The sequence below is a fragment of the Pagrus pagrus genome (assembly GCF_965226575.1).
Source record: "Pagrus pagrus genome assembly, chromosome: 21".
Taxonomy (NCBI): Eukaryota; Metazoa; Chordata; class Actinopteri; order Spariformes; family Sparidae; genus Pagrus; species Pagrus pagrus.
The window spans coordinates 13,193,997-13,304,561 of NC_140208.1; the positions used below are offsets into that span (position 1 = coordinate 13,193,997).

A 110,565-nucleotide genomic window follows, 5' to 3' on the forward strand; every position below is an offset into this window, starting at 1 on the left:
GAGGGCTTAAAGGGCAACATGCTTGTATGTATTTCCTCAGACATTCATGGTTAAAAAAAGGATGGATATTAGTTACCTGATGATGCCCTGGCTTTTTCTGTTAGTGCCACCATAATGTTGACATTTTTGATACTGAGTGACTTGTCTCAATAACTGTCAGATGGACTGCCATGTACTCAGCAACAAATTCATGTTCAGCCAGTAACTTTGAAGTAGTTAAACTGAGACTTGTTTCCTTCAGTTATCTGTGTATTCCTGTAAACATTTACATTAAACCTGCCTTGTCATCCAAAGTGGAGCTCAGGCACGTGGTTTCCTGCGAAGCCTGGGCATGACATTAGATTTGCTGTGAGGTTTTCTCTTCACAAAGGATGTCTTCTGCATAATGACTTGCAGATATCAGTTCCATTGTGAACTAGATATTACTTCTGAGTGAGTGAGTCTCCTTTCTCCTCCCTTCGATCTCTCATTCATGTTCACACATTGACTTTTAAAGCCTGCAAATGCCACTTAAGCCACAGGATTAACCTCCCAATGGTACACTGTCAGAAGAGCTAAGCTATTACATGAGAGACTCACAGTGATCAAACAATGACTTGGATATAAAGTGGGTGTGCCCACTAGCACAATCATGAACACATATTTGAACACATAAGTAGACTAGCTAACCATGAAAACTACTCAATAAGATTACACACACACTGTTTTTATCAAACCAACAGGCGTGAAATATGACCTGTAAAGTAATCTGCACATAACTTACCTGAATTGACAGCAGCAGACTGCAAAGCCTGTTTTGGGCCATGTGGTATTGGACATATTGCCCCTCTTTGAAGTATTCCTACTGTACCATGACAGCAATGACAAATCACATGTTGGGGGTCTGTGGTAAGTGTTATGTCTACAGTACATCTCATCTCAGGACACGTTGACTGACCATGATAAATTTCACCCCCAAAGAGAAGACTCAGGAGATATCGTCTCTGTCAGTCTCCACACTCAAAGGAGGTTCAGCACAAAAGAGAGAAACCCGACCTCTTGTATCACCGACAGCTTCTTTCATGTCAAATGAGAACCATCCTGTATTGATGCTTTGAAATGTGGTTATTGTTGCACTTATACATCCTGTACAGAACAAGATCGAATAGAAAACAATAGTTACTATATCTCTGGACGCTCTGAAGCAATTTCAAGAAACAACCCCAGACTTTAGGTAAGTACCACTTTTATTAAAAAGAAAAAAAAGAATGTAGAAAATTTGCACAAAAAATGTCGATCAGCATCAAAGTCCTTGGGTAATCTACACATTCAGTTCAAAATATGTACAATTGGATTAATACTTAATTTATCATTTTTATCTTCATTAACTAATGAAATATTAATTTAATGGTACTTAAAATTAATGCAAAAGCCTGTGGGATTTAACAGATAAACATTCTAAACACAAAAAGGTGAGCTGCAGAAATACGCTTCCTGAAAAGAGAGCCAAATATGTATTTGATCTTATGCTGCCCTCTAATGGTTTAAAGAAGTAACTACCACAACTTTAGACAAGACTTCTCAGAGAGGAACACAAATCAAGGAACCTAGAAAAGGGTCATTACATCACCGAATCACGCTTTGGTGCCAGACTGTGGTGACAGCTGTAATGAAATCAATGTGTTTCTCCTGGCATCTCCCATTGACTTCAATACAGCTGACAGTGACGTAATGACCCTTCTTTCTTTTTTAGGTTCCTTGACACAAATCAGAAACAACTGACAGGATGCATTTACAAACATTCAGCAACAAACACACATCTCTTTTCACTTTTTTAGTGGCTTGCAACAGAGAAAAAAAACTGACCTCTCTGGAATCTATGCACAGTGAGCTACTGACCGATTAATATATTGTGACGACGTTATATGTACACATTCATCTATCTACTGTTTTTGTGCCTATCTTTGATCCATCTAGGTCAGAGTTTTGGCAGTAAGCAAACCGACTAGCAAGGTCACCACTGAGCTCAACTGGCTTGAAGCATCGCTCGCTCTCATCCATTTGTCTGCGAGAGAAAAAATAAAATGTAACATTAGCAGTCAAAGAAAAACAAGCAGCACAAACACGAACACACATCTGAGCCTCTTAATTCTGTATTTGTTCAAAATGAATAACTTTTCATCATCTACTCATTGAGCAGTATGCCATCTACATGAGTACAGAGGTGATGAAAATGTAATCAGTTACCTGATTTCGGGATTAGTGGTCCTAGTGAGATAGCTGCAGTGTCATGGAGGGAAATATCCCTTGCGACCCTTGTGTGGTAACCCGGGTAGCAATGCTGCAGGAAACAAAATTAAAAGTCTTCAGCCTGAAAGTTTTATCTGGAGTGAATTTCGGCAGAGTCAGCAATTAAAGGTGCTCCCTACAGATACACACAAGTAGATTGGTACGTACAGCGGAGCAGTTGTTGTGTCTCAAAAGACACAGGTGGACCTGGCAGTGAAGGTAGATGGATGAGAAGTTGGTAAAGGTGAACATCTTGAAGGAGAATCGGGCCACAGTGGAGATGCCGTTCTGAACCAGCTCTACTGTCCCATCTGCTGTATTAGGACACCTGAAATACAGGGAAAGTTACGACGTTATCACTATGAGTAAAGTAAGATGTAATAGGGAAGATGGCTAAAGTGAGACAAAAGAAGCTCTGTTACGGTTGTTTCATATTTTTGTATGCCAACAGAAACTCCTTTACTCTGTAGTGATGAGATCCCAGCGGACAGGGTAGTTCGCATCATTTAAAGGTGTGGCCCAACATGAGTCCAGAATCGTGGAGATCTGCTGTTCATCAACTCCTTCCGTCTGCACCTCGATGTACAGCCTCTGGTCAATTTCCATTTCTACGTTGCTGTTACTGGTCAGGGGGAAGTTGAAGCCGGCGTCCTCGTAGGGGATCATCCTCAAATGATACTGACCCAGGCCTGATGGAAGCTTCTTGTTTACAATGCTGCAGAAGAAACATCACAAACTGTGATTACACTTGAATATCTTTCGAATGTAAGAATAAGTATTAAAGAAGTAACACAATAATCAGTAACCAAACATCATAATTATGATCATGCAAGCCACATGGTATTGTGGTTATCACCTCTCTATAGGGTTGATGCCCACATCCATAGACAGGGCCTGGGTTAGCGGGTATTCACAGCTGAAGTGCAGGCGGATGCTCTTCTCACGGCTGATGAGGCCCTCATGAGTGTCCACGTCGCCCTGGATGGTGTTCTCATAGCTGAAATGGGTCCCGTTGCTCTTTGAGAGTAAGATGACAAAATACTTTAAGTGTTTTGATTTGAGTATGCCTTTCATTTATGAATATGAAGTTGCACATTGGAGAAAACTTTGTCTACATAATGTATGGACTGTACCCTGAGAACTGTCCCACACAGCTGGTCCTCATTGTTAAAGTGGAAGATCAGTCGTCCGTCCTGAAGAGTCCCGTTGCAGGAGTCCTCCCTGAGATGAAGGGCACCAAGGTGGAAGCCAGCTTCAAACAGCTGGCAGCGCGACACTGACATGGTGCCTGAACTGCTGACACAAGTGATGGACGAGTCTATGAAAGAGAAATGGTTAAGTTATAGTTATCTTGTTTGACACTAATCTGTTGTAGCAAGTTTTAACTGTTATCTTTCATGATCTCATAGATATTTGATCATTTTATTTAACGAGACAAAATCATTTTTCAACAATCACAGCAAGCTAATGTGCAATAGACAGCTTTTTAGGGAGAATCTGCCCTCACCGTAGCTCTCATTGTTGGGTCGATGGTGGTGCTCATCACAGAAGCAGCCGGAAACACCATCTTTCTCACCACACCACTCATACTCTGTGCAATCCAGATCTTCACAGGGGTCTGACTCAGCTGTGGAAACAGTGTGGAAAGAAAGAGACAAGGACAGATATAAAAAAACAAACACAAGATTTATTTTCTCATGCATTATCTTGGCTGTCTATTAGCCAAATCAAAACATACCACACTGCAAAGCTGAGCGCCACTCTGGGATGTTCAGCTCCAAAACAGAGCAGGTTCTCTCATAGGCTGAAACAGCAGAGCACAGCATGCCATTGGCCAGAGTGTAGAGGCAGAGGTCATAGACGCAGGAGGTGAAAAAAGGCTGAGGGTCAGAGTGCAGGTGACAGTCACTGAATGGACCACTGGTGTTGGTGATGACACCACAGAGCTCAGAGTATTCGTCCATGAAGGGACAGTCGTTCAGTCCATCACCACTGTCATCATCTGTGGATCCACATCTGGAAAGGACATATCATGCTGTCATTACTGTCTGCTGCAAAGTCCATAATATTATCTACAGTTCTTTTCATAACAGCTCACCCTGGTTGGCTCGTGGGTGCCTTCCAGCTGTGTCCAAAGTCATTGTCATTTTGTGCTGATGTGCCATTGGGCAAGACTTTATCATCTGCTGGGTCATTGTTGAAGTTTCCACACATCCCTGTGATTCTGTTCTGATGATTTCTGTCCAGTCTGACCACTAAAGTACTCTGGCCGTCAAACTGGACTATCAAGTCAGTGGCTTTGACCACTATGTAGCTTCCCTGCCTTTCTACCTGAGCTAAACTTCCTGCAGTGGTGGGAAGAGACACCTCACTTCCATTCACCTGGAGGGATGAGAGATTAGAGAGAGATGGAGAGGAGGTGAGGAGGCACGTTGTAACCTTTGTTTACATCCAGACAGGAGAAGTACGTTATAAAAAAATATAGTAATTAAAAGTTTACCTGTACTCTTTTGTTGGGTCCAATCCTGATGTAAGCACTCTCTGGGGGATCTGAGAAGTATATATCGACTGCTGATACAAACGACACACGGTTGTTGCCACGGTGATTATTGGTGGCTATTACCTGAAACTGTGTCTCATTGGTGCCTTGGCTCACACTCTGAGCAATGATGTAAGAGCATGTGCCCTGGAAATGAGCCACTGCCCCATCAAAGGTGATGTAGTGTGGGTCCCCCCACACAGTGCATGTAGACATGGCATCGAAACAGCCCAGCTGGCCATTTCTGATGGTGCACTCTTGTTCGGGAGTGCAAGACGCAGCAGAGCAGCGCAGGTCATTGGGAGCATGGCACTCACATCGCTGGGAGCATCCCTCTGTCCAGAACGACTCATCAGCCTGTAGCATGTGAGAAGAAGAGACACACACCACATAGGCCCAACCAATTAATAGGTCTTCTTCACTGCAGACATATTCACAGGAAATACACAAGTATAATTGAAAGCATTAAAGAAGGCTCAGTTTCATTTATTGAAGGTGAGTCAGCAGGTCCAGGGCTCACTGCGGAGGCTTTCCTGGGAGAACACTTAAAATCGAACAGAGCCATTATTAATGCTGTTCCACTTGTGATTTTCCTGCCATGAAAGTCAATATAATATAAGACTAACATAATGTGCCAATAAAATTGCTGCAATTAAAATATACACACTGCATGTTGCTGGAGGCAAAGACATGCTGGTCTGCTACCAGAAAAATCTCACTGCGCATGTCAAACCGTTGTCCAGGTAACCATTTTTTGTGCTAATCTAGCTAGCATACCAGTGACCGTAAACAGTAACGACGCAGACAGTTTCCATAAGTATAGTTCAGTAGTTTACTTTATAAGTAGATTTAATGGTTAGGTGGAGATAAGTTTGGCACCCAACCAACGTGTAGTAACTCAACATACCAGTAACGAAGCTAACCATCAACACCGCAAAGACGAAGGAGCAGGAAACATGGCGTCAAAGGCGCACAGTTTTGTTTTTTACCTTTCCTGCCACTTGGTGGACACTCAACTTCAAGGCCAAGCTGAAGACTAAAAACAATGGCTAAAACTTTCCTGGAGCGGCCGGTAAAGCTTCAGTTGTGGACATTTGTCAATGCACTTTTACCGGGCTCGCTTAACGTTACGCTATAAACTCCAAAGGGAATGTGTGCTAACGTTAACTAAACAGGTGTTAGATAGCCTGTTTGTAACACGGACACAGCAACGCTAATCTACAAGCATCACCATCGAGTATCATCGGAAAGCGGAGAAAGCCGACAGCATGTCGGAGGTTAGTTTGACAACAACCTGCTGTGACGCTGCTCAAAATCATCATTCAGTCTGGATCTACTTTTCCACACAGACAGAGGCCGACGTCGGCAATAAAAACGGAATCGATTATCCCTGAGAAGCGTGCAACAAGAAAGGAGGTCAGTCTTTTCATTTACAATATGTAAATTGTAAATATTACAATATTTCCTCTTCCTTTGTTGTTGTTGTTGAGTGTGCCTGAGTTGTTGTGTTTGAGTGTATCCTCCTCCTTCACCCGCTGTGGTGACCACACTACTCTCTGTGTGTCTTAGATTGGTTACAGAGTAAATACAGTTGGCCAGTGCTTGTGTGATAAATGCTTCATGGAAAGTTTATTTAGATTTTTAGTGTCTAGTTGAAATGATCATCTGGAGGTATACGATTTTTAAGCATTTCTTCAATTGATAGTCAATTAGCAGTTAATCATTAATAATATATTAAATATGTTGGATGTATTATCATTAGAAAAATCTTTCAACCACTGACTTCATCTATGCTTGATGCAAAATCAGAGTAAGCTACATTAAGAGTTAAAAGAACAGAAAAGGAAACACCACCTTACTTGAATGATAAACTAAATAACGCAAAATAATGACTTATTTTTCATTGCTGGGCTCCCATCTGTTGCTATTCAACACCTGCCCCAACAAAATCCAAAATTACAAATGACTTGCATTTTATTGAAGTACTTTTTCTCATACCAGTATTTTGTATTTTAATTTGATATAATCAAGTTTTTGTAATCTGTAACAAGATACTTTTTGATGTATCTGTGCCCGTCTCTGATTGTCAGTTAATACATTTTTAATCGGTTAAATTCATGACAGTGAATCATTAGAAGTTGTTAGTAGTCTAACATGATATACCTAGATTAGCCTTACCAGAACTGCAGTGCCAAAAGTGCCTCTGCTCTGATCTACTTCTCATATAATTCATAAACGCCCTCACTTATATGCCTCAGGCTATTCTGTGGTTCAGCACAACCCATTTGTCTCCATGTAAAAACAAATCAGCAAAAGTGGCTGCTTGGGTGCCCATATGGTAGATAAAACATTATAAAGTTCCCAGTAACGCGGCTCGGTGTCCAAGAAAACTACCCCACATGCTTAAAAATTAGACCTCTACTAAACACTGAATAAACTATGATTAATAAATAAATGATAAATCATTAACATCCCTAGTTCCCTATGTTTTCTTATTGCAGAGGTGTAGCAGTTGTACTTTAAATTAGAGTCAGATAAATGACATGAAATGTTGCCTGCCTTGTTTTTAATAGCTACATAAAGGGCAACATTATCTTTACTATGATATGATCAGCAGGAAATGCCCTGTGTTCAAAACAAGACCAAGTGTGAATACTTAAATGAGTTTGCAGGATTTTCACACACCAATATACTTAGCGGCAGTTTATAATCCGTGGAGGGAAAATTATATTTCTCTGGAAATTTACCATGATGGCAATCATTTTATCTCATAAAGCAACTGTCAAAGATTATTTAGTATTTACAGGTACAGTATATGACTTACATTATAGTAGTATCCATCGTATTGGCAGCCACACCTTTCCACAGGGACACACCTTGTCCCACTCCTGACGAAGCCTTCGTCACAGAAACATCCCTCGGAGCAAACCTGCTCACAGGTGGCGTCAATGCTGCTGGCACAGGTGTGGCCACAGTCAGTACCACACAGCTCATAATGGCTGTTGGCTGGACAGTCGAGTCCTTAATAAGTGAGGAAAGAACAGGAGAGCTAATGAGTTTTTTCCATAAGTCTGTATGTCGGACAGCATGTCATAAGATTATCTCAGAAAGCACACCTTACAGTTGAGACTAGATTTCTACATTTTTTTTAAGTAATGATTTGACTGGTTGACTTACTGCACGTCGTGTTCTGCCTCCAAGGGTAGATTTGAACATTAGCAGATTGACAGGCACTGACATATGCCTGAATGGCCCTGCACAGAAGATCTTGGCCCTCATTTCCAGACACACAAACATCAAACACGCAGTCATTGAAATATGGCGCTGGGTCCACCTGCTCATGGCAGAAGCTGAAGGGGCCGTCAGCTGCTTGAATCACCTCACACTGAGCTCTAGCAGGAAGCTCATCGGTACATTGTGGACAGGAGGAACCACACCCATCACTGCAGGTGTAGTTTCCTGCCACCTTCCAAGCTGTCCCAAACTCATCTGGAGTGGAGACCGTCATTCCAGACGGGGTCTGGAAGTCATCGTTTTGATTTCCATTGAAGTTTCCACAAAGTCCACAAGTCTGACCACTATTGATGATAATAATTACTTTTAGTGTCATTAATCAATAGATAGATTGTTATTAAATCACTTAAACACATCTGAAAACAGTGTTTTAAGCATGTCAAAGCATTCCTATCTTATTTTCAGTGGATGGCAAATACCTGTAATTTGAAGGTACAGAGATAAACACTGTACTCGATCCATCGTAGGTGACAGTCAGGCCGAAATCAGCACTGATAAATGTGCGAGATCCACTTTTATAGATAGACACACGACCTCCATTCAAAAGAACTGGTAAATTTCTTGTTTCACCATTTACCTAAAAGAGAATTTTGTAACTCATATTGTAACTCAAAAAACAGATGCATTTTCTTTTTTTCTAATTAAAATAACATGTACCTGAAGTAATCTCTTAGTTTTCTTCCTATATTATTCACTTAGTCATGGAAATAGGTGTAATGAATGAATGAATGAATGAATGAATGCAAATTTATTTCGGACGTGAAAACAAAACAAAACAAAAGGTTAAATTAGTTCGACAATGAAGCATAATAAAATCAAAAGCATGTTACAACATGTATTCCATTAACAAGCATTGACATGCCTGAAAAGGAGTAGGAAGAAGTATAAACTTATTTAATCCTTCCCCTTCTCCTCACCTAGATTAAACCTGAGTTTAAATTAATCATAGCAATTGAACCTGATTTTGAAACTTGATTTTAATAACTTACTTGAACCATACGATGTCTTTCCCTTGAAATATGAACTTGATAGCCCCACACATTCACAAAAACTTCGGCTGTGATTGAAACTGGCAACCCATGCCACGGCTCATTCTTAGCCTCCACTGAAAATTGATTCAGCCCATCTGTGTCATTACAAAGTGTCGCCAAAACATAACGGCAGGTTCCCTGGAAGTCATAGGCCTTGCCATCAAAGGTGAGGTAGTGCGGGTCTCCAGAGGCAGAGCAGGTGCCATGACGGTTAGGATGGCAGCCATACTCACCCTCCACCACACGGCAGGACTCCTGGGGACCACAGGAGTTGGGGATGCAGTGGACTACCCCAGTGGTGCCATCACAGCTACACAAGCTCTGACACTCCTCACCATCCCAGAACTGTTCGCCACCTTGCAGATAGCGTCCTTGGTGATTGCATCCGCAGGCTGTTGGTGGCACACACTGGTTGCCATTGAGTACGAAGCCATCATCACACTGGCAACCTTCCTGACACACATTGTCACAAGTGAAAGGGAAGGAGAGGCTGGGGCAGGCAGAAGGACAGGTGGTCCCACAGAGTTGATAGTGGCTATTTACTGGGCAGGTTTGCTCTAGAGACAAACAAATGGGTAGATTCAAAAGGTCATTAAATACTTTTGCAACATATCCTTACTATAGCCACAAAAGGAAAAATGCTTACCACAGTCAGTTGCATTCCTCCACTGTCCTAGGGAAACGCCCCTCTGTTGACACATCAGTGCATAATCTCGCAGGACCTCACATAGTGCTGATGCTGGATCTCTAGAGGTCCTAATGATATCGACACATGTATCCACATGCTGCTGTGGGTCCACAGTGGGCCAACACGGGACAAATGGCCCATGCGGAGAGCCAAGAATGCCACAGTACTCACTAGAATTGTAATTCGTGGTAGAATTATTATTTACACTTTCCACACAGTGTGCTGCCAGGGAGCCCTCTCGCCAACTGTCCCCAAACACCTGAGAGCTATTGACCAGGATGCCATTGGGTGTGCGGAAATCGTCATGTGGGTGACCATTGTAATTACCACAGAGTCCACCTAGAGAGCCATTGTAGATACCAGGTGCAGTGACACGCACAAAGTGAGGCCAAACTGTCTGCACAGTTACACCAAAGGAGGTGCGAAGGATGATACTGTGAACGCTGCTGTGGTAGATATGAATTTGGTTGGATGCTGAGTTGAATGGTAGTCTGATCCGCCGACCGTCAACCTAAAGGCATTTAGATTCACATTTTGTAATTAACAATATTGAAACAAAGGCATGTGCTGTTAAATATTCAGAAAGAAAGATTGCATCATCACAGGAGATGTAATCTTATGAGAAATGTTAGTAGTAACAACATTCATATAACTAAACTTTTCTCACTTATCAGCTATCATTTTGTCACATTTGTCTTCATTAATGTTCAGATGCCTCTTTTAAAAATGTAGTATCACATTAACAGAATCAGTCGTTTCAAAATTATTCAAATCACGTACCTGTATTCTGCTGCTACTTGACATCTCAATGGACACGTGTGTTCCCTCTGCCTCAAAGTTAAGCAATCGGGCAAAACCTTGTTGGCCTCTGGGCACTTTTTCTGCTGTCACCACAAAGTGTGGGTGACTAGACAATCCCATCACTTTGGCAAGGGTCAATCGACATGCCCCAGGATACTGGTATGTCAGTCCATCAAATGTGTGATATGACCCTGGGCCTCTGATCCAGCATGTTGCATAGCTGTTGGGTCTACAACCTCTTTCTCCTTCCTCCACATTGCACGATTCATGCGGGCCACAACCATGGGAGCGACAGGTCATGGAGCCATGACTGCAGCTACAGCGTCTTCCACAGTCTTCGTCTAGTATTACGGTGTCTCCAGAGCGGTAGTAGCGACCCTCAAAGCTGCAGCCACACTCTGAATGAGGGACACAGACCCCAGCACTAAGGATGTAGCCGGCATTGCAGATGCAGCTCTCCTGGGCAGGGAGAGGGCAGTTCTGGGTAGAATTGGGGTTGACACAGGTAGCTGGACATCCTGTGCCTTGGGGCTCAAAGTGGCTGTTGGCTGGACAGGGGATTTCTAGAGGAAAAAATGACATTGATATTGACATCAAGGACATTTAATTTTACCCAAAGGATTATTTTTTAATTATTTTTAATTGAATGGCAGACATACCACAGAAGCCTTGTCTCCTCCAGCTTGGCAGCTGTACACCATTCTGTTGACACTGACTTGCATACACATGTAGGGCTTGGCACAGGATGGGCTGGTACCCTCCTCCTACACACAGATCGAACACACAGCTCTCCACAAAAGTCTGTGGGGGAAGTTGTTGATGACAAGCAGCAAAAGGTCCAGAACTGTTCTGGAGGATACCACAATGGTCAGTATTGCTGTATAAAGCTGTCTGATCATCAGTGCAGGCAGCACAGGCCAGACCTCCACATGATGCCTCACAGCCAGGCTCATCATCCCCTGACGCTTGCCAGCTGTTGGCAAAATCCACATCAGAACTCACAACCTCACCCTGACGGGTTCGGAAGTCATCCTGACGAATACCATTGAAGTTTCCACAGAGGCCACATGTTGCATTCCGATAGGCGTAGGGCACCCTGATCCTGACATAGTGATTTGTGTCATAGGATACTTCCAAGCCAAAGACAGTGCTGACGATCACAGAAAAACCTGACTCATACACCTGGATGGTGCCGTTGTTGAGATAAAACGGAGTGGCTGCAAAGGTTCCATTTACCTGCAAGCACACCAGCAAGTCTGTCAAGAGCAGCAAAGACATATTTGATCTCATACATAAAGAAGTATCATGTTTGATCTCAATCATAAATACTAACCTTAGCTTTAGCACGATGTCCCTTGACAAGCTCAATGGTTTCGTTATAGACATACACTTTGACCAGTCGTGTCCAAGAAACATGAGTGCTGCCCCGGTGCTCGTTCTTGCCTTCTACTCTATAGTACGGCAGCCCTAGACCACATTGCTCAGAGAGAACATAAGTGCAGGTGCCCTGGAAGTGAAATATTGTGTCATCGAAGGTATAGTAATGTGGATCACCACTTACGGTGCAAGTACCTCTCTGCACCGTCTGACAGGAGAACTGAAAGGCACTTGGCCGGCAGATTTGGGAAAAGGAGCAGGGTTGGTTTTGACACTGCAGGCCTGCTGGGGTGCAGGTGCACTTTTGTGCACAGGTACTGTCCCTCCAGAATGAATCACCCAGCTGCACATGTTGACCTTGAAAATAATCAAAGGAAAAGGTCACTTAAAGGCCATTACATTTAAACCATGTCATTTGAGAGGGAAAACTGTTCATGGCTTGCCATAACAAATTACTCTGCATTGTGAGCCGTTTTTTTTTTTTAAGTTGCTAAAATGGGTCGGCAAATCTACTTGGGTGGCCGCTTATATACCTGGGCAGCCCACCCAAGTAAAGTCTATGTGTGGGAAACACTAGCTGAGCCACTAAGGGAGAGCTCCTGTGGTGGAAACGGTATTGCCAAATCTAGTTCTAGCACTTTAAGCACAAAGAGAGAACCATAGAGTCAGATAACAGGCAATCTCCCATCACCTCATTTGCTAGCAGTGTTAGTACACACTGTTGTGATGCCACTGAGGCAGAGATGATTAGCCAGTTCATTACAAAATGGTGACTGCTTTTAAACTTTGTGGCAGGAGGAGGCTTCTGTGAGGTTATGGCGTTTGTTGAATACAAGCTACCATCACTCTGAACAGCAAATACTTGAGTGAGTATGAGGAAAACACAGTGAAATTGAGGGCTCAGCTTCAAAGGTAGCTATTAACACTGACTCCTCTTTACATCCACATTTGGTTGGTCATTGCTAACCCTATTTTTACATAAGATTTTTTTGTTCTTTGCTCGATAGTAATTCAGTATGAGTACTCATGTATGGAAATTATTTAAAATGTCCACCCTTAGTATATACTGACATAAAGCCCAACCCCACTTCATGGTTGACAAGATGAGGATGATAATTAATCTTCTTCTATCTTCTACTGTTATGAACGTTTGGATAGTTGTGAAGTTTAGACTGACATTCTGAGTTAACCAGACACATATGTATGGCTGATGCCATATTCTATGTTGTTGTGCCCTATTATCTGTTAGTATGTTATTGTTAGAAAGTTAGCATGTAACTTTGTGTTTGAGGGAGAAATGAGATATTGCCGCTGGTCTTGTGTGTGGATCTCATCTATTCGGCAGTACCAGGTTCTTTTAGGACTGGTCGGCAAGGTGCTAGAATGGACTGGGTTCAGGTCTCGGTTTTAGGCCCCTGCAGAGCTCTACCACTGATACACATTACTGTAAGGTACAGCAGTGATGATTCCCCAGAAGAAGCAAAAAATAGTAATCACCCTCTGTATCTAATTTTACCGTTGAAAGTGCAGCCTCTTGATCCGTCGTCTGTCCGGAAGGCCCAGCGACCTGGCACATTGACATTGCTGCTCCGGCGGAAATTTGAGTTACTGCCCGTAGCAGTGCTGGAGAATGATCCAGGGATTACGAAATGGTGAATGGAGTTTATTGTGTCGTAGCCAGCCTGCAAACACAAGTTGAAAAAAAAATAATAATGATAATTAGAATTTGTTTGTATTTTTCATGTGGAAAAAGTAGCATGTATTCTTGCAATTTTGGTATCATATCTGGTAATAACTACTAAATATCATTGGTGTAGTGGATCTGACCTGCACAATCCGAGTGGTTGAAGCTATTATCCCATAGTTCATCAGCACAAATGAGAACTGGCCTCCAGAGATCAACACAGCTTGGACAGTTGTGCGCTAGAAAAGATTAATTCAGAATCATAGGTATTGCCTCTTCTTTGCTCTACTGTACTGCAACTCGGAAACATCATTATCAATTAATCTGCTGATTATTTTCACAATTAATCAGTTAATTGTTTAGTCTATAAAATGTCCAACCAACAGCCCAAAACCCAAAGACTATTACACTGTCACAAATGATAAATAAGCTGGAAGTAGCAAATGTTGAAAAATGACTTAAACGTTGAATAGATTATCAATACGGCACCATGTGAAAGTGCAGCAGTAATCAGTAAACGGATTAAAAGTAATCATCATATTCACAATGGAATTAAGTTGTCTACATTTAATTTAGACCATTAGTTTGAACCATCATGTGAAAAATGCAGCATTTTGCGTCACAACATTTAAGTTTCATGCCATGAAAAGCATTATGAACTGTCAGCAACTGTCACAGAACGAATGTTAAAAAAAAATAAAAGTGAATTTAAGTATCATCACTTCAATCTACAAGCACTTTTAGGACACTGGTTTTTGCATTAACCTTTTTATATTTAATTGTATTTCTGACAAACATGATGTTCATTTTGAGTGATTAAGTTGACTTACTGTGCCTGAATTTGAGTAGTATGCCACCTCATACCATGTTGCAACAAAGACCCAGTTTGCGTTGAAGTTCATGCTTGGAAAGTAGTTATTAATGTCCCGTGTAGCTTGTTGGAGGACACTGCCACTGGTGTATTGATTGTAGTAGACCTGACCAATTTGTCTGTTGTCCAGATCTGTCCAGAATGGAGCAATGATGTCTTTGGTTGCATTCAATGGGAACCTTTGAGGTGTATGTGCGCTCCATGGACTTAGAAATGTCAAGTGTCCATTGTGGTTGACCTGGAAATGAGTAGATAAAACAGTATATATACAGTCATTTTTTTTACCAACACAGAAGTACATGTTGGCTACAATTTCTCCATTCACAGGTTAAGATTTTACCTTTCATTATTACTTGTGTTCAATAATCATATTGATACATTTTCCACAGTAGAATCTACCATCTTCTATAGAGATCAGTCACATTGTACATGAAGTTTAAAAAAAAAAGAAATCAAAACATTTTGTATGCAGTTTTACGAAATGTGAATGGAAATTTGGATTTTTGCAATGAGCTTGTGTTGGAAGTACTTTGTAATCAGTGGTGGGAATTTTGAATTGGAAAAGTTATTCAAGTTATTATTGAAAAGTTATTCTGTGAAAGTTATTTTTACGTACATAAATCTGATTATATGTTCGTCCAAAATAGACAAAAGGTCGTAGCAAAGTAATCCGTGGAGAACTGCCATCATCTGATCGAGAGCTTGCAGTTCCAGATATTGGGTAGAGAGGATCTAGGAAGCAAGGGTAGGTCACAAGAAATAAACACTAATATAAGATATTGGACAAACATTGGGCTGGGCAGTAGCCGGTATACTGCAAACTTTGTATCAACCTACTGTATGTAATTAATTTTCCAGGAAAAAAAGAAAAATATTGTATAATTTACCCTTACTGATTTAAATAGGGTGGAAAAACACCTCTGTGTAATTCAATAAATTCAATACTACAAATGAACGCCTCCAAAATAAACATTAAGTTGGATCAGCGCGTCAAGTTTCAGCAGTCACAATTATTATAGAATTAATCTTAACATAGGACATGTATGAATCATTTCATGACTGGCATATTGAGTATGAACTGATGAAAATTAAATGTTAAAGATGCTTCAATAAATATGCACTTACTCACAACCTGAGAAGTCAACACACCTGTAAATTAAACAAAGATGACAGATGAGTTAAATAGAAAGAAAGAACACTATTTTCCAAAACAGTCCAACAACTTTGGATGGTTAGTTAGAGAGAATTAAAATGGTTTAAGGCATATTAAAATAAGTCAAGTTACTTACTCATCATCCCCAAAAGCAGCACAAACAACGTGTTTAGACTTCCCATTCTGTCCGGCTCCCAAATCAAATCTGCTGATCAAACATAATGAACTTAATTTACATTCTTCTACAAAGTACTGAGTTGATAGTCAGAATTTTTAAAGTTGAGAGTAAGTGTTGCTAACGTTAGAGTTAAAAAAAAATTGACCATCAATTTTGACTTCTTTGAAATAATCACCTGTTCATATATGCCGTCCTCTTGCCTCTCATCCATCTGAGACTGCAGGGCGGAAACACTAGTTTATATAGAAAAGGCGGGCAGCATCAGCCTCATTACCTACGGATACGGTACAGAAGTAATCATTCATTTATTATTAGTGTTTTTTTGTTTTTTTAGTGGTTGAAATGGGTAAAAGTACCTTGTTTTCTCACAAGCAATTGCCAGATATATTTTTGGGCTTAAATAATACTGAAAAATATTAAACCATGTTTAGCAATAACATATAAAGATGTAATCTAATACTTTAGCCTGTAACGCGTTGATGTCATAAAGGTATTTAGCAATGTCAGTTTACAGTTTAGTAGAATGACGTCAGTCTCAACTGTGGTTAATATCCATGCAGTAAGTTTTACTGCCAGAAGGGGCACTCTGTTCAATGATTAACTGCTGAATCTCATTAAATCATTCTCAAAATGATCATGTTGGTTAATGCTCACGTACATTGGTCAGACACGGGGGACAAATTGTTCTTCCTTGTCGGCATTATGCCAATTCACATGTTCTGCTTTTCAGTGTTGCAACATCAATAAACCTGCAGAGATGTGAAACGTGTGAAACGTGCTTGAGATACAGTAGGTCAACCATCAGAGTGAGCATGATGTCAGTTACCAACTACAGTCACATCATTTTAAAGCAGACATGTTCAGTCTGCAGGTTTATCTGAAGTTTCTGTTCTCTGTAAGTTGATTTAAATATCACAGAAAAATCACTTTGCCCCAGAAGTTGCTCAGCATTAATGTCAACTATGCACGACTTGTAGCGAATTACCTAAAACCTGCAAATGGAAAAATACTTTGATATGGCCAAGCAAATTCAAATTTCACCCTCTGTTTTGGTGAAACAAACCTTTTTTTCTTCCTGCATTGTGCGATTGCCTGGAATGGAAGCCTAAAAGTGGCCTTCAAGAACATGATTGACAGTGTTGTGCTCACAAGATTTTAAATAACATGGCTTCTTCTTACCATATATTAAAAGATAAAATTATTGTTGTGCTGCATACTGTTTTGAAATGGTGCCCTCGTTTTGTGTTGAAAATCCAGCACACCCCTTTTAACAGTACACTTTCACCTTGGCCTAAAGCCCAAACTCACTCTCAGCCAGGCTGCGGCATGTTTAGTTCAGCTCACTGTGGTCAAGCTGTTGCGAAACCCGCTCAAGCACATAAATAAATGCACATTTCAAAAATGAATGATTGACAAAAATTGTGATCTCAATATTCACAAAAAAAAACTGTGATTATGATTTTTGCCATTATTGAGCAGCTGTAATGTGTTCCACACTGATGCACTGTGATAGTCTGATACTTCACATCACTTATACACCACAAATATCTTGAATGTGTCATTGTTTAATGAATGTTTTTATAGTTTTTTATGGACCTTTTTTTCTCCCAGTTTTGATGGCCTTCTTTGTGAAACTAGTTGTATGTTTTTACGATGAGCTACTGCGGTAGTCTTTTGTAAGATGTTTGATATCAATGTGGGCAGTTATGGGGCAGTAAAGATTACCTTGATCTGACCTGGATTCCCAGTTACAAACAATTCGTTATCATGCCGGAGGAGAAGCACACCAACTAGACTTAAAAACAGAGGTTTTATTGTTTCCCAGGGGAGACCACTTCCTGAAAAGCGTCAAAGAAATGATTGTCATTATGTTTGAACCATTTTACTGTACCTGTAAGCAATATTCTTAATGTTAGCCCATAAAAAATAAAAAAATAAAAGAATCGCAGATCACAGAGGACAATGATAGTATGGTAATCAGCTAACCTTGGATTATAGGATGATAAGGATCAGCCCTATTTTTTTTTTCATTGATTCACAGCACTAAGACACAGCACAGAGACTTCTCTGACTGTAGTTCAGTTTTGTATAGTCTAGCACTAAGGATTACTTCTGGCTCTGCTTTGCATCAACAGTAACATGTGATACTTTCACCTGATAGATGTGGTGGTAATGTTCTTATCGTGTTGCTTATTGTGTAGTTGCAGCTCTACTACAGTATGTAAAATAAGAAAATGTTCATCCTTATCTGCTTTAATATGTGAGCACCAGGCAGGAATGGGAAGCTGTACAAAAGGTATATTATGAAAGCCATATTCCATGCATACAAATACTGATACAGGATTACTTCTTATATGAGTGATTGAGATTTAATGAATACAGTCACCACAACTATTTTTAACTCAGTCCCTAATACAAAACACAGGAAGACACTGGACAAGAACAATACATCTCAAATAGACATGCTGAGTGATTTGCTGACGATTCATATTTCACACGTGAATTACTTCATTTATCATTTTCATCTTCATTATTATAGATTATCAGTAATGATATTGATTTAATGCTACTAAAAACCATTGCAAAAGCCCAGAGGATGCAGATCATAAACATTATTAAATCCAAAACAAGGGAGTGTGCAGCAAGTTTAGTGGAAACATAGCCAAATATATTTTTGATCCAATGCTGCCCTCTAATGTTTTAAGGAGAAACTACCACAACACAAGTCAAGACCTCTCACAGGAAACCAAAATCAAGAACTAGTCGCAATGTATTTCCAAATATTATTTTTTGTGCCTTTCTTTGCTCTAGGTCAGAGCTTGGGCAGTCAGTACACTGAACAGCAGGGTCATCATGGAGGTCAACAGGCCGGAAGCACCACTCACTCTCATAACTGGAACTGCAAGAGAACAGCCAAGTTGTGAGTGCATTAGTGTCATACGTACTGTATACATGTTTTTTATAAATCACATATATCAATATTTGCTTGCAAAAGCCCTTTAACAAAAGATACTTTTGCTCAAAAACATCACATTATGTGACACGATTAAAACCATGAATAGAAATATCTGTAAGAAATATCTAATAGTTTTACTTCAAATCTCCTGACATTTTTTTTTTCACCGATCAAAAGTCCTTCACTTGGCTAAAATATGACCAGAACAGTTTTGTAAATATCGAATATGCGTCTAGCACCTAGCATTAAATTATAATAATGGTTTACAACCGGACACTCAATGTTGTTGAACGTTTGAGTGTGTTGTTTTTCACTAACTGTTTTTCTCTATGCCCTTACTGTTTGTCCAGTGGGTTTCTGAAATGAGATTCAAAGTGATCAGTAACTATGACAACATATGCTTTCTTATGGGTTTAAATGGGCTCTTAGGTAGAGACCTACATATAAAGAAGTTATTCATCACCTGTGTTACTGGCACTGTAAAGCCACATATTTAGTGTTGCCAACAATTCAAGATATCCAGTGTTTATCTTCTAAATTTATTTGTATTTATCTTATCTTAAACAACAAATGTTCTTTTCTCTGAGCTTTAATTTCAACATGTGAAAATGTGAACTCTCAGGTACTAAGCTTTGAATGAACTGTCACTAATGTGGCTTTTTGTTTGGTGCTTGGAGCGAGTGATTTTAGGCATTTTTAAGCTGTGTGCTTTTATATGTTGTAGGGCTGATCTAAAATTTGGACATGTTTGTCTGCAGAATGAGCAGAGACGGAGTTGTTTGTAGCTGCAGGCAATCCAGAGACACCCTTAAGTGGTGAATATTTAATGGTTTATTACGTCCCTCCCCAAGTCTGTGTCCTCTCACAGCCCCTGGAACCACACTGGCAAGGATGTTTGTTTTTGTTATTATACGGGGATAAAATCTGTTTTTGACCTTCTGTCTATCCCACATCTTTGACCGATGAAGTTCTGAGTACACACAAAGTCACAGCTCCTGTTGGCGGAGATGTAGGAGTCTGCCGGGAGCATAATTTCTTGCTGCATTGTCTTGTACTTTTGTTCTTCTCCAAACCAGCCACAATTTTTCATTTACAGAGTATATACTGTATTTTTGAATTAGATTGGCCAAAAGCTGCTACCTCATGCCACCCTGATAGATCCACCCCGATTACATAAAATGTATCGCTGTAGCTCTTTTTAATCTGCAAAAGTACCAAAGTTATGAAACTTAACAGAGCTTTACCTGTGTTACGTCGCTTTAGGACTAGTGGTCCCAGTGAGATGTCCGTAGTGGAGTGGAAGGAAGATACATCCCTCATAACTCGCCTGTAGTGACCTGGGTAACAATGCTGTAGAAAAACAACATTAGAGGCTCCTGTCCATGCATCTGTTGATAATCTATCTATATAGTCTTGCTAAAAACACACACACAAACGCAGTCCAACTTACAGCGGAGCAGTTGTTGTTTCTCAAAAGACACAGGTGGACCTGGCAGTGCAAGTAGATGGTTGAGAAGTTGGTGAAGGTGAACATTCTGAAAGAGAATCGGGCCACAGTGGAGATGCCGTTCTGTATCAGCTCTACTGTACCATCTGCAGGATTAGGACACCTGGAATACAGGGAAAGTTGTAGAAATTACGACGTTATCAGGTGGACAATGATTTGCTTTCAGGCAATCAAGGCCAAGATATTGGCATGCAATGAAAAGGTGAAGGTACAATAGCTAATTTACTCTGCAGTAATGAGATCCCAGCGGGCAGGGTAGCCTGCAATATTGACCGGCGTGGCCCAACAGGAGTCCAGAACAGTGGAGATCTGCTGTACATCGACTCCTTCTGTCCGCACCTCCACGTACAACATCTGGTCAATTTCCATGTCTATGTTCCCGTTACTGGTCAGCGGGAAGCGGAAGCCGGCGTCCTGATAGGGGATCATTCTCATGTGATACCGTCCCTGGCCAGAAGGAAGCTTCTTCCTCACAATGCTAAGAAAAACCACAAATAATGTCAATACACTTGATTAGGAATGATTCAAAGGCAGGTTTTTCGTCATTTACAAGCTCAAGAAATAGTCATGTATTAAGATTTACCAGTTGTGCAGTGACTAGAATTTACATAAAATGTGCTGGCCAGAGTCTCATTAAGAATTTTGACACGATCACATTTTACCTACTGAACAGTAGTGACTTCAGTTTTAAGTGGTATGTTTACTAGTGAAGTTGCAGTATGCAGTTGGTGGGCAATTGTGCAAAATTTCTGACAACAAGGACACCTGTTGTCAGTCTTTGTCATTGTCATTACTGGCGTCATCACAGTGCATCAATGCCATCGAAAAGTACTCAAGAAAGACCTGAGGTGCAGGTGTAGCAATGTGAAATATTGAAACCCTAATATCACTATGTAGATATTCACTTTAAAAAGGACTGTGGGAATTTTTATTTAGTTTATCAACACCTAAGTCAAAAAATTACCAAATAAAAGATGTAAAGAAGAAGATATTGTCACCTCTCGACAGGGTTGATGCCCACAGCCATAGACAGGGCCTGGGTCAGAGGGTATTCACAGCAGAAACGCAGATGAATGTTCCTCTGGCGGCTGATTAGACCTTGATGGGGGTCCACGTCACCCTGGATGGTGTTCTCATACGCGAAATGGGTTCCGTTGCTCTTAAAATTGATATGACAAAATCGTATAAGTTGATTGTAGTCTTCTTAAAGGGAAGACTACAATCAACAAAGGGAAGTCTTATTCAATCTGTGTTAATAGTCTATGGGCTATACCTTGAGAGCTGTCCCACACAGCTGGTCCTCATTGTTAAAGTGGAAGATCAGTCGTCCGTCCTGAAGAGTCCCGTTGCAGGAGTCCTCCCTGAGATGAAGGGCACCAAGGTGGAAGCCAGCTTCAAACAGCTGACAGCGCGACACTGACATGGTGCCTGAACTACTGACACAAGTGATGGACGAGTCTTTGAAAGAGAAATTGAGTGTGGCAACAAAATAAGTTTAAGTTTGTAAAGGCGGACAGAAGCATTTGTAATATATGACACAAGTTTAAAAGGGGAGATGTTAAAAGTGAGTGGATGACATTGTTGCTTGAGCAATATCTACAACTCATCATGTACATAACTGGTGTCACTTCAGCGGAAAAAAGAAGCTGTTTATTGAGAGTATCTGCCCTCACCGTAGCTCTCATTGTTGGGTCGATGGTGGTGCTCATCACAGAAGCAGCCGTAAACACCGTCTTTCTCACCACACCACTCATACTCTGTGCAATTGAGCTGTTCACAGGGGTCTGACTCAGCTATGGAAACGGTGTGGAAAGGATGAGACAAGGACAGATAAGTCACAGAATACTTTTTCCACAATAATTTATTTTCACATGCATTATCTTGGCTGTCAATTAGTCAAGTGCAAACCTACCACACTGCAAAGTTGAGCGCCACTCTGGGATGTTCAGCCCCAAAACAGAGCAGGTTCTCTCATAGGCTGAGACGGCAGAGCACAGCATGCCATTGGCTGGAGTGTAGAGGCAGAGATCGTAGACGCAAGAAGTGAAAAAAGGCTGAGGGTCAGAGTGCAGGTGACAGTCACTGAATGGACCGCTGGTGTTGGTGATGACACTACAGAGCTCAGAGTATTCGTCCATGAAGGGACAGTCGTTCAGTCCATCACCACTGTCATCATCTGTGGATCCACATCTGGAAAATACAAAAGTTTAACACTGGGGCAGACTATTTTTCCTTTGCATCCACATAATTGGCGTGGAAAATTTGTGTCATGAAGGCGTGCTGGTCAAGCTGAACAAGACTATAGGTAATTTTACGACAGCTCACCCTGGTTGGCTCGTGGGTGCCTTCCAGCTGCGTCCAAAGTCATTGTCATTTTGTGCTGATGTGCCATTGGGCAGGACTTTATCATCTGCTGGGTCATTGTTGAAGTTTCCACACATCCCTGTGACTCTGTTTTGATGATTTCTGTCCAGTCTGACCACTAAAGTACTCTGGCCGTCAAACTGGACTATCAAGTCAGTGTTTTTGACCACTATGTAGCTTCCCTGCCTTTCTACCTGAGCTAAGCTTCCTGCAGTGGTGGGAAGAGACACCTCACTTCCATTCACCTGGAGGGAGGAGAGATTGGAGAGACAAACAAGATGATGAGGAGGGCTGTTGTTCCATGTTTTTACAGCAGACAGCTGTAGAAAATTGTTCATCTAGAAAATAAATAATAGATTACCTTTACTCTTTTGTTTGGTCCGATCCTGATGTATGCACTCTCTGGTGGATCTGAGAGGTATATATCGACTGCTGATACAAAAGACACGCGGTTGTTGCCACGGTGATTATTGGTGGCTGCTACCTGAAACTGTGTCTCGTTGGTGCCATCGCTCACACTCTCAGTAATGATGTAAGAGCATGTGCCCTGGAAGTGAGCTAATGCCCCATCAAAGGTGATGTAGTGTGGGTCCCCCCACACAGTGCATGTAGACATTGCATCGAAACAGCCCAGCTGGCCATTTCTGATGGTGCACTCTTGTTCAGGAGTGCAAGACGCAGTAGAGCAGCGCAGGTCATTGGGAGCGTGGCACTCACATCGCTGGGAGCATCCCTCTGTCCAGAACGACTCATCAGCCTGCAACATGTCAGAAAAAGAGATGCATGAAAAATGATTGAAGTGATCATATGTGACATAAATAAGACAAAACGACTGCGGAGGGGAAAAGGGAATGGGATAATGAAGTGTGTATCACATATTGCAGTCATGTGATCCTCCATCTATATATTTACTGTAAAACAACAGTCACATAGCGACATTGTTCTGAACCAGTTTTGTTGTTCTTTCCTGCCAAGTTGTCACTAAGTCTTGTGACTTGTAGCTTTGCTAAAATGTTTTATGAAATACAATAGTCAAAAATGTCCTTTTAGCTCTACTCTCGAGCCACTGCAAAGCAAAACCTGAGACGTGTCTCCTCTTTTCTTTTCAGATGTTTTTCTGAAATGCATGTTCCTACATGTTCAAATATATATTCCATATTGTATGGTTATATACATTTATATTACTTGTGGGCTCTGTATAACAATTTACATTTGTACATGGTGATACTCAAACTACCACAATAGAAATAAGAGACATCATTAATATATATAAAACAATGAATAAAACAGAAAAAGAAAATGCATGCAAGTACTGACTGAAAGCTCAATGGTGTGGTATGAATGTGTTAAAAAAACAAAAAGGGTTCTCCAGCCTTCACCATGCAACAGAAGAGTGGCTGCAAAGGACTGTAGCAGGCATGGCCTTATTACTACATATTTGTGTGACTCTTTGGTAATGGGGACACAAAGGCATTGGCAGACCAAAGCTCAGTATGGCATTGATAGCAATGTAGGGCTGGTCAGAGCTAATCAGCTGTCTGCGCTGGAAATACTGGAAGTCCGGTGGTGCTTGAACAGTCAGTACATTTATGGCAGTGCTCGACCGTGTAGTAATTCACTCTCATTTACCCCTAAAAATAGATTATAGAAAATTATAGTTAAATCAATCTTATTTAATTAATTTGCAGGTATATGACTTACATTATAGTAGAAGCCATTGTATAGGCAGCCACATCTTTCAACAGGGACACAGCTTGTCCCACTCCTGACAAAGCCTTCATCACAGAAACATCCTTCAGAGCAAACCTGCTCACAGGTGGCATCAATGCTGCTGGCACAGGTGTGGCCACAGTCAGTACCACACAGCTCATAATGTTCGTTGGCTGGACAGTCGAGTCCTTAATAAGTGAGAAACAGATGATAGATGAAAGAGACTTTTAAGTTTTGAGATTCAAAACATCTATTTGATAGTATCTTAGGCTGTTTGTATGAAAGGTAAGCAACACATTGAGTGGTTGACTTACTGCAGGGGCTGTTCTGCCTCCAAGGGTAGATTCGAACATTAGCAGATTGACAGGCACTGACATATGCCTGAATGGCCCTGCACAGAAGATCTTGGCCGCGATTTCCAGACACACAAACATCAAACACACAGTCATTGAAATATGGCGCTGGGTCCACCTGCTCATGGCAGAAGCTGAAGGGGCTATCAGCTGCTTGAATCACCTCACACTCCCTTCTACCAGGAAGCTCATTGTTACATTGTGGACAGGAGGAACCACACCCTTCACTGCAGGTGTAGTTTCCTGCCACCTTCCAAGCTGTCCCAAACTCATCTGGAGTGGAGACTGTCATTCCAGAGGGGGTCTGGAACTCATCACTCCGATTTCCATTGAAGTTTCCACAAAGTCCACAAGTCTGACCACTATTGATGATAATAATTAGTAGAGAATTCAGTGTTATCAATCAGATTATAAATTTAATCTGTTAGTCGATCAGACTTTATTTACATTTCATACAGGTTGGTGCAACTGGAAGTGGCTTATGTATGACTGACAAGCTACAATTTAAGTTAATAAACCTGTAATTTGAAGGCACAGAGATGGACACTGTCATCGATCCATCGTAGGTGACACTCAGGCCAAAATCAGTACTGACAAATGTGCGAGATCCACTTGCAAAGACAGACACACGGCCTCCATTCAAGAGGACTGGTAAATTTTGAGTGATTCCATTTACCTATGAAATTGGGAAAACAAAAATGGGGAAAAAAAACATTTCATCAATATTCAAATCTGACCGATATCGATATTTAAGAGCTTAACAAATTATGTCACCATATATTAGCTGATATTATGAATACAGATTTTTAAGAATGATCCCTTTAAATCAAAACAAATATTTGTGATTTAGATCATGCAGCATAGGACAGTTCACTCTTTAAAAATAAATGTATGTGTTCTTAGACCCTCTAGTAAACAAGTTTGGGTTTTTTATTCTTCAGTCTATGGGCTTTGCAAAATTATATATTTCTTAAGATAAGGAGTATCACTAAAAGTTAAAAAATGGTTTAACTCACCTCTACCATGCCACTGCTGCCCCTTGACATTTTAACTCGATAGCCCCACACATTCACAAAAACTTCAGCTGTGATTGAAACTGGCAACCCATGCCACGGCTCATTCTTAGCCTCCACTGAAAATTGATTCAGCCCATCTGTGTCATTACAAAGTGTCGCCAAAACATAACGGCAGGTTCCCTGGAAGTCATAGGCCTTGCCATCAAAGGTGAGGTAGTGGGGGTCTCCAGAGGCAGAGCAGGTGCCATGACGGTTGGGATGGCAGCCATACTCACCCTCCACCACACGGCAGGACTCCTGGGGACCACAGGAGTTGGGGATGCAGTGGACTACCCCAGTGGTGCCATCACAGCTACACAAGCTCTGACACTCCTCACCATCCCAGAACTGTTCACCACCTTGCTGATAGCGTCCTTGGTGATAGCATCCGCAGGCTGTTGGTGGCACACACTGGTTGCCATTGAGTACGAAGCCATCGTCACACTGGCAACCTTCCTGGCACACATTGTCACAAGTGAAAGGGAAGGAGAGGCTGGGGCAGGCAGAAGGACAGGTGGTCCCACAGAGTTGATAGTGGCTGTTTACTGGGCAGGTTTGCTCTAGAGAAAGAAAGAAAAAGAGAGAAGAAAGAAATCTTTTGAGCAAAATCATTGGAATTATTTATGTCAAAGCCACCTGTACCAAAGGTACAAAGTGCTTACCACAGTCAGTTGCATTCCTCCACTGTCCTAGGGAAACGCCCCTCTGTTGACACATCAGTGCATAATCTCGTAGGACCTCACATAGTGCTGATGCTGGATCTCTTGAGGTCCTAATGATCTCCACACATGTATCCACATGCTGCTGTGGGTCCACAGTGGCCCAACACGGGACAAATGGCCCATGCGGAGAGCCAAGAATGCCACAGTACTCACTAGAATTGTAATTCGTGGTAGAATTATTATTATTTACACTTTCCACACAGTGTGCTGCCAGGGAGCCATCTCGCCAACTGTCCCCAAACACCTGAGAGCTATTGACCAGGATGCCATTGGGTGTGCGGAAATCGTCATATGGGTGACCATTGTAATTACCACAGAGTCCACCTAGAGAGCCATTGTAGATACCAGGTGCAGTGACACGCACAAAGTGAGGCCAAACTGTCTGCACAGTTACACCAAAGGAGGTGCGAAGGATGATACCGTGTATGTTGCTGTGGTAGATTTGGATTCGATTGGACGCAGAGCTGAACGGTAGTCTGATCCGCTGACCGTCAACCTAAAGGGTCATTTAAACAGGTAGTGTCAGATTTACAAGGTTTTAATTTTTCATTGCAAAATGTTTTGAATCTTTCTTTGAGACAGGGTTTTTTGTTGTTATTCAAAACAAGACTGCAACATACATGATATAAATAGTTATAATTTGTTGCTTGTGTCCACAGTGTTTTTTTAACATCATTCATTTACCTGAACAATGCTGCCGCCTGTCATCTCAATGGACACGTGTGTTCCCTCGGCCTCAAACTTTAGCAACCGGGCGAAACCCTGCTGACCTCTGGGCACTTTTTCTGTGGAGACCATAAAGTGTGGGTGACTAGACAATCCCATCACTTTGGCAAGGGTCAATCGACATGCCCCAGGATACTGGTATGCCAGTCCATCAAATGTGTGATATGACCCTGGGCCTCTGATCCAGCATGTTGCATAGCTGTTAGGTCTGCAACCTCTTTCTCCTTCCTCCACACTGCATGATTCAAGCGGGCCACAACCATGGGAGCGACAGGTCATGGAGCCATGACTGCAGCTACAGCGTCTTCCACAGTCGTCGTCTAGTATTACAGTGTCTCCGGAGCGGTAGTAGCGACCCTCGAAGTTGCAGCCACACTCTGAATAAGGGACACAGACCCCAGCACTAAGGATGTAGCCGGCATTGCAGATGCAGCTCTCCTGGGCAGGGAGAGGGCAGTTCTGGGTAGAATTGGGGTTGACACAGGTAGCTGGACATCCTGTGCCTTGGGGCTCAAAGTGGCTGTTGGCTGGACAGGGGATTTCTAGAGGAAAAAATAACAATCTTGACATCAAGGACATTTAATTTTACCCAAAGGATATTTTGAAATTATGTTGATTAACTGACAGACATACCACAGAAGTCTCGTCTCCTCCAGCTTGGCAGCTGTACACCATTCTGTTGACACTGACTTGCATAAGCATTTAGCGCTTGACACAGGATGGGCTGGTACCCTCTTGCTACACACAGATCAAACACACAATTCTCCTCAAAAGCCTCTGGGGGAAGTTGTTGATGGCAAGCAGCAAAAGGTCCAGAAGTGCTCTGGAGGATACCACAATGGTCTGTATTGCTGTATAAAGCTGTCTGAGCTGCAGTGCAGGCAGCACAGGCCAAACCTCCGCATATGACCCCACAACCAGGCTCATTGTCCCCTGTCGCTTGCCAACTGTTGGCAAAAACCACATCGGAGCTCACAACCTGGCCTTGACGGGTTCGGAAGTCATCCTGACGAATACCATTGAAGTTTCCACAGAGGCCACATGTTGCATTCTGGTAGGTGTTGGGCACACTGATCCTGACATAATGATTTGTGTCATAGGATACTTCCAAGCCAAAGACAGTGCTGATGATCACAGAAAAACCTGACTCATACACCTGGACAGTTCCGTTGCTTAGGGAGATTGGAGTGGCTGCAAAGTTGCCGTTAACCTGCAAGCACACCAGCAAGCAAAGACATTGTTAAAAAAATATTAGCCAAATAAAAATGATTTAGTAACTGGAGGCTCACTCCTTAGTGCTGACCTTAGCTACACCACGACGTCCCTTGACAAGCTCAATGGTTTCGTTATAGACATACACTTTGACCAGTCGTGTCCAAGAAACATGAGTGCTGCCCCGGTGCTCGTTCTTGCCTTCTACTCTATAGTACGGCAGCCCTAGACCACATTGCTCAGAGAGAACATAAGTGCAGGTGCCCTGGAAGTGAAACACTGTACCATCGAAGGTATAGTAATGTGGATCACCACTTATGGTGCAGGTGCGTCTCTGCACCGTCTGGCAGGAGAACTGAAAGGCACTTTGCCGGCAGATTTGGGAAAATGAGCAGGGTTGGTTTTGACACTGCAGGCCTGCTGAGGTGCAAGTGCACTTTTGCACGCAGTTTCTGTCACTCCAGAATGAATCACCCAGCTGCACATGTTGACCTTTGAAGAAAACAAAAATAAAAATTACTTAGACGGCATTGACTTAAAATTTTACAGTTTACACTAAACAGTTGGGGAGAGAAATGAGGGGATAGAGAGGGCAATTAAATGCACAAAAGGTCCCCAGCTGCCTTGAACCTAGGACGCTGCATGGTCATGCTCAGTCTAAACCTTGTAGAAACCTTTTGCCATATATACTACTGCAAAAAAATAATTGATAAAATCAAATATGTATGTGTAGGTATATGTATGTATGTGTATATGTACCTATGTATGTATGTATGTATGTATATGTATGTATATATGTGTATATATATATAAGCTAGCTATATATATATATAAGCTATATATTAGCTAGGTAGTGTTGTCAAAAGTGGGATAAACCCCTTCGAGGTGTCCATAATTAATGGACTCCGTGGAGGCAATGGTTCTCCACCACACGTTGGTTAATTTGTGATAATGGACACCTCGTCGGGCATTAACCCTTGCATTATAGCTGGTTAGTGTACAATATCGTCAGCTGTTAGCAGTATGTAAAACAATTAACTTCAACAAAAAGCACAGATTTATGGTCAGATTTGTGGTCAGTATTTTCATGGAGTGGTGGTCACATATGCAAATTCCTGTAAGGAAGTAGCTATGGTGACCGCCGTCTGGTTCTGGCCTTACCATTAAAGGTGCATCCTCTATGTCCATGATCTATTCGGAAAGCCCAGCGTCCGGGTACATTGACATTGCTGTTTAGGCGGAAATTTGAGTTACTGCCCGTAGCAGTGCTTGAGAACGATCCAGGGATTGTGAAATGGTGAACAGAGTTGACTGTGTCATATCCAGCCTGGAGATACATGTCACATATATAAAGTTAATTTTATGCTTTTGTATTTTTACATAGCCATTACTGCATTCGGATTCAAGTAAGACATGTCAACTTTAAAACATGTTATGTGGTCCATTGAATGTAATTTTAATGGCTCTGACCTGCACTTGACGGCTAGTTAAGGCTATTGTCCCATAGTTCATCAGCACAAACGAGTAAGAACCACCAGAGATCAAGACAGCTTGGACCGTTGTTTGCTGAAAAAATCAACTTGTGTTTTTAAATAAATATAGATAATGTGAATATAGTAATAGGTCAAATACATAATCATATGTATTTTCACATTTAGAAATGGATGACTTACTGTCCCGGTGTTTGGAAAGTACGCCACTTCATACCATGTTGCCACAAAGACCCAGTTAGCATTGAAGTTCAACCCTGGGAAGTACCCATTAATGTCTTGTGTAGCTCGATGGAGAACACTGCTGCTGGTGTACTGGTTGTAGAAGACCTGACCATTTCTTCTATTGTCTAAATCTGTCCAGAATGGAGCGATGACATTTCTGGATCCATACAATGGAAATCTTTGAGGTATGTAACTACTCCATGATCTGTCAAAGGTCAGGTGTCCATTGTGGTTCACCTGGAAATACATAAAACAAATCTCACTAAGAAATAATTAGTAGGCATTGGTGAAAGACATTGACAATTGTATGTTAGCAAATATCAACATATTTATTGCTACAGTTTTTTATAACCATATTATATCAGTATTATCAGTATAAGTGCTACTTTGCAGGAAACTGTTTGCCTACGATATAGCACTTAGAATTAGCATGACCTGGATGACTGAGGACCTTCATCAACAGTATATCAGTATATTTATCACAAGTACCTCCAATACTTCTATATCTGAAACAGAAAATCGTATTCCTCCATGACAAAATACCAGAATTTTTTAAATATTTGTATTTTTTAGTTTGCTAAAATTATTTTTACATACGTAAATTTGATTATACGACTGTCCAAAATAAACAAACGGTCGTTGCAGGGGAATTTGAGGAGAACTGCCATCGTCTGATCTTGAGCTTGCTGTTCCAGATATTGGGTAGAGGTGTCCTAGAAAGAACAATAGATGCATTATTAAATTATAGAATGGTGGTCTGTATTGGCCTCACTTGAATTCAGTTGTTGTACAGTTGTTGTGTTTTAAACATTTAATATTTATAGGTCACCACAAATATCCATTAATATACATTTTTGACCCTATATACGAAAGTATGCTTTTTATATTATTTGTGTTTGGGGACTATTTTACTCCAGCATATTGACTGACCAAAAAAAGGCGCAGTAGGAATGTCAGAAATGTAGCTGAAGATCTTGTTTTGGCTGAGTGTCAGTACACACTGACATGAGCGTTGGATATAGTTACAGGTGCAACAAGTACAGAGTGGACCACAGAATTCATGTACCAGAGTTGTGTGCTCTCTGATTAAAGTCACTTGGTTATTTGTTAACATATGCTTAATGCATGCGAAATCCCTATGTACTATTTATATGATTCAAAATTTCAAAAAAAATAAATAATAATGAAATTTGATTTGACATAAGTTGCAGCTAATAAGCTATCTTCTGTTCAAAGCTACTAATTTCTCCAATCAAACAAACAATAATACAACAGTGGTATTGGCCGTAACTCGTAATAACCGCTTTGATTTGCTGATTGTGAAATTACTGTATGACTGGCCTGTTCAGAGTATAAAACAATGAAAACAAACAGAAGTTATCTATCCGTCAACTTACCTAGACTCTGAGAAATCACCGTACCTATGAAAACAAACGCGGTAATATAATTGGACAAAATTCTGACACTGCTAACAAAAATAAACAAAAGTCAGTTAATGAATTTATGAAAATGAGTCATAAACTAATTAATTGATTAAATACTTACCTATCATACCCAAAAGCAGCACAGGCAACAAGATTTGTTTTGCCATTCTCAAAGGCTTACAATTCAAACCTGCTGACCAAATATAACAAAATAAGTTCCCGGATAAGACAAAACAAAACACAGTAACAAAACCTGAATGACACTCAGTAGATCACATAGTTCCAACAAAACCCAACAGTCCCCTTTAATTCAACCAAGCACTGTATCACTTTAAATTTTAAACCATAACTGCTTAACTTTATTTTAAGCTCACCAGATCTAGGACCCGCATACCAGCCACTTAAACAAGCCTGATTTTTTTCTATCAAGAGCCATATTTAATTTCCTGAGAAATTAACAAAAATTTGGAAAAACACCCTATCTTACAGTTAGAAGTGAGACATGAGAAAGAGTGAGAAGAAATTCCTGAATATGTCCCAGATCTGCACCAAAAGTAAATTGGGTCTATTCTTGGCAATAACCCATCCTCCATTTAAGTTTAGGGGGAATCTGTTGAGTAGTTTTGTGTAATGCTGCTGAAAAAACAACCAACCAACAAACAGAAATGGGTGAAAAAACATAACCTCCTTGGTGGAGGTAACACCAAAAAACACCCAAACAAACTAGAAAGCATTACCCCACTAAGGATGCACGATCCTATAAGTTGGTTGTTTGGTTTTAAAAGATGTTTCGAGACTTAAATGCACGTTGATCCAGATATGCACAGTATACATAGTTGGCATACATGTGCAACAATTATTAATCAGGGAAGTGCAATCATTTCTGAGAAAATGGCACAAATTGTTTTTGTTTTTTTGAAGCAATATCTTGCAATGTTAAGAAACCCTGGCCCTGCACCTGAATCCAGATCTGCACGAAAAACAAATCACTTGTTTTATATGCTCTGCCTAATCTTTGATCATAATTACTTAATATGTTATTACAGTATACAACACATCACTTTTATCTGGCTGACTGAGCAAACAGGACTGTGAGCCTCACCTATGTGTCTGAAATAACAGTACAAAATAAAGTGTTGACTGTCACATAAAGTTTTATGCTGTCTGTGAAATGAATTGCTGTATTAAATGTAAATAACTTCAGCTGCAGTACTTTGTGCAGCTCGATTGCATATTGCCTAATGGATCATTAAAATTGTCAATATATGAATATAATCCAGTTTAAAATAAGCACCACCTATTTAGGAGATACCATCACTATGCAGCGCAGCATTTAAAAAAAAAATAAATAAATAAAAATAAATTAATTACCTGTTCATATGTGGTTCTTTTGTGAATGTGAAGATGCAGGGGTGCAACAAGGTTTTATACAGTCAAAGCTGGCACAGCCCCAAAGATCTCTTGTCTGACCAGTTACCGACAGTCACATGAATAAAGTTAAATTGCTTCCTCATAACAAGTGAACCTGACTATACCATTGTGTATACAGATCAGAATGTGTTCAGCAGGAACAAAGAGGAGGTGTAATATACTAACAGTTAAGGTAACAAGAACATTGTTCACAATTGTAGAAGAAGTATGATCTAACTTCTGCTGCCAGGTGGGCAGATCACCTTTGAAGACACCTGTTGAATATTTCTCCTATTAAATGTATTAAAATAACAAAATGAAAATATTAGCTTGATTTTTGCAACACTGTATTTCTCTTTTCAGTGTTAACTGCTGAGATTGTATAACCTGCTCTTTGTTGTAGGTAACCATCTCCGCCATGGATGTTCTGCTTTCGGTCTCAAATGTTTGCTAGTTATCAGGATATCTCAAAATGCTGAAAGGACTGGTTTTGGTCTTGTCACAAGTGATATATTAATAGTTTAGGTTTTATTGTCACACGTTTTGAGATATCCATCTCAGAGATTGCTGCCTTCACCCGGGAACCATGCGGGTCAATGGAATTCTCCTAACATTGAAAAATTAATTCAAAGCTCTCAGCCCACAATAGACTCCATTAACTTGCGGTGTGCATCTGGGTAAAGGGACGGATCCAGGAATTTTTTCTCACTTTTGTTTTTAGCATTGCTAGATAGGCTCCACATTTCATTCATTTCTCAGGGAATAATGCATGGATCTTGATTTAAAAAAAAAAAAGTGAGTACAGTTTTAGGCAGAACCAAATAAAAATCTGGATCCCGCAGATTTAAATCTGTTTTAATTGATGTTGGCTTGGCCTTGATTAAACTAAAGGGGACTGTTGGGCCTTGGCAGAGGTATGTCCTCTACTGAGTGCCATTCTCGTTAGTTGAGAGCTCCAGTCAACTTAATTTTTAAATCACTAATACAATTTTGCCCTAACTTAAACGACAAAGTTTAAGTCATTTAGACTAAACATATTTTAGCAATGGGGGAAGCAGATAATTGGTGATAGAGCACTCTTATTAATCTAAGGGTAATTTTGGAAGCGGCCGATGACACCGAGATGCGTCACTAGAGACATGTCACCAGCAAAACCATTGTTTTCCTATAGTACGGCGATTTCTTTCTAGCTTTTTAAAAGATTATAGATGTTCAACTTTCTGACGCAGGGCACAGAGTCACAGCGCTGTTTCCATTAATAACATTTGATCACCCAGCTGTGCACACAGCCCTGCTTCACCAGCTACCGGCAGTCACATGGATGTTTTGTTTCTGTTTTAAAGTTGAAGAATTGTTTGCCTGTTTGGTTGATTTTAAATAAGTGTCAGATTTGTCCTTACGTTGGCAACTGCAAAACACTTCACCATGCAAGTGTTATTTCTGAACGTGCATTGCTATTGAGAATCACACAGTATGTGTCTAAACTTTAATTGAATATAAATTCAGTAAATGTATTCACTTTCATAACAACTCAAGGTTAAAGCATGTTTATTCATATAACACAATTCATAAAGTGAGGCAAACTAAGATACACATTAAATTAGGTAAATTCGAACTCAATAGATCTACAGATTTTGTAGTGTACCCCTCAATAACTGAAAGCATGCTCAATGTACATTCACAAAAAAAATGACTTCAAGACTATAAATCAAGTTTAAATGTGACTGTTGAAAGATTTGAGTCAAATGCTAATTTCTTAATAAAAGAAGCTGAATTGAACACAGGTGCTACTAAAATCATTTCTTGAAACTGTGATTCTGAATATGTACTCTCACATATCCAGACATCTCTCACGTAGTGAAAAGTAGCATAAACACGTGCTGCTGATAAAGCCTGAAAAATACTTGAAGGAGGCGTGTGTCATGATTGTAAAGATAATTGTGTGGCTTACTGGAAACCAAACATTCCATGAAGATGATGAGTGATGAAGGAATGGTGCAGTCGTCCGACAATATGCCAGAGATCCCTATCTCGCTGGCATTGCAAACTGAGCTTATTGACAGTAAGATATTGAATAACCACCTTTTTTTTTATCTATTGCAATGCCAGCAATTATTATCTGGACAAAACTTTAAAACTTCAAGAGAAAAATCATAGTTACATCTTAAGAACACACACCCAAATAAAGATTTATGAGACTTCTCTCATCATGACTCAGTCTTTTAATTACGACATGATTTATTCTTCATCTTACTTTTACTTTCCATTTTAAAAACAATGAGTGTTACATCATTTATTTAAAAGGTCACTCTCAACAGTGCAGTCGATACAAAGAGTGAAATTAATTGATGCATGAAGCAGTGTTTCAGGCACATAAGCTTCTCAAGTTGTTTTTATTGAAATACATTGTAAGTCCAGATCCGAGGCTTAACATTCTCCATGGCGCTTTAGTTAATCACAGCCCAGAAATAAAAGATTGGCATTTTACTTAGTTCTTTCTGTCTATGCTGTGTCTCTGCAGAGAAGACAAGCTATGGCTAGGGCTTTCTGTGGGATCTGGAAATACGACTACATAAACCATGTTCTTTTCTAAATATTGACAATATAATTAAAGATTCAAATTGACATGATTAAGCTACTGTCCTGTCATGAATATACTATGATGGGGTATACATTGATCTCCCCAGAGTTGTTGCAATCAGAAAATGTCAAGTAGGGTCGTCAAGAAGGTTTCATCATTTTGTCTGCAAGAGAACAAACAGGTTATAATCTATATATGATCTGAAAGAATGTAGAGGTGATGTAAAGATAAGAGGGAATGTTCATACTGTGTATCCACTCGGCATGACAACCAGAGGTCCAAGTGAGAGCATGACAGTGTCAGGGGAGGTAACGTCTCTCTGAACTCTGTGGTGACCGTGGTGGCAATCCTGCAGAAGAACAACATTCTTTTATTGATGCATTGATTCTGACTGACTCACTGTGATCACGCACTGTAAGGGTTGTGCAGCACATTACAAGGCACGAAGCATCTGAGCAATTAAAGTCATTGCTTTTGATGACAGGATTAATTTATGGTAGCACAAAAGCACAATGACACAATGTTCTGTTTCATCCGTCGAGAGAAATTCAGGTTCGACGACTCTAATTGAACATAGATGTGTTTGTGATTCTGAAAGGAATTCTCAATCTATCTACCTGGATAGGTCCTGTGCTCCCTATGCTAGCCTTGTGATAGACTGGCGACCCAGGCTACAGCCCACCAAATGCTAGGATAGGCTCCCTCCCCCTGACACACGGTGATAGATGATAGATGACAGATGATAGAAACTCATTTATATTCAGATCAACTGCGTGTTCTGTACACAGATCATAACCCCGAATAAATATAAGTCCTCCTCTCTTTCTTCACTTTTTCTCTGGGAAGTCTACGAACATCGCAAATGCTTTTCCAGTCGACTGACTGCTCAAAGTGTTTTTTTACACTTGCCACATCATTGATTTAATTTCCCTTTTTAATTTTTTTTAAAATAACATTCAAGTGCGAGCACCCTTTGAAAGTGAAGGGGTTCATATTATTCTTAACAAAAGATAAGCACTGTTTTTAGGGGCCAAGAGTGCTCTAAAACGTGCACTACTTTGCACACGTCAGAAGTGTATTGGCATGGCAAAATGGCTTACTAGTGCCCCATAAAGTTTCAACCAGATGTGTCATATTTGGTAGGACAATGCATCATATCTATATCTATAAAAAAGCCTCTTGGTGCGATGACCTATACCCAACAGGAAGTTGGCCATTTTGAATTTAGTGCTCATATTTAGCCTTTAACAGTACAAGGTTTAGTGCAATCTGAAGACCTTAACATTAAAAAGTTGTTAAACTTGTTAAAACTGCTGTAACTCAATTGTACAATCTCAAATCTGCCCCAAACTTCATATGCTTGATAGAAGTTTGGGGCCTGAAGAAATCTACAAGTGAATATTTAGTTATAGTCAGTGTTTTGTTTTTTTGCCATGGCATGTTATATATTTTGTTGTACTGTAGCTGGTTGACCTGGTACACCTCAATTTTGGTCAGAAAAGCATTAAGAACTTGATTATGCTTTCTTGTGGAGACCGTGACTTTACATGAAACAGCATTGCAGGTTTCTGTCTCGCCATGAAATAGAAAGTTGTTGTTGAAGTCATAATTGGAAAAAATTGATATATGGGTCTCAGAGTTGGATGTGGCAAAATGGGCCCTCTACAAAAGTTCAACAAAGTAGCCCTCACTGTATGTCTGTTTATTTTGTTACACCTATGTCTGTCTCATTTCTCACCTGTTTGTACTGTCTGATTTAAGAAAGTGGGAGGATGAATAAGGGAGGATGATAATGGTACTTACAGCTGTGCAGTCGTTGCTGCTCAAAAGACACAGGCGGGTCTGGCAGTGCAGGTAGATAGATGGAAAATTGGTAAAGGAAAAAATCTCGAAGGAGAATCTGGCCGCCGTGGAATTGCCATTTTGAATCAGCTGTACTGTATCATCTGCTAGATAAGGACACCTGAAAATCAGGGAAGGAGTGAAAGTGACAGTTAGTAGGGTAACAGGGTTAAGTCTTAGAAGAGAAGTTGGTTAAAGAAACACAAGGTGAATTTCTAGTAGCTCCTTTACTCTGCACTAATGAGATCCTGGCGGACAGGGTAGCTGGCATTGTTGACCGGCGTGGCCCAACAAGAGTCCAGAACGGTGGAGATCTGCCTTTCATCGACTCCCTCTGCTCGCACTTCCACATACAACTTCTCGTCAGTTTCCATTTCTACGTTCATCTTACTGGTCAAGGGGGAGTCGAAGCCAGCATCCTGGTAGGGGGTCATTCTCAAATGATAGCTTCCCTGGCCAGAAGGAAGCCTCTTCCTCACAAAGCTACAGAAAAACAAAGAACAACAGAAAGAAGAATTTAGTGGAACTTTGGTAATTAATACAATATGTACAATTGGGATGAAATTAATTATTATTTTGATTGTTAAGTAATTTCACCACTAGTGCTAATCTGAAAAATGTGATAGAATCTCACTTTAGGTGCAGATTTGTGTGTTATATTACACACAATGTGATACATCACTGTCAGTAGATGTTCACTGTGAAAATAGATGTGTTCTTTTAAAGATATACAGCAAGATTTAAGAGATTATCTTATCTTTACTCTTACCTCTCCACAGGGTTAATGCCTATATCCATAGACAGGGCCTGAGTCAGAGGGTATTCACAGGAGAATACCAGGTGAACATTTTCACCTTCATCGCTCTGGATGGAGTTCTCATAGCGGAAGTGGGTCCCATTGCTCTTAAAGATTTAAAGATTTAAAAAGTAGAATTAGTATATGACAGATTCAATCTATTCTGTGGAGAACATTCACATCTAAAATAATTCTACGTCTGCGGTGATAACAGTGTAGGCCATGGACTGTACCCTGAGAACTGTACCACACAGCTGGTCATCATTGTTAAAGTGGAACACCAGTCGTCCATCCTGAAGAGTCCCTTTACAGGAGTCATCTTTGAGGTGAAGGGCACTAGGTCGGAAGCCAGCTTCAAACAGCTGGCAGCGTGACAGGGATATTGTGCCTGAACTACCAGCACAAGTGATGGATGAGTCTAGAATAAAACAATGAAAATGTATTTTGTTATACCAAATCCCCAGACTGGACCATGGAAAGCTTGTTGAATGTGCTTTTTGCCATGAATGCATATTAATACCAGCCATGATGGTGTGTGTGTGTGTGTGTGTGTGTGTGTGTGTGTGTGTGTGTGTGTGTGTGTGTGTGTGTGTGTGTGTGTGTGTGTGTGTGTGTTGTATTGTTTTTGTCTGTGCAAGATGCATGCACAAAACTTAACAGGTGTGAAATCAAAATGATGGCTGAGTTCATAGATTGGCGTGATCCCATGTAATAAGATAGTAATGACTAGTGAGTAGTCATGGGTCAGAATTATGTTGATTATCAACTCCACAATCACACATTATTATTTCTGTTATCTAACAAAAAAATATATTTCAAGAGGAGCTCGCACCACAGCTCTCGTTGTTGGGCCGAGAATATTGCTCCTCACAGAAGCAGCCGTAAACACCGTCTTTCTCACCACACCACTCATACTCTGTGCAGTTCAGCTGTTCACAGGGGTCTGACTCAGCTGCAGAAAAAAGTGGGAAAACGAATGAGACAAGGACAGATGAATCCAAACCGATAACAGAAAAAAAATGTTTCTATAATCTCCTAAGGAATCATTATTTTCATGCAACAACCATGTCAATTAGCCCGGGATAAACATACCACACTGCAAAGCTGAGCGCCACTCTGGGATGTTCAGCCCCAGAACAGAGCAGGTTCTCTCATAGGCTGAGACGGCAGAGCACAGCATGCCATTGGCCAGAGTGTAGAGGCAGAGATCGTAGACACAGGAGGTGAAAAAAGGCTGAGGGTCAGAGTGCAGGTGACAGTCACTGAATGGACCGCTGGTGTTGGTGATGACACCACAGAGCTCAGAGTATTCGTCCATAAAGGGACAGTCGTTCAGTCCATCACCACCGTCATCATCTGTGGATCCACATCTGGAAAAGATAGTCAGTGTTACACATTTAACCGTTTGATGGATTGATTTAACAGTTTGATATCACAAAAGTTATTGCCGTTGATTCACAATACTGTATATCCTTGTTTAATTGTGAAACTCTCAAAACTTGATTTTTACAGGTTTCTATGTTCATGTTCAAAATATTTATTCTGCTTTGTGGTTTGAGGAATTTCTAGAAGACTTAGAATTGTAAAATTAAGCCAAACGCTCTCATTTTAGAAATCCAAATATTGACAGTCCTTGAGATGAAATTTGTTTCTTTTTAAAGAGCACGAACATCTCCAGCTTCATATAATATGTCACACATTCGGTATTGAACTATACAGTGTATTTGCTGTGGTTACCCTGGTTGGCTCGTGGGTGCCTTCCAGCTGCGTCCAAAGTCATTGTCATTTTGTGCTGATGTGCCATTGGGCAAGACTTTATCATCTGCTGGGTCATTGTTGAAGTTTCCACACATCCCTGTGACTCTGTTTTGATGGTTTTGGTCCAGTCTGACCAGTAAAGTACTCTGGCCATCAAACTGGACTATCAAGTCAGTGGCTTTGACCACTATGTAGCTTCCCTGCCTTTCTACCTGAGCTAAGCTTCCTGCAGTGGTGGGAAGAGACACCTCACTTCCATTCACCTGGAGGGATGAGAGATTAGAGAGACAAACAAGATGATGAGGAGGGCTGTTGTTCCATGCTTTTACAGTAGACAGCTGTAAAAAAAATGTTCATCTAGAAAATAAATAATAGATTACCTTTACTCTTTTGTTGGGTCCAATCCTGATGTATGCACTCTCTGGTGGATCTGAGAGGTATATATCAACTGCTGATACAAAAGACACGCGGTTGTTGCCACGGTGATTATTGGTGGCAATTACCTGAAACTGTGTCTCGTTGGTGCCTTGGCTCACAGTCTGAGCAATGATGTAGGAGCATGTGCCCTGGAAGTGAGCTAATGCCCCATCAAAGGTGATGTAGTGTGGGTCCCCCAACACAGTGCATGTAGACAATGCATCGAAACAGCCCAGCTGGCCATTTCTGATGGTGCACTCTTGTTCGGGAGTGCAAGACGCAGCAGAGCAGCGCAGGTCATTGGGAGCGTGGCACTCACATCGCTGGGAGCATCCCCCTGTCCAGAACGACTCACCAGCCTGCAACATGAAAAGAAAACGTGCATTAATGAAATTGTTGTGTATTCTTAACTCAAAGTATTAACCGGGATGTAACTTACATCATAGTAGAAGCCATCATGTTGGCAGCCACATCTTTCCACTGGGACACAGCTTGTCCCACTCCTGACGAAGCCTTCATCACAGAAACATCCCTCAGAGCAAACCTGCTCACACATGGTATCATTGCTGTTGGCACAGGTGTGGCCACAGTCAGTACCACACAGCTCATAATGTTCGTTGGCTGGACAGTTGATTCCTTAATAAGTGTGAAAAGAAATTATGGCTATTATGTGAATATAATTTAATAACATACATTTGTGAGTAGACAGTCAGGAGAAATGTTGAGAAAAACTGACTGGTTGACTTACTGCAGATTGTGTTCTGCCTCCAAGGGAAGATTCGAACATTAGCAGATTGACAGGCACTGACATATGCCTGAATGGCCCTGCACAGAAGATCGTGATTTCCAGACACACAAACATCAAACACACAGTCACTGAAATATGGCGCTGGGTCCACCTGCTCATGGCAGAAGCTGAAGGGGCCGTCTGCTGCTTGAATCACCTCACACTGAGCTCTAGCAGGAAGCTCATTGGTACATTGTGGACAGGAGGAACCACACCCATCACTGCAGGTGTAGCTTCCTGCCACCTTCCAAGCTGTCCCAAACTCATCTGGAGTGGAGACCGTCATTCCAGACGGGGTCTGGAAGTCATCGTTTTGATTTCCATTGAAGTTTCCACAAAGTCCACATGTTTTTCCGCTGTATTAATGATAATGATTAAATAAATTGAGTCATAAATTAGGTGAAAGATAAAGTCTAAGTGTCTCAAATAATTGATAATAAATATTTTTCAGAATGTAAACTAAAGAATTCAAACATAGCTGATACCTGTAACCTGAAGGTACAGAGATAGTAACTCTACTCCATCCATCATACGTGACTTCCAGACCAAAATCCGTAATGACAAATGTTTTCAATCCTCTTGTATAGATATACACATGACTTCCATTCAAGTGGATAGGTAAGTGTTTAGTTACCCCATTCACCTTAAGCATTAGAAAAACAACATTAGAAGAATAATCATAGTTTTATATTTCTGTGGCATGTATCAAGTGCTTTTCAGAGCTATATTTGTCCTTCAGTGTAGCTTGCAATTAGAGCTCTGAAGAATCATTTGATTAAGAATCTTTGCAATAATTTCTAATCTGTTTAACTCACCTGTACCATACCGTGGCTCTCCCTCGACATATGCACTCGAACCCCCAGCACATATACAAAAATTTCAGCTGTAACTGAGACTGTCAAGCCATTCCATGGCTCATTCTTGGCCTCCACTGAAAAATTATTGAGCCCATCTGTGTCATTACAAAGTGTCGCCAGAACGTAGCGGCAGGTTCCCTGGAAGTCATAGGCCTTGCCATCAAAGGTGAGATAGTGCGGGTCTCCAGAGGCAGAGCACATGCCATGTGGTTTGGGGTGGCAGCCAAGCTCACCATCCACCACACGGCAGGACTCCTGGGGACCACAGGAGTTGGGGATACAATGGACTGCCCCAGTGGTGCCATCACAGCTACACAGGCTCTGACACTCCTCACCATCCCAGAACTGTTCACCACCTTGCAGATGGCGACCTTGGTAAGAGCAACCACAGGCTGATTGTGGCACACACTGGTTGCCATTGAGGAGAAACCCATCATTACACTGGCAACCCATTTGGCACATAGCAATACAGACTTTGGGAATAGAAAAGCAGGTGGGAGGACAAGCGGTTCCACAGGATTCGTAATGGCTGTTTGGCGGGCAGGTTTCATCTTGGAACAAAAAAGAAAACAAAAAAGACAGATTAAATACTTTTTAAAACAACACGAAAGCCACCTTTCATAAAAAAGGGAAAAGTGCTTAAGAGCACTGGCATAACAAGACTAGCAGGGCAACACAAAAATCAAAAGGGCTACAGGACTATATCAAATTTAAATAAAATTATATTAAAAAAATGTAAAGTAATAATAATAATAATAATAATAATAATAATAGTCATAATAATTATAATAGGAAAGTCAGAGACAAGGCAGCACATCCACCCAACAGTATTATTCTTGTTACCTTTTGTAATTATAAAATTTCAAATTTCTTCTATTACTACCATGTCTTCAATACTTTTTGTGTTTTATTGTGATTTGTTTTCATTCATGTTTATTTTGACTGATTTTGGTCAAGCTTTGGTATTTCTTTTTAGCTGATGCCCATAACAGGCACATCCGACGGGGAAGAAAGGCTAAGATGTCGTGAGCACAGACGATTTAATTTTCCATGGCTCTAATCATAAGATTTTCTATTGTTAACATTGTAGACTTTCTCCCTCGCCTCAGAACCCTTGTAGAAGCAAATTGCAATTGTCCTCTCCATCGCTTCCTCTTCTTCTTCATCTTGTCTGTGAATCTCAAACCAACTTTACAGGTGCATACTGCCATCTACTGCATCAGAGTGCTGATGATGCGCTTGTTAGTCAGTGGAAGCAGTTTGCCTAAATATCATGTGCTACGTTAATCCACTGTACATTTTACTGATACCAATAAATGGCCGATAACATAAATTTCCCAATATTAGGCCAATAATTGCAGCAGTATATGTCACGCATCCCTAATTACAGGAGGGAGCTCACACATTGTTTGCTTGATCCCTTCCAAAAATTCTCCCAGACCCTAATATGGGGATAAGAGCATAATTTCTGGCAACACTGGGCAAAAAGTCCATGTAACAATCCAAGAAAGCCATAGTACTCACCTGTAGTGTCATTTTCATTCTCCACACAGCGTGCAGAGAGGGAGCCACTTCTCCAGCTGTCTCCAAAGAGCAGAGAGCTGTTGACCAGGGTGCCATTTGGTGTACGAAAATCATCATTTGGGTGGCCATTATAGTTACCACAGAGTCCACCCAGAGATCCATTGTAGATACCAGGTGCGGTGACATGCACAGAGTAAGGCCACATTATCGCCACAGTTACACCAAAGGAAGTGCGAAGGATGATACTGTGAACGCTGCTTTGGTAGATTTTGATTCGACTGGACGGTGAACTGAATGGTAGTCTGATCCGCTGACCGTCAACCTTAAGGGTCATTTAGATATAAAGACATAGTCAGATCCAGATTGAGAAGAAAATATGAATTATTCTAGACATGCAACACAAGTGCAAGTTTACTGCATAATAGTGAAAATAACATTCACATTCACAACTTATCCTTCCCATTTGTTAACACATACCTGTACGTTGCTGCTACTGCCTATCTCAATGGACACATGTGTCCCCTCTGCCTCAAACTTAAGCAATCGGGCAAAACCCTGCTGGCCTCTGGGCACTTTTTCTGCTGTCACCACAAAGTGTGGGTGATTAGACAATCCCATAACTTTGGCAAGGGTCAATCGACATGCCCCAGGATACTGGTATGTCAGTCCATCAAATGTGTGATATGACCCTGGGCCCCCGATCCAGCATGTTGCATAGCTGTTAGGTCTGCAACCTCTTTCTCCTTCCTCCACACTGCATGATTCAAGCGGACCACAACCATGGGAGCGACAGGTCATGGAGCCATGACTGCAGCTACACAGTCTTCCACAGTCTTCGTCTAGTATTACAGTGTCTCCAGAGCGGTAGTAGCGACCCTCAAAGCTGCAGCCACACTCTGAATGAGGGACACAGACCCCAGCACTAAGGATGTAGCCGGCATTGCAGATGCAGCTCTCCTGAGCAGGGAGAGGGCAGTTCTGGGTAGAATTGGGGTTGACACAGGTAGCTGGACATCCTGTGCCTTGGGGCTCAAAGTGGCTGTTGGCTGGACAGGGGATTTCTAGAGGAAAAAATGACATTGATTTTGACATCAAGGACATTTTATTTTACCCAAAGGACATCTTGAAATTATTTTAATTGAATGACGGACATACCACAGAAGCCTCGTCTCCTCCAGCTTGGCAGCTGTACACCATTCTGTTGACACTGACTTGCATACACATGTAGGGCTTGGCACAGGATGGGCTGGTACCCTCCTCCTACTACACACAGATCAAACACACAATTCTCCACAAAAGCCTCTGGGGGAAGTTGTTGATGGCAAGCAGCAAAAGGTCCAGAAGTGCTCTGGAGGATACCACAATGGTCTGTATTGCTGTATAAAGCTGTCTGAGCTGCAGTGCAGGCAGCACAGGCCAGACCTCCACATGGCGGCCCACAAACAGTGTCATTGTCCCCTGACCCTTGCCAGCTGTTGGCAAAAACCACATCGGAGCTCACAACCTCACCCTGACGGGTTCGGAAGTCATCCTGACGAATACCATTGAAGTTTCCACAGAGGCCACATGTTGCATTCCGATAGGCGTAGGGCACCCTGATCCTGACATAGTGATTTGTGTCATAGGATACTTCCAAGCCAAAGACAGTGCTGACGATCACAGAAAAACCTGACTCATACACCTGGATGGTGCCGTTGTTGAGATAAAACGGAGTGGCTGCAAAGGTTCCATTTACCTGAAAGCACATCAGTAAGTCTGTCAAGAGCAGCAAAGACGTATTTGATCTCCTACATAAAGAAGTATCATGTTTGAGTATCATCTCAATCATAAATACTAACCTTAGCTACACCACGACGTCCCTTGACAAGCTCAATGGTTTCGTTATAGACATACACTTTGACCAGTCGTGTCCAAGAAACATGAGTGCTGCCCCGGTGCTCGTTCTCGCCCTCTACTCTATAGTACGGCAGCCCTAGACCACATTGCTCAGAGAGAACATAAGTGCAGGTGCCCTGGAAGTGAAACACTGTGCCATCAAAGGTATTGTAATGTGGATCACCACTTATGGTGCAAGTGCCTCTCTGCACCGTCTGACAGGAGTACTGAAAGGCACTTGGCTGGCAGATTTGGGAAAAGGAGCAGGGTTGGTTTTGACACAGCAGGCCTGCTGAGGTGCAGGTGCACTTTTGTGCACAGGTACTGTCGCTCCAGAATGAATCACCCAGCTGCACATGTTGACCTTGAAAGGATCAGGAGGAAATGGTCAACCACATATTTAATTCAAACCAACTCACAAACAATACCATAATAATCATGAAACAAAAACTTCTATCCTTAGTTATGCAATTTGCAATTTTGATCATTGATATATTAATAGAGGTCCCCAATCTCCCCCCTCCAATTAAAAAAAAAAAGAAAACAACCCTGCTCTCAGTTGGAAGAGCACGCGTCTCATGTTTAGTGGCTTTGTCCTCACAGTCGTGGCCATGGGTTCGAGTCCAACCTGCGGCCCTTTACTGTGTGTCATCCCCCCTCTCTCTTATCCTATTTCCTGTCATCTGTCTAAGCTGTCATCTCAATAAAGCCATGAAAGGCCAAAAGAAAAACTTTAAAAAAAAAATGAAAACCATAATGTGTGCAGTCGAGTGGTTATGTCAGTGGTTTGTCAGTCTTACATGTAGGGGTGGGCGATATGGCAAAAATATCATATCACGATTTTTAAAAAATAAAATCTCGATTTTATCACGATCTTAAATCAAAAAAAGAAAAACAGACAATTTAGGCCAAAGAACCTTTCTGAACAGATTTTAATTTAAATAGTTGCAGTTTTGCAACCATGTGCAAACATTGAAACATACTAAAAGGTAAACAACACTGATAAAGTGCACTCTTGCAACATTAAAGGTAGCTTTCAATAAACATGAAAGTAAAATATCAATGAAGACATTACTGTTTGTTTTATTCAACACAGTTATTTTAACAGGATTTAAGTATATCAAAACACTAAATAGCTTATTGAAAAGGGTCAAATAAGTCGAAGTGGTCGGACTATCCGACGGGGGGGTGGGGGGGTCGCGGTAATTTGAACACTGTATAATTTGCGCATTTGCCGTTTATTAGCGGCCAAGCGCGACCTGACCAACTTCTCCGTCTGGCTTTCAGCCATGGCTTTCCATGCGGCTACCGCTACACACACAAACAAGGAGGCGGGTAAGAAAGCGTGTCACTGCCCGTAATTCGCTATGATTGGTCAGTCAGGTTGACGATGTAATACGTTTGGTGCGTCGGTGCATCAGCATAGAACTGCAATTTATAGAATGTGCCCTAAAGTCGATCCCTACGATCTCTGCACTTTGGCAGATCGTCTACACATCCTTCACGATCTAATATTGTCATATCACACACCCCTACTTAAATGTATATATTTCACGAGCGGGCACCATTAATACATAAGGTACATAAAGTACAAATGGCCCCTTGCTGTGACCTTCTGTATCTGATCTTACCATTGAAATAGCAGCCTCTTTGTCCATTGTCTATCCGGAAAGCCCATCGACCGGGGATTTTGACATTGCTGCTCACGCGGAAAGATGAGTTACGGCCTGTTGCATTGATAGAGAATGATCCAGGGATGGAGAAATAGTGTGTGGAGTTGATTGTGTCATATCCAGCCTGGAATATACAGTACATGTCATGAATACAAATATTTTTATGTTGAATTATCTTTTGATGTTTTTTTTAAACTAAAACTGTGTCATACAGACAATACACTGCAATCACTGTGTTTTATTTTGGTTACACCACCTAAAAAGCACATACTCTATTTCTTTATTGATCATTGTTCTGACCTGCACTTTGTAAGGTGTGGGGTCTATTTCCCCATAGTTCATTAGCACAAATGAGAGCTGTTGACCAGAGATCAGGACCGCTTGGACAGTTGCGCTCTGGAGGGAAAAAAAAGGTTTTTAGTACTTCATAACATGAGATGTGTGTATTTTTGGGGGTGTTTACCATTTAGAACAAGATGACTTACTGATCTTGGATTTGGATAGTACGCCACCTCATGCCATGTTACAACAAAGACCCAGGTAGCTTTAAACATCAGGCCTGGGAAATACTTATTAATGTCCTGCGTAGCTTGTTGAAGGACACTGCCACTGGTGTATTGATTGTAGTAGACATGCCCACTTATTGTGTTGTCCAAATCTGTCCATAATGGAGCGATGATGTCTCTTTCTCCATATAATGGGAACCGAATAGCTCTGAACCTGTCCCATGGCTTCTTAAATGTAAGATGTCCATTCTGGTTGACCTGAAAACCGATGTTGAGGTAAAACAATTCTTATGAACAATTAATCACTAGACACTGACTATCTTTGACAACTGCATCTTATCAAATATTTTTTAGTTAATTTAATTTCAACAGTATGTCCTTGTTTTACAGTTTCACATGTTTAAAGTTATTATGAAACCAGTGTTTTTTCAGTCTACAAATGTTTGACTGTGTTTATGTTGTATTAGAGTATTTTTACGTACATAAATCTGTTCATATGTCCGTCCAAAATAAAGAAAAGGATGTTGCAAGGTTATTAAAGGAGAACTTCCATCATCAGATCGAGGGATTGCAGTTCCATTTATTGGGTAGAGAAGTCCTGGGAGGAACAAAATTGCACAGTTATTAAGAAATGAACAATAATGTTTGCAGATATACCAGTGTTTAATCGACTTCCAGGATCTCTGATCTCTGTAATATAAAAAAAAGGTCCTTGTTCCTGACTAATCTGCAAAACATCACAAGTTTTTTTTTTTTTTAATTTGTTGTTTGGCTGGCTTGCATGTTGCATTTATTTTTGTTCATTTGGTTAAGCTGTTTGCTTCAATTTAAGTTTTGACTTTTTAGTTTTTGCAGTGTTCAGAGCATGTCTTGGATTGTTTTATCCTAGCAAAGTCAGTATAATTTATAGAGGCAAAAACAAAACCACATAACTGAAAAATCTATCCAATATCATTGTGCATCTTTATCCTGCTGATATAAAGATAGACTAGACTAATGATCATACAGCATTGGTATTAATATGATGACTTAAATGTTAGAGTCTCTATGACATGATTGCAGGATTGACTGCTAAGACTACAGTATGAAACAAACAAAACTCAAGATTTATCTTCAACTTACCTGAACTCTGGGGAATCACCATGCCTGTAAATTAAACAGAAATGAAGCAAAGATTTATATGTTAATAAATGGATATAACCGGATAAATCTCCAAAAATGTACAAATACTAAAGAACTGAAGTAATGTATCTTTTCAAAACATCAATTGACATACGACAAGGAGATAACATACATATATAGAATACAATTATATGACATTTGATTGAAACTACTTACTTATCATTCCCAAAAGCAGCACAGACGACATGTGATGTGCCATTTTCCCATGCTGTTCAGATCTGCTGTCTAAACATAACGGATTGAATTTTTTAAACAATTATGATAAAATACTAAATTATATGTTGGTAAGTGATTTAAATTGGAAATATGCATTTGCAAATGTGCTTATGCATTAAAAATAAAGGTCCACGTCCACAAAATAAAATATTTACCGGGTGATGCTGTTCTTTTCCCTCATCCCTTGAAGACTGCAGGGCTTTATACGTGGAAAGCTGGCAAAGTGACAAAAAACAGTTTTTTTTTATTGTTTTTGTTTTTTATCAACATCAAATATCATATCAAATAGGTCAGTATTAAATGGACCTAACTTCCTTGTAAAAACTTACAATACCACATTGTCAGTAGAGGATAATGAAGATTATCAAACTGTGTTCCTGTAATGTAACACGCTACTAAAAGGCTTTCGTCCATAGGGTGTTAAAGTGCTATAAAGTGTCAAGAAACTTCCCCAAAAAGATCATTTATCCACCACTATTGTGATTAAGGCACGGATAAACCTTCTGCTGCCAAAGCAATGGCCTAATTCACTGGAATATATTTTACATTGTACAGTCACCTTTTGCCTGTTGTGTGTGTTAAACTGCTGCATGCTAAAATTTATGATAAATACTACTTGCATGATTTCAGAAATTGTTGAAAACTACATATACAACAATCTCATTTTCTGCTACTCAGGATACTGGATAATACCAAAGCACTGATCCAGTGTCAACCATCTCACAGTCACATTCCTCTCTTGTCTACAGTGGAATGGTAACAAATTACTGTACTTAAGTATAAAGTTGAGGTACTTGTGCTTTACTTGAGTATTCCCATTTTATGCAACTTTATGCTTCTACACCACTACATGTTTAAAGCTTTAGTCACTAGTTACTTTTCAGATTGCACTTATTCCGACCCTTCCTGCTCCAAGAAAATCATGTATCTCCAAATATGATGAGTTTGAATGTTTCTGAACTACTTTTAACTACTTTTGAGACTGAATACATCTAATATCTTTTATTCAACCTATCAATTCATTACCTCTTCCTTTATACTTCCTTTAAAGAGACCACTTTTCCTCACCTAGCATTTCTAACTGGTATTATTGTCTCAAAGACAACGAGATCCCTCAAAGTTTTTCTCAGAGTAGCAACTACAAATGACACCAGACAAAAATGTTGTTTATTCATTCATTGTCTTCAATAGAGCAGTGGAAGCAAATAGAAATGGTGCCAGGGTGCTTTCACTTTCCCAGTAAAATTTCATGTGCAGTGGCAGACAAATAGTATGGTGAAAGCGAGATTTATAGGGAGCCAATGTAAACAGTGATGGATGGTGTCATTATTCAACAGCTATTACATTGTTCTATCACAGTGTGGTATTAATCAACGTGTGCTATTTGCAGTATCTGAAGTTTAGTTTAAACCTGCTCCTGGTGGTCTTCTAAAATACGTACAAAACCAATAATGCATTTGTAAGAGCCTTGTCAGTTTTAAGTCAAAACTTTTAACATTGTGAACCAAGAATCTACCCCCAAATGACTAATGGTAGATAAGAGTAGTAAAACGAAGTCAAGGCAAATTCCCTGATACAAGAGCTTTCAGTATAAAATTGCGCCCACATGAAACAAACCTCTGTATATTGAAGGCATGCTATGAAAAATGTGTCAGTTGCTGTTTGTAAACACATCATTCAAAGATGGCGAGCCACCAACCCAAAGCATTGATATTTACCAACCTGGGAATGAGACTCAACTATCAGCCATCTTTCACCAGAATCGCTGACACAAAGAAACAGCAAAATACAAAGAAAATAAGGAAAAAAGTTTTCGGAGCCTTTTGTTAGCGCTCATTGAGCGTATTCAGACTTCGGAAGGATGCAGCCCCTCCTCCAGAGATGCTTACAAGTGTGATAAGGACTGCACAATTCAACTTCAGACAAATCACAGTAATATTTGGTTACTTGCTCTCTTTTGGGCATAGTGACGTTTTTGAATGGCAGCCGATCTTAAAGTTTCAGCCAGCTGTTATACTGTATTGTGCTCTAGCCTCATTTTGTCCAACACACAAGACGCATTCATTTAGTTCTTAGTTATTTAGGCACACCTTGCTAGAAGAAGTCTAATACAACAGTAATGCCATACATTGTAGGCTACTGTCATGAAGCTTATTATGTTAAGTTGTTGATGAGACCATTTCAGAGGTATTGATAAAACTGTGTGATTACTATCAGAGGCTGCAGCAGCTGTTGAACTGTGTTGCATTACAAAGAGAGGCGTTTTAGTTTTTTTAGCCTACCCTTGTTGATATAAATGAGCTGGTACAAAAGCACATTCTTGCAAAACAGGATACGTTTCATTACTGCAAGATCCTCTTCGTGCATTGAGTCAATTGAGTTAAGATGTTAGAGGCAACAGGTCAGACAAGTGTGAATCTGATTATCAAACGTACTTTCTACTGAACTGATCATGAGTTGTTTTATTACACACTTAGTATCTTGCACTATAGTGCATTCTGCTAAATCTAATGATGTGTAAACGTTCATATCGTTATCGAGACCCGAGACTATATATTTACTATGTCGCGATGTAGCCTGCAAATATTGCAATAAATGCAATATCACCAGGGACTAGTTAACTGAAGACATGATTTACTAGGATGAGATTCACACCATATTAGAAGCCATCAGATTGTTAGCCACAGCTTTCTACAGAAACACACCTTGTCCCACATCTGAAAAAAGCCTCAACACGAAACCTCCCTCATGAACTGAGTGGCCTCTGTGGTAGTGACACAGGTGTGGCACATACCTGATGCCTGCGTTTGTTTATGTACTTCTTCAGTGTGACTTTATCTGCGTCCAGGGCCAAGGGGAAGCCTCCATCCTGCTGTCATTTAAAATTATTTCCTTGATGCCCCAAATGCATCACTCCCTGTAGTGACACTTTGTACCCAACTGATCCAGCTTGAATGCATATTTTCATCAAACACTGTGGAGCAAAATTTGCCGATAGATAAAATACAAGGAAGAAACAAGGTCACTCAAGCAATTCAATTTATTTCAATTTGAACTGTGACTCATGTGCTTTGGTGGTTTCACTCTGAGGGCGGTTCAGTTTTCTTGGCTCCCACATAGAGCAACGATGATGCGTGTAGTGCGACAGACTCTGGACAGTGCCCTGTTGCACTTGTGTACAGGATTCTGTTAAAGCAATTAAAAGTAAAACAACAACTGAGGTTTGAAATGTTTATTACAGCAGCAGTAAGTAGTTGGAGGCTCAAGTTACAGAGTTACAAGGTGGTAGTGGTTGAAAGCTCCCCATATGTAATTAGACAACACTTCAGACGTCATCAGTAGTCGTTGATGGCGTTTATGTAAACGACCGGTCATTTCCAATATGTCGGGGTTTTTTTAACTGTGGTGATTTCTCTGGCGTTACTATGGCAATCCTGGTATTGTCACAATGCATCTAGTGCAACACTGAAGTACGTGAAAGTGCAGCAGTGTCATGCAGAAATCAGCAATAACAATGCTAATTGGCTAGCTAGCTACCAAGACATCAGCCGACTTGCAGCTATTGTTTTATGCTTGTTATATAGAAAAGTATGGAAGCTCTAAACGACTGCGGGTGAAACATATTATTTCCTTTGTTTTCCTGTGATAACGAGTCACATTTTACTTGTTTTCTTTAGATCGCAAGTTATTATCAAAAGATAACAACTATTGTTTTTCTTCCGAGATAACAAGATTTGATAGTCAAGGCTATATGAGATGCAAATCACTGCAGGAACCATTGCATTATGTGTAGCAATGTCAGATGAACAAGAGCATATTGATCGTTGCATCACTTTTCTCTTCAGTCAAGGCCTGACACAGGATAAAATTGCACTGTACCTTGCTGTTGTGGATAATATACACATTAGTGGGCGTCATCTAAGAAGACATTTAGCAAGAAAAGGTGATCTGGATTTTATCTTCTTATCTCAGGAAAATAACAGTTGTTATGTTGTTAACAGGGTAATACACACTTAAAATCTGCTTCTAACTATATTGTAGTGTGTTATAACCATTTATTTAAAGGTGCTATTTGTAAGAAAAGTTGATTTTTGAGTCTCATTCCCAACTCATTGGGATTGTAGATCAGGCCAGCCGCCATCCCTTTAAATGTGAATACGCTAGGTACAGTGTAGAGATTTGGGATTATGCTGTGTCACGGCAACCACACAAACACATACAAACTCTCTTAGAGAGAGCTGCTGTCACCTGAGGCATTTGTCACAATACCAGTCATTGCCTCCCTTCGCAGGTCGTCCCACTAATCGGAAGGTCGGTGGTTCGGTCACCGGATCCCCCGGCCTAACTCTAACCCTCGGCCTCATGATGCACTGATTATTAAATATTAATCAACAACTTTTAACGTTTGACTATCCAGTGTTAGGGATTTTACGAAACCTTGTGGTAATCAGGAGAAGCAAGAACAACACGTCAGTTTTCGGTCAGTTTTTCCCTTATCGCTCTGAGATGCACAGAGCTCGCTCTCTAACTTCTCCTGAATGAGGAAGAGAATGAAAAGACATTCAATCCTTTTTTTCAATCTCGTTCCTTGTTGGAAATTGGCCCAAAAAGTGGAATCAAAGAAAAAACAATCGTGCAATGTGATCTGAGCCACAAGCCGGAAGGCAGACTGGGGAAACTTAATCTGAGAAAGTACGACCCAACGAGAGAGTTGTCAGCTGTTTAATTTAACAAGCATCACTTCTCAAGTTGTCCAGATAAAGTTTAGGCTCTGGTGCAGTGAGCCACACCAACACTACCATTGGTACTGTGCCATCAGGAAGTGTTGTTTTTGTTCTTGGCATGTGCATATAAACCCTGCCAAAATGTTTTGAGATTTACTGTGACTATGGTGTACCACAAATATCTCAGGCTCATGTAAATGCAGACTCAGTCATCTTCCCTTTTAGTACATCCATCATCACGCCTTTCTCATCCAACCAGGCATAAAATGAAGGTGAAGAGTCATTGAGAAAGGTTGTACAAGTGTTTTTCATAATAAAAAACGACCAAATGAAATGAGACTTTACTGGAATCTTTTTTCTCATTTCCCAAAAATGAAAATTCAGTCATTATCTACTCACCCTCATGCTGTTGGAAAGTCAGGTGAAGAACATTTGTAGTCCACAAAACATTTCTGGAGCTTCACAGCAAAAAAGCATTGTACTAAACAACTGAAGTAGATGGGGACTTGTTTTAAAATGTAAAAAGATGAAAAAAATAACTGAGGCACTTGACACATTGCCAGCCTTTGACTTCCTGATGCATCTGTATGTTCTTAAATATTACATTGAATCATGAATTGAATTGGTGGCTGTGGCTCAGGAGGTAGCGCAGGTCATCCACTAATCTGAAGGTCGGTGGTTCGGTCACCGGATCCCCCGGCTGCATGTCGAAGCATCCTTGAGCAAGATACTGAAACCCAAATTGCTCCTGATGAGCAGGTCGGCACCATGCATGGCAGCCTCCGCCATCAGTCTGTGAATGTGTTGTGAAGCACTTTAAGTAGTCAGTAGACTGGAAAAGAGATGTATAAATGTCCATTTAGCATGAATTTACTGTTTATATGTCTATTGTTTGTATGCTCCATATAATATTTATCTGTTTGTCATAAATAAGCAAAAAAGAAATTGACTACAGTGACAAGTGGACATTTTTTGAATAATCCATAAAATATAAAATAAACCACTTAAAGTACAGAGAATGAAATTTAAAAACAATAACTTAAGATACAAAGTGTTAAAACAACAACTAACAGAAGATCATACTGACATTTGTTGTGCTTCTGGTAAATCCTGACTGATATGATTGTATTGATAAAGACAACACACTGCCTTTGTAAGGTGCAAGTCAGGCTGAGTGAGTCTGTTTTCTTCTCATGCCTCGGCCTCATGATGTAATCAATAGCTTTTGATGTTTGACCATCTAGTGTTAGGGATTTTACGAAACCTTGTGGTAACAGTTTACGGTCAGTTTTGACTGCAACACAGAACGAAGCTGAATTGAAATGTTTCCTTATCGCTCTGAGATGCACAGAGCTCGCTCTCTAACTTCTCCTGAATGAGGAAGAGAATGAAAAGACATTTAATCCTTTTACTTTGATCTCTTTCCTGTTTGGAAATTTCTGTCTTTCGTTCTACCAGTTTTGTAACATCAGAAAATCGTAAAGTTTTCCAGATAAAGTTTAGGCTCTGGTGTGGTGAGCTACACCAACATTATCGTTGGTTCCGTGCCATCAGGAAGCATTGTTTTTGTTCTTGGCACGCACATATAAACCCTGCCCAAAATGCCACAAGATGAAAGTGGAGAGTTTATCTGTCTGGTAGCGTCATTGAGAAAGATTGTGCAAGTGTTTTTCATTATAAAAAAACGACCAAATGAAATGAGGCTTTACTGGAATCCTTTTTCTCATTTTACTTGCAGAATTAAAGAAAAAGTTCACCCAAAAATGAAAATTCAGTCATTATCTACTCACCCTCATGCTGTTGGAAAGTCAGGGGAAGATTTGTAGTCCACAAAAAATTTCTGGAGCTTCACAGCAAAAAAGCATTGTACTAAACAATTGAAGTAGATGGGGACTTGTTTTAAAATGTAAAAAGACAGAAAAAAACTGAGGCACTTGACACATTGCCAGCCTTTGACTTCCTGATGCACCTGTGTGTTCTTTAATATTACATTTAATTAAACTGAATTTAATTGGCGGCTGTGGCTCAGGAGGTAGCACAGGTCATCCACTAATCCAAAGGTCGGTGGTTCGGTCACCGGATCCCCCGGCTGCATGTCGAAGCATCCTTGAGCAAGATACTGAAACCCAAATTGCAACTGATGAGCAGGTCGGCACCGCGCATGGCAGCCTCCGCCATCAGTCTGTGAATGTGTTGTGAAGCACTTTAAGTAGTCAGTAGACTGGAAAAGAGATGTATAAATGTCCATTTAGCATGAATTTACTGTTTATATGTCTATTGTTTGTATGCTCCATATAATATTTATCTGTTTGTCATAAATAAGCAAAAAAGAAATTGACTACAGTGACAAGTGGACATTTTTTGAATAATCCATAAAATATAAAATAAACCACTTAAAGTACAGAGAATGAATATAAAAACAATAACTTAAGATACAAAGTGTGAAAACAACAACTAACAGAAGAGCTAAAACAAAAAGATGACATTAATCTCCATGAAAAGTATATTATTTGATATCATACTGACATTTGTGTGCCCTGTTTGCACTTATCACACAGGGGGGAAATGTCAGGATATTTAGTATTGAGCCTTGATTTTGTGTAGTAAAGTCTATGTACAATCTTGAATTGTATGAGCCGGTGTCTGACATTTATGGAACTGTTGTGTATCTAATAATAATAATCTATTTTAAATCGCCTTCCATGTATCATCTGTGATTATGGCACCCAGCTCTTCTGCCCGAGCAATGCTGTCAAGTACAGTATGTGCAGGCGTAGTTTCATAGTGTGGTAAGTGGGTCCTAATGTAGCTACTTATTTGGAGGTATCTAAAAAAATGTCATGATGGTATGTTGTGGGACTGCTGCAGGGGATTTTAATCATAATGTAACTTAAACTTTTGACTACTCAATTTTAGCTCCGGCTGCAGTTTGTTATGCGGCCACAAGATGGCAATATCTAACAGTCGTGGATTAGATTTTCTCCTGAGCACCATGAATGAAAATAACTTCTCACTCTAAAAAAAAAGTGTCAAAGAAATTAATTAATCACCAGAATCATATTGCAAGATGTTTTCTGTGAAAGAGAGAAGGACAGGAGATACAGTGTGTGACAATGTTAACACAGCATATCCCTAAAGAAAAGGGTATGTGAGTGTGTGTGATTGGATGGGTGAGTGGGTGAGAGAGGAGGGGGTGGGTGGGTGCGAGAGAGAGAGAGAGAGAGAGAGGGCAGACACAGCCAAACTGAGTGTTAAAGATCTGGAGATGTGAGAAAGCCTTGCAGTGTGTGTGCTGTGAGTGGAGACTACAGAAGGTTTCCTGCTGCTACATCTGAGCGTCTCTCCAGCGTTTCCTGTGGACGGAGCGTCAACATGGACTACCAGAAGTTAGCTCAGCCCGAATGAAGTTCAGTTGATGCAGTATGGAGATGTTCACAAGGCAGTGCTTTGTTTGGATACTGCTGAAAGGAACCTTTTGTTTGGTAAGTTTAAAAAACTTTATAAACACATTTGTTGCACATAACATTAAAAACAGTGTATTGTAGCTACATGATGACTGGAATGTGCCCTACTGGGGATCAACTATAAAATAATTATTGACTTTGCAGTTTGAATTGTCAAAATACTCTATAAGCTAAATGTAATGCTTTTTTGGAGTTTACAGTATTTGGTGCTCAAGAACTTTTATAAACATATCCCAAGTTTTTGGTTGTACTACAAGAAAACTGGTTATGAAACAGCCTCAGCTTGATACTGATGCCTCTGAATGTCTGCAGCCAGATCATCAGTGAGAAGACTGTGTATTTCTATGTAGTTGTTGTAGTAATTCTTAATTTCTGTCACCAGGTTGGATAAGTCGGAGGTAATACACAGAATCAACAAAAATTAATGTTTCTTGCAGTAGCATGAACATTAAATATATATTTTTAGGGAATCGGGGTGTTAACTGAATGTCAGAACATTCTTAGCCTTTTATTTTTGCTTTATTTTTCCTCTTAATTTAATTACAGTTGCACTCAATGTCCAAATTTATCTCATTTTCTTTCTAGTTGGTTCTTGGACAACATCCTGGCAACTTCACCTTCAGAAAACAGACGGGCAGTCCTTCAACTGACAGCAGAGACCAAGACTCACAGAGAAACTGGCCACCTATTGTTCCTCTTTCAAAGCAAGGACTCCTGGATATACTTGGAGGAAACTCCCAGTCAGACTCCAACCCTTCCTTAAAGATAAAGCTACGTCCCATCATGAAAGTTCACGGAACATCCAAGTTCTCCAGGATGTTCAGTTGGGGAGACTTTTACTCAAACATCAAAACTGTCAAACTGAATTTGCTGATAATGGGTAAGATCGTGGATCACGGGAACGGCTCTCTTGGAGTCTACTTCCGCCACAACTCCACCGGTGTGGGCAACGTGTCCGTCAGTCTCGTCCCACCGATGAAAGAGGTGGAGTTTGATCTGGAGCGGCAGAGCGTGGTCAACCCCAAAGACTCGAAGACGTTCAACTGCAGGGTGGACTATGAGAAAACTGAACGCAACAAAAAGGTGATGCTGTGCAACTACGACCCGTCCAAGACGTGTGCTCAGGAGCAGACCCAGAGCCACGTCACCTGGATGTGCTCCAAACCCTTCCAGGTCATCTGCATCTACGTGTCTTTCTACAGCACAGACTACAGACTGGTTCAAAAAGTCTGTCCGGACTACAGCTACCAGGATCCAGGAGCCTACCTGCCCACAGGTTAACCAACCAGAGGTCGAGCCGAGGACGACAGGGGAGAGTAATGCTTCAAATAAATCCAGTCGGAGCAGCTATGAGATATAGACGATGATTCCAAAGTTTAGTATTTCTCGAGAGAAAACGTCTTTTTCAAATCTTAAAGGTCCAGAGTGTAGGATTTGGAGGGCTCTATCGGCAGAAATGTGATCCTTCCATGGAGTCCGCCATGTTTCTACAGTAGCCAAGAAGGGACAAACCAAACGTTGGCATTAAATCCTGCACACTGGACCTTTAAAATTTACCAAATACTGTTAAGTTTATATTGTTAGTTTGCTTGTTGTAGACTAAAAGAGTAATATTAGACTGTTTACATTGAATGCATATTTAATTAGGGCTGCAGCTAACGATTGTTTACATTATCGGTTGATGTGATGATTATTTCTCATGATTTTTATTTAATGAATTGACACAAAGTTGTGAAAACTGCCCATCATAAAGTTAAAAGATTTCAAGTTTGTAATCACATAAGAAGAATAACATTATTAAACAATTGTAAAAACAGCCGATTGATCAATCAGATAATCAAGTCATCTGTTTTTTAGTTTGTAAAGGTTTATATATCGTTGTCCTCCTCCAATGTCTGTCATTTGTATCATGAAAGATATCAAACTATAGATATATCAGAATACCATGCATTGGCAACACTCTTATTTTGTATTTACCTTGAGCACTTTTGTCATATGTCATGTATTTCCTAACACTCTACTGTATGTCGCGCAATAAAAAGAAAAACAAGTGTGATTAAAAACAAACCAAGTGGCTAAAAACAAGTGTTTCATGTGATGATCTCAGAAGTGCCCTCAAATGAAAACTTGTAGCTGGTCCCATTTTAATTCCTTTACATTCTGTTGCATAGTTATATCATAGTAATGTCTCATATTTTAAAGGCTGATCATATTTTGTATTGAAAGTCTCACTCTGTAAAGTACCTTGTAAGTCGAGCTGTAAACATTTTTTGTAGTGAAGCAAAAAGTACAATATTAAGTATTTCAGTTTTAGTACAGTACTTGCGTAAATGTAATTAGTTACATTCCACCCCTGTTATGTATGTTTACTTCAGTCCAGTTCTCACACCGATATTAGTTTTCTTTCTTCTGTTTCACCAAAACTTAAGAATTTTAAGATCAAAAGTTAGAAAATGTGCTGAAAAACCTGCTCTACCAACTGAGCTACTGGGGCGTCCAGCTCCTCAACACTAATAAATGAACACATTCTTCTTTTGCTACAATAGAAAGTCACAAAGAGTTTATGTTTGGGCTAGGACTCATTAATTCACAGCCCTAAAACCTGAACTATGTGTGAAAGGATTTAGGGATTGAAGAATACAAGGATACACTATATGCAGCAATATCAAAGTTTCCTAAAAAATAGTAGACTAGAGACTATATGCTTTTATATTCTGTTCTAAAACTTATTTTGAGTCATCTTTACTCCAAATGTCATAAAAAATTACCTTTAGGTGTGATGTGTTCCTGTAAAGTGTCAGGTGACAGCAGAAAATAACGAATTCAACACAAACACATAATTCATAGAAAAATACCCAGACAAGGTTTGAATTGCATTCAATACAAAATAGTTGTGGTTTATTCTTTTGGGAACAAAAAATGGCAACAACTAAGTGTCACTTCTCATAACCGGCGATATCTACAGGAAAGAAACGATGGTTCCTTCTATCAATTACCATTTTCCACCAGGTTCAAATGATAACTTCAAATGTATTTCATGTGTTTGCCTCGGTGTGCATTTTTTCACATTCTGTCTATTCTGAACATTAAAACGTGTTCATTTCGATTTAATTTCCCCTCAGTCTTCATGCCTGCAAAGAAAACATCTGTCCTCTTTTGTTTTCAATTTCACGGTTGAAAATGCTTTAGTTTACACAGCTTCAAAAACACTGGTGTCTGTACAAATTCCTATGAAAAAAATAGAAATGACAGTTCTGAGGAAAAAAACAAATAAGAAATCCGTCATAAAAGAACATTAACATGCCTGATTGAATCTTAATGTCATTTTGAAACATTTTTTTCCTCCTCCGCTTGTCGTCTCCTGGTTGGTTTGTCCGTCGACACCTTGGATTTTATTTTCTCTCAAGGGCTACAAAGACAGATCCACACGCAAAACACAATTTCCCCCAGAATGACATCCAGTTGTGACTGTTATTTTCTGTATCCTCTGTTCTGTTTCTGTCCCCGGCGATTTTAAAAATGAAAACGGACGCAGATGAAGCAGAGTTCTACATGGGAGTACATGTGTTGTTTTTGTCACTTGCTGATAAATCTTCTTAAAGGGAACTTGTTCTGGTCCAGCTGGGTCCATGAAGCTTGCTTCAGTATGTGCTTGCCTACAGTATTTCTACTTACTGCTGGTAAGGGTTGCCGACGGGTGACCTGTGACTTTAGTGCAATGTTTTCCCAACTTTCTTTGGGAGAATTATTTAATGATTTTGTCCCATATCTGCTATTTTTAGACTAGCCCTTGGTTGTCTTACTCGGGGTTGGGGGAGGGGGCTTCTAGTTTGTAACTAAGAGGCCCACTTCTTCTTCTCTAGTCCCTCACAGGCCCATGTGTCCATTAGTTTGGGGGCTTCTCTGACAGCTCTACTCCAAACGCTAAGAACAGAGCAAAAAGAAGCCTTATGATAAAATAGTTAAAGACTTAATTTGTATTTGTCCTTTAAGTCTCCAAATTTCCATACATACAGCTCTTTCTGGGTTGCCGTGTCCAGTTCTTCCTCCCGAACGGATTCCAAAGTAGGAACTAACAGGATGCCGAAGGATTTAACTTCACACACGGAAAAGAGCACGATGTCAGACCTCACTAAGCCAGAGCCGAGGAGAAAAGGGGGAGGGGTGCTGCGGTTACTTTGTAAACGACAAACATCCACTTCACGAGCCCACCTGCCCCTCTCTTCCACCTCCTCCTACACCTCCACCTACACCTCCTCCGCCTTCTTCTTCCCTCCATCTTTAGAAGAGACTAAAATACAGCAGGATTGGATGGGGCAGAAGGGGGAGATTCGGGGGAGGCTTTAGGTAGTGTAGTAGGTAACAGCAAGGGGAAAAGTTGTCCCTGTGTGTTTGAGGGGGGATCTGTGTCTTATTTTGTTTGTGTGAGCATGTGTGTGCGATGCATGAGTGAAGACGCCTTGCTGCGAGGCTGTTAGGATTGTTTGAGGCGCTTGCGCGGGGGTCCGAGGAAAGGGCACTGGGCTGAAGCCAGGGAGCGGTAAGCTTCGGCCACCAGGTGAGGATGAGACGCCACCATGGACTTCCAACCGGCTGTCTCCATCACCTCTGCTGCATGGCTGGAGGACGTGAGAGGGACAGAGACACAGAAAACACGTTAGTTTAAGGAAAATGTATTTCTATTAATACGTAGGGGGTTGCATTTAACAATTCGCTCAGTCTCTGTGGCCAGTAGCCTCCAGAGTGTCGTTTCATACAGTATGCCAGTGTTGCAGAACCAAAAGAGGCGTGACGAAATCATAATGTTGAGATCAGTGTTTTGGGGTTTTTTTGCAGCGTTTCCCCAGGTTTCCAACTGTTAATCTAAACATGTATCCATGACGTTTATAATCACATGGACACTCTTATAATGTGTTGGGATTGAGATCCTGACCCACCATGCATCTTGGAAAGTGACAAAGAGAAGTTTTTTTGCTCTGAATTACATCATATAATCGCGATCAGTAAAAAGCAGACCCTGACTGGCTCTCAATCACCTGTAATAAATAAAAAATAATAAATCAATTATATAAATTAAACACAGGATCTATAATTGCAAATGATGACTTGTGCGTAGTTTGACAGCAGGAAACAATCAGAAGAACGGTGTGCGAGCTGAACACCGGCATGGACACATGTTCAGTTATAATCACACGTTCATCTGAGTCAAAGGAAGAGGTGACAGCAGAACTTGTTAAGAGTTAGGTTGCCCTGATCCCGCAGACAGCTTTGTCATGCATGTGACAGACCACTCAATGAGGGGATATGTGAAATTAAATGATTAACTGTGATACAAGAGATGGAGCGAGAGGGTGAGACTGAGTCCTGGTCCTGTCAGTAATAAGATGCCAAGATAAAGACGATGTGACAACAACAGAGACACAATGTTCTGTGGACTCTTTGAGGATCTGAAAGGTGCTGGAGACCCAATTATGAGTGATGACGAGCGCTCGTCTGGGTTTGAACTCACTAGTTGATGAAGTCAACGGCCTGCGTTTTGAGCTGGTCGGCGCTGTGCAGGTCAGCCAGGATGAGGATCTCAGCAGCGTTTTCCACAGACAGGCTGGTGCAGAGAGCATCCTCGCACATGACCTTCAGTCTCTCCAGAGCATACTGAAAGAGAGAGGAGACACAAGGTCAGCGCATTCTCTGTCTGCATCAGTATTCATGTGGTATTTCAAAATATTATTACAGTGTTCAAAATAACAGTGATGCCAGCCCGGCTTTATTTTCCTGCTGTGAGGAGATGAAGCCCATAGGACCACTAATTGTAAGGCTTACTAGCTAACGGCAGCTAACGTTAGAGTTAGCAGCAGTTAGTAGTTACTTTTAGCAGCAACTAAAGCTCTCTGTCCATCAGGAGAGTTCAGACTTGCTTTTACACAAGTTTACCTCATTATTTGAAGCCTCAGCCGTGTTTAATGTGAACACCTGACATGTTACATTACATATGTGACAGAAAATAAGGATAAACTTAACAGTCCCCTTTAACATCTGCCATAAAATCAATATTATTAAAAGCCAAACAGCCCCAATTAGAAGACTCTAATATATTTTAACTAATAGCCAACCAATCAAGTAACTGTCTAAATGTGTCAAAACATATCAGTGCAGTAGTTGTACTGTTTGTTAAATGTGTTGTTATATTACCTTGTCAGCTGCTGCCAGCAAGTCATCAGCCATCTTGTCCAGGTTGGGAGCCTTGTCTGTGTAGATGAAGCACATCATCTCTTTGAAAACCTCCGGCTCCACGTCATTGATCTCCACACGGTTCTGACAGAAACAGGCGAGGGAAAACGACATCAGGTTAAAGCATTTCACCTCAACAGGAGCTTCAACAACACCATCTTCACCATGTTATTTAATCGGGTTTTTGAATTATGCCATGAGAACAACACTTTGTAATGCTGATATTTAGAGATGAGTGACTGTGAACATACAACAAAACGTCACAATATGCAGAGTTACATATTATGTATCTCTGCATGGTTACAGAAGTCAATTCATGCAGTTTAATCAATATATTATTACTTGTATCTGTAATTGTTATTCTTCTTGGGAAGCTGCACTTTCTTCGGGGTTTTTGAGACAACTATAAGAACGGCAACTGAGACCCTGCTGCATGATTAAGCCACACAGTAGGTGTGAGATTGGCAGAGAGACTTGCTGTGCAACGCAACATGACCAACCTTTAGTGTAACAATGTGATGGAGATGAAAGTCAAACTAGTTGATGAACGCGTCTGGTTTAAAACTTTAAAATCACAATCAGCAGAGAAGTGTGTGCACTTAAAGTAACCTTGCAACAACATTTTAATTAATATTTAATTTTATGTTTTTTATATTTTCATATTATATTTATATTTACTGTTAATTTCCCCTTTATAACTTGCGATGCTTTTTAGTTTTCTCTTCAAAAAAACAAGGCAATAAACCTGATTGTGATGAAAACCAGTTCAGCCAAGTCTCAATTTAGTGAGATTTTGGAAATTGAAAAAGAAAAAAAAAAAAAGAACAGGATTCACTGTCTCTAAACTGTGTTTCCTAAAGTTCAACACATTAAGAGTTTATGTTTTTCATGATATTCCAACACATTATTAACTCTAATTAAAGCCGGACATTTGAAGCATTTTCTTTTCCAGCATTCTGTCTTTTTTCAGACAAGATGTGCTGTTTGAAATCTTAATGACTGAGTGAAATGTTTGCAACATAAAATCTAAAACAGCCTTGGTTTAAAAAAAGAACATCTGCGAAGCTTCTCCTGCAATTTCATTTCTTACGGTCACATGTGCACAAATGGAAAAAAAGCAATTCTCGGCTTCTGCGGCTCTGTCAGTGAAGGATGAATCCTGACCCTCAAGTACGGCAGGACAATTTCATTTCAGGTGCGCTATCATTCAGTTTCACCAAACGGCTGGGTGCTGCGGCCATTTGACAGCACCCAATCCTTCACTCACTTTAACCCCTCAACACAGCAGGGAAAACTGAGCAGTTGAACCACTGAGGAACAAATGAATTTATTTCTAAGAATACAAAAGCTTTGGGACCTTGAGCTCACCTTTTTGCTCTCCTCCATCTCGTGCTCAAACATGGCGCTGAATACGGGGGAACGTGCTGAAAGCAGTGATATGGAAAGATATTAGGACGACAGCAGAAATGTTAATATTTGCAACAGTCAGGGTTAAATGAATGAACACAGTTAAACATTTCAAACTGCAGGAACAAAAAGAGAAAAGGAGACAGAACATGGGGTTTGTCAAACTCATGTCTGTACCTGCCAGGATGGCTTTGTGGGCCTGAAACTCCTGGCCGGCCACACACAGGGAACAGTCTGTGAAGCGAGAGTTCTCCCAAAGACCTCCCAGCTCATCTGCTAGTCGGCAGTCTGGCACCTTCACCATGTTCATGGTGTTCTGCCCAGATATGTTGACTGAGTCCTGCACCACACTCACCTGAGGGAGTGAAATGTAATTAAATTTGATACTAAAATGAAAAAAAAAAAGCTCTCCAATGACAAAAGTTATAAACCAAGAAGAGGAGGCAGTGTACCTCACAGAAGAGCGTGAGCTTGTCGTCAGGTAGAAGACCATTTGCCTCATCTAGGAGGAAGTCTCTCCGGATGAACTTTTTAAAGCCCCAGTCCTTCCCCTGGACGAAACGATATGCCCTCTGGCTTTCTGCATGCAGCGAGGACACACACAAGTCACAGGCAGGTCAAAATGAATACGTGGTTTTAAAATCTAACACCGAGGATGTGACTTCTGTTGCAGTGAGAAGTTTGTGCTACACAGCTGACTCACCCATGGCTTTGGTCTCCTCTCCCTTGGCGTTGAGGATGGAGAACTTGAACTTGGCGCGCACCTCGGCCTTCGGACAGCTGACCAGCAGCAGGTAGAGAGACAGGTAGTCTTTGCTCTCCTCATCCAGGCCTTTAGGATTCACTCGCAAACACCTGATGGTGAAGGAGGGAGGGTGCGACAGGTAAAATCTCAAGGGGATGAAGGTAATAATGTATTTACATATTATTACTACTGTAAATCACTCCTGACTATTGTGATATGCCACAAAGTGCACACCTGGAGCTGGAGTTACAGTGCAAATTACAAGCTGCATCAGAGCCACATTAGCAAGTAGTAATTTATTTTAATGGCAATGTCTTTTTTTTAATGATTCTGATGATCAGAAAAATGTTGATAATTGGTCAAACATCAGTATACAGTATATACATATATTTAAAAATGTGTAATTTAGTTTTTCTTGTATTTTTAATACTTAACGTCATTTATTGCCAGAAAGTTACTTTTATTATTAAGTAAATTTAATATTTGATGTCTTCGTATGGGCGACTCACATGTACCAAATTAATATTTTAACACAATTTGTTTACTTTTACTCAAGTATGACTTTGGGTACTTTCTACAACACTGCTGAAGTGTTTCTCCATGTCAGTGACATACGGAGACTTTTCTCTCTTGAAATTAACTTTTGAGAATCAGAATGTTCTGCTGTAAAATGTTGCTTTGTAAGGCACATCGGATTTGTTTGCTTGCTTGATAAAGAGGAAAAAAATTCATGTTGATTAAAAAGACCTTTACAGGACAGGATGCCAGTCACAGCATTCATGTTTCTAATTCTAATCATAGACTATGAATACTGGTTATTCAGATATGATGAAGCAGAGCAGCTGGGTTTCCCACCCACCATTTCAGTTTGTCATTGGCCCCAGAAGAGAAGGTGGAGCTCTTGATGACCTCGCCCATCTCCTCACGACAGAAGCTGAAGTTGTTGATGGTCCACATGTACGAGAACTTCACCACTTTGATCTGGCAAAGGAAAATAAAGACAATCAGTACAAAGATAACAGTGTTCCGAGTCCATCAACAGTTCACCTGTCTGAGCGGTCACTTTACCTGTGTGTAACACCAGCTCTCGGCCACAGGCCCGCTGGACATTTCCGCAGGGGGAGGGGGACTCGGGACTCTTGACATTGCCAGCGTGACAGAAGGTGTTGGGGGGCAAGAGGGTGAGGAGGAGGAATCTGTCACTTTCCACTCGTCAGTGTTCAGTCCCGACGTCCATCTGCATCAGTACACGCCAGATGGAAGCAGTTTGCCCCCTAGAAACAAACAATGTGAGTGTGATTAACTGATCCCACCAGAATTTATATCCCATCTCTGTGAAGTTTCGTGAAAATCCTCAAACAAGTTCTTCTAACAGAGAGGCAGGCGACCGCAGAGAAGCCCATTTTAAAACTGAAGCACAGCTCATTGTGATGCAATGCACAGGCACTGTATCTTTCATTAATCCAGTTAAGATTCAATATCATTTAATTCATGCGGCTGCACTGCCGGCTATTGAGGTTTGTGGTGTCGGGGCTAGATGAATTGTCCCTGACCCATTAGGGGACAGCAGGAGATCGATGGCCCACGCCTGTTCTGAGATCAATAGCCGCTGCAATTGCAATTAAGTCTCAAAAATGAACTGTAAATAAACAAGCTGTCTCTCAGGACTGTGAGGGGGGGCTGGAGCCACTGGCCAAATCCAAGGCTCCCAAATTACCTTCAAGTCACACAGTGCAGATTTGTGATGCACACGTCCTTCCACACGCACGCACGCACACACACACTCTTAACTTCACAGGCATGATCATACGCTGCCCAGAGTCCATTCAACCCTGCTTACTGGCTCTGTTGAAGAGCTTAAACTGGTCAACAGGGACGATTTAAAAGTACAGTATGCAATTTATGTCACTGCTATCTATCAATCAAAACAAAACAAACAAAGACCTAAGTAACATAGGATAATGGGAGTTGTTATCTTAATTTTTTAACAACCACCACTGCTGATCAAAATCTGTGGCTTGGGCAGAAATGTTCACGGACGAGGTAATGTTTTAAAGTTTTATGTTACGTTACGTAACATACTTATGTTTAGTCTCGTTCGCCAACTTCCTTCCTCGGTCTCTGACGAATCATCTGGCTTTTACTTACAGTGAACAGAAATACAGATTTCTCTGTGTTTGAACATTGATGGAAACATTTAGGATAATGTATGTACACAACTCAACAAAATACATCACAAAGGTCTGGTCATTTTTAAACATGAAATGAAACAGGAAAATATTATGTCTTTAAAGCAACATTATGAAACTATAATACCTTAAAATTACAGCTTCAAAATCATTTTGATTGTATAGTGACTTGTTATCAGGAAAATGGTACCTCTTTCAGTCTCACTCTGTACCTTGAATGTTGGTCCCTGCACTATGTGGCTTGGGTTGAGTAGGTACGATCTCTTGTTAGACGTGTACAATGGGCCTTCAGCTAAATATAAGAAGACACTAGCTTGGTATTCTCTTTAAGGACATTATGGCAGAGACAAAGAGACTGACGAGGACGAAAGAGAAGTTTAAAAGTGAATTGCACTCTGATACTGTAAGGGCCAATTCTTGCATAGTGTTGCTTTAAAACCACAAAGTATTTTGCCCGCTCTATAAAATTCTGGCTTTTGTCTCCTTTAGATACAGAGCTATTTTAGATGAACATTATAGGAGATGCCATTAAAGTTAACTATCAAAACCTGTAAAACAAAACCTTGGACCAGCTCTTTACCTACAGCACTATAGTTGTTTTGAAAGGCTACAACCAACTTTACTGAGCTACAAGGGTTGACAATGAAACAACACAAAAACCACAAACGACTTGGACTTTCAACATTTCCAAACAGATCTTTGAAAGGAAAGTTTGTGTGGGCATATCTATTTGGGTTGTCGGCCTTTGGTATAAATAAAAAGGAACATTTTTCCGGTTTACATTTCACAGATGGGTTGGTGGGACTGTCAGGGTTTAGACTTCTGAGTCCTCAGAATTTACAGATAAGGATCAGACTGGTGACATATTTTATGAATATATTACTGTATCGCTGTTTTTGTCACCAAATCCCACGAAAAGACCAACACGCAGACATAGCCTACTCCTCCGTGCCACACACCTCTATTGTTGTCCGAAAACACAACAGCGAGCCAAACTGTAGCACTGGGTGATAGCAAACATCGTCCTGCTGCCATCAATATTCACACAGCATCACACAGTGCATTAATCCACCACGGAAAATAATCTTCAATAAATACACTCTTTATGTGAGTTAAGTTTAAAAACTTTATTTAGCTCCTTTTAAAAAAAATCTAAATCTATATTAGTGACAGTTGCAGTGGGAACCAGTGTACTCACTATACACCGTATGTATTCTGTCACTTTTGCTCTTCACAAAGTTTACCTGCATGCAACCAAAGCTTGCTCCAACATGACGGGCGAGTACCTCTCAGACCACAGCAGAATACAAACAGATTTTTCCCCTTACAGATTCTGCATTCATATGCAGATATGTTGAAGATTACACCCACAATGCCCTCCACTGTAAAATGCCCCTTACTTGAGACGAGCTGACAGGGTTTCAAGGACAAAACTAGAGGTTTGCCTCAGACTAGAAAACAGCCAGTGTCGATGCTTAATTACTGTATGTGATACGGGTGTGGAGGTGTATTGTCATCATTTCTACCTTACTATACCCGGCACTGGACAACATCTTGACACAATGCCAGATGCATAAGCCTTTTTCATCTTGGTGCAAGGTCAGTGCAAAGCACTGTTTTTCCATTCCCATATAACACGAGTCAGTTTCTCTCTGGACCCTCATGCTGTTAATCTGAGGCCAATTTCTCTCCACTGTTCAATATCTTCTTTTCCATTTCACCAGTCTTTTCTGTTTCACCATTCTTCAAAGCTTTCATCCGTCTCCACCTGTCTTTCTCACACCCCTGAGATTTTAAAGTCTTCATCCATAAATTCAATTTGGGTCAAAATGCAGTGGAACAAATTGTGATGGCTGGGAGCTGAGCTCTCTGCTCCTGATGATTAAACCTAATGAAGATGATACATTGACAGTGATGCTGCTTAGAGCCCGTGAGGCACACTTTCCAACAGATCTTAGTAGCGTAATGATGAGAACTAATGTTTTCTTAACACCCTTTAGGCCCCTTTGAATTGGATGAATAATTTTTAATGCTAAAGCAAACTTCAAGCCTCCACAAATCCTTGAGATCGTCAGTTTCCGAGGCATGACCACTTTCTGCTAACAATCCGACAGCAATGTGTCTAAATCTACGGATGTGAAAATAACCATTGTGACAGTACAAAATAAGGATAATAAGGAATACTAGGCTAATATGACCCCCAATGACCCCCAATGGACTCACGGTCAGAGGCTTGGTTCAGACCAGTTATTAAAAAATCCAATGAATGAACAACCAACCAATCTTCTTGATTCTTCAACAGTGGCAACAACGATGGAGTGAGACGAAGATAAAGGGGGGGGACAAGGGAAGAAAATGAAAAGTAAAGTGATAGAGAAGCCAAATGGAAAAACAGGTGGCGAATGAAAGATGGGCCACCGTCTGTGGAACCATTCAAAGAGATAAATTGCTCCAAAAAGTGGTTAGATGGAGACAAAAGAAAATCAAACGGAGGTATGAGAGAGAAATCAAATTCAGATTCTCAGACAGGTGGACTCTGATCGAGACGCACACTGCATTCACCTTTTTTAACCGTCTGTGCTTTCAGGTTTCATTACACATGGACTGAGTTGTGAGCAGATTTAAGGACAGGTGATCCATTAAAAGGTGAAATAGCTGAACACAAATCAGCCTCAGACCGTAAAGATATAATCCTTAAGATTTTCAAAAAAATCTAAACCGATTTTTATTCATTAGAACTGCACAATTTATCAAAATATCTTAAATCACAATATGGTCAAGTGTAATATCCAAAATCTGTACAAATCATATTCTCCAGATGTAAGTGAACATGCTATTTTTGATAATGAAATGCAAAAAATATCTTTCTTTCTAAATCTGTCTCATATCGCATGAGGATTTTTTTTGTATATCGTTCAGCCGTACTTTTCATAGGCAGCATTTTTTCTGTATTAGCCAGTCAGTGCATTTACATTTTTACATTTACATCTTTTGCGCCAACAGTCAATTCTGGGTCGACAACCAGCGCTTGTTTTACATTGTAAAGATATCTGACATCAGCAAACTTGTTTATATCTGTTGTCATTTTCAGTCGAACCTGTAATGTTTAAACACGGTGGTCTGACTAACTGCTAGTTTTGGGGAAAACTTAATTTTCTTTAGTCTTTGGCCCAACAGGTGTATGAAGTCTCCAATGTAAATGTAGTGAAAGTTATTTATGAGCTATGAAAGCATCAAACATGCATTTTAGGTGAATATGATTGGTAAGATACACTTTGAAAGAACATCATGAAAATAACAGTTTTCTGAGCATGGTGTATTCTCAGCAAAGTTATGCATGCATGTAATCCAGCGCTAATTTATTACATTGCTGACAGCCTCACTGTTTACTGTCACACGGTGGCAGAGCTGTAAGTGACAGCTAATGTATTTCCTTCTGCTGCTGCTTCACATTAAAGGAGTTCAACATGAAAAAACATTACTGTGATGAAGCCACAGGAAACTCAGTATATTTTAAACACATCAGAAATGTGTCATTTTCTGCATTTTATGTCAGCGGGTCAGTTTTATTTTTTTTAACAGTGTACTGGAGCAAGACAGATCAGCTACAGGTAGCTGTTAGATGAAGAGTTACAGCAGCAGGCTGCACACCTCCAACTCCTAAGGTAACTGCTCTGTCCCAGTGGTGTGTGAAAAACTACTCACACCACACGCAGCATCAGATGATCAGATCAGATCACAGTTACAATTATCACTGACTGTAAACAGATACACAGGCTGCTCTTCTGTTTTATTTGTGACAAAGTAGCTGCTCCATGAGTGTTTACTGTAGTATTAAACTGTATTTTCTGTTGACATGGTAGCCACAGATGTTGCTGAATCAACCAGGAGAGAAATCTTGCGTCTTTTTACTTTTTTCTCCTGCATTAAGTAAAAACTTAGACAGACCAAACTGTTTATATCGATCGAAGAGCCTCAAGTTTCCGAAAACAAAACACAGACTAACACCAGCACAGGTCAAACGCAGGGAGATCAATCCTTACAGCTGTCAGCTGAACTTTCACCTGCATCCAATAATCTAAGCAAATATAATTACCTGACATGGTTTTGGAAAGGCTGCAAAAACACTGAACAAAAATCAAGAAGTAAGTTAAGGTTCTGACTATTCCACATGAATCCTGTGAAGACAAAGCTGACTGAATTTCACAGCACATCATCATCATCGTCATTTCAACAATGGTGGATTTGTGGCCATAACATAGAATTAGAGTCCAAAGTCCAAAATTACAATGTGTGAATGTATATTTGTGGAAATATGATACATAAGGTGGCAGTTATTGCCACAATGCTTGTTTTTCCTCACATTTCACTCCCCCGACTGAGAAACAGGAGAAATCAATCTCTGCTCTAAATTAAAGACTTGAGGTACGGAGGCATTTCAGACAGCAATATCCATGGGGGGGTGAAAAAAATTGCAACCCTTGTCATAGCGTCAGTGAACACAATGTCTTTTTCCAAAGCTTTGGTCTTTGAGGACCGCAGTAAGCCACAGACAAACCTTAAAAGTATAATTGGTACAGGGACCAGGGATCGATTGCACAGCGCGCGTTGGGCCTCTGTGGGAGTGATTTCATATTCTGCCCTTGGTCACGGTGCTCCTCCTTTCCTAAAAACTCAATCTCAGAGAGGTATGAACTATTGATTTTGCTACAGCGATCAGCTTGCCTCGCTCTCATCCCTGACTTTGTGCAGACCCACAATTACAGTGAAGGGGATTTGACGGGGCAAAAAAGCATTAGCACCCAGGCTTCACCTCCTGCCGGTACTTCCTCGCTAAAACCCTACTCACTTCGCCGGGCACGGGAGGTTAAAAGGAGGAGAGACCTCAATGCATATCTAATGTCTCCAGTCACCTGTTTCATACCCCGACGAGCAGCTACACTTGACGTGTTGACCTCTAAGGGCAGACGTTCCTGCGGGCTACAGAGCTCTGCAAGTAGTCCAGTCATTAAAGCTAAAAAAGGGTGTATCTGAGGAGCAGTGGAGTAATGCTGTACATATATATATGTATATATATATATATATATATATATATATTTTAAGTAGGTTAATTTATTGAAATTTTACATTACTCATGAGTCAGGGTCCCACAGCTTCTTAAACATAAAATTCAAGGACTTTCCAGGCCTGATTCTCACAAATTTAAGGGCCCAACATGGCATAGTTTGAGATACTGATCAAGGTTAATTACTGTTACAACACTGCAAACTTCTATGAGAACCAGCAAGTTTTAAAGGAGACATATGATGCTCATTTCCAGGGTCAGAATTGTATTTTGGGTTACTACTAGAATAGCTTTAAATGCTAGAATGCTCAAAAACCTGCTCTGATTGGTCAGCTCACACACGTCTGAAATGCACATGTGCAAATGTGTGACATGGTGACGTAGTTTGATGTCACAAATCACAGAATTAAAGGCAGAACTACTGACGAGCTGTTTCAGGAGCAGTGTTTTCTGTGGGAGAGAGGAGCTGACTTTGGGCTTTTTAACTTTCAAGAACTTTTACATGCACAAAAACCTACACAACACACTGAAGGAAAAGAAAACAAGTGTTAAGGTCTCCTGTAAGGTTCACTTGATGTTGGCTTTCTTGCTTACTTGCCTTAAACCGCATCATTCGACTTTAACCACCCATGCACACACCTGACAAAAACGTTCAGCAATGATGCAACTGCAGGACACACACTTCAAGTCCTATTCTTTCCAAAAATACATAAATTCAAGAACTTTCAATGATCCGTGTCTATTTACAACTTGATTGTTTCCCTTAAATTCATAAACTGGCAAGGAACCCAGGAACCTGTGGGAACCTTGATGAATCCATGCCTATTCATTGTTTTGTAAATAGCCAGCAGTTACAAAGGTAAACAACAATTTGATGGCTTCAAGTCACAGACGGGTTCACTGCAGTATGATTCTTAAAATCACTGATCCACTCTGCGTGACAGACATTGTTGTTGTGTGAGACGTCATGACGGAAGAAAGCCTTTGGTTATTTAAAAAGAGAGCAACTGGATTTTATTTATGTCCACACCACAAAACGCTCCAAATATCAGAAGAAGCCACCAGAAATCAACAAACTGCTATTGTGAACTGTGTTTAACATCCTAATCCTAAAAGTTGTCTGATTTTTTATCAGGTGGTCTATTTATGACAGACGTCTTCTGGCAACTTGTGAATGGTTAAAATCAAATTCTGCCTCAGTACTAAAATTTGAATATGTTGACATGAGTCAGCCCTACAGCAAAGGACACATCAGCCACTGGGTTATGCAAATAATGCTGTTGTGAGAGCTTATAAAATAAACGTCTTATGATTACTGAAAAACATGGACTAGACATTTGATTTCTATTTTTCTAAGCCGCACAATTGAACTACGATAAAGTAAGGTAAAGAAATGTAACCTCACATTCAGTAGGAGAACAAGTATTAAAATACTTTGCCAACTAGGAGTGAAACTGACGTTTGTGACTCGGTTTCATGACACAAAATTTTATCACATGCATTCCTGAGTTAAAAACTGATTTGAGACTTCAGTGGTGGTTCATCATTTTACAAATTGCATTTCTTTTTTACACCGTTTGAAAGATGGAGAGTGCAACCGCAGCGGATTTGACTTTAGGTCATCACACTAAAGGTGCGCTCAGCTAAACTCAGTTATGTACACTCAGTATATCTGCAAGGCAAAGAGATTCAGACTCAGGAAAAACTTAAAGGCAGCACTTTGACCTTTAATAGTAGGCAGAAATGTATAAAATACTACTATAGATGGAGAGAACTGCAAGAAAGCCTCACAAATTACACTTGTGTTCATCATAATGAAGACACATGGCTGCCAGTATATCCTCAAATGATGCATTTGAGCTACATTTAAGACAGTTGTCAGGGTCTTGACCAGAAGAATACTTGTTTCCCAGTCATATCTGATCTTGATTGTCTTGATGCACAGGCAGGACTAATACTTCCAATCCAATGTTATCATCACACTACAAACTATGGTCGAAACATTTTGTATACAGCTGCGCCGACCCTTCTCTAAAAACAGTCTTGACAAAACAAAACATCTTAATCTTCATAAAGATACCAATGTTCATGTTGCTGTGTTCGAGATGGACAAAACCTCCTGTCAGTATGAAGAAATGACATTATAGGTGAAGTCACTGCTGTGGTGTTGGTCTGTTCCCAGTGAACTTGATGCACAGATATTGAGAAGATAACACTGCCTCAGGGTCACACAACTTCACCTCATCCATTTCTACTCAAACAATTATAAATGACAGCTGGTCAACAAACCAGTTCCTGAGCAGCTGAGTGAACAGACCATAACAACACGAGCACCTCTGAGGACAAACCGACTACAATAAATCATCCTCTTCAGTACATTTAATGGTTTTATTGAAGATGTATGAAGGCCTGAGACAGACTGTATATCTTGGTCCTGACATGTATAACCCACAAACATATATAACATGTTAACCCTAGGTTTAAACGTAGCTGTAATCAACATGTTTATACTAAGTCAACCTGAGCTCACACTAAAGCAGACTATGTAGGCGGTGACAGTAGCAGGTAGATAACCTGCTAACAATACAGATTATCGACAATGCTATGTTACCTTAAACTGACTCTTTATTTTAGCTACACGTAAAGACCAGTGTGCTTGTGAATAAACTAAAGTCCCATACAGCTACGACAAGGTCCTCTACCGTTAAAAGTACTTAACACTGCCAATGATCCAGAAGATCTGACGTTAGCACGCGAGCTAACTCGATCAAGCTAGTGGGCTAGTTAGCCCGGATAATGTAGCAGCTAACCTAAGCCAAACAAAAAGGTCGGGGATATTACCGCAAAAACTGCGGCTGCTAATACGACACAACGGCCTCAATCGTGTAATTTAAAGTCTTTAGTCCTTCTTTCACAGCTCTCTGGTGTATTTATCGACGGACTTACCTTTGTGTTAGGTTGAATTATAAAGCTAGTTGTCCGGGATCTTCTGTTGTTGTTTGCTAGCAGGCTAGCTGTCTGTACAATTGGCAGACCCGAACAGGCTCACAAAGAGCGCCCCCTGCTGTCTGGGAGTAATCCCACACTCCATGAGTTAAATGAAAAATATCCTATTAGGAGACTTCATTTTCTTTCCATCTGATTTATCTTTCTTTTCAGCTTGTAAGAGGTGGAATAAATCACCTAGTTATAGCTTTGTTATGTCTATAGTTCATTCACATGGATGCTGGGGCCAGTGTTTAATTCAACCACCACAGAAATCTGTTTTATCTTAATTTAATCAGCTGACTGTTTGAGCTATTGCCTCATGCCAAGGTTATTAACACAGCCGGCCAAGATTAACGGATATCAACTGTTAAAGGTTGAGTTTAATTAAACTGTAGATGGCATAAATCTCTGGATTCATCTGCTCACACTGAAGGTGTCTTTCATACATATTTAACCTCTAATTCCCCAAAGTTTTCTTGCAATTAAGTGTGAAAAACAAACTGAATGGAGACTTTTCATTAATACATCTACAGTACTGTGCTTTTGTCAGCAAAATAAGTTGTTTTCACTCGTTCCACTGATTGTGATAAGGTTTAGTTATAAAGAATTCGAAGCAATGAACAGTATGACCTTTATAGAGAGATTTACGAGGAAAGTCCTGCAAAGTGTTACTTTCTTTTTCTTTTCTAATAAAGTCATAAAATACATGATTAGGTCATCTTTCACCCAAACTCTGACCAGTCTTTAAATGCACAATTTAAATGTTTCCATAACATTTCTTTCATACAACTGTCAAGTAAAGCCTGATGGACTGCAAGTCTAATCTGTCAAAGGAAATCTGCATTATCACCAGTGTTCATACAGGTGAGAACGGGCCACTCAGCAGGGATATGACTACAGTTAAAGGACGCTAATCCAGCACAGAAATATGAAAGAGAAATTTATTTCACGGTTTATTAGTTTGACAAGTCTGTACATCATTTTCTGTTTCAGAAAAGAAAGTGTATGCATAAAAAGACAGTGAAAGTTGAGACATACTGATGTCATCTTACGTGATAAAGACAAAGTACTGTTGTCAAACAGCCAGTTACATCTCTATACTCACACTCGACCCCACACAGCATATTAATACAGATAAGAAATACAAAGATGAGGGCTATACAGACGTCACAAACAAAACTGAAGTCTTAGTCAAGAATACACAAATATTTACACATTTACAGATATCCTTATATTCTGGTAATCAACATTACATTGAGACATCAGTTGTTCAAGACAAGAAACCAGATTAAACAAAAAATAAATAATTAAATCATCTCCGCTTTTTAGGAATAACAACATTTCCACTGGTTGCAATGGGGATCAGAAGCTTGCGCTGGTCCATACGAAGATGTTTTTCAATAAGCACTTCCACCGGCACCTTGTCATTGATGTAACCCTGCCTGCAGAGTGCATAAAACACACCGGGTAAGTTTAATGTAAGTAATTAAGTGTCAAGCATTTTTATTTATAATGCAGGCAAGATCTATGCTCTCATTGATCAACGTTGCATATTTCAATTACTCTCTCCTGAGCTTTTCTTCAGACTGAACATGGAGCACAAGGCTGCCATCTAGAGGTCGATAATGTGAAGTTAGCCTGTTGTTTTCTTCTGTCTTCACACTATTTGTCTGTAATTCTTGCTCTTTTTCATTGTGAATTGATGCGAGTGGAACTAAATGTATTTGCTGCATTTGAGTTTTTTAAAAGGCTTTTTATTTTTGTTTTGTTAAAGCTGCTCTGATTAATATTTTCTATTAACAATTGGTCACCTGAATCTGTGAAATATTAAAGGGTTTGTTTTGCTTGAGACAACATGGAGCTATCACTGTATCTGTAGTTTCCTTCAGCTTTACGGAGCTTTATAGCGTCTTTTAGCTCAGTGTTTAGGTTTTAGGGCTCCACAACTTTTCAAATACCTCTAAAACTCACTGTGCAATACTTGTCAACCACCAAGCAGCAGACAGACACAGTTAGCAACTAGCTGGTTAACATAGTGGGAAATTTAAAAGCTAAAGAACATACAGTTTACTAATATTCATGCTATTCATTGATCCAAGGCATGGCAACCAATCAGTGTGGCCATAAAACAAATCTTTCTCCAACTGTCTTTTCTAAATAAAGTTTAAAAGAACTTTTTATGGGATGTGTTTCTTGTCATGTTAAAAACTTTTGATCGCAGAAAGTCATTATTGCCGTCTGAGAACAGCATGCAAACTCACTCGAGCACACAAGCCTCCTACCTTTTCAACAGAAGTTCAGCATCTTCAACCTCTATGGTTTTTCTCTTTGCATGAAGAGCGTACGTCTCCAAGTCCTCTGCCATCCGCTCGAAGAATTTATCCATCCTGTCAGTATATAACAATGAGGTCAGTGTGTACAGTACAGAGAGTGAAAGCTTTTACAGTGCAAAACAAAATTAGCGGTCAATTTAGTAACTCACGTTTCCTGTAGAACAGGGTACACGTCTGCAGAGACCTTCGTTTTGGCAAAGTGCTTGAACACATTCATAAGGTAGCTCTTAGGGAGGCCTCCTTTCTTTTTAGCGGCCGCTGTCCTCTTTCTCACCTGCTTTTTTGGTTTAGGTGCAGGCAAACCTTCACCTGTGCTACTGCTGGCAAAACACACAAGAAGAACTTGTCAGTAACATTGAAGATCAAGATCTGCATAATCAATCAAACCTTCTGTTGCCTTCCAGACAGTTAAAAGTTAGAAATTTCCTTTTTAAAACTGTATTTGACATTGGACATAAAGTATTGATTAAAAATTGAAGGGATGTTTGAGATGCAACTTGCCTTGCTTGAACATCCTTCAGAACAGAAGGTGAGGCGAGAGGATCAGGCTGAAAAAACTTCCTTTTCTCTCTGACAAATGCTGGAGTCTTGCTGGGGACCTCTGAAGGTTTTATAAAAGAAAACAGTGTGTTTTATTTTTACCAAACTTTTTTTTTACATAAAAAAAGACACAAAGAGAGGCTGACCTTCATCCTCCTCACCATCGTCTCCATCCTCCCATTCTTCCTCCTGTTCAGCAGAGTCCTGAGCAGCTTCTTCTTCAGGTGAATCATCATATAAGTGTCCGCTGTGTTCAACAGACAGACGCAAGGAGTTCTCTTTATCAGCGTCGTGCTCGGCCTCTGCACCAGAAGCATCCGTCTGTCCTTGAGAAGAGGACTCAGCCACGTCAGGGATCTCAGTATGATGCTGACCGCTCTCGTGGCTTCCCATTTCCAGGCTGCTGTGTACATCAACAGCACTGTGTGCTTTGGACTTGCCATCAGACCATCCTACATGCACATATCAACACGTGGTTGTTAACAAGTACTTTCACTTTAAAACACTTTGAAATGAGTCAGTGGAACAGATTTAATATCAACCAGACAACTATTCATAAACTACAGGCCTATTTTCTTATCAACTAAAAAACCCATTCATCGAAACAACAGATGTATCAATAATAAATACAATTGTTGGTTACAGCCCTTATGTCCACAGGGAAATGTTTTTTCTGACGTCCTCACCTGCCTCTGTGGCGTCTGACAAATCCCCCTCTGCTTCTCTAACCAGCAGGACTCCGCCCGCAGAGTAATGAGCTCTGCGACTGATGTGTTCAAAGTCAGGGTCCAGCTGTTCTGATGCCTGCTCACCATCTTCCTCCTCCGGCTTCCCATCATGCTCATCTTCGGCTTGAGAGTCAGCCAAACCCCCCTCTGCAGGATCCTCTTGACCACTCTGATATTCTATGTCTCCCTCTTCCTCAACAGCACCTAATTCTTGAGTTTGAGAGTCGACTGCACTCTCTTCTTCGGTTTGAGAGTCCGGTATAACCTCCTCTTCCTCAGACTGAGACCTGGTTGCAACATCCTCTTCAGGCTGGGATTCAACTCCACCTTCTTCTTCTTCATCTTCATCTTCTGTTTGAGAGTCAACCGTACCTTCTCCTTCTTCTTCTATTTGAGATTCTGGTGCAACTTCCTCTTCCTCAGACTGAGACCTGGCTGCAACATCTTCTTCAGGCTGGGAATCAACTCCACCTTCTTCGTCATCTTCCTCAGTTTGAGAGTCGGCTAAACCATCCTCTTCATTCTCCTCTTCGGTTCGAGCTTCCACTCTGTTCTCGTCTCCCTCAGACTCGGCTCCATCATCCCTTTCACTAGTGCCCTCCTCCTCTCTCTCAGGTTGCAACATGGCTGCAGCATCTTCATGTTGACCATGAGCTGCACTCTTTCTTTCCTCCTTTGGAGATTCTGCCGCGCCTGCATCATCCTTGGACAGAGATCGAGAAGAACTTTCTTCAATCTGAAGTTCTTCCACTACCTCTTCAGTTGGGAACAAATACAATGAACCCACTTCCCCCGGCATGTTCTGCTCCGCTTCCATCAGCTCCTCCTCCTCTATCATCTGTCTCTGAAGCTGAGACGCCATCACCGTGGGTTTGTCCTGAGTTGCAACGATGGAAAAGTTGGAATCAGGCTGGGCGTAGAGAGCCGTGTTACAGTGGACGATATCAGTGGTGATGTCGGGTTCGCTGAGTTTGCTGAAACCCATAGTGAAGCCCTCAGAGAAGGCGGTCTCACTGTGACCCTGCTCGACGAAGGTGCTCACCTCTGAGAGACAAGAAGGGAGAGACAAAACCACGAAGGACAAAAAAAGAGACTTAGCGACAACAACTGAGGACAGCAGCTGCAAATGACTCACATACATACTACAGTGTTCTTCTCCTCTCTTAAAAACAAGAGCTTCCTTCAACCTTCTGTGCTGGAATATAACATTTACATTCAAATATACTCCACAACAGGTCAGCCTAATCGGGAGAGGGACAATTTTAAGTTTAAAGTAGTCTGGTCTAGCCTTGAAACTTTAAGTCAATGAATCGATCCCTGGAAGAAATATAATTTAAATGATTAATTTATGGTTTTCTGCAAAAAACAAACAAACCATCTTCTGGTTAATGACATTTTACAGTTTAAATAGTTAAAAAAAAATTACTTGTTACATATCTGATCACACATGGAATGAAAAGGAAACATTTAGTTACAATCATCATAATCACCTCCCATCTGCCTTTTATTCACAGCAGCACCAAATTCTTCCTCCGTGATTTTTCGTCGGTTAGAAACTCTTCTCTGCAGGCGCTTTCGCTCTGTCCGAACATCCACAAAGGGAGTTTTTAAACTCAGGGAAGTGGAACTGCCAAAAAAAAGAAAAGAAACAGATTGGACAAGCCACATAGCTATCTAATCACTTATTAACATTGTAAAAAGTTAGCAAATTGCTTTGGAAAAAACACAAAGAGATCAGACAATTCCTGATGTGTCAACCATTTTTTCTTTTTTTTAATGCAGATTACCTTAAAGAAAGCGATGACTGCTCGTCTACTGCCTCTTCGATCTCCTCTTCAACATCTGTAAGCACAAGCAGCAATGTAAATATATTAATTCACAATACTAACCATCCTTAAGATCCTACAAAATCCAGTTAACGCAGTGAAGCCCATCAGTGGTGGCTTTAACCTTACCTTCTCCACCTTTAAGACGCTTCTCAAAAGCTGTTACATTAAGGCTCCGGCGGGGTCTCTTTCTGCTCAGTCCCTTCACGATACTTGTAGCGTTGCCAATAGTTACATCAGGCAAGTCCAACCCTGACAGCTCAATGCTGAAAGTGAAGCAAATACAAACCTGTAATAAATACACAGCAACATCTAGCCAGATACTCAACAGTCGGTCTAGCAGGAGAGACTGCAAGTCTACATCAATTCAGTTACACACGGTGCTAACCTCGGACGTTTGCTGGTATTGCTGGAGTTGGCTGAAGACGGCTGTGGCTCTTCTGTTTCAGCTCTCTCATGAACCACAGGGGACCTCACAGGCTCTGAATCACATGAAACATGACATGATTAGCAGGACAACAAACAGCTGCAGCATGGTGTGTGAATACAGGCAGGCCCATACACTCACCTGTCAGCAGGATGTTCTTGAGTATGTGCCTCGGTGTGTCCCCATCATCAAACAGCATCGAGGCTGGGCCAGGTGTGTTTATCTTTTTGAGCACGACTGAGGTGGTCCTCCTTTTTGTAGCAGGCAGAGATTTCCTCGTTATACTCTGGAAAGAAGGTGGATGGGTGAGTTTTAAGAGACACAACAACATGTCCATCACCAGCATTGACTCTGTTTGTCTTCCTCACCTCACGTATTTTATGTCTCATGCTGCGCCTCAGCATGTCCTGTGGAGTTTGGGGAACAGCATCTTTGTTACCTCCTCTGCTGCTGCGCCTGGTTGCGCTGGTACTCGGTGCTGTGGAGGCACTAAAGACAAGACAGCACTCAAAACTGGAAATAAAGTCATTGACAAACTGAAGCAACTTGACACCTCTTGTGTCAGGTGTGTGGGCTACTTATAGACTTTTTATAAGAGATAGATAGATAGATAGATAGAAGAGATTTGTTTGTTTAACATAATCAACCAACTTTAAGTCCAAGCCCAAACGAGGATGTGTAACGTTAGCATTACCTTAGCTAGCGTTAACTGACGCTTGAAACACAAATAATTTGAATTAGTTTTGTCCCAGAAAAAGTTCATAAATGTTAATGTGCTGTTGAAGTACCTGCGGGTGATGGGAGTCCTAGGTGGCTCGGTGCTGAGGATATTTTTCAGCAGGACCCGAGCAGACAAGTCCTCAGTAAGATCCATTTAGTAGGCGAGCAGACAGTCAGCTGGTGAGCTGATGTTAGCTAGCTAACAAACGTTTGCGAAGAGTAAACAGTAGCGTTAACCTTGTTAATTCGCGGCCTTTTTTATAATTAGACGATTTTTCCAACGAACACTAACTCCATCAAACGTAGCTTAACTGAGGGTGGTGTCATTTATCACAGGTTGTATCCAGGTAATCATTGTTTTACCCCTATTTAACCGCAGACGTAGTCGCTTTCAACGGATTCATACCACATACAGTCCCGCGTTATTTTTAAGTGAAACCTCGCGAGAAGACGGTTTCTTCTTCTACTGTTTGATTTAAATGGTGGATTGCCACAAATCAGAGCGCTAGCGCCACCAACTGAGAAATCTGGGCAGAACTATTTTTCAATTTACTGTAACAGCACACTCTGCTGGTTAAAAAAGGAATAACAGCTTTAACTTGAGATCGTTAACATGAAAAAGTGGAGAGCAGAATTAAAATAACACAATCACCACATATAAAGAGAGATTACGGGTGAACAAGATGAATGCACCCAAGGTAAATTAAATAGATAGATAGATAGATCAAATATGTCCATGTTAAGTTATATTCTGGGTGAGACAATTTGGTACACTAAATGTTTTTAATGCCATTAAAGAAAGGGACATGTGGTCAGATCTTCCCTGTGTGGCCAATGTTTATTGATATAAAAAGGGGTTTATCAAAAATAGAATGAGTCACGTCTCCTGACCTGCTGCAATGTCTCCAACATGGACTATAATAAATCACAGCAGCTGCAGTTTTCATTCGGTGCTCTCCGGCATGAATGTATTCTCCACAGACTGTACAACCTTGATACGTGACAGGAAATGACTGGATTTCCCCTAAATTAAGAGCTCATTGCTCACAGCAATTTCTTAAAGGGGCTGAAAAATGTTCCTGTGGTTTTCTGAGCTCACCCGGATGTGTATTTACAACTACTGGTTAGTTCAACAAAGGGAAAAGACTCATTTTATCAGCAAACAACTAAAGTATGCTCAAGTGAGGCTTTAACATTTGTGAAAAAGACACATTCAAGTGACACGTGTGTGATTAAAATGGTTTTAATAATTTACAACAGAGACAAAAATAAATTCATGAATTGGTAAAACAGGTGGTTGCCTGTTTTATTCATACAGTCATTGATGAGTGAATGATCCCTCTCCACTTCCCACTGGAAATGAACTGACCGACTGAGCGCAGTACACAGCATGTAATTTAAAATGTGTTCAGCGTCAAGGGTTTTGACTTGTGTTTGGCAAAAAGTGCAAAAGGCTCATCACACCGACGACAGCGTCAGCGGTGGCTTAGAAATCGGGCCCGTCCTTCTTCAGCTTGGAGTAGTCCATGTTCACTTTGAAAAGCTGGAGACGAGCACACACAAACACATGTACAGAGTCAGTGTGAGGGAGGCAAGGTGGACTTTGAGGCATGATAAGACAAGAGATATGGCCTGTCCTTCACAGAAATATGCTTTCATTTTAAATGTGACCAAAGAGCTGCAAAGAGAAATATGTAAAAAGTTATTTGTGCCAAAAGTAGTTAAAAGCTCGTACCTTGTACTGCTGGTTGGGCTGCAAGTTGTTCCAGGGCTCGGGGTTGTTCTTGCGATCCCATCTGAGGGAGAGAAAATGTGAAGAAATTGATCACAAACAGTGATTCTTCAACAGACGCTCACACAGTTTATGCTTCCTCAGGTTCGTCGGAGACTTACGAGACATCAGGGTTCTTCAGAGCCAGCCGACCCAGGTACATCGCGCTCATGGTGGCCCCTCCACCGATGAAGATGAAGAGGGGGATAAGCTGGTGGAGAGTCACAATGCAGGGTTCAATTTAGATATTCTTCATATTACTTCTAAACCTTTTTGGCTTTGACACCTTAAAGGATAAGTTCACCCAAAAGTTTAAATTCAGTCATTATCTTCTCACCCTCATGCTGATGGAGAGTCAGGTGAAGTGTTGTAGTCCACAAAACATTTCTGGAGCTTCACAACAAAACAGAGTTGCAGCATTCTCCTAAACAGCTGAAGTAGATGGGGACTAGTTTTAAAACATAAAATGGCTCCATACAGCTCGTCTGGCGTAACGCAAGTCTCCAGCGATCACAAATTGATTAGCTACATACTGTGACTACATACAGTACTACCCCCATCCACTCCAGTTATTTAGGACAATGCTGTGAAGCTCCAGAAATGGACTACCTCTACCTTCACCTGACTTTCCATCTGCATTGGGATCAATAGATAATGACTGTAGTTTCATTTTGGGGTGAACTTTTCCTTTAAAACGTCCCTGGGTCTTCCTACCATGTTCAGCCAGAGACTGATTGTTTTATTTGACTCATTTCCGAGGCAGAGTCTATCCGGTACTTCCCAAGAAAAAAGAGGATAAGAGCGTCATAGGCCTATCATATCATGTCCCTCTTGACCCCTGAGATTAGTCTCATGACACCTTGCCGGGGAGGGAACCAGTGTTTTAGCTGCTCAGCTACAATGTGAAGCGTCAGTCTAAGGCTTATATATATATATACATATACTATATAGTGTCCTGTACCATAACTGTGACAATAACGGACCGCTTCACCTATAGGGAAGGTACACAGTGTAGTACCCAGTGATCTATTAATATGGAGGCTGCCGTAAAGCAAACCGCCTCACCCCCTCGCCCTTGGATAAACACTCTCTCCATGCATTGCTCAGGCCTGAGTCATGCCAGTATAGAAACATACAGCTGATACTGTACGTGCAGCGGCGACCAGCAGGCATGGCTGTGTGGACATGAGTGTGCCCCCTGTAGAGGAACTATTTCTCTCCTTCCCATCACAGCCGATATCTCAAACCTTTAAACATGCCAATTAGCTCTATTATTTTATGTATCCATCCGCGTCGGAGCAGGTGGTGTCATTTTTTATTGAAGATGCCGAGAAAGAAAAGAGAAAGAATAACCCCGTGTTGAAGATTAGAGGGTGACAGAGCACAAATAAAAGCCTCTACATGAACATGGGTAATAATGACAGGAAGATTAAAGATAAATTAAAGACTAGGATCTATTTAATAGTGTAAAACTGCTTTTATCGTCCATTTCATCCGAAATATGCGGCTTATTACACATTTCTGTTATGAACATATCATAAAATAATCTCCCACACACTGTAACATCTCCCAAACATTACATTAATTATAATTATAATAAGCTTTATAATAACTGATCACGCGCCAGATAATTAGGGTGAGATTTGGGGGAGCGGGAGCGCGTCCTCCGCACGCAGCGCCTTCAATGTCATCAGGTCGTTCACACGTTAAGAGACAACATGACATGTTTCAGCATTCAGGACTTACAGCTGGATGGCTCTTGAGCTGTTTGGCGACTATCCCAAGCATGGACGACATGGTGGACAATCCTCCCGCTGACGGAGTCCGTTAAATGTGCCGGTGAAAGAAAAATGCGCGCTTCTGCGGAGCTTCTCGTGCTGTTTCCTCCAGGCCTGGACGTGCAGTGAAGTACACACCACCTACTCTGCTGCCAACCAATCACACGGCGCGACGACAACAGCTGTATATCCGCTGCATGGGCTGTACAGTATGTCATGTACTGTACAGCAGCTGTTCAAGCAGACTCCTCGTGTAGGCTGGAGCTATGTAGCACTATGTAGTTTTGGAGAGAACATTTAAACTCAGAATTTTAATATTTACAATAATACAAACTCAGAAATATTTATTTTCTCCATAACTGAATAAACAAGCTGTTCTCAGAGGAAAGTAAGGTCCCCAGAACACTGTTTGAAGCTAGAAAGGTGGCAGGGTCCGCCACATATAAACAAAGTAAAACAGTTTGAAGTTGACTTTGACTGATAGACGTTTGTTTCAGTGCCCTAATGTCATTTTGGTCAGTAACGATTTTAATTTAATATCCTGCCTCCATCACATACATACAGTATCTTTTCATTGATTTTCCTTGCTTTTGTCACATAACTGTAAAATGTGCCTACGACAAATATCCAAAGCGGCACTAATCTGACCTACAACAAGAGAAAATGACTCTTCTTTTAATATCTATAAACTGTTTGAATGGCATAATTCAAAGCGCTAAAAACAGATAAGAGTTGCAGTAAATAGTTAACTCTGTTCATGTAACAATGTTGGGAGGAAATTAAAATTATTTTCTTTATCATTCCGTCTACAGAATACCAGAAAATAGTGAAAAATGTCAGCGGTAGTTTCCCAGAGATAAAGTTGCATGTTGAAATGGCTGTTACTGTCCAGTGCAAAGAAAAAACACAAAGACAACAATGTAATCAATCATATATTTATGTGGACAGAACACAGAACCTGAGATAACAGCACGTCCACAGCATCCACACTGATTCAGAAAACATTGAAATTGAGGCTTTTTTTGGGAAAAGACAATGTTTCATTACATCAGTATTTCAGGATACTAAAACTAGGAGAAGTAGACTAGTTAAACGATGCACTAGTTAACTTTCCATCCACGTGCACACACATAAACAAAACTCCTGTCAGAGACAATAAACCCAGGACTAACGTATAAAACCCTCTCCTGGAAGTGCATAAAAATCCACCCGATACAGTATCTCGTGTAACAACTGCCTCAATCACACCGACAGAAGAAAACTAAAAAGGAACAGGGTTTTCTTTTTTTTTTTTTAGCTTATGTTGCAGGTAATTGATGTAGAAAAAAGATGTAGAAAATACACATTACTACTCTTAAAGTACAAAAGTGAATATAAAAATAAGAATCGCGACTCAAAAAGTTGCAGTTCAATTTGTGCAAACATGTCTACCAGAAATAAAACTCTAAATCTGAACATCAACTTGTCAGCTTGGCAGAAGAAAAACATTAACGATGACAAATCTACACCACTAAAACTGGTTAGGTAGTCAACTAGGCTGTGAGACCTCAAAACTAGAAACTAGACCATCAAGCACACATCTAAAGAGTCAAGGAATAACAGGTTTTTATCCATAACAAGTAACTTTTTTTTGCAAGACAAAAATAACATATGTACATATTTAAAGCAGGAATGCAAGAGCTGAAGCCTTTAGGTATCGATGCTACCCAAGTCCAACAAGTTCCCTTCAATCAAAATGTGATTTCATGAGTTTTTTCCTTTAATCAGGTAAATAAAAAGTACCCAACTGATTTGTCATGCTTCTTATACCAGTGACAGGTGCAGGGTCAGGTTAGGTAAAAGGTGAGTTGTAGATAAATATCTTTGAATACTTAAAAACAAACTTTTATGAGAAGGGTTTTTTTTTTTTCTTTCTTATGCGACCGAGACTTCTAACATTTTGGAAAGAGTTTAAAAACCAGTATTGATAAGTGTATGTCATGGCTTCTTTGGGGAAAAAATGTGCAGCGATTGAGGCAGACAGTCATCCGACGAACCCCGTCTCAGATAGAGTTAAAGAGTAGAATGAGTGAGAAGTCTCTCACACTCGTGCTTGGCCAAAAATAAATCTTTGGATTATGAAAGGACAAAAAAATGGCCATAATTTAGGAATGTCACAATGCCCGGAAACCCAAAAATCATGAAGTAGATCCATTGGATACGATACTCTTTTTATCAATATTATTATTTTTTTAACATAAGATTATTTTAATGGAATGGTCCTTCCGTAAAATAAAGCAACATCAACACATCTGTCCCAGACAACTGAAATATTTGCGTTACGCTCTCTGCGATCAGAAGGCGAGGCCCTCCCCTGAGCTCTCTCCCATCACAGCAGCGGTGGCAGGAGGGTCTGCAGGAGCGGAGGAGGATGTCGCCTGGCAGGAGCTCGTACCCTGGCTCGAGCAACTTCCTGTTGGAGAGATGGTGAGGCTGCGGAACAACAGGTCCATGGAGGGGAGCAGGGGCTTGAGGAGGCTGACGGGGCAGAAGGCGGAGCCCCCGTGGGGGGTGAAGTTGACCTTGTTGGGGTCTGGGCAGGAGGAGATGAGGGCTGGCTTCAGATGGTGTGGAGTGCTGCAGCAAGAGAGGAAAGGGGCTGTAAGAAACTACTGAAACTAGTACGACTCAGAGTGTACGAAATGCAATTTGGTTACAGCATGTCCACCATTTTTTAGCAACCGTCAGTGTATATATTAAAATATAAGAACACTTCTCCTTTACAAATAATCTTAAAGGGGACATATTATGCAAAACTGACTTTTTCCTTGCTTTAGTATGTATATTTGCGTATCCGGAGTGCCTCCCCACCCCCTAAGCATGAGTTTTGACAACTAAGTCAATATTTTGTACCTGGCAAAGTCAGATATTGAGTCTCTAAACGAGCCGTTTGGATTTCACCCGGATTGTGACGTAACAGTCCGGGTGATTTGCATACTCTTTGCGTATCTCCTCCCACATTACGCCAGCTACCTGAACGAGGATCCGCCATTTTTTCCCCTCGCTAACTTGTACGCGACAGCCTGACCGCTACCATGTACAACCCGAAAGCCAAGCACTGCTGCTCTGTCGTCGGATGCACGGATCCTCATGTTTCGCTACATCGCTCCTACCAAAGAGGATATCAGAGCGAAGAGGCTACTTTTTATTTATCAGGGTCCCAGCTTCAGTGAGCAGAAGCGTTATGGTCTGTGCCAGTCACTTCACCCCGGACTGTTTCAGCAGCCAGGGTCAGTACAACGCTGGACTGGCAACGAGATTGTCCCTTGAAAGATGGATCCATACCCGCTGTCAGTGATGGAACTGTAAGTATTTAAAAAACAGTGTAGTTTGTGTTACTTTGGCCGTTTAGCACATGAGCTAACGCTAACCGTGGGTGTAAATATGAGGCTGAGCCAACATTACATGTGAAGTTATCAACGTTGGGCTTACAGGCCGGAGGATTCACGATAATGTTAATGATACGAAACGTTTATTTGTCATATCAACACTCTTTTAAAACATGACGGTGAATTGAGACAATGAATTAGGATATTGAAATTTTATCGCTTCTAACCGGCCGGTGAACCACTGCTCGGCCGTGAACATGGGGAGGAGACGGGGTGAAATGTCTCAGTTGTTCGCGGACAGTGAGCTGCTGCTCGGCGGTGAACAAACAGAGGAGACGGGGTGACATCGTCTCAGTTGTGTGTGTCAGTTGTTCGCGGACGTTTAGCTGCTGTTCCGCGGTGAACATGCAGAGGAAACGGTATGAACTGGTCTGTTATTCACAGCTAGTGAGCTACGTTCATTCATTAGCATGTTGTGCTAAAGGACAGTGTGTAAGCAAACTTCTAGAAGCGTGTCTTGTCTGATGCACTGCTGACTGTGTGACAGCCCGAGGAGCTGCTGTAGTTTGGCAGATGTCATGGCTCTGGGAGACTGTCCTCTGACCGTTTTTCTGTGTGTTGGTATACATGTAATACGTGTGTAGCGTTAGCCGTAGCGTTAGCTGTAGGCTACAGCTAACGGTACAGCTAATGCTACAGCCTGTAGTGTTAGCTGCTGGCATGAGAGACCTGAGAGCACCAAAACATTATCTGCAGTAAAGCAATCACTACTTTGTTTTGGAGCCGGAGACAGGGGCTACCTGCTACATGTCTGCTGTGCTACTATCAGTTATATGCAGGCACGGACACTGAAAAGCTGCGCCGCGCTGTGTATTGCTCGTTGTTGTTGTTGTTTTTTTTTTTTCGTTTTTTTTTCTCTCAACTTTATTGAAAGTTGCTGTGTAGCGCTTGTTGCCATGGTCCCGCGATGCCGTCCTCACGTCTTCCGGTCGGCAGGAAGAAGTGGGCAGCGCACGCAGTAGCTCATTAACATAATGAAAAAAAAGTCAGAATCCGGCCGCTGAGAGCAGGGCTGTGAAACTGGTGTGTAAACAACCCTGCTGTGCTCAATCCTTCGGTTTTTTCGACCAAAGCATGTTACTATCAGTCCATTTAGACATCAAGGACCCATGTCAACAAGCAGAAATGAGCATAATATGTCTCCTTTAAAATGGTCACTCCTCATTACCCATGATCACTTGTGTGCCTGGCTTTACTCTACTTAAGACTCCAAGATATTACCAATTACAGATAGGAGGGGGAAAGGCAAAATTATGACCGTTATTGCAGTTAGTTGCAGCTTTCACAGAAGTATTGCACCCAGAGTTCACATGACAATATACAGGTTGAGTAAAAAAGAAGGAAGGGCTCAAGGACAGGCAGTACTTTATCACACAGTAGTGTGGTGGCAGTCAGGGTGGGGACAAGAATTAAGGAAGGGTACATCACTAAATTATTTATTCTCCTCGAGTTCTGTTAATAAGTAACTTTAAGATTAATATTTTTTACTTAACCTTGACCAAAACCCTTCTGTGACTCTCTGAAGGTTGTTTACAAAAGTTTGTTGAGTAATGTAAAAGAAAGAGGACGTACTTAAGGTCTGACCTTGACCGAACTAGTTCTAGCAGTGAAAAACGTGTCAGTGTTTCCCAAAACTGAAGAGGAAGTCTTCACATTTTTTGTTTTGTTCACTACCAAACGATATTCAGTTTACATGGACAATATTTCTTTATTTCGAAATATTATGATTGAAGAGTTTGGGTCAACCGTTTACATGGGATGGGATTATTAGGGTCTGGTGTTAACATGCAACAATGAATTTAATCAGAACAGCTGTGTGATAATCATGCATTCCTCTTCCTCGCCGCATATTTGATCTGTCTCGGCGCATTTTTATACTGTTTTGGCTTTTAGACTGATTATAATGGGAATATCAGGTTCCATGTAAAAGCAGAAATAGAGTCAAGGTCACTTTTTATCTTTAAAAAATGATCAAAATAGTTTGTTATTAATATAATAGTTGACAACTAATCAATTGGTTGTCATACTGTTGCAGCTCTACATAAAGCATAAATGGAAGGGTAAGTACTTTGTCATTGCATGAGGACAGAGTGAGACCACCACCAGAGGGCATTCACACACTGACTCACTTTGATTTTATACACTATATTCGTCCAATTAAACTGTCTTATGAACACTCACTTCACTCCAGAAAGCCCTTTATTATTAGATATTTCTCAGTGTAGAGGTATGAAAAACGCCTAAATAATACTGGGTAACATTTCTAGTTAAAGGGGAAGTTAACCGATTTTACACATCAAAGTCTGCTTGCAGGCCGTGGATAGTGCAACTACATATGTGGAAAAGAGATTTATGAAGCCTTTTGTGGCTCCAGAGATGCTGTGCGTGGTCCGATAAATGATCGGTTGGGTCTGAAGACTACAAGTTTAATAAAACTGTCCACTGTGAGTCAGACAATGTTACAGGAGTGCAGTGCTAAATGGGTGGAGTGCTCTTAACATCTCCTTAAAGCTGGTAACTACTGTAAGTGTTCAGAGCAAACATGAGAGGGAAGTTCTGTTCAGATGCATAACAAACGTACCCAGTTTCCTCCCAGACTCGGACCTTCTCGCAGCCCTCTGGAGGCTCTCTCTGGAAGCAGCAACTTTTGTTTGGTCCTGGGGAGGACGACATCAGCAGAGGCAGGGAGAGGTCCGCCTCATTCTGCGAGGAGAACGGAGACAGGAGAGACATCTCTGCACCATCTGTCAAACCTGAAAACAGGAGGGAAAAGATAAGTCATAAGTCAACATACTGCAAAGAGATTTTATACACAAAACCTCTGAACATTTACAGCGATATCTTAATATGCACACATTACTCACTGAGACAGTTACACTGAACTGTTCTCAATATATTAAATCATTTGTTTTTTATATCATCTCCTGCGGAAAGTAAATACATTTTAGAATATAGTGTATTGCATACTTTATTTAACCTAACTTTAATATTAGGATTCTGTTTTTATTTTGCTGTTGTGAAACACTTTGTCACTATGCTTTGAAAGCTGCTCAACAATTATAATGCATTATTATTGAAGCAGAATAAAATGAGCAAAACAGTACTTGATAAAGCATATACAGTTTTTGCAATAATAATATGGGGATCAATGTACAAACATAGATTTTCATTCTGGCATGTTAGGAAAATATATCCCAGAAAATGTGTGTCTTGTTGCGGCTAATTATGTGTCTGATTGGTGTAAAACAGGGATAAGGTGGTGCAATTCCTTGTAACTCTGTGTTTAAACATAACAGACATGAAGACAAGACACATTAAAACAAATACACCTGTACCTGCTAATATGCTACTACATGGCTTTAAGATCTAATCTCCTGTTTAGGTGTGAAAGCATCATGTTGGTTAGCGTGAGCTCAATCCCCTGTGAGAAATCTGAGAAGTGTGACTGTGGTTTTACGATTAAGGTTATGCATCAAGTGGCTGCAACAGGTGTTAATATCACACAGCAGTCCACTTGCCCTTTTGTTTTCTGGTAATCTCTATTACTAATCTTACACTTGGTTTATGTGCTGACATCTGACTTAAAACAGGAACTTCCAGGTGCATGATTTACAGTGGACTGTACAAACGCACTGCAGGGACACTTAGAAACTCACCTTGGTGCAGATCCAGAGGTGCATCTTCAGAGCTGGGTGGGGAAGTGGAGATGTAGGTGGGAGGGGAGCTGGGTGAGGAGGAGGAGGACAGGGGTGCGGTGATGGGGTCACTCTGAGATCCGCTGCTGCAGCTCTGTGGAGGGACGGGAGCCCGATGTCCGTCTGGAACCTCGAGAAGCTGACAAGACAGGAAACAACTGTCTTTAACCTGCGTCATTAACGTCAGCCACCTTCTTAATGAAGAAAACAACCCCCGAATCTCTTCATATGTGTATGCTGTGTGGAGGTGACAGTTACCCTGTGCTGAGGATGCGGTGGCTGGCAGATGAACACGCCTTCCAGCTCCTGGTTGAGGCCCTCCACACTGCAGCGCAGTCGAGGGACCAGCGTAGACAGGGGAGCGAGGGGGATGGGAATTGGCTGCGTCTGAAGACACGAAAACAAGTTAAAAAGGAATTTAGGCTTCGTTCCTCCTGAGAAGCAACTTCAAACAGATCAGACGGTTCTTGTATTTGCAGTTCTCTTGTCTGTTTTTCTTGTTTCCTCTTATTGTGAGGAGCGCTACAAAAATAAAGTCTGTTTTTAGTACTAAAACAAGACATGAAGCACACCTATGACGATCTAAATGAGTCAAGTATTAAATTTGAGTTGTTTTACTTTATCTTATTTTGAAAAACCGTTAAAAAAGGTAACTTCATTTACAATTAAACAAAAACAACAATGTTTTATGGCTTAAAATTAAAATGATAAACATGATAGGGAGTAAATAAAAAACTGAGTAAGTATAATCAATTATAAAATATAAAAAAATAAATACAAGAGTAATAAACACATACAATTACAGTAAAGTTAAAAGCATTTATACTCAAATCAATGTCTGGAATGAGGCCCTACTGGCAGCAGAGAGTCCAGGTTTAAGGTCTTCTGCAGATTATTTCTCGTCTAAAGTGAACTTGAAGAAAATTACATTTTCCCAATTCAGTTCTGTTTAGCAGTGAGTGGAGCAACAAACTATTCAGTCAGCAAGTTACCAAGATTATGTGAGTTCAGAGTTAAAATATTGAAGCAGCACATGATTGAGAAATCACTCAAGTTCACCAGGTTCCTCTATGATTATCTACAATTGAAATGTGTGCAGGTCCTGACTGAAACATTTTCAGGTAGAAATCAGGTCACACCCGCTCGACATTTCGACACACTTGAGTCTGAAACCACCTCAGCCCAGTGGAGTGTGGCACCACGCAACAAGACGGTGCAGACCAGCTGTAGTGGAAAGCAGAACTACGTATTTCGCTCTGAAAAGCAGAAGCAACGTGATGTAGTGGTCTTCCTGTTGCTTCGGCGTTTTATTTCATTCACTTCCTGCAAGGAGCTGAACCATTCAGTTCACTTTGATGAATATAATCACTGATATCTGGACTTATGAAAAATATATTATACATCTGTTGTCTTTGTTGACTTCACTGTGTGAGTGTGTTCACACATGCATGTATGAAGTAAGCAGTGTGCGTATGTTTGGTGATGATGCTAAGGTACCTGAGTAGTTCCTAGGCTGCAGCTCCCCTGAGGATAGCCACGCTGGCGCTCTTTCTCATGTCCCCCTGAGACTGCAGGTTTGCTGCGCTGTTGCTGCAGCTGTTGTTTTAGCTTAGCGATCTGCAATGAACAGAGGTTACTGTCAGTCAATCAGCCTGCACACACACAGAGGAAGTCCTTAAAACTTAGACATGTCACACACTTTACAACAAGATCATGTTAGAGACATTTTTAGTGGTAATAATTTGATTGTTTTGATGGATCAGATCATAGATGTGATGAGTAGTGAGGCTCTTGAGAGAAAGGGGAAGTTTCTGTACAGATGAGATCATTTGGTCTCCTGTTGCTCAATGCTGTCGAAATAATTGAGTCAGGCCTTTTTTCAAGAGCTTGCCTTCTTTGATACAAACATACAAAAAAAGAAAACATCCAGTTTGGCAAGCCTGGTTTTTACAAACACACATGTTGAGCAAAACATGCAGAGATTCACCTCTTGCAGATTCTCAGCGCTGCCCCAAGAGGCTGATCGTTTGTGGCTGCTGCTGCTGCTGCTACTGCCTCTCCTGCTTTGGGACTTATCTGACCACGAGTCTGGTGTCTGGGGAGGAAGAAAGCAACCGTGAGAACTAATACTCTTCAAATAGGAACATGTGTGCATAATAAACACATATTCAAGTTTTAGCCCGAGGCCGCCTTGTGATGGTGTTAAAATCTACGAGTGGAAACTCGTGTTTAAGTCGCGCATTACATCAGGACTTCACACATATTTGCCAGAAGTTGCACACTTAGCACAGCTTGTCATGCTCAAAGGTTGATCTGCAACCACATCACACCATCCACACCCACTAGTCTCTCTTCTCACTTAGAAGAGCGAAAGAGCAGGAGAAACTGAAAAACAAAAAGAAGGGGGGAGGATGTGGGCAACCAGAGAGCCGTGGCGAGGGCCTGCACACACAGAGCAGAGAGGATGGGTGCAGCTGAAACGGCCTCATCAGCTGACTTCGGGGACTGTTCTCATGGCTGCGGTTCTCACTCGGTAATAGCTATGCAAGCACCGGACAGTCCCTCCCTCTGTCTCCAAGCAACTTCTTTATCTTCAAAAACTGTGAACTTATCTCCAAACATGAGCCGACCCCATCTGCCCCACAAACAAACACACCACTACATTGGCACATTAATGATTTAAAAACATTAAAACTTAATATGGTGCATGTGTGGTAAAGTAAAGCATTCCATTCATTTCTGTCTGACAAAACAGCTCTGATTCAAAATGGCCAGCATTATTATGTTAGGACTGAGGGAACGTTCTTCATCCGGAGCTGACCTGGGTGGACTTGTCCTTGCGACACAGGCTGCTCTGGCCCTCCAGTTCTTTGGGCCAGTGTCCCTGCAGGTACGGCCCGACGATGGCGTCTAGAGACACTGTCCGCCTCATGCCAGAGCTCAGCTGGTGCGGTTTGGCCTTTCCGGCTGTCGGACGCAGACAACTTTTTTATTGAACATGCAGCAACAGATTAAATTATACTGGCATTTATGATGTAAGCATCAGCTGGTGGCAGAATTTTGAATCGGTTACAGCTTTGAGTTCTTATATGAGACTTAATCACTATTTTAACCTACATAATACTAATGTTATAAACAATAATGCTGTTATAAAGTGCTCAAGTTGCTTTGGTCTCCATTAACAACATCTAGAACTAAAAGGATTGACAGAGAATTCACGTCCAACAACTTATTAGTTTTAGTCCTTTCTTTGAAGAAAAAATAAATTGCTTGCTCTCGCCATTCAAATGTGAAGACTTCCTGTTTTTGTCAGATTTGATGTAAACTGAATATCTTTGGGTTGAAAGCTAACAGTTTAAGACGTCACCTTGGGCTCCGAGAATTTCTAAACGGCATTTTTCATGATTTTATGATATTAGATTACTAGACAAAGTATTTGCCAGATTAACTGATGAGAAAAATAAGAAAAATAAGCATTCGTGACAGCTATAAATACATTTGTGTAACAGTAGCTGCTATGTAATATATGTTTTAAGCTGCACGATTATTCAAAATATTATCAAAATCGGGGCTGGGATTAATGTGGGACAAAACAGCATTATAAAGAAGTGCTGTAGTGTTTCAGAGATGCCCAGAACAACCAATATGGATCTCCAGATGTAAGAAAATATGTTCGTTTGGTTTTATGATGCAAAAATAATCATTTCCACTAACTGTGAATCATATCGTAATCATAATCTGTCAAAAAAAATCTAAATATGACTATTTTTTACTATATTGTCCAGGCGTACTATACTTAAACATAATATTTTTCTATTAATTATATTAAATTTTTCATTTTTATTATTTATTATTACATTCCAGTGATAGTATGACAACCAAATGTACATCAAAAACTATTTAACACATCCCTTTCACAATGATTATAGATAGAGAAGCAGCAGTGACTTCCTTTAAATGCCTGGATGGTGCTACGGATGTTTCCTAAACACTGGGGCTTTAATGGGTAATCTATAATGGATAATCTATACATTTGAAACTAATAAATTAGCTTTAAAGGGGACATTTAAAGATGTATATGACTGGTTTGAAGCCATGTAAGGCTGTATTTTAAAATTCACATTACCCATTCTTTATATTGTCTAACATCTCAAGTCTACACACATGTATTCATATATATGATCCATGTATCTGACAGGTGTTGAGCTCATACCTGACTTTCCATCCCTCCGTAGAGGTCGAGGCTTGCTGGCCAGCTGATAGGGAATAGTAGCCTTGAGGGGCTGTGGACCCAAAGTGGCTCCCCGGATCTGCCCCACTCCACCTCGGCCAGACATCTTTCCAGCAACAAATCTAGGACCAGTCACCTTCCTAAACTAGCTGAAGGCAGTTACTGGATGTGGTGCCTGCTGGAGATCCGGGGGCGCTGTGTGGAGAAACACTGGTGGTGGCTGGCTGAGCTACCAGCTGCAACCCTTCCTCCACTACTGCTGCTGCTGCTGATGATGATGATGACTACTCAAAAAACCGTTACAAAATTCAGTCTTGAGTCATTCAGAAAGCCATTTCCAAGAAAATACAACTACCAGAGACACTTAGCTCGACGGATGAGTCGTTATTAGCAGCCTGAGGTGAAGTTTTCGCCGATGATCATACTTTTTTCTCTCTCTCTCTCTCTCTCTCTCTCTCTCTGGCTTGTGTGTGCGAGTTAGCAGCCTAGCAAGCAAAAGTTTCTTTGTGAGGATGTTGAGATATTTCACCAGGTTGTCGAACAAGGAAGCGGCTCCAGTTTCAAAAAGTCACTTTAACGTCAACTCCTACGTCGTCTGAGAAAACATTAAGGTGTATTTCATTGTCGTTGTTCGGGCTGGAGCTCGTTTTGTTGGCCCCGGAGAGTTGCGAGGTGGTCACAGTACTTTTCCCCTCGGTCTTCTCGTTACAACGCAAAACTCCAAACAGTTGGACCACCACGCTGGTGTGGGTTTAATTATATGGGGAGGCAGGCCCGGCTCGCGAGCTCACTTTTGATTGGTCGGTTGAGCCACTGACTTCAATCCTATTGGACGATCCGCTATCAATCCGTCAAACCCCGGACAACGACTGTTGCTGTCCCCGCCCCCAATTCATATCTCACGTTAACTGATTTTACGCCATTAAAATACAACATTTTTGCTTTTAAAGTCTTAAAATTGACGGTTATAACTATTTTTTTTAAAACTCAGTTAAAGGTTGAAGCTTTTGGAGCTCACCGTTTCATGTTTAGACTTGTTGCACATGTATTTAAAGGGCCATACCTGCTCATTTTGACATTTTTGCTGACCATTTTGAAATGTATGCTGCACAATTTGAGATTCTTAGATGTATTCTCCACACCTTCACTGGTTTATATTAATTTAAGTACAGCAAGAAAATTGCTGTGCAGGCTCCTGAAGCTTGATTAATTGGTGTAATCCATCCAAGTAAGCATAAAGTCCACATTCAATTTGTCTTAGTGTAACATTCTCGTTGTTTGGTGATGCAATATATAAGAACAGATTGATTTGAAAAAGTCAACACTGCATTACCTCATACCATAATGTGATTTGACAAATATTAATGAGGACTTGATGTTTCGCTGTGATGGATCACACGAAGCACAAAGCCATTTTTAGGAGTCGGCTAAATATTAGATTTTATATATTTATTTATTTAACGTTTATTTGTATAGGGGTAAGTATGTAGTATAGACTGATGCCACACACACCACAGCATTTATAGCCAATGCTAATTTACAACGCCTGTCTATAGATGGGCCTATAAATAAAATATAAAACTCAATAACGCATATAAAACAGTACAAATACAAACACGTGTTTTCATACCGTGCAAAATGAATAGAAATCATTGGATACCTAATAGTAGGAAAAATATGATCTAATTTGTACAACGCTGTAGCAAATACGGAAAATGTAGAAAATCCTCTAAATTATAATGTTAATTACAATAATATTCATTCATTCATTTGTATGCTGATTATTTCATCACACTATCAGCCCAGCTGGGTGTGTGCACACCATCTGGGTGGACTGTGAAGTGGTTTTGGGTGGTGTGTGTGCATGTGTGAGACAGTGTGCATTGTGGGAGATAAATGTCTTGACTGTGTAAAAGGGAGTGCCAGTGGTTGAACAAGAGTACAGCGTAGAGATAACATGGCACGCACTTTTAGGGGCAGTGTCCCACTCACCCGAACCAAACTGACCCTAAATGTGCTCTAACTTACAGGAGACGTCGGCACATGCTTAGATAACACGCTCGTGTGTCTGGCACACCAGAATGGGAGTGAATGTGCTTTATCACAGGGGGGTGAAGTGCTGAACCATGTGTCCAGCAGCCTGCTCATCTATCTACCGCAACTCCACCCCAACAATTGATGTCACCGTCACAAAACAGCCAAAGACAAAGCCAGATAACTCAACCCAACTTTTCACAACCCTGCGGCATCCATTCATTTTACAGCCAAGCAGATAATTGGACAGTATGTCGATCTGGAATGTGTCTCCTGCATAATGCATTTCAAACGTTTACCAAAGGACCTTCAGCAGCTGTTTGTTTAAGCTCTGTGTATTTGTCTGTGTTAATGAATGAATGATCCTCACCTATGACCTCACGTAAGCCATTTCAAGAGAAGAGAGACGATGTCACGCTTTACAAAGTTAGGCTACAAAGGGGATAAATGAAAACGAAAAGTGACCCGGCACGGGGTGGAAGAGCGCATGTTGGGTTTCTTGGACCTACAGTGAATGAAATGGCAGTGATGTCAGCTACTTATTTCATTCATTCTTTTGTGCCAGATCAGGTTTGTAATAAACCGACACAGTTAGCAGTGTCTGAGCGGCCAAATTTAAATTAAAATGACTTGCAGAAGTAGGATATAGTTGAATGTAAATGTGGGGGCAAATAATGAGCCTACAGCCACGCTAACAGCTCTATGAAGCTGTACTTGTAGGCACGCCAGTGCTTTGAGCTAAATGCTAACAACATCACGATAATATCCTCACAGCAACTACACTAACATGCAGATGTTTAGCAGGTATGCAACATTTACCATGTTTTGCACCTTAGTTTAGTTTTAGCAAGCTAACATGTGCTAGTTAACACTAAGAGTACAGCTGAGGCCAATTTAAATGTTACTTATGCTGGTGTTTGAACATAAATCACTAAACTACTGATCAAGTTATTAAGATACATCATCTGGGAACCATACAAAGATACGAAGAGTTTTGCCAACTGATCTTGTAGGTGTTGTAGGTGATATTTGACTGGATTAGAGAAAGTTTGACCTGCTAGCAGTGCTGTATGAAAATCAGGGAATCACCAAATACATAAGGATTTACCCTCTGGTGACCATGGATGTCCCATGCAATACATTTAATGGCGATTCATCTATATAGCTGTTGAGGTATTTCAGTCTTGACTGAAGTGGTGGATGACATACAGCACACTGCTAGCTTAGCTAAACAAGCCTGAGAGTCTACAGTCATGCTAATAGCTCTGCAAGGCTCAACCTACAGTCGACGCAGTACTTTGAGCTAAATGCTAACATCATCCTGCTAACATCCTCACAGCAACAATGCTAAAATGCAGATGTTTAGCAGGTTTAATGTTGACTGTGTTTTCCACTTTACTGTATTAGCATGCTAACAATTGCTAGTTAAAATTGAGCAAAGTAAAGCATGCTGTCTCCTAGCATAGCTAAACAAGCATCTACAGTCATGCTAGCATCTGTGTGAGGCTTTCCTTAAACACAGAGCTACTTTGAACTTAATGCTTACATGCTCACAGTGACAATGCTAACATTGATGTTTAGCAGGTAATGTTCACAATGTTCACCAGCTAAGTTTAGCATGTTAGCACGATAACATTTGCTCATTAGCAGTAAACACTGCAGCTTCGGACAAACCAAAGCATTGGACGAGAACATGAAAATGCCATCTCTAGAGCAAAAGAAAAAAAAATTGCATATCAGCATTTAATGTTTCAAAAAAAGGCAGTTTTATTGCAATTTTAAAGATCACAACATATCCCAACAACACTGCGTGAGATTGCAATTTACATGACGGTAAATGATAGAAGTAAGTAGGTCATGAAATTAATTTTAATATAAAAAGAACAGATCATAGGAAAACAAATCAGGGGCAGAAAAAAATCAGACGACGCACATACACACTCTGCACATTCACTATTTCTCTTCTGCTCAAACTACTCTATCAAGCCAGGTTTGTAGAAAAAGACAATGAAAACATTCATTCTGCATAGTCACAATGCATTTTGCATTTGTATGCATTATATATAGATATCATGTCAGTTCTTTTTTGTGTGTTTACATTGTAATGGCTCTGCAAACCTTGTTAGCCTGACAGGTCTTGTATGTCACAACCTAAAATCTGTATCTAACCTACTGTATGATTGAATAAGGCCTAAACTGTCATTCATCCATCCTAAGGTCATGAAGTTGCATCTGTTAATTTTTAAATAATCTTCATCATAAAACAGTCTGGCCACTTTAACACAGCACATCATAAGCCTCTTTTTTTGTATCTCTCTTATAATAGTGTAATATAATATGGCAGAAATGTGTTTCTGTTCCCTAAAAGGTTATAACAGCTCATCCATCCTGCACTGCCAGTATTATGCAAGAGGCAGAATAAGATACACTGACAGACTGATAAGACACAGACAAATGGACAAGTACACACAGAACAATCCTACAGTGAGTCTTGTTGAATGTAACCGGTACAGATACATGACTGTAAGTGCACAGAATCAAGCATCGTGACGTCAGAGAGGTCAAACTCGAACCAGTTGTTTTGCATTTCGGGAGGCTTAATCACGTCAAGACGATAAAAGACAGTGAAACTGACAGAGGTCATCTGGCAGTACAGCAGCTATTCCTGCATCTTTGTTGGACAAGTCCCAGACACGGAGGCTACTCTTTCTCTGAAAAGGTGTAAGTTGAGAGAGTGCTGGGCTCAGAGCGTAAGGTAAAGGGAGTCACGTAAGAGAGCATTCGTCTGCCTACCACAAGTAGTCTTTTTGTATTCATGTTGAATTGTCTCAGTGTCTGTTAAGTGGTCGGCAGTGTTTCTTTGGCGCCCCCTAGCTGGGAGAGAGGGCAGGACTGTTCTCTGTGCTGATATTAACCAGGCACTCACTGGACTTGAGGCTGGCCAGAGACTTGCAGCTCGGGAGGGAGGCCAAAGACCCACACAGGCCCATCATGGAGGGGGTGTAGTCCTTGTCTGGAGCAGTGGGACAGATATACAAAGAAAGGCTCAATTCAAGTAAAGATGTGTTTTAATGACTTATCATCTTATGAGAGCAGTGTGTTAAAATGTCACCTGTGCACCAGGCTCCTCCATTCTGTTTGCCGTCCGTCCTCTGGGAGCCCGAGTCCAGGCTGATATCCACCGACAGCAGCTCTGTGCTGGGGAAGCTCCTCCTACAGGTTCACACAAGTTTAGGGTTAACAACACAGCAGAGTGCCTCCAGACAGCCGGAAAATATGTCTTTTCTTTTATATCTGTTGTAGCTGGACAAAAAACGATAAATTGATTGTATTATAATTATATTAAAGTTAATGGTTAAATCAAAAGTTGCAAATAAACTGTATATTTCTGGAAATCTATGAGCAATTATTTTGATAATCAGTTGATTGTTTCAGACTTTTTTCAAGCAAAAATGTCAAACATTTGTTGGTTTCCGTTATGTGGTTATGTCAGGATTCAATGCTTTTCTTTGTCATATAATAGGATAAATTAAATATCTTGGGGTTTTGGACAGTTAATCACAATAAGAAGACACCTCCTTGGAAATTATAATGGGCATTTTTTACTTTCAAAGACAAAATGATTAATCGAAACTAATCAACAGTTGCAGCTGTAGTTGCTTTCTTTAAGTACCTGTTTCTAATCAACTATTTATATTGATACATTTAAACATGCACTGTAAAGAGAAGCAGTAACGTGTTTCACGCCACACCCTCGTCGATATCATCATCTATGATAACGGATTGTGGCCGATATAACAGAGTGTGTGCATGTGCATGTTCCTCTTTTCAATTATTGCCGTGAAGAGACAAAAATCAACGACAGCAGGAAACAGTTCACAGTCGGACGCTCGGTCGAACCTGCGGAACAGCTTCACGTCAACCTGGTTGTTGTATGGCTGGAGCGCCGGCCACTGGTTGACCAGAGGGATTGAAAGATTTTTGGCCAGGTGGCTGGAGTCACATGGAATCAAGCTCGTCCTGTCAGAACATAAGGGTGCAATACATTACAAACTGAAACAATGGAAATGCTTACAACATTTAGTGTCCGTTTACATCACCCACAGTTGCTCCTGAAGCTCCAGGACGACGGCCTCCAGCTCCTTCTTCTCCTGCAGGCTGTAGCTCTGTAGCTCCCCCAGTCGGGCCTTTAGCTTCTTGTTCTCTGTTTCTGTGTTCTTCAGCTGGGACTCACGCAGGCGCACCAGCTCCTCCAGGTAACCCTGACAACGCACATCCACACTGACTGAGAGGAAACATCCACCCTCGGACAATCATATTAGACAGGATCCATCTGTGATGCTCAGTGTGCTGCAGAAAATACTTTGTGGGGATGTAGTGAAGGGTGTGCCCACTTTTCCTTAACGCTGTGCATTCAAAGTTAAATAACAACTAGCACTTTCTGAAAGCACCAGTTAACATAAATTAGTTCCTACTGTTTCCATTCTTCATGCTAAGCTAAGCTAACCAGCTGCTGGCTGGAGTTATTTATCTCTATGAGATATGAGTGGTATCAAAGTTCTCATTTGACTCTTTGCAAGAAAGCAAATTAGCCTTTTTTTTTTGCAAAATGGTGAATTATCTCTTGAAGAATCCCTGTCATGTGTATGTTAAAACAAACAAAGATGGCCACGCACCTTCTGAGCGTTGACGATCTTGAACCTCTGCTCCATCTTGCGACACTTTGTGCTCCAGCTCTCCTCGTCAGTGACCAGGGGGATGTAGGGGTGTTCAGGGACGCTGTCATCACTTGTGCTGCTGTCAACACTCTGCCGATCGTCATCGTCACTCAGGTAATCATAGCTACAAGAGAAGCAGCCAAATTATTTATTTTTAAGGGCCCAATACATGAGACTAAACCTTTAATGGGTCTTCAAAATGTTTTGTCACTTCATGTATTTGAGGAGATTAAAGATATTCTGTACAGATCAATGAGCATACCTTTGTGTGAATTTCAAGTACGGTGTGTAGTCAATCACGGCAGACGATTTCCCATCCAACCCCTCCCCTTTCAGACAGAAACTGTCGAGGAGGAACCACGTGACACAAACTATAAATGCTCATCTATAGTGTTCAGTTTGATGCCTGAAATCAGACTGTTTAAATGTCCTCCTCACCTAAAGTCTATGGCTCCAAGACCTATAAGCATCCCTGTCAGGACTGTGGCTTCTTCTCTTAAGACGATGGCTCCTTCTGCATAGAACCTCCTAAAGCACAGGCACAAACAGAACCAGATGGGAACACGGTTCTAGTCGGGATACAATGATGCTGTGCTGCGTAGTCAGGTGTGTGGGGCCTCTAACCTGGTCGTTCTGCTGTCCCTCAGAGCAGTGGCGATGTACTCAGACAGCCTCTTCTCCATCAGAGCGACTCTGATCCAGGCTCGCCCCTGAAAGAGTCGTCAGAGGTTAAGAAATCACATTAATGTACAGATTGATGCATGTACAGCTGTTTAATAACATAACTAAGGATACACCCAAAATTATGGGTTGATACAATTAGATCCCACAAATGTATGAAACAACCTTTAATATAACCTTTTCTCAGATGAAAGGGAGTCTCGTATACAACTACAACCTTACATGGCCTTACAAACTGATGAGCCAGTAGCTCATGAATGTGGCAGGCCAAAATGTATGTTACGCAACAGACAATTATCGGCCACTGGCTTCAGTGTATATCATCTGGGCCAATATCAGTCAACAACGTGAATGTCAGCCAACTCCGATGGTTGGCTGATTAACTGCTGCATCCTTAAACATATTTTTTGGATGCTGCAGTTTAGTTTGCTCAGAGAGCTTCGGACTTATTGTTGTTGGAAAAGCTTTGTTGCAAAGTGCAGTAAGCTTTAAAGGGCTCTGAGTAAGAGAACGCTTTTTAATGAGACAGTTGTTTCTCTAGTTGGTTGATTTTGTGCTTTTTCTCTGCTGCAGACATTACAAAATGATTATTGCTGTTACCTTGGCTCGTGAGGTGCTGATGTTTTCCATGCTCTCGATGCTGCTGATGCAGCTGTTGGGGACTTTGGCGCAGGCCAGACGGACGTAGTCCCAGTAACTCCTCTGACCATCAAACCAGCTGCCAGAGCCTTAAAAAAAAAAGACAACGCAACATGAATATTGATGCCTTTTTCTTTGTTGATTTGTAGGTTCCTGTAGGTTCATTACCTTTGAAACGGTGGCTGAGGATGTGTTCGAGGATGGCTGCGAAATTGATGAACTCCTCAGATGAGTCATCTATGGGCTCGGCTGTGTATTTCTCCAACAGCGTCTTTACAGAAAACCTGTGTGCAGAGAAGAGAGAGAGAGATGTTTTAAACCGAGAGTTTGGCTGCCAGTAATAACATCGTCATGGGAATAGATTAGTCAGGAAACGGCTAAACGGATTTGCGCTTCCTTTGTTTCAGTTTACTGTAGGAGGCACATGTCATAGCTCAAACTATAATTAAACTTTCTGGAATCTCTACTCGATAAAAATACACAAGTCCACAAAGTAACACAGTGTTCTGCCAAAATAAAGAAATCAGTGAAACAAAGTCAACAACAACAAAAACCTGTAAAATGGATCAAATCAAAAACCAACCAAGGTTGTTGAAATACACTCTATGTTCATCCCTGCTCCTTTGTCGAGTCACACACACAACCACACTGCTCTATCCATTTCCAGCGGACTCTCATTTCAACACTCAAGTCTAATGTCGCCCATTTACTGTGAGGAGGACGTTCATGCAGAGCTTTCAGGATGCTCCCGACAACTCAATTTACTGGACAGCTTGATTGTATGACTCCAGTCTGACGTAATATATATTCACCACTGTAAGGACGCCTGCTTGTGATGCCTCTGCTGTAACGTACAAAGCAGGCTACAATCTGAGTACATGAATTAATTTCAGCATTCAACCAACTTCTGTACCACAGATTAACAGTTTAAAGCAAAGCTACAGTCAGAGGAAAATATGAGGGACGAGGCCGTAACAAAGGTCAATTAATGAAGCCTAACTTGAAGCACAAAATCACAGCATACAGTTTGATTTTGCTCATATTCATATGGACTTTAATGTAAATCTTAGCTAAATGTACAACTTGGTAGGGTAATTGTGGTTTAATGGAGGCTGAAGTGAACTAGTCTATACTTCAAGGGGAGCGTACCTATAGGGGAGCGTACCGTAACCCTAACAGTGGGGAACATAGGACCCTTTTTCAAAAAAAAGGTCCTATGTTCCCTGGTCACATACACAGCGGGGAACATAGGACCCGGGGAACATAGGGATGATCCCTCTGTGTTGCTGTTTTCAGGCACAGCATTACCTTGAGCTAATATCTGCATGCTAACATGCTCTCAGTGACAATGCTAACATGCTTTGGCAGGTATAATATTTAGTTTTCACTATTTTAGTCAGTGTGTTAGCATGCTAGCATTTGCTAATGAGCACTAAACATATAGTGGCTAATGGGAATGTCATTATTTTAGCAGGCTTTCATAAACAGTAGGCCAATGCGAGTCCGCTCTGTGCGGTCGTACTTTAGCACACTAAATGCTAACATCAGCATGCTGTCAGGGCTAATATGCTAATTTTCAGCAAGTGTACTGTCTTCTATGTTTACCATATTAGCTTAGCTTAGCAGGCTTACATTTGCTGATTAGCACGAAACATTCAGTAACATTACAGCTGTAAAATTTAAGAATTGGACAAATTAAAATGTTGACCTGGCACTAGATGAACACCAAAGTGATTATCAGCATTTAATTGTGGTTTAGACATTTTCACCATAAGTGTGAACCTCATGGTGTAACGTGTAGCGTCATCCTCTGGGCTCCTGATTCATTGTGGTTGTTGTTGAAACATTACAATCGAGATCAAAACAACAGACCAACATTGCCATATAGATAGCTATCAAGGCTAAATATTTAAAAGTAACTAATGGATTCTAGTGTCACAATGTGCCTGAATAATTAAGGGTGACTGGCGTGACCTCCTGTCATAAGATATTCACTCTACAGACTCCACGAACCCCCCCTGCTGTGTTATGTTTATTTTAGGCAACATTAGCCTTCTCCTGAAATGACCACTCCTAAATATTTTCCTGGGGACTAAATAATTCAGCACTTCTATTTGCTGCAAGAACACCTGCCAAATGTTGTTTGTCCAGTGACACAGAGATATGCTGTGGGGTGTAAGGGGCCGTATGGAGCAAATAAATCCTGGTAGACATGGCCTCAGCATTAGATGGAGAGGAATGATCTCTGATGGATATCGGTCGTGCTTTGCTGACTCACAGTTTGATTTTTAGTGGTCAAATATAGACGTTTTTTAGCACTTTATATTTAGTTTGCATGGTGTGTGTGTGTCTGTGTGTGTGTGTGTGTGTGTGTGTGTGTGTGTGTGTGTGTGTGTGTGTCTAAGACATATGGCCTCTGAGGCAAGTGATTTCACTCCCCATTGTTCCAAAGCGCACAATGTCTCATTCATCTGCTCTGACTGTGGCCAGATACTGGACAATAATTGGCTGACTATCCTCAAAACGAGCACAATCCCCTGTGTTTTCACTGTATTACAGACAGCAGGGACGTGACATGACCCAGATAGGCCCGTCAGTGGCTCAGCAGAGGTGCAGTGTTGTTCACCTGACTGTGTGTGTAGGTGTCTAGCATACAGTATGACAACAACATAATGTATGATTCTTATTTAATGATTTTAGACTTTATTTTTAACATCAGTGACTTGAATCTTGGCAGAACGAGCAGCATATGCAGAGATACAGCAGACATGACGCCAGCGTTATCACTTTTGCTCTTCTTTTCAATGAATGTAGCATTATGGCAAGATTTCTTGAAGGTGCCTCGTGTATATCTGCTTACATTGATAATCTTTGTAATAAAATACATTATTTAATCTGAAATAGATTCTGCTTATATTTTATTGCCAAGTTCAGTGTCACTAAATCCTAAATCTTATTTAATACTTCACCAAAGTGCAGTTTTTTATTGAACATCGATGTCTCTTTCAAAACTAGCCACACGCTAAGACAGTAGCAAGATCTTTGAGACGTTCACAATTTATGTTCATTTCAACCTACAATAACTGATTCTTTGGAAACCTACAATCAAAACAACATGTATCACCTTTTAAGATGATAAACTTGCAAACAGATCCAACAGATTTGAAATATTATGAAAACAAATGTAAGTGAGATACAGCAAACATCAACACATCAACATGCTGATGGGTGTCGTAGCTGTGATCCTGCAGCGGAAACCAACACTGATGAGAGCTGTGTGAATGAGCCAAAAGAGTAAAGTAAGTAAGTTGCGGGTCAGAGAAACCAAAACAATGAGCTAAAAGACACAACAATCAGAGATATGCTTGCTTTTTAACCACGAGTTCGCACGGACAAAGCTTTTCTGCCATTGTTTTCCCTGCTGCTGCTGAAGTGCTTACTGACCCCTGACCCTGTCACGTCCCTATACACGCCCTACACTACCCCTACCGTTAATGTGCGTATTGCATCCTGTGGCTGCGTAGCGTTAAATTCAATACATATCGTTAAAAGCAAGAGTATCTCTGGCCTCAAATGCTCCGTAGATCTGAGATAGAGTCAGGTCAGGTGATATCTCTGTGGGTTCATCACTAGGGCAACCCCTTTCACAATAAAAGACCAATCGTTGTGATAAAAAAAATACTGATTACAGCAGCTTTCGAGTGTTAACATTTTAAAACAGCCAGACAACATGTCAGAGGTTTAATCTTGCATGTGCGGTACGTTTACGTCTGTATGTGTTGAAGCTCTGGCACAGGGCATCTAAGTGCAAACACACCCCACAAGGTCCAATCAGGTCTTGATGTGCAGACCTTACACCGCCTCCTTTGCCCTGAGTCCCTGGGGTGCCAGCTAGTCCTTGCCCCAGGAAGGTTGTCGTCATAGCAACCACGCCATCAGCAGGGAGCAAATAAAATGCCACTGACAAAAGATGACACTGCTGAACTCACACAGAGAGGCCGGTGTGTGTGTGGACTGTCTGCCTTTATTCTTTGAAGACAAAATGTTTGTAATGAAAGGTCGTTTGCAGGCTTCAGGGACCGCACAGGCCCACTGTCAGCTCAGGGTTCATGCTATTATGAGGATGACGTAAGCACGCATGTCAAAAATATGACTTACATGCATCTACTCTGTCTGGTTAGAATAAAAACACCAGCACTGATTTGTTGTCAGGAAACAGACACGTATACACACAGTACATGCAACATCCACACAGCAAAATCATCAACACACACAGTTTGATAATAAACTGACCTGCAGACGGTGATGAGGTTTTTTCGCTCCACCGCCACGTTCCGACCCGACGCTTTCTTCGAGACGTCTCCCATGGCCATCGCTGCCTGCACACAGCCGGACTCCATCCAGGAGGAGGCAGCCCTGAAATCAAAAGGAGGACCCCTCCCTGTCGGCCAGCGGCCCTCCTCACTCACTGGCCACAGAGAGGATGCTGCCTGGCCGCATCAGAGCCGCTGACAAGCCCGCAGCGGTGGTTCGTGTCCTGTGATGGAGGACGAGCAGCTGGAAACATCAGTGTGCAGCGTGATGATCTGTTTTTAGTGTCACACTTACACACGGTGGAGAGGACTGGATTACATCTGTGCTCTCTCTCTCTCTCTCTCTCTCTCTCCCTCTCCCTCTGTCCCTGCCCACTTCATGACCTCATCATGACGCCACTGGCTCAGCTGTCGTCATCATGCAGCCTGAACATGACGAATCAACCCCAGAGTGGCATCAGTGACATCCACACTTTCAAAGCAAGTGCCCTGCTCTACGACATGGCTGGTAACATTGTTGTGCATGTTACTTAATGTAAAGTAAATATATTTCTGGCTCAGTTAATAGCCTTTATGATATAGTGGCATACATTTAACAGTTCCTTAACATAAACAGGCTTCTTTATTCTATATTTATCCTTTATTTATCTTATATATGCAGTATTTGGATAGATGATGATAGTGTGGTGCCGTCTAGTCATTTGTTAATTTAAAAAATGACAATATACTGTGTTATTTACCCTGAGGATGATGGGGACATGTCCCCAATACTAATAATGTGTCTTGCACCAAGAAGTGTTAACAAACAAATCAGATTAAAATGATTTTGATGCGCTTTTAG

The 110,565-nt window shown here is 40.9% G+C and overlaps 9 protein-coding genes across 11 annotated transcripts; 1 reads left to right on the forward strand and 8 right to left on the reverse strand.

The window, feature by feature from the left end:
* Positions 1-2,727: 2,727 nt before the first annotated feature.
* LOC311250202 (IgGFc-binding protein) lies at positions 2,728-45,395 on the reverse strand (the record flags this gene model as incomplete). The annotated part of the gene is made up of 52 exons (XM_084341778.1): positions 44,756-45,395; positions 44,072-44,661; positions 43,601-43,922; positions 40,872-41,068; positions 40,519-40,791; positions 39,995-40,278; positions 38,491-38,650; positions 38,231-38,364; positions 37,693-37,944; positions 30,802-30,961; positions 30,163-30,441; positions 29,960-30,055; positions 29,651-29,816; positions 28,581-28,981; positions 27,911-28,487; positions 27,236-27,819; positions 26,492-27,047; positions 25,791-26,389; positions 25,293-25,450; positions 24,736-25,136; positions 24,413-24,609; positions 23,073-23,468; positions 22,673-22,956; positions 22,260-22,537; positions 22,021-22,140; positions 21,621-21,805; positions 21,346-21,506; positions 20,574-20,825; positions 20,291-20,450; positions 20,085-20,190; positions 18,721-18,783; positions 15,843-15,914; positions 15,679-15,702; positions 15,170-15,285; positions 14,513-14,791; positions 13,826-13,921; positions 13,515-13,680; positions 11,955-12,355; positions 11,281-11,857; positions 10,601-11,184; positions 9,779-10,331; positions 9,091-9,689; positions 8,521-8,678; positions 7,985-8,385; positions 7,632-7,828; positions 4,769-5,164; positions 4,367-4,650; positions 4,007-4,284; positions 3,776-3,895; positions 3,402-3,586; positions 3,125-3,285; positions 2,728-2,983 (listed from the first exon to the last, which is right to left on the reverse strand). The coding sequence occupies exons 1-52, from the start codon at positions 45,345-45,347 to the stop codon at positions 2,728-2,730; spliced, it is 14,886 nt and encodes a 4,961-aa protein (XP_084197904.1). The 5' UTR covers positions 45,348-45,395.
* LOC311251031 (mucin-6-like) lies at positions 38,910-40,063 on the reverse strand. The gene is made up of 2 exons (XM_084343296.1): positions 39,350-40,063; positions 38,910-39,209 (listed from the first exon to the last, which is right to left on the reverse strand). The coding sequence occupies exons 1-2, from the start codon at positions 39,573-39,575 to the stop codon at positions 39,073-39,075; spliced, it is 363 nt and encodes a 120-aa protein (XP_084199422.1). The 5' UTR covers positions 39,576-40,063; the 3' UTR covers positions 38,910-39,072.
* Positions 41,915-42,752, reverse strand: LOC311251030 (alpha-tectorin-like). The gene has a single exon (XM_084343295.1). The coding sequence runs from the start codon at positions 42,536-42,538 to the stop codon at positions 42,026-42,028; it is 513 nt and encodes a 170-aa protein (XP_084199421.1). The 5' UTR covers positions 42,539-42,752; the 3' UTR covers positions 41,915-42,025.
* An 11,616-nt stretch (positions 45,396-57,011) lies between the features above and the next one.
* On the forward strand, positions 57,012-59,946 carry LOC311251029 (neurexophilin-1-like). The gene is made up of 2 exons (XM_084343294.1): positions 57,012-57,258; positions 57,826-59,946. The coding sequence occupies exons 1-2, from the start codon at positions 57,199-57,201 to the stop codon at positions 58,519-58,521; spliced, it is 756 nt and encodes a 251-aa protein (XP_084199420.1). The 5' UTR covers positions 57,012-57,198; the 3' UTR covers positions 58,522-59,946.
* Positions 59,947-60,122: 176 nt separating this feature from the next.
* On the reverse strand, positions 60,123-75,905 carry LOC311251028 (speckle-type POZ protein). Its single transcript, XM_084343293.1, has 10 exons — positions 75,821-75,905; positions 66,689-66,894; positions 66,480-66,601; positions 65,579-65,730; positions 65,328-65,455; positions 65,053-65,230; positions 64,837-64,892; positions 63,430-63,552; positions 62,750-62,892; positions 60,123-61,859 (listed from the first exon to the last, which is right to left on the reverse strand). The coding sequence occupies exons 2-10, from the start codon at positions 66,764-66,766 to the stop codon at positions 61,715-61,717; spliced, it is 1,125 nt and encodes a 374-aa protein (XP_084199419.1). The 5' UTR covers positions 66,767-66,894; positions 75,821-75,905; the 3' UTR covers positions 60,123-61,714.
* An 884-nt stretch (positions 75,906-76,789) lies between these two features.
* On the reverse strand, positions 76,790-82,931 carry cenpt (centromere protein T). 3 transcript variants are annotated; one of them, XM_084343292.1, is made up of 13 exons: positions 82,505-82,931; positions 82,085-82,205; positions 81,858-82,002; positions 81,678-81,771; positions 81,419-81,555; positions 81,251-81,305; positions 80,954-81,090; positions 79,422-80,507; positions 78,897-79,187; positions 78,697-78,796; positions 78,345-78,515; positions 78,145-78,249; positions 76,790-77,304 (listed from the first exon to the last, which is right to left on the reverse strand). In XM_084343292.1, the coding sequence occupies exons 1-13, from the start codon at positions 82,588-82,590 to the stop codon at positions 77,175-77,177; spliced, it is 2,658 nt and encodes an 885-aa protein (XP_084199418.1). In that variant the 5' UTR covers positions 82,591-82,931; the 3' UTR covers positions 76,790-77,174. The 3 variants fall into 3 exon arrangements, with proteins under 3 accessions (XP_084199418.1, XP_084199416.1, XP_084199417.1); XM_084343290.1 differs by having other exon boundaries at positions 78,882-79,187; positions 82,505-82,888; XM_084343291.1 differs by having other exon boundaries at positions 78,345-78,512; positions 78,882-79,187; positions 82,505-82,884.
* Positions 82,932-83,663: 732 nt separating this feature from the next.
* ndufa4b (NDUFA4 mitochondrial complex associated b) lies at positions 83,664-86,125 on the reverse strand. The gene is made up of 4 exons (XM_084341416.1): positions 85,954-86,125; positions 84,330-84,418; positions 84,172-84,232; positions 83,664-83,979 (listed from the first exon to the last, which is right to left on the reverse strand). The coding sequence occupies exons 1-4, from the start codon at positions 86,002-86,004 to the stop codon at positions 83,923-83,925; spliced, it is 258 nt and encodes an 85-aa protein (XP_084197542.1). The 5' UTR covers positions 86,005-86,125; the 3' UTR covers positions 83,664-83,922.
* Positions 86,126-86,906: 781 nt separating this feature from the next.
* Positions 86,907-98,073, reverse strand: LOC311250509 (protein FAM117A-like). Its single transcript, XM_084342242.1, has 8 exons — positions 97,322-98,073; positions 95,930-96,075; positions 95,096-95,203; positions 94,606-94,725; positions 93,367-93,495; positions 93,070-93,247; positions 91,995-92,166; positions 86,907-88,601 (listed from the first exon to the last, which is right to left on the reverse strand). The coding sequence occupies exons 1-8, from the start codon at positions 97,443-97,445 to the stop codon at positions 88,319-88,321; spliced, it is 1,260 nt and encodes a 419-aa protein (XP_084198368.1). The 5' UTR covers positions 97,446-98,073; the 3' UTR covers positions 86,907-88,318.
* Positions 98,074-101,115: 3,042 nt separating this feature from the next.
* On the reverse strand, positions 101,116-110,089 carry rundc3ab (RUN domain containing 3Ab). Its single transcript, XM_084342103.1, has 11 exons — positions 109,705-110,089; positions 105,580-105,695; positions 105,373-105,500; positions 104,716-104,801; positions 104,530-104,619; positions 104,354-104,434; positions 104,050-104,215; positions 103,478-103,635; positions 103,274-103,393; positions 102,486-102,586; positions 101,116-102,386 (listed from the first exon to the last, which is right to left on the reverse strand). Exons 1-11 carry the CDS (start codon positions 109,809-109,811, stop codon positions 102,244-102,246), a joined length of 1,296 nt encoding a protein of 431 aa, XP_084198229.1. The 5' UTR covers positions 109,812-110,089; the 3' UTR covers positions 101,116-102,243.
* Between the last annotated feature and the right edge of the window lie 476 nt (positions 110,090-110,565).

Coding starts and splice junctions, on each gene's coding strand:
- LOC311251031 (XM_084343296.1), bottom strand. CDS start 39,575: ATGGACGAATACTCTGAGCTCTGTGGTGTCATCACCAACACCAGCGGT. Junction 39,210..39,349: donor GCGCTCAGCTTTGCAGTGTG/GTATGTTTATCC, acceptor TTTTTTCTGCAG/CTGAGTCAGACCCCTGTGAA.
- LOC311251030 (XM_084343295.1), bottom strand. CDS start 42,538: ATGTGCCAAATGGGTTGCCAGTGTAATGATGGGTTTCTCCTCAATGGC.
- LOC311251029 (XM_084343294.1), top strand. CDS start 57,199: ATGGAGATGTTCACAAGGCAGTGCTTTGTTTGGATACTGCTGAAAGGA. Junction 57,259..57,825: donor TGAAAGGAACCTTTTGTTTG/GTAAGTTTAAAA, acceptor TTTTCTTTCTAG/TTGGTTCTTGGACAACATCC.
- LOC311251028 (XM_084343293.1), bottom strand. CDS start 66,766: ATGTCAAGAGTCCCGAGTCCCCCTCCCCCTGCGGAAATGTCCAGCGGG. Junction 65,456..65,578: donor AGAGGAGACCAAAGCCATGG/GTGAGTCAGCTG, acceptor CGCTGCATGCAG/AAAGCCAGAGGGCATATCGT. Junction 64,893..65,052: donor CCACAAAGCCATCCTGGCAG/GTACAGACATGA, acceptor CACTGCTTTCAG/CACGTTCCCCCGTATTCAGC.
- cenpt (XM_084343290.1), bottom strand. CDS start 82,590: ATGGATCTTACTGAGGACTTGTCTGCTCGGGTCCTGCTGAAAAATATC. Junction 78,516..78,696: donor CTGAAGGATGTTCAAGCAAG/GCAAGTTGCATC, acceptor GTGTTTTGCCAG/CAGTAGCACAGGTGAAGGTT. Junction 78,250..78,344: donor TACCCTGTTCTACAGGAAAC/GTGAGTTACTAA, acceptor ATATACTGACAG/GATGGATAAATTCTTCGAGC.
- ndufa4b (XM_084341416.1), bottom strand. CDS start 86,004: ATGTCGTCCATGCTTGGGATAGTCGCCAAACAGCTCAAGAGCCATCCA. Junction 84,233..84,329: donor CTGAAGAACCCTGATGTCTC/GTAAGTCTCCGA, acceptor TCTCTCCCTCAG/ATGGGATCGCAAGAACAACC. Junction 83,980..84,171: donor AGCCCAACCAGCAGTACAAG/GTACGAGCTTTT, acceptor GCTCGTCTCCAG/CTTTTCAAAGTGAACATGGA.
- LOC311250509 (XM_084342242.1), bottom strand. CDS start 97,445: ATGTCTGGCCGAGGTGGAGTGGGGCAGATCCGGGGAGCCACTTTGGGT. Junction 94,726..95,095: donor GCGCTGAGAATCTGCAAGAG/GTGAATCTCTGC, acceptor TGTTCATTGCAG/ATCGCTAAGCTAAAACAACA. Junction 92,167..93,069: donor ACCTCTGGATCTGCACCAAG/GTGAGTTTCTAA, acceptor TCCTGTTTTCAG/GTTTGACAGATGGTGCAGAG.
- rundc3ab (XM_084342103.1), bottom strand. CDS start 109,811: ATGGAGTCCGGCTGTGTGCAGGCAGCGATGGCCATGGGAGACGTCTCG. Junction 105,696..109,704: donor AACCTCATCACCGTCTGCAG/GTCAGTTTATTA, acceptor CTCTGCACACAG/GTTTTCTGTAAAGACGCTGT. Junction 104,216..104,353: donor TACTTGAAATTCACACAAAG/GTATGCTCATTG, acceptor CTTCTCTTGTAG/CTATGATTACCTGAGTGACG.